Source organism: Procambarus clarkii, chromosome 5 (assembly GCF_040958095.1).
Source record: "Procambarus clarkii isolate CNS0578487 chromosome 5, FALCON_Pclarkii_2.0, whole genome shotgun sequence".
Lineage (NCBI taxonomy): Eukaryota > Metazoa > Arthropoda > Malacostraca > Decapoda > Cambaridae > Procambarus > Procambarus clarkii.
In genome coordinates this window covers 7,812,910-7,920,409 of record NC_091154.1, presented here as the reverse complement: position 1 = coordinate 7,920,409, position 107,500 = coordinate 7,812,910, and the positions used below count along the sequence as shown (strand labels likewise).

Below are 107,500 nucleotides of genomic sequence, written 5' to 3'. Positions count from 1 at the left end.
TGTCATATCTCCTCCAAACCAATTTTCTAAATTATAATAAATATCCACTTGTGCAATTTATTTCAGGCCTGTTTTAGTATTATCTTTGAATTTATCAACCTAAAATTCCAGTGAAATATTACAAAAAGAATAATTATGCCAGGCCAAAACATTTGTGCTGAAAAAATAGTATTAACAGCTCAAAGTGGTGCCTATCATCCAAATACGTGCACACTAAGGTTTGAGCAGCGTATGACAAAAGTTATCAGGAGACAGGACACCTTGAGCAGAGCTCTCATCCTGTAACTACTCGTGTAAACTCATACAATCATGCACCTTTGGTATACCAGTCTTGTGCTCATCATTGTCAAATTTATTTATTTATATTTTATATATAAGGAGGGTTTGAGCTTGGTTTTTACCTTTTGTGACTAGCAAGGCTGAATATTTTGAAATGGTGCTTATATCAATTTTTTTTATAAAATATTTTAAGAAGTAAACAATTATTGAAGCTAATTATGCTAAAGCCTAAAAAAATGTCCAAGATCATCATTGTGTTGTCCACCTATGACATCTGATGTTAAATTTTGTATCCTACTTGACAGAATAATTAAGTATACCTTACTTGGTGGGCCTCGGGGTCTGGTACAATGTACGAGCTGTGTTGCCCGTTATGTAATAGATTAATGTCTTCTCTGTAATTATTGTGGAACTTTCTGACTTGACTTATCTTGTGGGAGACGGTGTATATTTAACCTCTACATTTACCAGATAATGCAGGAGTCACTGGTCGGAGCAGTGTGTCAGCCGATCATTACTTAATGTGGGGGACCTTATGACGAACATCTGTCATAGAGCGCTGACCCCCTGCTCCTTTCACTAACCCTAAATCATATTAACGCTAACGCTTATGGTCAGCATACCTTCTTGTAGTAGAGTTTTAAGATAGATAGTTAAGAACATTAGTCATCACTATACATTGCTTAAATGAAAAATTTTGCTCCAGTACCTGTATTCGTGTATGTATTTATCAATAGACTAGGTAGTGCATCGTGATGTATAGTTGTCGACTGCACATAATAGTACCATGCTTCAATTGGAAGGTATATTTAATGCTGGTAAACTTCAAATCTGTTCTGGGAAATATAGTACTCTGGGTGGCAACATCAATGCATCTCGTGACAACGATTTATGAGCCTTTTGCGATGCACACAATGAGTTTTGTTAGCTATAAAGCCATACTGGGATTAATGCTATAATTTGATGATTACTTTTGTTTTGTTAGTTGTTGAAATAACTTTGGTATGGAGAGAGTTTTATTCAACCTTACGGCTTGAGTGTTCTCTGACAAGACATCTGGCTCCTTTAGATACATTGTTCTCAAACATGTGAATGAGATTCCAACATCAGTTTGTATTGTACTAAATGAATTGATATGGATATATTTATTTGAGCACCTTAAGGTTCATTTATTTTGACAATGTAAAATTTGAGCGTTATATTAAACATTAACTAAATTGCTTATTTTTGTGTTTTGAAATGTACTGTATTTTAGTGCCTGCAGGACTAAGAAAAGTGTTAGAGTAGTTGAAGCAGTTGTTGAAGTAGTTCATTGTGCATAACATCATGTACATCCTTTCCGTGATCTTATCGCTAGATTAAAATTCAAAGGATACATATTTTTCCCTTTTTTTTTTTTATAACAAATGGCCATTTAAACTGTTGCCTTGCTATGCTGTCATGTGCATTTGATTTTGTAAGACTTGTGTTACCATAGTTGTCATCAGCTCTAGTGTTGTATGAAAGCCTTATCTAAGAAATTGCTAGCACAACGTGTATATGTAATAGCTGACTGAATGTTTCTAAGGTATGCGAGATCAACTCTTAATAATCCTTCCAATGTGCTAATACAGTGTTTGCAAATTGGCCAAAAAGCCCTTGAGCTTGAGAAAGGTATCTCGTGGCCAGGCCATTGGTTGTGTGAATTATGTTCTAGTGCCCAAGTATTTCTCGTATTAGCTACAGAAACTGAGTTCTGATGAAGTTATGAAAGTATTTGAACATATTATTTTATGAATTTTAAACAATTAGCTGTAGAAAGTGACTTGTGGAAATGGAGGTGTATCATAGCATTGTAGTGGTTCATGCCAAAAGATATTACTCATGTGAATTTTACCCAAGTGGTCAGTACCATAACTCATAGTTATTTCGATTGTACCGTGACCAATGAAAATCAGAAGGGATTGCAGCAGGAGAATACTTGCTCTCACAAATTGTAAGGGGACTGTAGCCGGACAATGTGCGCTCGCGAAGGACCAGACACAGCGGGAAGGTCACTGGCGTGTGGTGATCTTTAACTGCTTGTAAGTGATGGCTTCGGTCAAGCAGTTGCCTTATAAGTACTGACGAGCTATGCTGTCAGAACCTCAACACTATCTCAATTGTGAAATACTATTAAAAATGCATATTTAATGTATAGTCAAGAGTTCATTACAAAAGTCTTATCTTGGAGTTAGTAATAGTCTCTAGGCTGTAATATTACTAAAATGTAACTAAGTTATAAGCATGCAGTTTTCAATAGTATTCTGCATTTCTGCTTCAGACGGGCGACAGTCTAAGGAAAAGTGCTGGGAGCTTTTGCAGTCTGTGTTAGTTCCCAACCTTCCTCCAGTTAAACACTAGACACACAGTTTCCTATCATTTCCTAATCAACACTTGGTCAATCCCTGGACCATTGACCATTTGTTGTCTAAACATTGTATAATTGATTGGATGTATGCTTTGTATTTAAAACACTTTGACATTTCTGCGACACACTCTTTTTAACATTTCCCAAGTTTTGTTTGTTGTCCAGATTGCCGGGCGCCCTGTCTGGAGCATTTGCAAGTGCGCTGAGGTACAATAACTGCAGCTATCACATGGGATGTTAAGAGCACAAAGGGACAGTGTGATAAAGATAGAAGGATAAGGATATCCTAGAAGGATAAACCCTCTTCCCCCATGTATTCTTGCTCAGACATGGGCCAGGAGGGGGAGGGGGAGGGTAGACCTGCATGTACAGTGCTTTACTCAATTACAAAATGTCCCCATGGTATACCCTTCACTACGAAGGATTTAAGTTTGTTTATTTTGAAGTGTGAGTCCTCCTTTTTTCTGGTTTTTGTATAATTGTGGATTTGAGCTGGGAAAACACATTTTAATTTTTTGTTGCTGTGTACATTAAGGGTCTCGTGATAAATATTTTGCAGCATGGGAACTGACCTATGTACACCCTCTATTTTAGCAGTACAGTTGATGCATTAATTTATTGTTATTGCAACCTTCTCCTGGTCATCATGTGGCGGGCATGATAGTCTGTGGGGGTCAACATTTTCATTAAATCAGTAAATAAAAATATCAAGATCGTTGTGTTTCTTTTGTCATGTTAAAAAAAAATTATATATATATATATATATATATATATATATATATATATATATATATATATATATATATATATATATATATATATATATATATATATATATATATATATATATATATATTATAAATTACGATAATCTCCTGCCTAGCAGCAGTTCCTGCCTGTTCCCTTTACCGCCTATTCACCAACGTATCTGCATGCTTCAACATCAATGACAACAACAATACGTGGTGTTTAGACAGTTCACCTCTCCCGTCCACCCCTCCAGTATCCAAGACACCACAACACCTGCTGTCTCGGCAAGGGAGCAGATGCCACCCACTAACGACCGTTCTTCTGCCGGCCGATAGTTATACCTACAGAATTCGTGCCATCTATGATGTCATGCCCCATATATATAGGGTTCGCCGGCGTCCAGATGTTATATTTACCCTTCGAGTGCTCTCAGCTGTAACATCTACTCTAGCTTCCCTGGGTGATCCCCCTTCCCTCGGTGATCCCCCTTCCCTGTTCTGCTCGTTGATGCCGTGAGGGGGGCATAGTGGGCGGCTGCCGCAGTGTGATGCTCCTTGGGACAGTTCTCTGTCCTTTTTGTAGCCTTGTGCTCCTGCTGCTGTCCTCTCTAATTGTGCTGAACGACTTTTCCTTTTCCTTCTGTTTTGTTTTTCTCCCCCCTCTTCTCCTATATGCTTGTCTTTTCCTGCCTACCTTTTGCTTGTTTTGGTTATTCCTTTGGACTTCTTCTATTTTGACGCCCGGGTGCTTGAGGAGGCATACTCTCGCACCCGTAGAACTGTAGTACCCAACGTTGAGAGCGAGGGGAACCTTTTATTGTCAATCCTCCTTTCGTCACTGAATCCGATCTCGACGGATTGACGGTTCATAAGGTGGCGTTTGTGGGGCGTTGCTCAGGATGCACCCCTAGGGGGCCCTGACATGATCGGCGATAGCTTCTTGTTGGGTGTCCTGCCTCTAATTGTGGCTCCATGGTGGGTGTCGGGGCACATTCGTGAATGAATGTTTTTCTTACGTACTCATGTCGAATTCTGAATTCTCCTTTCCCTTCTCAGGCTCGTGGGGTGGGCGACCAAGCCGCTGAGTCGGTCCGTGTTGGAAGACCGGGCTCTGTAACCTCCGCTGCATTGGACCCCGACCTTGCTCCTCCTTTGGCCTCTCTGACTACTCCCCTCGGCTCCCCTCCCTCCTCTGTGGTTGGGTTGAGCTCTAAGCCCCCAGTGGTGACTACCTCGTACCCTGGCACGGCTCAGTCTCTAGTTGTGACTACTGCTCCTTTCCCCCCCCCCCTCCCCATCCGGCCCGTTGGCGCCGTGAGGGGGGGGCTTAGTGGATGGCTGCTGGAGTGTGATGCTCCGTGGGACAGTCCTCTGTCCTTTTGTGGCCTTGCACTCCTGCTGCTGTCTTCTCTAATTGTGCCAGATTGCTTTTCCTTTTTCCTTTTGTTTTGTTTTTCTCCCCCCTCTTCTCCTATCTGCTTGTCTTTTCCTGCCGACCTTTTGCTTGTTTTGGTTATTCCTTTGGACTTCTTCTATTTTGACGCCCGGGTGCTTGGGGAGGCATACTCTTGCACCGGTAGAACTGTATACCCAACGTCTCGAGCGAGGGGAACCTTTTATTGTCAATCCCCCTTTCGTCGCTGAACCCAATCTCAACGGACTGACGGTTCTTAAGGTGGCGTTTGTGGGGCGTATACTCATGATGCACCCCTAGGGGGCCCCGACATGATCGGCAATAGCTTCCTGTTGGGTGTCCTGCCTCTAATTGTGGCTCCATGGTGGGTATGGTTACCTACCTTGCCTTGAGGTGCTTCCGGGGCTTAGCGTCCCCGCGGCCCGGTCGTCGACCAGGCCTCCTGGTTGCTGGACTGATCAACCAGGCTGTTGGACGCCGCTGCTCGCAGCCTGACGTATGAGTCACAGCCTGGTTGATCAGGTATCCTTTGGAGGTGCTTATCCATTTCTCTCTTGAACACTGTGAGGGGTCGGCCAGTTATGCCCCTTATGTGTAGTGGAAGCGTGTTGAACAGTCTCGGGACTCTGATGTTGAACCTGTTGCACCTCCGCTTTTCAACGGGGGTATTCTGCACATCCTGCCATGTCTTCTGGTCTCATGTGATGTTATTTCTGTGTGCAGGTTTGGGACCAGCCCCTCTAACATTTTCCACGTGTAAATTATTATATATCTCTCCCGCCTGCGCTCAAGGGAGTACAGATTTAGGCTCTTTAGTCGGTCCCAATAGTTTAGGTGTTTTACCGAGTGAATTCTAGCAGTATAGGATCTCTGCACGCTCTCCAGGTCGGCAATTTCTCCAGCTTTGAAAGGGGCTGTCATTGTGCAGCAGTACTCCACTCTAGAGAGCACAAGCGTTTTGAAAAGTGTCATCATCGGTATAGCATCTCTAGTGTGAAAAGTTCTTGTTATCCAACCTGTCATTTTTCTTGCAGTTGTGACGGATACTTTATTGTGTTCTTTAAAGGTAAGGTCTTCCGACATGAGAACACCCAGATCCTTTACATTGCCTTTTCGTTCTATGTTATGATTTGCCTGAGTTTTGTATGTGGTTTCCGTTTTTATATTTTCATTTTTTCCATAGCGCATGAGCTGGAACTTATCTTCGTTAAACACCATATTATTTTCTGTAGCCCATAGAAAGACCTGATCTACATCTGACTGGAGGTTTGCCGTGTCCTCTATGTTGCCTACTCTCATGAAGATCCTAGTGTCATCTGCAAAGGATGATACAGTGCTATAGGTTGTGTTCTTGTCTATGTCCGATATGAGGATGAGAAAAAGTACTGGAGCAAGCACAGTACCCTGGGGGACTGAGCTCTTCACGGTTGATGGGCTGGATTTTATTTTGTTGACTATTACACATTGGCTTCTGTTGGTCAGGAAATTGTAGATCCATCTGCCTATTTTTCCGGTAATTCCTTTTGAACGCATTTTATGTGCAATAACACCATGGTCACATTTATCAAAAGCTTTTGCGAAATCTGTGTAAATTACATCAGCGTTTTGTTTGTCTTCCATAGCATCTAATGCCATATCATAGTGGTCCAGCAACTGCGACAGGCAAGAGCGCCCTGTTCTGAAACCGTGTTGTCCGGGGTTTTGGAGATGCTGTGATTCCATGTATTTTGTGATCTTACTTCTTAGCACTCTCTCAAAATCTTTTATAATGTGTGATGTTAATGCTATTGGTCCGTAATTTTTTGCCTCTGCCTTATTTCCTCCTTTATGAAGTGGTGCTATCTCTGCTGTTTTCAGTATATCAGGAATAACGCCAGTATCTAGGCTTTGTCTCCACAGAATGTGGAGGGCCTGCGATAGTGGTTTTTTACAGTTCTTTATGAATATGGAGTTCCAAGAATCCGGGCCTGGTGCAGAGTGCATAGGCATACTGTTTATGGCTTCTTCAAAATCTAGTGGGGATAGGGTGACGTCTGATATATAATTTGATGTTGGTATCATATCCATGAAAAATTCTTTCTGACCAGGGGGAAAAAGACACAGGCCGAATGGGCTTAAATTTTTTATTAGTAAATTAAATTCTGCAGAACATGTAAATAATATAAGTAGGAATTAACAAATGTAACATGTCCATGTCTGAGGACTAATTAACTTAAAATGTACCCCCGTAGTAGTAAGCAGAGCCTATAGACATGGCAAACACGTTCTGCAGAAACCTAATGGCAGATGAAATATAATTAGAACTAGGTATAACAGTCAGGACACAAAGGGGAAATAAAGTGTATAGACACAACACTTAACGGAGCCCTACCAAGATATAATGGGAAATCCTAGAATTAACAGGCGGGCAGAAAATACCTAGTGACTGGGGAAAACTGATATGACAAATGGGAGAAGTTTTTCCCAGGGCGTCCGGCCGGCCGCCAAGGAATAAGAAGTGTTTCCTGACTCTTACTAGCACCTAGACTGGGCAAAGGATTAGCTGCGGACAGCGGGACACTTGGGGACCGGCGCTGCACCCCCACCGCAGGCCAGCTGGCAGGACTTCCCCCCGAAGGGCGAGGCCCGCTGGTCGCAAGGAGGCCTCAGAGTGGCAGAGCAACAACGTCCCGGACGTAGTCAGCTGGGGGTTCCAGCTGGTTGCTGGACCCGCCATTAACTCCGATGACGAGCCCGTCAAGAGAGCCGAGTAGCCCAGTCAATTCTAAAGGTAAGAGGGGGTGGTCGGCTGAAGGCGAGCCTAGCTCTGCGAGGGCGGCGCGAATTAATCGCCCTGAAGAAGTGTTGCCTGTTCACTGGGGCACGGGCCGGGTAGAACTTGCCGGGGGGCGCTCGCTGGGCTAGGGTATGCGTGCGTCCTGCACTGTGCTTGTAGGATCCGAAGAGTGTTGATTCCTGACCATGTAAGCGATACCTGGTCCAGTCGGAGCGTGCGTCGATTTTTTGTCGCGTAGATCACCTCCCCCTGGCTGAAAGATATAAGGCAGTAAGGGTGGGCAGAAGCGGCATGCAGTGTTATCGTGACAGGCAAGAGCACAGACGAGAGGTAAACCCTAGCTGAATCAATACGGAGACGAAAAACGGGGGGAGGGAGCCCGGCACAGGAATTAAGAGATTCCTTAATTAACAATCCTGGATGAATAAAGAGTTTTCCGAATAATTATACTGTAGCAATGAAGGGGGCTAACAATTCTAAGAATCTTCCAGCAAACGGAAGGGGGAAGTACCTTTGCTATGAGCAAAGGTGGGAGAAAGCCAGTAGGAGAACAGCAAGGAAGCACAAAGCAACTATAAACAGGGATAATACGAAACACTATAAATCTTGAATATAAACAATACATATACCAAGAACGGGTATATACAACAAAGCAATATATACATAAACAATAAAATGGAATAAGAACCAATTCTTAAAGCCAAATCTATAACATGATTGTGTCCTAAGCGGATGTAGAATGTGAGTGGGGAACATATTACCCTTGGTCTCCATCCCATCTCTGCCTCCAGACGGGTGATAGGGCTGGATAGAAGCCAAGGAGTCTGCCTTAAGTGGCCGCTGAGTGTAGTCTTGTGTTGTCAATGAGCGTCTACAAGCCGCAGCTAGTACGCCGTGAACTTCGGCTACATCTTTTAGAACAGGAGCAAAGTGAAATCGACGGCAGGGAACTGGCATCCAGTAACTGTAATAAGGATAATATTAAGAATACAATGTCGTAAATAATCTTCCAACGTAAGAATACAATGTAATATCGTAAATAACCGATGACGGCAAGTGCCGCAGAAAGGAAGAAATTAAGAAAGCAACGCCAAACCATAATAACAATTTATATTTTTAATAAAATAATACTGGAATGACAGTAACGGTACGTAATAATATTAATACTACCATATAGCCCAGCAATTAAGGGAAGATAATAGTATTAACGTAGGCCCTGGGCGGCTGCATCCCGGCGCCGCTGCGTGCGTTGTAACGGTGATAAGAGGAATATCCGGCTCGATCGCGTTCTCTTCCTCGCTGCAGTAGGGTGAGGAGGGGGGGGGGGGGGGGGTTCCGGCTTGTCGTGGCTGCGAAAAAAGGGAACAGAAGAAGCCGACGTTGTGCGCCAAGCGGGCAGAGCACAGGGGAAGGAATAGCAGTTGGAGGTAAGGGCCCCTAACCTAATGATAGATGAGGTTAAATTAAATAGAATACTATTACGTAGTAAGAAACAACAATGGCGAAGGAACAAGAGGGGTAAATTAGCCCAGAAGGCCGGATGGCCAAAGAACGTTAGCGACCGGATGGCCAAAGAACGTTAGCGACCGGATGGCCAACAACATGCTGGCTGACTGCTGGCCAACAACATGCTGGCCGACATCATGCTAACTGACTGGCTTATGCTCGCCATATGGAAGGCCGAATGGCCAGTCTTTGCATGACACCGTGCGCGAGGCCATGCTAAACTTCTCTGTAGCATTCCAAATGTATCTTAATGTACTGTCGAAACGATGAAGAATGAGTGGTCAAATATAATGCACAATATTTAGAATATATAATGAGGGAAACGAGTGTAATAGGACGAAATAACCGGAGGAAAAAAATGGGGGGGGGGACCCAACCCGAATGCACTGCAACTGGCGTACCCTAGCTGAAATTAACTTAATGGCGCAGAGGCAAAGCAATAGATTAATACAAATCCTAATTGAAAGTCCCTTAATATAACAAATTGAACGTGAAACTTAAGCAAAGTGTAAATTGCAGGAAAAATTTGCCGTATTAAATAAGAATCATAATTGCGAGTCCAACAATAACAAATTTTTAGGTATGAGGCGAAAGCAATGCTATAAATTGCGGAAGTAATACAACTCATAACTGAAAGTCTAGCAATCGTAAGATATATTTTAAATTTGTTCACAAATAATATAAATTATAAATCACCAAAACGGCGTACCGCACGACGCCAAGGCGTCAAAGCTTAAGGTAGAGATAACTGAGGCGGCGAGTAGCCACTCGCTCAGCCTAACTGGCCTTGCCTAACAAGTTAAACAAAGTCGAGCGAACAAGCATAAAATTCCACCAGGAAGTAAAACCTGCAGCTGGTGTTGGGAGGGCATCAATTGAATTAAACTGGGATAGGGTAAATGTAAACATTTAGGCCGTAATTGATAAACCACATTACGTAACCAGGAGAAACAACAAATATGCCGCAAGGCTACCCGCAATAACAGTAATAAATTACAGAGGAAACTAAACATAAATGCAGGGCCAGAAACTTAAAGCAGGAGACAAGGGCCCGTAACACCGCGACTAGCACGTCCTAACTGACTTTACTTAATAACTTAAGGCAAAGCAAAAGTTAAACAAACATACTGTAAACACAGTAAAAGACGCATGCAACAAGACAAAGCATCCTGAGCGGGAAGAAAGTGAGTAGGCTAGTGGAAAATGCGAAGCCAGGGAAACTGAAGCAAGAGGCTTCAGGCTAGTTGCCTGTGACACGGCAACTAGCACAACCTAGCTTAATTCAGATTCAGATTCAGATTCAGATTCAGATGTTTATTCAGGTAAGGTATATACATACAAGTGATGTTACATTAATGGATTGATATATAGATAGAGCTAGTACATACAATGCCTAAAGCCACTATTACGCAATGCGTTTCGGGCAAGAAAAACATTAATATCTAGAACTTAATACTAATTGAGCATAAAGAATAAAAGATGTTGAGAACAAATACAAATAAAGATACAAAAAAAGGGGGAACATGACTGAAAAAGCAGCACAAATACAATAGGTTGACAAACAGTGTTTATTAAAAAAAAGAAAAAAAAAAGAAAATAACAGACATGGGTTGACAATAGAGAAGTGAGGTAGATTACAAGAAAATATTTAGAAAGAAATATTTAGAAATATTTAGAAAGAAAATGTTTACAATTGCTTAGTTAATAACTCAAATACAATAAGCACGGGTTTTATAAGTTAAAGAATTATGCACGTGGGTAGTACCTGGACCTTAAATGGCCACTGCCTTTTGACGAAAGGCGGTGGAGTTTCTGATGGGGAAGGAAGAGACAATTGCGCATCGCGTTCCGCAAGGCGCGGTGCGGCCAGCCTGGGTGGCATAAAAAGCGCGCGAAGTCAGGTCTCGCTCTCACTCCCTCTCCCGTCCCGGTCCACGATTCACGAAGCGGCTCCATGCTCAGCACCACGCCTCATCGACACGTGGGCCAGTACCCTTACCACTTCTACGTTCTGTTTACTGTGTACACGAGATTTCTCAAGCAAATGGACTCCATCCCCGCTACTATGGTCCCAGATCTGATGTTCTCTGATCCTTTGGGGCCTTCCATATCCCAGGCCGGTACCGCAGGGGCCCCCTGCCCTACCCAGCAAACCCTAAGGTAAGAGGGTTTCCTGTACAAGTTAGTCAGGACTCCCCCCAGTGCTGGCGTGTGTTTGCGCCGTCCCTCGCGGCCCGTTCGTGCCGCTTAGCTAGTTCCCTAGGGCCTTCCGCCTGCTTGCCTCCCTGGGGTTGCTGGCGTTCCTCCAGGTCGGGACTGGTGCGCTGGTTATCTGCGGCGACTTCATGTGGCCTGGTTTCGGTGGTCCTGTGCCCTGGGGCCCGGTCCTATTGCATGCTCGGTGGACCATTCGTCCCAGGTGTGCCCTCCCCGGTTTGCTGTGCCCCTAGGCTTGCCCTAGGGGCCATGTTTCGCCCGCGCCTGGCCGTGCGTGCGCGGCCAGGCTCCTTCTGTGGTCTGGCATCGCCCTCTGTGGCGACGCCACGCGGCGGTTTCCGGGGTTCTGAGCCCTGGGGCCCAAGCCCGGTAGGCGGCGCCCACGTGGCTTGGAGCTCGGTGAAGCACTCGCCCCAGGGATGCCCTTCGTTTCCTTCCCCGTCCCAGGCGTTTTCCCTGGAACCTGGTTTGTTGCGCCTTCTAGGCTTGGCCCTAGGGGCCAGGGTTCGTGATGCGCTTGGCCGTGCGTGACCGGCCAGGCTCCCTGCGAGCGTCCTGGCGTCACCCTGGTGGCGACGCCTCCTGGCCGGGTTTTTAGTTGTCTTCGTCCCTAGGGCCCGACCCTAGGGGTCCATGCCAAGGACGGCATCACCCACGTGGCATGGCGCTCCGAGGAGCGCTTGCCTTGGGCTGTGATCGCTTCCTTCCTGTCCTTCTCCCTTTTTGCCCTCGGGCAGGAGACGCCCTTGTGGCGGCGGTGCCCCGGTGGGTAGGCCCAACACTTTCTTGTTATTGGCTGCCTTGCGTCAGCCGGTGTCGTCCGGCATGTTCTTCAGACGTTTGTCTGGCTGGTGTAGCCCAGCTCGTTTGCCCCAGACGTTTGTCTGGCTGGTGTAGCCCAGCTCGTTCGCCCAGACGATTGTCTGGCTGGTGTAGCCCAGCTCGTTCGCCCCAGACGTTTGTCTGGCTGGTGTAGCCCAGCTTGTTCGTCCCAGACGTTTGTCTGGCTGGTGTAGCCCAGCTCGTTCGCCCAGACGTTTGTCTGGCTGGTGTAGCCCAGCTCGTTCGCCCAGACGTTTGTCTGGCTGGTGTAGCCCAGCTCGTTCGCCCCAGACGTTTGTCTGGCTGGTTTAGCCTAGCTTGTTCGTCCCAGTCGTTTGTCTGGCTGTTGAAGCCAGTTTGTTCGTCCCAGTTGTTTGCCTGGCTGGTGTAGCCCAGCTTGTTCGTCCCAGTTGTTTGTCTGGCTGGTGAAGCCCAGCTTGTTCGTCCCAGTTGTTTGCCTGGCTGGTGTAACCCAGCTTGTTCGCCCCAGTCGTTTGTCTGGCTGGTGTAACCCAGCTTGTTCGCCCCAGTTGTTTGTCTGGCTGGTGAAGCCAGTTTGTTCGTCCCAGTTGTTTGCCTGGCTGGTGTAACCCAGCTTGTTCGCCCCAGTCGTTTGTCTGGCTGGTGTAACCCAGCTTGTTCGCCCCAGTTGTTTGTCTGGCTGGTGAAGCCAGTTTGTTCGTCCCAGTTGTTTGCCTGGCTGGTGTAACCCAGCTTGTTCGCCCCAGTCGTTTGTCTGGCTGGTGTAACCCAGCTTGTTCGTCCCAGTTGTTTGTCTGGCTGGTGAAGCCCAGCGTGTTCGTCCCAGTTGTTTGTCTGGTCGGTGTAGCTCAGCTTGTTTGTCCCAGTCGTTTGCCTGGCTGGTGTAGCCCAGCTTGTTCGTCTCAGCTGTTTGTCTGGCTGGCGCAGCCCTGCTTACTCGTCACAGACGTTTTGTCTGGCCGGTGGAGCCCGGCTTGTTCGTACACAGATGTTCAGTCTGGCCGGTGTAGCCCGATCTGTTCGTACCCAGTCGTCTGGGATGGCCGGTGTTTCCCGGCTTGTTCGTACCCAGTCGTCTGGGATGGCCGGTGTTTCCCGGCTTGTTCGTACCCAGTCGTCTGGGATGGCCGGTGTATCCCGGCTTGTTCGTACCCAGTCGTTTGTGCTGGCCGGTATATCCCGGTTTGTTCGTCCCCAGATGTTTGCTGGCCCCGGTGTCCCACGTTATGTTCGCCCCAGCCGTTTGGCCTGACCGGGGTAGACCGGCCCGTTTGTACCATGACGTCTCGTCCACTCGGTGTAGCCGCCTGTTGTTCCTGCACGTACACGTTCCCTCCTGTTTCCCTGTCCTGTCCTCCAGCGCAGGCGCATGCCGTCGGGCGGTCTGTCCGCTTGGGTGGGCTAAGTTATGTTATTATCTTTTATTTAAGTTTCTAAATTAATTTATTGCATTGTTCAGCTTAGTTATGCCTTGTATTTACTTACTATTCCTCTAGCAGCGTTAATGCAGTGTCCATTGCTGTGGGATACTCAACTAATTTTGTTTCACTTTTGAGAATATTATTGCTAGGCTAGCCATTCTCCCTTGATTAGTACTGTTTTAATAACCATTCCATCCCTTGAACATTACAGTTTTACGCTATCCAAACCATACCATGCACATTAGTGTTTAACCTACCATCCTATCCCTTGATTAATCCCGCTTTAAGCTACCAAATCTTCCCATGATTACCACTGTTTCTTTTATTTGTTCAGCTTATCTGCAAGTACATTATATTACGGTCTTATTCTATTATTAGAATATAATATTCCCCTCCCGTTCTCACTGTTCTGTTCTACTCCTCCAGGGTAGGCGCATGCCGTAGAGCGGTCTGTCGGTTTGGGTGAGCTACGCCATGTTATCATTTATTTAAGTTCCCTAAATTAATTTATTACTTTGTTCAGCTTTCAGTTATGCCTTGTATTTACTTACTATTCCTGTTGCAGCGTTAAGGCAGTGTCCATTACCGTGGGATATGCAAATAATTTTGTTTTCACTTTTGAGACTATATATATTATTGTTTTACTCTAGACCAACTATTCCATGAATAAGTACTGTTTAATTAACCAATCTATCCCATGAACATTACAGTTTTAATCTATCCAAACTATTCCATGCATATATTACTGTTCAACCTAACCATCCTATACCTTGTATAGTCCTGCTTTAATCTACCGAAATTATCCATGATTATCACTGTTTACTCTTTTATTTGTTCAGCTTAAATACAAGTATATTATATCTTTTATTTGTTCAGCTTAAATACAAGTATATTATAATACGGTCTTAAGCTATTTACTTGTTCAGTTTCAGTTCGTCTTGTATTTACTCCGCTATTTATTCTCTGTTTCTAGCACTGCTTACGCCTCATGCCTTTCTTACTGTTTTGGCCTCGCTATGTTATTTATATTATTTAAGTTTCTAAGATTAATTTGTTACATAGTCCAGCTTCAGTTATGCCCGGTATTTACTTAATAACACTGTTGCAGTGTTAAAGCAGTGTACATTTCTAGTGGGATACTCAAATAATTTTGCTTTTCACTTTTGAGGTTATTATTGTTTGAATTCTTCCAAACTATACCACGAATAATACTGTCTTAATATAAACAAACTATACAATGAATAATACGGTCTTATTATAACCAAACTATACCATGAATAATACTGTTCAATCTATACATGAATATTACTCTCTTAATCTATTTTAACTGCTCAGATTTTATTACATTGGCTTTTATTACGATAGCATTGGCTATGTCCGGTATTCTCAATCACTATGGTCACTTCACTTTACCTTGCTTTTGTCTACTTGTGTATGTGACGGTTGCCGGTGCGGCAGCTGGGTCTCCCTGCCTGTTTTTTTCCCCGTTAGACCTGCCGATGCTTACTTTTTCATTTTCCGCAGTGGCGAGAAGCCGGATCACGCAGCAACTGCAACACGGAAGAGGGCTCAGGCGACGTCGTGCGAGGACAACAGCGCAGTGGTGTGAGGACGCAGCCGGCCTGGGCCAGGACGAAACCCGCCCGCTTCGCCTCCCCCTCCTCGGGGGCCTCCTCGGGCGGCTCTGATGTGGACGGCGACCACACTTCCCAGAGGCCCCTGCCGGCAAAGCGGCGGGTGGCACAGCGTCGCAGCCTCCACCTCTTTCGGCCGACGATTGGACGACGCTGCAGGCGCCCATCGCGCAGGCTCGAGGGCCCTCTCATGTCACAAGCCTTCTGGACATGGGAATCACCGAGGCCGACCCTGCCGCGGCTGCTACAGCCGCCCTGCCCCCCACCTTCACCGACCGTCGCCCACGCCCACGGGCCAGGGCCAGGGGGCATAAGTCGAGGCGACGTGCGAGCTCCTCCAGTCTGTCCTCCTTCCTTCCTAGTTTGGTAGCGTAGTTGCTCTGCCACCCTGAGGTTTCCCTCGCGGCCAGCGGGCACTCGCCCTTCGGGGGGGGGGGGGTCCGGCCTGCTGGCCTGCGGGGTGGGGGTGCAGCGCCCGTCCCCAAGTGTTCCGCTGTCCGCAGCTACTACTTTGACTTTACAGCCATTCTACTAGTAAGCCCTACCTTGTCAGGTAATTCCTTCCTTGGCGGCTCGGCCTCTGGCCTGGGGTTAATTTCTTCTCCAAATACATATCAGGCTTCCCCAGTCACTATGTATTTTCCGCCGCCTGATTATTCTCCAGCTAGGGTTTCCCTTATGTTATGTTGTTCACTTTGGTGTCCTGTTATACTTAGAATTAGATTTGTTACATTCGCCTCACTGCTAATTCTAGACATTAGGACATTAGGTTTCTGCAGAGTTTGTTACTAGGCTATAAGATTACGTTATTTTACTACGGGTGTACAATTTAAGATGCTTCGTGTACTTTGAGTTAGCCACGGCTATGTTATACATTTGTTAAGTCCTATTTAAAAGCCTGTTTTACTTCTGCAGAATTATTTATCATGTCAATAAAAATTACGCCCCCATGACTTGGGGTCTTCCTTTCCCTTAGCAGCTGTAACATCGTCTTCTGAAACTAGCCGAGTCTGTGAGGGCGCCCGCTGCAACAGCTACGGCCGAGCCACCAGCTGGCCCATCCTCTGCAGGAACAACACCGGCTGGGACGACGTCGTTGGAAAAGCCTAACAATGTAATAAATTATATTATATGAATAATCTTAAATAAAATGGTGTAAATAATAAAATTATAAACCAATTATAACTATAATTAATTACAAATAATTATAAATTGCAAAACAAAGTATGCTCAAAATAAAGCTGGACTATAACTCGTTAGAGAAACAGGATTAACACTGAGCCGAGGTAAATACAACCAAATACAATAACGAAAAGGAGTGAAAAAAGACACGTCAGCTGGAACTTCGTGACCAGCGGCCTAGGAGGCCGCTGTGACATCCGGGCTACACCGGGCAGACAACACGTCTGGATAAACCGGCGGCCTGGGAGGCCGCCTATTTATATGACCAAATAAATATAAAACTGAAAACATCGCCGGCTTAACTCGTCACAGGAAGGACGTCGGCTGGGAAGCCGCAGTACCTTCCGACTAAACTGAGGAATAAACTGAAAGTTTTTAATACACGTCGTCACTGAAAGACACCATAGTATAACCTAACTAGCTCATCCTAGCTGACTTAACTTAAACTCAATGACAAAAGCGGCAGTTACACAAACATAATTGCGGCAGAAAAGTTAAATAAAACGTGGAGCAAACACAATGCATAAATTGCAGTAACAAATTGCTGAGGGAATTGACTCATAAATCAAGTGCAGGAATAATCTAAAGCCAGAGGCTTGCTCAATGCTAAATTGAGGAATAACTTTAGTCTTAATACACGTCATGACTGGAAGACTAAGGATATAACAAGTTATTTAAGTAAGCGTATAGTTAATGATGGAGGAACGTAAATCACCAAAACAGGAGCGGGCTCCCGTTCACTAAATTGACATGAAAATACGAATTCTTTTACGAATAGATTTTTTTTTTTTAAGGCAAGAGGTGTAAGCAATGCTATAAATTTCCTAAATTTGCCGCGTAATGAAACTAATCAGCTGAAAGTCTAAAATAAAGGAATGTAATAAAATTGAACAGAATTAAGTAATAAATGACCGCAATAATTAGAATTAAATCCATCACTAGTTGTAAAATCTCTTGTATATATGTACCTTACCTAAATAAACATTTGATTTGATTTGAAGTCGCTCAAGCGGCAGACCGCACGGCCAGGCATTAGGCTGGACGCTGAAAACTTGGGATGGGGAAGGGGCCCGCGTAACCGGGCACTCCAGGCAGACCAACATCTGGTACACGCGACCAAGGAAAAACACGGGAATATTGTGCTACAGCGTTCGAACGAAACGTGGTGGAATTGACGTACCGGGCTACACCGGCCAGATGAAAACGTCTGGGTACGAACGTGCCGGCTATACCAGCCGGACGAAACGTCTGGGAGCAAATGTACCGGGCTACACCGGCCAGACGAAAACGTCTGGGTACGAACGTGCTGGCTATACCAGCCGGACGAAACATCTGGGAACAAATGTACCGGGCTACACCGGCCAGACGAAAACGTCTGGGTACGAACGTGCCGGCTATACCAGCCGGACGAAACGTCTGGGAACAAATGTACCGGGCTACACCGGCCAGACGAAAACGTCTGGGTATGCGCGTGCCGGCTATACCAGCCGGACAAAATGTCTGGGAACAAATGTACCGGGCTACACCGGCCAGACGAAAACGTCTGGGTACGCGCGTGCCGGCTATACCAGCCAGACAAAATGTCTGGGAACAAATGTACCGGGCTACACCGGACATACGACAACGTCTGGGACAAACGTGCGGGCTAAACCGGCCAGGCGAGAACATCTGGGGACGAACGTGCGGGCTAAACCGGCCCGACGAGACGCCTGGAGACGCCTACAACTAACACATCCTAGCTGACTTTACATAATCACATAAAGGCAAAGCAGAGGTTAAACAAACATAAATGTAAAACCAGCAAAGAAACACGCAGCTTGACACCGCATAAAATTCATTAATACTGTAAATTGAGGAAACTTATGGAAAACAAATCCATGAAAACAAAGCTAGGGGGCAGAGGCCTGTGACACAGCAGCTAGCCTAACCTAGCTGACTTTCCCTAATAACTTAAAGGCAATAAGCAAAAGTTAAATAAACCTAAATGTACAACCTGCAAAAGAAACATGGAGCTTGACACTGCATTAAATTCATTAATAAGTTAAGGAAACTTATGGAAAATACTAGTCCATTAAAACTTAAAGCTAGGGGCCAGAGGCCTGTGACTCGGCAGCTAGCCTAACCTAGCTGACTTTACCTAATAACTTATAGGCAATAAGCAAAAGTTAAAACAAACCTGAATGTAAAGCCTGCAAAAGAAACATGCAGCTTGACACCATTAAATTCATTAATAAATTAAGGAAACTTATGAAAAATACAAGTCCATGAAAAATTAAAGCTAGGGGCGAAAGCAAAGGCAAAATTACAGTAAATATTGTAGCGTGAGGAAACACGCCATGACTAACAGTCAGACTGTAAAGAAGGACTTATATAAAGAACGTAAATAATAAATAACGGCATAACAGAAGTCGCCCAACAGCATACCTCACGTCGACTGGGTGAGGGAGCTTAATTAGAAAGAAAGTTAGGATTGGCCTAGTTTCAAGGGAAGTAGCTAAAAGGTACTCATCAATGCTTACCAGTATCATAAGAAAGGCAAAACTTGCATATTATGTGAATAGATTCAATGAAGCAAAAGGTAACATGAAAAACACTTGGAAAACTATCTCTAGTATCCTAGGAACTAAACAACACTCACATAACCAAATAAAACTCTACAAGGATGGGGATATACCGTCAACTGATTTAGAAATGGCAAATGAATTTAATAGTTTCTTTTCATCGGTTGGTGCTAATCTTGCCAGTAAAATCCCACAGACTCAGACACATATTAACACATATCTCTCAGGCAGCTATCCAAACTCTCTTCTCCTTTCACCAATCAGCCCGGCAGATGTTGTGTCCATCATACACTCTCTAAAAACCAAGGCAGGGAACACCAGTGAAATTCCGTCCATTGTGTACAAGAGAGCCTCCCATGCCCTTGCCCCACCCATAGCACTACTGTTCAACAAATCTATAGAGTGTCACACCTTCCCTGATATCCTCAAAAAAGCAAGAGTAACGCCAGTCCATAAAGGAGGCAATCCGGCGGACATAAACAATTATAGACCAATATCAAATCTACCCATTCTATCAAAAATATTTGAAAAAATTATTTACAAACAGCTCTATTCCTACCTCGTAAAATTCGACATACTCAGCCCCTGCCAGTTTGGCTTCCGGTCCCAAAAGAGTACCAATGATGCAATCATTAGTCTCCTTGACATTATCTACTCAGCCCTTGACAAAAATGAGTTTCCAATTGGACTCTTCATTGACCTAAGAAAAGCCTTTGATACTGTTAATCACAACTACCTCTTATTTAAACTCCAGCATTATGGAATCCGAGGCCTTGCCCTTGACTACATCCGATCCTATCTTAGTGACAGACACCAATATGTAACCATCAATGATACAACTTCTTCCACTCTACCAATTACCGTTGGAGTGCCACAGGGCAGCATCTTAGGACCTCTTCTATTTCTTATATATATAAACGATCTGCCTAATGTCTCTAATATTCTCAAACCTATATTGTTTGCTGACGATACTACCCTTATCTACTCAAACCTCAACCCACATACACTAAATAATGTTGTGAATAATGAATTAAAAAAAGTCCACTTATGGATGTCAACGAACAAACTAACATTAAACATCGAAAAGACTTACTACATCTTATTTGGAAGCAAATCATCAAATGCAATTCAGCTACAGATAGACAACATTAACATCAGTAATAAAAATGATGGCAAGTTTCTTGGCCTATTCCTAGACAAGAGACTCAACTTCAGCACCCACATTCAACACATAACTAAGAAAGTCTCTAAGACAGTTGGTATACTCTCCAAAATCAGATATTATGTTCCTAACTCTGCTCTCCTCTCACTATATTATGCACTAATCTACCCCTATCTTAATTATGGTATCTGTGCATGGGGGTCTACCACTGCAAACCACCTTAAGCCCATCATCACACAGCAAAAATCTGCTATCAGAATAATAACTAACTCTGCTTTCAGACAACACTCAGCTCCCTTGTTTAAATCTCTAAACTTGCTAAATATTAACTCCCTCCACACATTCTCTTGTGTCAACTACATTTACAAAACCCTGTTCTTAAATGCAAACCATGCTCTGAAACTCTCCCTGGACAGATGTAATAGGACCCATTATCACCACACCAGAAATAAATATCTCTTTGATATCCCCAGGGTCAAACTTAATCTGTGTAAACACTCTATGCAAATTAAGGGACCTAGTCTATGGAACTCACTCCCTAGTGAATTGAAAAACTGTAAAACTTTTGCCTTATTTAAAAGCAAAACCAAAAAGTACCTAACTTCATCTATTTAGTTTCCTACACTGAGCTTTAAATTTGCTCTGTACCTAGTGGTACCCAATCTCCTAATTTTTATGTAATATCAAACAACCTTATCATTGTGTTCATTGCTGTCTTCTTTTATGTGCTAGCCATATGCTGTATTGTGACTACCAATTTTTGTCAACTACCATTCAAGCTGTCATTGCAATCAATCTTATATTGTTTCTGCTGTATTGTGCCTACCAATTTGTTGTCAACTACCATTTTAAGCTGTCATTGCAATCAATCATAGCTACCTATGTGCTTTAATATACTGTACCTATAATTTTCTCTCATCTTTTTTTTTTTTTTTTCATTCCATGTAATCTGTTATCATTTTTTTGTCTATAAATTTTGCAAGTATTTACCTCCTTAAAATTTTCTTAGATTAAGGACCTGCCCGAAACGCTGCGCGTGCTAGTGGCTTTACAAGACTGTAATTACCATAATTGTATCCTCACATTCCTTATGTACATTCTTGTATATGCATAAATAAAATAAAATAAAATTAATTAAGGTACAGGGCTGAGCAGATGGGGAAGGTGGGGTGGGGGGGGGGGGGGGGGGTGGACAGGCCTCCTCCCGAGTGTGCTTCAAATAACAGCCACCTACTGGAGAAAAACCAGTGCCCCATAACACCGAGGGTCACCTCCCCCTCTAGGACCACTGCACCTGCATTTGGTCACCAAGGCTGAACCAACAGGCGTGCTTCAGGGCGCGCGCGCCAACACAGACAAACACTGGTCCGCCGCGCCAACAACACAAACACTACCTTAAATGTTGAGAGGCAGGACGCCCCTGACGGGTCGCTCCGAGTCGTTGTCGAGAGGAACTGGTGTAGGGTCCATGCTGGGAGAACAGTTGAGCGGGCTAAACTTCTGTGTTTACGACTCGCTGAGCAGCAGTGAGTCGTTTTGTAAGAGCAGCTGCTGGCTTGGGAAAAGGGGCCACGCCGTCTCCATCCCGGTTTATATAACCTCGGGTCAATGCGCGCGCAGCTTGGGGCGGTTAAAGTCAGCTTCCAGACATACGTTCTCTTCCACTCAGAAAACCCACCGTTTTTGGGAAAAACAGTGTTCTTTTGTGGACAGGGGTTACTCTCGCTTTTTTTTTTAGAATATCTGGAAAGGTTTGGAGTTCAAGTGACTTGTTGAAGAGCAATGCAATAAAGTCCATCTTTGGCTAACTGCTAACAAACTCACCCTTAACATTGACAAAACTTTCTATATTTTATTTGGTAATAAATCCTCAAATTAAATTAATTTAAGAATAAACAATATACAAATCAGTAGTAAAGTTGATGGTAAATTCCTTGGTGTCCTCATCGATAACAAGCTGCTCGACTTCCCAGGGACACATTCTAAATATTGCAAAAAAGTGTCTAAAACTGTTGGCATTCTTTCTAAGATCCGATATTATGTTCCTCGCCCTGCCCTGGTGACGCTCTATTACTCTTTCATCTATCCTTATCTCAACTATGGTATTTGTGCTTGGGGGTTCTACTACCCAAAATCATTTACGTCCTCTAATTACTCAACACAAAGCTGCTATTAGGACAATATCCAACTCTGGCCCCAGACATCACTCGGTACCCCTACTCAAATCTCTGAATATGTTAGATATTAAGTCACTGCACATTCTCTCATGTGTATTATATATATTTAAAACTCTGAATTGTAATGTCAATCCTGACCTTAAAAGCGTCCTAGAAGGTTGTAACAGAACTCATGGGCACCACACCAGAAACAAATACCTATTTGATATTCCAAGAGTTAGACTTAATCAAACTAGAAATGCTCTACAAATCAAGGGACCCAGAATGTGGAATGACCTTCCCAATTATGTCAAAAATTGTACCTCTCTCAACCAGTTTAAGATGAAAACTAAGTATTACCTAATTAACTCCATGTAACCTATCTTACTTCTAAATGTCAACCCATGTCTTACTATTTAAAAAAAGAAAAGCTGTTTGTTCACAACTTGTATATTGGCTATTTTCTACCATGTTCCCCCTTATTTTTATCTTTTATTTTTTTTCATACAACACAATTTATACTTTAAGCTCAATTACTATTAACTAAGTTTTAGTTTAAGTATTTTTTCCCCACCTCACCTTGCCCGTAACGCTATGCGTACTAGTGACTTGGTTGAGGTATTGTATGTACTACCTCTATCTTTAAATCTAACAGAATGTTTGTACTGTAACTCTGTAACTATGTATGTAATGTTCTTAAATAAATTATTATTATTATTATTATTATTATTATTATTATTATTATTATTATTATTATTATTATTATTATTATTATTATTATTATTACATAAGAGGATGTGCAGTGACTTAATATCTAACATATACAGAGATTTGAATAAGGGTAACGAGTGCTGTCTGGGGCCAGAGTTGGATATTGTCCTAATAGCAGCTTTTTGTTGAGTAATTAGAGGACGTAAATGATTTAGAGTAGTAGAGCCCCAAGCACAAATACCATAGTTGAGATAAGGATAGATGAGGGAGTAATAGAGAGTCACCAGGGCAGGGCGAGGTACATAATATCTGATCGTAGAAAGAATGCCAACAGTTTGTGAAACTTTGTTTTATATATTTAGAATGTGCCCCTGGAAATTCAGTTTGTGGTCAATGAGAACGCCAAGGAATTTAGCTCTATCTATAAAGCCAACAAACTTTGTAAAATCTCTTTTTTGTATGTACCTTACCTAAATAAAAATTATTATTATTATTATTATTATTATTTGCGTTTATAAAAAAATAATTTAATGTATAAAAATATATTAATATATATATAAATAAATTAATATATAAAAATAAATTAGTAAACAAACAAACAAACAAATAAACAATCAAATAAATAAATAAATAAATAAATAAATAAATTAAGGACCTTCCCGAAACTCTATACATGATAGGGGGCAGGGGATCGTATTCCAGGGACCTGCCCGAAACGCTACGCGTACTAGTGGCTGTACAAGAATGTAACAACTCTTGTATATATCTCAAAAAAAAAAAAAAAAAAAAAAAATCAAATCTGCGCGCGCCGTCCGTCCTCTGTAACTGTGACTAGCGTGGCGCGGCTCCGTGGTGTAAGCGACCACGCTCCAGATATCAGCTGGGCCCGAGAGGTGTGGTGTTGAGTTACCAGAATTTAGTGGTCATTTTTTCCTCCAGATTGACAGGTATGGAGGATGTAAGCCATGAGTATAGGCCAAAGTGTTATTGTATGTATGTATGGTTTATAGGTCGTTGCGAATCGTTACAGCTTGTAAGGAGAGGCATTGAGGGTGATTGCTTGTTGTTTGACGTGTCTGGAATATTGTGTACCTTGAGGTTACCTTGAGGTTACCTTGAGGTGATTCCGGGGCTCAGCGACCCCCGCGGCCCGGTCGTTGACTGGACCTCTTCGTTGCTGGACTAGTCAACCAGGCTGTTTGACGCGGCTGCTCGCAGCCTGAGGTACTTGTGAAAGGGGTTTAGTGTTCTTGGGCGGTGGAGGGGGTGGGTAACTCTGTGGTATTATGTGTGAAGGATATGTCAGGGAAGATGTGGTGGGTCGTGGTGATAGTCGTATAGCAGGCTAGATAAGTCATCCCTCTGGTGGCTATACCTGGTTGTCCTTTGATGCTGGGGTCAGGGGCCGGGGGGAGGGGAGGCGTTTGGCTTGGTTAGGTTACATTGATTTGGGTTTAGGTTAGGTAAGGTTGGTTTGGGTAAGGTTAGGTTATGTGAGGTCAGGTGAGGTAAGGTAAGTTTTGGCAAGGTTAGTTAGGTTTTTAAAATCTACTGGCGAACGGTCTTGTGTAATTACCTAAGAGTAGTTACAGGGTGAGAGCCACGTTCGTGGGGTCCCGTCTTCCCAGCACTCTTTGTCATATAACGCTTTGTAACTACTGACGGTTTTGGTCTCCACCACCTTCTCCCCTAACTTGTTCCAACCGTCTACCGCTCTGTTTGCAAAAGTGAATTTTCTTATATTTCTTTGGCATCATTAGTTAGTTTAAATCTATGATCACTTGTTCTTGAAGTTCCAGGTCTCAGGAATTCTTCCCTGTCAGGTGCTAAAGGTGTCAGGCATCCTGTGATCTCAGGGTAGCCAAACAAAGTTGAAGCCTAAAGCCAGTGTAATGAAGGCCCCTTTAATACTCTTAAGCCAATTGAGCAAAATTCTGCAACGTCTTCCAATGACCTCTGGCAGAGCAGGAACCAGATGCCTGCCACACTCTAAGGGCACACGAGGAGCCCCTCCAAGACCCTGGCCCCAGGCCGGGCTCGGGGAGTAGAACTCCTGAAACTATCTCCAGGTATGCTGGTGGTATAACCGTCAACTCCTGGCATCTCTAGATGAAGCAGGTGCCGGACACCATGTCCCCACCTGAAGAGCTACCTGGAAAATTGGACTTCCCTCCCCCCCCCAAAAAAAAAAGAATTAAAATCTGTTCCCATCCCCTGTGACCCCAGGCAATTAAAGTGCCGAGCTTTGCAAAGTTGGGTGTTGAACCAAGATGGGGAGTAGATGAAGATGGCATCATCTTAGTTAAAGAAGATTTCCATCTTCTGATGCATGGTTTGGTCATCAAGTAGATTCCCAGTTTATTTTAGTATACAGTAAATTTTTTTTTTTTTTTGAGTTGTTATACAAGTATAACATATACTCTTGTATATATATACTCTTGTATATATATACTCTTGTATATATATACAAGAGTTGTTACATTCTTGTACAGCCACTAGTTCGCGTAGCGTTTCGGGCAGGTCCTTGGAATACGATCCCCGCCGCGAAGAATCGTTGTTACAACCAAGTACACATTTTACTGTTGAGTTAAACAGAGGCTACAGTTAAGGATTTGTGCCCAGTAAATCCTCCCCGGCCTGGATACGAACCCATGACAAAGCGCTCGCGGAACGCCAGGCGAGTGTCTTACCACTACATCACGGAGACTGTAAATTCTGTCAAGGACAGGCAGCCTGTGTATATAATAATGTATGTTAGGGTTATATTGAGGTAGTCCTCAAGGTACAACTACTGCCCCCTTCCCCTTAGGGTGCAACCCCACAACAGTTGTATAACTTCCGGGTACTTATCAACCTTATTTATTAACTCATAGATGAACAGAGGCAATAAGTAAAAGAAAACGTGCCCAACCATTTCAGTCCCACCCCCCAGGATTCGAACCTGGGATTCCTGATTGTGAGTCGAGAATGAACCCAACTGGACTACAGAGACCCCTTAAGCTTATAACGTAACCCTCAACTTATAACTTAAATCCAATGTATAAAGAAACAAAATCACAGTTGTTGGTTGTATTTGCTTTTAAATGTTGTATTGAGAGGTGGCAAGAGTTTGTTTATATAGCCATTTTACTCGTTTATCCACATAAATTTGGTTTAAACCTAACCACGTAGCATCAAATTTTCCAGTGTCTAATACGCACCCGTTTTCCAAAGTTATTTTGTGGAATGATGAATTTTAGTATGTTTCATCATATATTTAATGAAAGCGATGTTCAAGTGGTTTTATAGATGATAACATACTGTTTTGCCCATGCAACTGCAATATATTTGCCCAATACAACTATAGACAGCCTCTGTTTACCCAACAGTAAAATGGTTACCTGGTTGTTAAACGATTTGGCGGGGTCCTATTCCGGGAACATAGGATTAAGGACTTGCCTTAAATGCTATGCGTGCTAGTGACTGTTCAAGAATTTGAGAACTCTGTATATATATAAAAAAATATATATATATATATATATAAATATATATATATATATATATATATATATATATATATAAAATATATATATTATTGGGTGGTGGTGGACCCAAAATGTGCATCCTGTCTGCTGGAAAGTATGATGGTACCTGACTTAACCACACACCATACCTGATCTGACTACATACATTGTATCTTACCTAACACACAAAACCATACCTGCTCTGACTACATACATTATATCTTACGTAACACATAAAACCATACCTGCTCTGACTACATACATTATATCTTACGTAACACATAAAATCATACCTGATCTGACTACATACATTATATCTTATGTAACACACAAAACCATACCTGATCTGACTACATACATTATATCTTACGTAACACATAAAACCATACCTGATCTGACTACATACATTATATCTTACGTAACACATAAAACCATACCTGCTCTGACTACATACATTATATCTTACGTAACACATAAAACCATACCTGATCTGACTACATACATTATATCTTACGTAACACATAAAACCATACCTGATCTGACTACATACATTATATCTTACGTAACACATAAAACCATACCTGATCTGACTACATACATTATATCTTACGTAACACATAAAACCATACCAAAACCACAAACCATACTGGTCCTAACCAATTAAATCTTACCCAAGATAACCTTGCAATATTGGGAGGATGGAGGGTAGAGTGCAGCGAGGGCCCACCCCTCCTCTGGGTGGGGGTGATATGACAAAATCTTTGTTCCAATATTGATGAGTAACATTTATTTTCATATCCACCATCACTGAACCAGCCAAGAAAATATAAATTTCTTTTATGCTAGTCTCTCTCCTTCAGTAGCACTTCAGTACCAACTTCCAGAACTCACTCCAGGTATAATTTAGGCATAACACAAGGCACACAGTAAAACTGTGGGAGTAAAACAACTCCAGGAACCAACTACAAGTAGCTTCCCCTGATGGCTAGGTTGAACCGTCAACAGTTGAAATGTGGTAGTTGGCAAGTTTCACAGAAATATCATCCACATAAGGTCATTAGTTTCAGATTACAGTATGCAGTTGCTACTACATATATATCTTCCAAAGGCTTTTTTTTTTTTATAATTGCTGAAAGAACCGACTGAAGCCTACTCGTGCAGAGGGAGCCTCATTAAGGCTAGCTAACATACTAAAAAATGCAGGACGTCCAGCATTTTTTAGTGTGTTAGCTAGCTAGCCTTTGGTGACTTCGGTCAACTTTTCAAGCACTTGAAGAGTCCACTTTAAACCCTAAACTTTTTACCTATCTAAATGTACTACATCAAGGTGTGCCTGATTAAAATATAGTGAACAAATGAAATAAGGAAACATAAAGGGAAAATGCAGATCAGAGCAGTATGAGGGTTAAGACTAAGAATTTCTTATACTGTACTGCATCAGACATTAAATGCAGGTGCTATATTTTTTTTATAGTAACTTAGTACTTTCTCCTCATAATTGCCTTATCTTACCTTATTCATCTTGACAGGGATGCTGGAAAAAATTGAAACCCGGCAACTGGTTCAGGGTATCCCCATTGCTATCTCAGTCTTGGTTAAGTCTCCAGTGAGTTGGTCTGAGGACAACAACATAGCCGTCGTGACGCAGCTTGGCGCTTACGTGTTTGTGAGTCTTATTTTTTGTTTGCCTTTTGCTGTATTGTAGACTGTCTCTAGGATACTATACTGTACTTAGGGATGATGTTGAGGGCTTGGCCACTCTTGAATCCAGGCTCTTTCATCCCGTCCTCTTGCCTAATACATCTAATTTTTTAATAGATTAAACCGTACAATTAAAAATACAATGTGCTTAAAAATTCAAAGTGATTTTCAAATGGACAGCACTGTAATTTGGACATTTTCTGTGTACTGACCTTGATAGGTTTGGCGGGTTGCTTAAGGTCGTACGTTTCTGGTTAGGTCAAACCTATGCATTTGTATGAAGTGGTAAATGAAGATGATAGTCAGAAAGACTTAAGTCATCCACAGGAACTGAATGATTGGGCAAGTTGTTGCTGATAACACCCTGCACTAACATAGTTTTATTTATCTCTGAATGGTGTTGAGGGCTCATCTACTTTAGAAGCCATTCTAGTCTTTTTCAGGAGGGAGCTATCAGGGTAAAGTACCAAGTAATTGCAAGTATATAGCACTTAGATAGCACTAAGACTATATAGCACTGTCCAACCACTTGGACGGTTGGACGTTCAATCCAGTTGGCATTAAATCAGGGATTGAACGCCGACCTGCACAAAGCGAGACGTTGCTCTACCGTCCAATCCAAGAGGTTGGTGTCTTTTTCAGGAATTATCCTATCCTGCAGACTGTTGCTGAAGGTATCTTACAAATCAACTTGACCTTAACCAACATACAGGTTGGTAAAGATATGGGCATTTCCAATCTACTTTTTACAGAATATATCTGGTAAGGTGTAAACGATATTAATATTTTAGCATTGTAGTGAACATATGCACGCAATACTGTCTACACTCGCTAATCCAGACTATATGGGAAGGCCCCCCAGCCGGATTATCACATTTTCCGGATTAACGTACTTTTTCACCTCAAAAGTTCAAAGGTGACCATTTATAACTATTTTTTATACCACAAACATAATTTGAATTGCCTTGCCACATATAATTATAAAATACTCAACTAGAAACCACAACTTACCTTGTTGTTGTTCGTCTTCTTGATTGATGCCACACATCTTGAAGTTAAGAATTCTTGACAATTTACGTAACCTATACTAACACAACACTAAAATTAATACTTAACATTACTTTACAGTTCATTAAGCAAAGTTAGTTTTGACTGCCAGCTGCTGACACCTCACTGGTTGAAGGCATTTGGCTGGCCTGTGATGCCTCACTGGTTGAAGGCGCTTGGCTGGCCTGTGATGCCTCACTGGTTGAAGGCACTTGGCTGGCCTGTGATGCCTCACTGGTTGAAGGCGCTTGGCTGGCCTGTGACGCCTCACTGGTTGAAGGCGCTTAGGTTGCCTGTGACGCCTCACTGGTTGAAGGCGCTTGGCTGGCCTGTGATGCCTCACTGGTTGAAGGCGCTCGGCTTGCCTGTGATGCCTCACTGGATGAAGGCGCTTGGCTGGCCTGTGATGCCTCACTGGTTGAAGGTGCTTGGCTGGCCTGTGATGCCTCACTGGTTGAAGGCGCTTAGGTTGCCTGTGACGCCTCACTGGTTGAAGGCGCTTGGCTGGCCTGTGATGCCTCACTGGTTGAAGGTGCTTGGCTTGCCTGTGATGCCTCACTGGTTGAAGGCTCTTGGTTTGCCTGTGATGCCTCACTGGTTGAAGGCGCTTAGGTTGCCTGTGACGCCTCACTGGTTGAAGGCGCTTGGCTGGCCTGTGATGCCTCACTGGTTGAAGGCGCTTAGGTTGCCTGTGATGCCTCACTGGTTGAAGGCGCTTGGCTGGCCTGTGATGCCTCACTGGTTGAAGGCGCTTGGTTTGCCTGTGATGCCTCACTGGTTGAAGGTGCTTGGCTTGCCTGTGATGCCTCACTGGTTGAAGGCTCTTGGTTTGCCTGTGATGCCTCACTGGTTGAAGGCGCTTAGGTTGCCTGTGACGCCTCACTGGTTGAAGGCGCTTGGCTGGCCTGTGATGCCTCACTGGTTGAAGGCTCTTGGCTTGCCTGTGATGCCTCACTGGTTGAAGGCTCTTGGCTTGCCTGTGATGCCTCACTGGTTGAAGGCTCTTGGCTTGCCTGTGATGCCTCACTGGTTGAAGGCTCTTGGCTTGCCTGTGATGCCTCACTGGTTGAAGGCTCTTGGCTTGCCTGTGATGCCTCACTGGTTGAAGGCTCTTGGCTTGCCTGTGATGCCTCACTGGTTGAAGGCTCTTGGCTTGCCTGTGATGCCTCACTGGTTGAAGGCACTTGGCTTGCCTGTGATGCCTCACTGGTTGAAGGCACTTGGCTTGCCTGTGATGCCTCACTGGTTGAAGGCGCTTTGCTTGCTTTTCTTACCATATAAGAATCAAGTTTAGCTTGCCTTCTGTGTCGACCGACCACTTTCACAAAGTTGTATAACAAGTAACTTGTCTTTATTTGTTAGGATAATCTTCTTCCTCTTAACACCTCTAGAACCATTGGTGCTGCTACCAGACATAGTCTTGGCCAAAAATGTTCAAAGTTACTATGAAAACAAAAAAGTTATTTAAAAAATATTTTACTAATGGCGCATCACTATGGTATAATGCGAGGGACAGGAGCACATGGGCTGTTTGGCTTGATCAGGCCTGGACGAGTCCACTTGGGGGCAGGCACGTTACGTAGGGCATTTTGGGCTTACCACTTCAATGTTCTACCTTTCCAAAGCAGAACACTTGTTTCCAGGATGTTCCCTTGGTGTTTGGTTTTTGACACATCTAGGTGTGATGTCCCCACCCCCCACCCTCCAAAAAAAAATAACCTTGGCGAGGGTAATCGTAATGATCCCTTGCCCTTTGCACCTCTCTGAGGGAAGCCAGGTTCCGTCTGGTCTCTGGTAGGCAATATGGACTCCGAGGGCCGATGTGACTCGTGTATGGAGTTACTTCAGTGAGCTAGCTACAGGGAGCCACTGAGGCTCGACCAGAAAGAGGTGTTTCATTATATTCAACTTTGTTTATTTTCTCCACAAATAAACTTGCTAGTGGAGATTTTTTTTTCCAAAACTGCATCAATATACTTTGCTTCATCCTTGTAGCTCAGTAGTCAGCACAGTTGACCCACAACCAAGCGTTCGTCAGGGTTTATTCCTGGCCAGAATAAAATGATTGGACTTGTATCCTTACACCTGATGCCTCTGTTCTCTTAGCAGTAGATAGGTACCTGGATGTTCTAGGAGACTGTTGTGGGGTGCATCGCCGTGAAGTTCAGTAGTTGGCCTGGGGGTGCAGAGGGGTGGACCTTCATTACTCTAAGTACTACAGGCTTCCTATCCTTGAAAACCGAAATTTGAACACAGGTGTTCTGCTATCATTATATTCAGAGTGCACAAGACTTCTTTCTGCTCAAAATATTTCCTCTTGGACTTGATATTAGTAGAATCTTCATTGACCCATTTCCCGTATTTTTTAAAAGATTTTGCGACAGTTGTTAAATGAAATGTCAACGAATGTTACAGAAGTACAACTTTGAATGTGTGCGTGTACTGCACTTTGTAAGCAAAGCTGAGTCGGTGTCCCCTTGTTTACTAGGGAGCCGGTCGGCCGAGCGGACTGCACACTGGACTTGTGATCCTGTGGTCTCGGGTTCGATCCCGGGCGCTGGCGAGAAACAATGGGCAGAGTTTCTTTCACCCTATGCTCCTGTTACCTAGCAGTAAAATAGGTACCTGGGTGTTAGTCAGCTGTCACAGGCTGCTTCCTGGGGGTGAAGGCCTGGTTGAGGACTGGGCCGCAGGGACACTAAAGCCCCGAAATCATCTCAAGATAACCTCAAGAATCATCTCAAGATAACTAATTCAAAATTGATATACTGTATAAAGTACATATATAGAAATCCGACTAAAGCACACAGCCTGCCCATGGGCCCATAATAAACCAAACCAGTAGGAAAAGAACACCATCCCCAAGGTCTTGCCCATCTTTGCTCCACACGATCACACCTACCCAGTTCTACGGACCGCTTCAAGCGACAGACTTTCATGTCAAATTATATCAAGGCCAGCCTTGGGGAGGGTAGAAGAACTCTTGGAACTGACTCTCAGGTAAACTAGGTAAACCAGGCATCATACAAATGCAGAATGGCTGGATGACAATTTCATTCACCCCCTCTGACAAGCACTAGGAGGAGCTCTCTAGGCTCAGTCTCCAACATGCCCCCGAAGGTGTTCTTGCGAGCTGCCGCCGCCGCTGCTGACTCTTGGCTTGCGGTGTATTTCTAATGTCTTCAGTTTATTCGGAAAATAAACTTTAGTGTGGTTACTGTGTGTTTTACATTTCCTTCCGTGTGGCTGTGCTCACGTATTACCACAGGGTCTATACATTAGGAGTGTGTAGAGACATATTGAGTGCATCATTGTGGGAGCTTAGTGAAGATGGATGTAAACATTGAGGAAAATGGGTATAAATAAAAGACTTACAACCAAAAATGTTTGGTAGCGGTATGTACTTTAACACAATCAATGGCAGCGTTCACTGAGTAAAACACAGGCTGAAAGTAGTGGATAAATTGCAGCATGAAACTGAGCTGCAGGAAGGACAAGGCCAATAGTTAGAAATTAGTTAGGCTGGAAAATCCAATAAAAGGTATTTTTGTCAATGTCCCTGTCACGAATGGATGGAACTCATTTAAAGCTATATGCCAGTTGTACAAACAGAGATGGGTGTGTGTGTGTGTGTGTGTACTCACCTAGTTGTACTCACCTAGTTGTGCTTGCGGGGGTTGAGCTCTGGCTCTTTGGTCCCGCCTCTCAACTGTCAATCAACAGTTGTACAGGTTCCTGAGCCTATTGGGCTCTATCATATCTACACTTGAAACTGTGTATGGAGTCAGCCTCCACCACATCACTTCCTAATGCATTCCATTTGTCAACCACTCTGACACTAAAAAAATTCTATCTAATATCTCTGTGGCTCATTTGGGCACTCAGTTTCCACCTGTGTCCCCTAGTGCGTGTGCCCCTTGTGTTAAACAGCCTGTCTTTATCAACCCTGTCAATTCCCTTGAGGATCTTGAATGTGGTGATCATGTCCCCCCTAACTCTTCTGTCTTCCAACGAAGTGAGGTTTAATTCCCGTAGTCTCTCCTCGTAGCTCATACCTCTCAGCTTGGGTACTAGTCTGGTGGCAAACCTTTGAACCTTTTCCATTTTAGTCTTATGCTTGACTAGATATGGACTCCATGCTGGTGCCGCATACTCCAGGATTGGTCTGACATATGTGGTATATAATGTTCTGAAAGATTCCTTACACAAGTTTCTAAAGGCCGTTCTTATGTTAGCCAACCTGGTGTGTGTGTGTGTGTGTGTGTGTGTGTGTGTGTGTGTGTGTGTGTGTGTGTGTGTGTGTGTGTGTGTGTGTGTGTGTAATTACCTAAGTGTAATTACCTAAGTGTAGTTACAGGATGAGAGCTACGCTCGTGGTGTCCCGTCTTCCCAGCACTCTTTGTCATATAACGCTTTGAAACTACTGACGGTCTTGGCCTCCACCACCTTCTCACTTAACTTGTTCCAACCGTCTACCACTCTATTTGCGAAGGTGAATTTTCTTATATTTCTTCGGCATCTGTGTTTAGCTAGTTTAAATCTATGACCTCTTGTTCTTGAAGTTCCAGGTCTCAGGAAGTCTTCCCTGTCGATTTTATCAATTCCTGTTACTATTTTGTACGTAGTGATCATATCACCTCTTTTTCTTCTGTCTTCTAGTTTTGGCATATTTAATGCTTCTAACCTCTCCTCGTAGCTCTTGCCCTTCAGTTCTGGGAGCCACTTAGTAGCATGTCTTTGCACCTTTTCCAGTTTGTTGATGTGCTTCTTAAGATACGGGCACCACACAACAGCTGCATATTCTAGCTTTGGCCTAACAAAAGTCATGAACAATTTCTTTAGTATATCGCCATCCATGTATTTAAAAGCAATTCTGAAGTTAGAAAGCATAGCATAGGCTCCTTGCACAATATTCTTTATGTGGTCCTCAGGTGATAGTTTTCTATCTAGAACCACCCCTAGATCTCTTTCTTTATCAGAATTCTTTAAAGATTTCTCACATAATATATAGGTTGTGTGGGGTCTATGTTCTCCTATTCCACATTCCATAACATGACATTTATTAACATTAAATTCCATTTGCCAAGTGGTGCTCCATCTACTTATTTTGTCCAGGTCTTCTTGAAGGGCATGACAATCATCTAAATTTCTTATCCTTCCTATTATCTTAGCATCATCAGCAAACATGTTCATATAATTCTGTATACCAACTGGTAGATCATTTATGTAGACAATAAACATCACTGGTGCAAGAACTGAACCCTGTGGTACTCCACTTGTGACATTTCTCCAGTCTGATACATTGCCTCTGATTACTGCCCTCATTTTTCTATCAGTCAGAAAATTTTTCATCCATGTTAGAAGCTTACCTGTCACCCTTCCAAAATTTTCCAGTTTCCAGAACAACCTCTTATGTGGAACTCTGTCGAAAGCCTTTTTTAGGTCCAGATAGATGCAGTCAACCCAACCATCTCTTTCCTGTAATATCTCTGTGGCTCGATCATAGAAACTGAGTAAATTCGATACACAGGATCTTCCAGATCGTAAACCATACAGTCTGTCTGATATATCATTTCTCTCCAGATGTTCTACCCATTTAGTTTTGATTAGTTTTTCCAATACTTTCACTATTACACTTGTCAATGATACAGGTCTATAATTGAGGGGGTCTTCCCTGCTGCCACTTTTGTAGATTGGAACTATGTTAGCCTGTTTCCACACGTTTGCTATGATTCCTGTACACAGGGATGCCTGAAAGATCAGGTGAAGTGGAATGCTGAGCTCAGATGCACATTCTCTCAGAACCCATGGTGAAATGCCATCTGGGCCAGCTGCTTTGTTCTTACTGAGCTCCTTTAGCATATTTTCCACTTCCATCTCTAGACACCTCTATTCGCTCTATGTTGCTCTCTGGAATTCTTATTGTGTCTGGTTCTCTGAAGATTTCATTTTGTACAAACACACTTTGCAACTTTTCGTTTAATGTTTCACACATTTCCTTTTCATTTTCCGTGAATCTGTTTCCCATTTTCAACCTCTGGATATTATCTTTTACCTGCAATTTGTTGTTTATGAATTTGTAGAATAGGCCCGGTTCTGTTTTACATTTATCCGCTATCCCTTTTTCAAAATTTCTTTCTGCCTCTCTCCTTACTGCCGTATAGTTGTTTCTCGCATCTTTGTATCGCTGGTATGTTTGGGGGTTTGGCCTCTTTCTATACTGATTCCATTTTTGTGTCTTTTGGTCTCTGGCCCTCTCACAATTTCTGTCGAACCAATCCTGTTTTCTGGCCCTGCCTATCTGTTTTGGTATGAATGTTTGTATGCCTTCCTCGTATATTTTTAAAAATTTGACATACATTTCATTTACTTCCCTGCCGTGTGTGTGTGTGTGTGTGTGTGTGTAATTACCTAAGTGTAGTTACAGGATGAGAGCTACGCTCGTGGTGTCCCGTCTTCCCAGCACTCTTTGTCATATAACGCTTTGAAACTACTGACGGTCTTGGCCTCCACCACCTTCTCACTTAACTTGTTCCAACCGTCTACCACTCTATTTGCGAAGGTGAATTTTCTTATATTTCTTCGGCATCTGTGTTTAGCTAGTTTAAATCTATGACCTCTTGTTCTTGAAGTGCCAGGTCTCAGGAATCCTTCCCTGTCGATTTTATCAATTCCTGTTACTATTTTGTACGTAGTGATCATATCACCTCTTTTTCTTCTGTCTTCTAGTTTTGGCATGTTTAATGCTTCCAACCTCTCCTCGTAGCTCTTGCCCTTCAGTTCTGGGAGCCACTTCGTAGCATGTCTTTGCACCTTTTCCAGTTTGTTGATGTGCTTCTTAAGATATGGGCACCACACAACAACTGCATATTCTAGCTTTGGCCTAACAAAAGTCATGAACAATTTCTTTAGTATATCGCCATCCATGTATTTAAATGCAATTCTGAAGTTAGAAAGCATCGCATAGGCTCCTTGCACAATATTCTTTATGTGGTCCTCAGGTGATAGTTTTCTATCTAGAACCACCCCTAGATCTCTTTCTTTATCAGAATTCTTTAAAGATTTCTCACATAATATATAGGTTGTATGGGGTCTATGTTCTCCTATTCCACATTCCATAACATGACATTTATTAACATTAAATTCCATTTGCCAGGTGGTGCTCCATATACTTATTTTGTCCAGGTCTTCTTGAAGGGCATGACAATCATCTAAATTTCTTATCCTTCCTATTATCTTAGCATCATCAGCAAACATGTTCATATAATTCTGTATACCAACTGGTAGATCATTTATGTACACAATAAACATCACTGGTGCAAGAACTGAACCCTGTGGTACTTCACTTGTGACATTTCTCCATTCCGATACATTGCCTCTGATTACTGCCCTCATTTTTCTATCAGTCAGAAAATTTTTCATCCATGATAGAAGCTTACCTGTCACCCCTCCAATATTTTCCAGTTTCCAGAACAACCTCTTATGTGGAACTCTGTCGAAAGCCTTTTTTAGGTCCAGATATATGCAGTCAACCCAGCCATCTCTTTCCTGTAATATCTCTGTGGCCCGATCATAGAAACTGAGTAAATTCGATACACAGGATCTTCCTGATCGAAAACCATACTGTCTGTCTGATATTATATCATTTCTCTCCAGGTGTTCTACCCATTTAGTTTTGATTAGCTTTTCCAATACTTTCACTATTACACTTGTCAATGATACAGGTCTATAATTGAGGGGGTCTTCCCTGCTGCCACTTTTGTAGATTGGAACTATGTTAGCCTGTTTCCACACGTCTGCTACGATTCCTGTACACAGGGATGCCTGAAAGATCAGGTGAAGTGGAATGCTGAGCTCAGATGCACATTCTCTCAGAACCCATGGTGAAACGCCATCTGGGCCAGCTGCTTTGTTCCTCCCGAGCTCCTTTAGCATATTTTCCACTTCAACTCTAGACACCTCTATCCGCTCTATGTTGTTCTCTGGAATTCTTATTGTGTCTGGTTCTCTGAAGATTTCATTTTGTACAAACACACTTGTGTGTGTGTGTGTGTGTGTGTGTGTGTGTGTGTGTGCGGGGGGGGGGGGGGGGATGTCTTATGTATATCCAGAGGGAAAGTTATTTATAAGTTTCGAACCTGTACGCAGTGTTCTCCCAAGCACAACGCCTTAGGTCACTACACCATGACGTGGTTGTTTTCACCATGTTGTGATGTGGTGGTCTAAGGTGTGCATTTGAGAGTACCAACAGTGTGCAGGTTTGAATTCTTTTCATAGCTCCTTCCAATTTTGTCATTGATACATCACAATACTGAGATTTCTTTGTGCAAGTTATTTATATATTTTTTGAGAATTCATAATATGGTTTCTAATGTTAGATATGCATTGCATAAAGGGATTAACATTTCTGTCGTTGTTGGGTGTGATCGGGAAACTGTCGATTTATTGCGGCCCTTTTTTTCTGTGGTTTGGACAAGACTTAAGTTTATCTCGGCTTAGACGATTATTCTACGAGGTGAAGGAAAAACTAACATTGTAAATATCATACATATTTTGTAATTTTTGTTATCAAGTTTGTGCAGATTGCATTTCCTGTAATGTTTTGAGAGGCCATAATAAGTCTCTGCTTCATTATTCTAAATTATGATAGAAAAAAAATTGCCAATATCAAACGTATTTTATACAGTTTGCCTACGAGTCTGTGCAGATTACGTTTTCTATAATGTTTTTGACAGGCTCTGAGTCCTGATTAATTCAAGGATTAATGACTATAAAGTTTGCTTCCATGATATCACCAAGGTTAAGATTGCCAAGCTTTAAGCAGTGGCCTTATGTGATGTTTCTTTCACAGGCAAGCTGAGGAGGGGAGAGACGCATCAGTTTCACCAGCAGAAATAGCTGCCTTGGCCATTACTGCTCTTAATAAAAACTGGAGTGTTGGATGAAAATAATAATATAGACATTAAAAAGACTTATCTCAGTGTGCCTCTGAATAATTACTGTAACTTGTTGGTAAAGTTATACCAAGTGGCTTATATTTGAATGTTAAATGTGAAAAGTGAATCTCGGCAAAATGAGAGGATATAAAGTGTTGGCGTGTCATCTTACACTCTTGTGTGTGGCTGTGTTGCCCTCGTGGGCACTCAACATCACGGACCTCGTGTTCGGTGGCAACACCAAATACTTGCCTGCTGCCTTTGGAGACTTTAACTCTGATAAGTTAACAGACTTGTTTGTGGTCTCAGAAGATGGGAAAAACATGAAAGTGTTAATATCTTACAGTGAACAGCCACTTATGCGGGAACCAAAGCCAAATGCTGGGCCTGCGTGCACCTACGAATCCCTCAGCATCAAAAGCTTGGTACCTGGCGATTTTGATGGAAATGGAGAGATGGATGTACTCCTTGTGTCGAGCAACAAGAATGTGGCACCCCATTACCAGGTTTTTGTCCTTTGGGGTAACCTCCTTAATATGACACTAGAATGTGGCTCAGAAAAGGCCCCATTGCTGACTCTACGGGGACAACCTTTGGTCATGGACGTTAATGGTGATATGATTCCAGACTTGTTTGGGGAAGATGAGACAGGTCAGCGAACTTTTTGGATATTTGGTCCAGATAGAAAATCACCAAAGGCTGAACCTATGGCTGAGTATAATGACAGTCATTCAGAACTTAAACAACCAAGTTCACATGCATTTATTGATCTTAACAGTGACCTAGTAGCTGACCTTTGGGTCACGACTAAGAAAAACTTTGAGATCTGGAGTATTTCCAATGGTGTTTACATTTACAATGAGACTATTACACCATGGAAAAATATGACGCATATTGGCCAGACCTCGTTTATGGATGTGGACTTGGATGGGGACATTGAAGCAATAGTACCAGTTTGTATGGATGCGAAATGTGGAAAAAGTTCTGTGTTTATTTATGATTTTCAGTCGTCAAACAAAGCAGGCTGGGTCGAACTGGATGTTAGTTTTGTTGACCCAAAAGGGAACACATGGGGATACCCTCCACAAGCAACCAAATCTTACAGGTATTCAGACACAATCACTTTGCGTGTTGGTGATTATAACCTCGATGGTTACCCCGATTTCCTAGTTACTCTCCTCGACCAAAATGAGAAGGCTCAAGTGATCCTGATGGAAAATGTCGCATGTGGGGATGACAAATGCAAGCACCCTCGCAAGTTTGTGCCCAAGTGGGATTTGTTCAAAGACTTTGGTGAGACAGTATTGGGTACCTTCTGTGACTTCCAAGAGGACGGCACACTTGACGTCCTCTTGGTGTGTAAGGCGGCCGATGGAACGTACCATCTCAATGTCTACAAGGATCCTGTTGAATATGATGCTGTCTTTGTGAAGGTGAGTTGAAGAGAAATTTTGCCTGCTTGTCATTGAATGAATGTTTTTATAATACTATTCAGGTGGGGCCTCCTTTTTTTTTCTTGCCATTTCAAATATTACAAATTTGCACCTGCTTATTTTTTTTTAAGGAGGAAAATTTAAACTAGGAGGGTGGGTTTGTATGTATGTAAATTAGTGTGCAAGGTTTGAGCAACCAAGTAGCTGTTGGTGCGTGATGCCCAAATACTATGTTCTCTAGTGTCATGATAACTATAATTTCATGTTTCGATTGCATACATTTTATGTTTTTTGTTTTGTTTTAACCATGGCATCACCTAAGTATTCACTTCAATAGGTACTGTATTTGGGGTTTGAAAGGGACACAAATATTTAGTAATATGATGATGTTCATGTACTGCAGGATTGAAAGCCTTCGTTAAAGGGTATTGATATTTATTTCAACATTTTATAGAAGTCCGTCTGTCCTATGATGAGGCAGTTTCAAAAACTACAGTTTATAGTTACAATATTCTGTTAAATGTTATTTACTTTTGTAAATATAATGTAAAATATTAATTAGGTTAGGTGGCATAGAAAACCGTGCATGTTTATAGCTATGGAGGTTTTTATAAAGGTTTTCTTCCATGCCAGGTACTGATTCCCACTGGGCGTTGTTATGGAAATGATTGTCCGCTAAAAAACATTCCCTATGGTACTAACCAACCTGGCCCATCCATCACATACTCCATAACTACAGCAACAGGGAGCACTCAGCGCTCGAGAGCCACGCAGCTCCTCCAGTCGGCGCACTATGCACTTCAGCTTCCGTATACGGTCTTTGGTTTGGGGCGCAACTGGAATTTTGTGGAGGTGATGGAGGTTGGGATCCCAAGAGGAAACACATCCGGAACGTTCAAAAGCAGCTTTACACAGATCATCCCGAACTCTCAGCTGATTGTGATTCCATATCCCATGGAGTATCCTGACCGCTGGGTGAGCAAGCTCTTCATAACCCCCAGCAAAGCCATGCTCATGACGGCAGGAGCTCTAGTCGGCACTTGCCTCTTTGTGGCTGCCATCATTGGCATTCTTCATCGACGAGAGAAGCAGCAGGACAAGCGAGAAAAGCAACAGGATGCTCACAAATTCCATTTTGATGCTATGTAGTTATGTCCATCTTGTTACCATAGGTAAAGGGGTCGTGCTTTGTGTATTGTGTGCGATACTGTGTGGGAACATTATTACTGTATCAACTAAGTATCGTCATACAGTATTGATATTCTGCGTTTTAATAAGGGTGTGCAGGTAATTGGTGTGATAATAACACGAGGTCACTAAACATAGTGAAGGTGAGACTCGGCACAGTGTTACAGGGAAATGTAAGACAGACTTACAGAGTGTGTTGACATGGGTGTGGACCAGAGCTAGATCTCTAACACCCCCCCCCCTCCATGTTAAATATTTTCATTAGAATATAAAAGTATGGTATGTATATTGCTATATGAGCTTTTCTTGAACAGTGCTGCACTTGCGTTCTCTGTTTGAATCACACTTCTAAATGCTTCTTCCAAGTAATTGACAATAGAACCTAAACACCTAACCCAACCTACACCTAACTATTTATAAAATTATAATGTATAATAATTTTAATAATTCATTTGTGAGAAAGTACAGATTTTGAATACATAGTACATTAAAATTGAAGAATGTGTGTAAGGGTTGACTGCTTCTAGGATGAGCCTAGCCTTGAAGACAGGTTGACTAGGGAACCCCAGTATTTGCTGAATTCATACTCTTCGGTGACTTTTCTGTTGGAGTCCCTACGGCTCCCTGGAACTATCGGGCTAATATGTGATACATTAGACCGGGGCATTAGTCTATGGAGTTCAGCCTACCATGGACCACTAGCCAGAACCTGGCCCCCTCAGAGAGGAGCAGGGAGCAATGGCCCTGGAAAACTCCCCTGTGGTTGGGGGTTTCCTTGTCTACCATCGACCAGGGTTAAGCACCCAGAAAGGTAGGCATAACAAAACAAACCCCACACGGTAAGAAAATTACTGTACAAGAAAAAAACGAAAAAAGAGGCAGAACTCCCTCCAAGCTTAAGGAAACAAGCAAACGTCACACTCCTCCACCGCATCGCTCGTTGGGGACTGCTTGTATGGGCTGTTGCAGACATGCATTTGGGCTACAGAAATAAGGGGGATGGATGGTAAGGGGGTGCATTAAAGATAGTCCCATTCACCTGGGCTCTAGTAGACTCAATCCGCGGACCCCACACGTGTGAGGCTGAAGCTCTAGCGATTGAGCTATTGAGTAGTCTTAAATAAGGAAAGTTTCCAGAAGCAACTACTGCTGTCAAACTGGAATTTTTTACTTTCCCCTGACTACTACTGAAGCTCAGAGGAATTAGTGATTAGTGTGGATGACAATTTATTAAAGATAATGTCTGACATGCTGCATGTGAGAGGAGAACAATAGAGAAGGAATGAAAAATGGCCATTGGCAAATGTTGGAAAATAGCTGGAACATGATGCAGCATTTGGCATTTTAAGGTGTTATTACCTAAGTGTAGTTACAGGATGAGAGCCATGCTCATGGTGTCCCGTGTAGTGTGTAAAGTATAGGAAGAGGTCTTACAGCTCCCAGCTCTCTAGTTGAAATTAGTGTTTTGTTGGCCACATAATATTTCTACACACACATGCCGGCAGGGTTGGCACTGTCTTTTTAATTAGTGAAGGAAATCTAGTCGAGTATAATCTATACTTGATAATATGATATCCCTTGATAATATCCTCGGTGATTTTGACTTCGAAATTGCTTGGCTTTCTGCTCTTTTATTGTGAGAGTGAATGATATCCAGAAACTTTTTTTTTTTTTTAATATCCTGTGACACAGTCAGTGTTCAATGCCCTGCAGCCTTAGTACTTTTTTGTATAATTACTGTGTCACACCCGAATGAAGATTGATGTTTGGGTCAAATTCCATCGAAGATTTTCCGTTTCTAGTCTGTGATATTCAGCATTGTTTTAAATGGAATTGACCAAACTTTCTTATACTGTATTGGACATATTCAAGAGATTGGTATATTTAGCAGAAAATGCTTATTTACGTAGATTAGTCTTCAAATATTGTTATTTATAGGAATTTAACCGCCATCTTTAGTGGCCTTGACGGGGACAGGAAGCTGGCGACTTGTCCGTGACTCTCCTGATGGTCATGTAAGGTATCGTTGTAAATCAGAGGAGTCTTTATCCTAATGAATGGTCAGTTTGCTTTGTTGTTGTAGTATAACTGCAACATTGGTTTTGTTTTTGGTTGAAAAAAACAACTTGGCCATCTTGTCCCTTAGCTATCAGTGACAACTGGGGAGGGGGAGAGCTACAGGTGTTGGGGCCCCCAAAGGATACCTGATCAACCAGGCTGTGGCTCATACGTCACGCTGCGAGCAGTCGTATGTCCAACAGCCTGGTTGACCAGTCCAGCAACCAGGAGGCGGGGACGCTAAGCCCCGGAAGCACCTCAAGGTAAGGTCAAGGGGCCCCGCCTCCTGCGCGTAGAAGTTCACTACACTGTACTTGGCTACGGTGTAGTACGCTACTGGTTCGTCGCAGGGATGCTTTCCCCACTAACCTCATGTTAAACCAAGAAATATATGTATGGTATTTTTCTTGGCTGTTTCAGTATAAAATAGAATACATTTCAGGGGTGGAGAAATATACACATATTACACAACAAAATAAATGATACTGTAATATAAAAAATTAAATATTACACTTTAATAATGCAACATGGTACACTGGAATTCAAATTAATTTAATGCAATGTAAAATTCAAATATTTTAGAAACTTGGAGAGCATATTTGCACCAGATGTATGATAGCTCGGAGGTGTTGATCCGAGGTAGATCTCTCGCCCCCTGGGGCAGTATAGCCCAGAATTAGCTTCCCATGTATCGTGCGTGTGTATAATGATCGGAAGGGCTTCCAGTTTTGCTATTTTTCCTTATGTTGATGCTGTTATCCTAATTAGCAAATGGTGGTAGTCTAAAAGGTTATATTGGGTCTTGGATCCTCCCTAAACTCTCACGGGTTCAGGGAGCCTTATCCGATCATCATATTGTTCATTGGGACATAAAATAATTCGTGTTGTTGGGGACTCGGAAGTCTTTACAGTATATTACTTAGGATTATCGAGGTTGAGGTCCTCTCGTAGGCCAACTAGTGTCTTGACCTTTCCCAGGATGCAACCCACAGCAGTTGTCTAACTCCCAGGTACCTATTTAGCCAGCCAGAGGCTTAGGGCTCACTTAGGAATGTCCTTGGGAAAAAAAAAATTAAACTCTGGAACCTTATCATCCATAAACAAAGATTCTGTGATTTTTACCATGCACTCAGTTTAGCTCATGTTACTAAGAGTGTTTCATTATTTAGGTGATAATTTATTAGTTTACAAAAAATGGAAAATATTCTACAAAGTGAATAGAGGCATCAGGTGAAAGGAATTATGCCTAATCGTTTCTGTCCTTTTTGAGGATTGAACCATCGGCTCTTCATTTCCCCTTTCCAACTGCCTTTTGTCCAATACATTGACTCCTGACCTTAATTCCTCTTGTCATATCTACTCTTAATGTTGAGATGGAATGAACCAAACTGGTATTCGTTGGCTCATTCTGTGTTGTGAACGTATGAGTGTGTATACAGTATTTTGCTCTCTTTGATGCACAGTATGCAAGTCAGAGATGGGACGGACCGAGTTCCAACAGGACTAAATTCCTGGAACATTATGAGGACTGAGGCTAGGAAAGATGATCCTTTTTCCAGGCAGGTCTGGAATGGAGACTCCATTTTATTGATTTAATTCGTCCCACGTTCCTCAGTCCCCTTTTTTTTTTCCTTAGATTTGAATTCGGCTGGACGGTAGAGCGATGGTCTCGGTTCATGCCAGTCGGCGTTCAACCCCCGACTGTCGAAGTGGTTGGGCACCATTCCTTCCCCCCCCCCCCTCCACCCCATTCCAAATCCTTATCCTGACCCCTTCCCAGTGCTGTATAGTCATAATGGTTTGACACTTTCCCCTGATAGTTCCCCCCTCTCTTAGTTTTGAAGAACTAGAGGAGGGCGGCTGCAGGTTTTGGTGTGTTATATATAAATACATAATGTGTATTTCTAATTTAATATAGGAATAAATTATGCCAAAGAGATTAGGGTTCAGTGATAGTCATTTTGTAATGCTTGTCTTTGAAAGGACACTGAAGCATTGAATTTATTATTGTAGTTTTTTTAATTTCATTATATTAATTTTGTATTATTTGGAATGTTTTAACTTTAATAAAAAATAGATATTAAAGATATCTTGTCTTTAATTGCATATTTCATATCAGTAAAATATTTCTTGAATATGAAGACTGAGAACCATGAGAGTCATACAGTAGTTCCTCTTTGTGACTGTTGGGCAATTTTGAGACACCGACCAGCACTGTCAGTTCCTTTTAAGGAAAGAAAGCCCGCCTATGGTGACAGTACAATATCACTATTTTGTGCCATGTCAAATTTGTTAGACGCAGGATTTTTGTGCGGGGAGCCCCTACGGCTCCCCTGGAGCTTACTAGGCTGAAATGCTAATGTCAAACTTTGGCATCAGTCATGTGTATGGAGTTCTGTGGGCCTACCGGGGACCACAAGCCAGAACCTGAACCCCCCCTCAGAGAGGCAAAGGGAGCAATGGCCTATAGAAATCCCCGTGTGATTGGAAACCTCCTATGTCTGCCATTGACTGGGTCAGGCACCTAGAAAGGTAAGCATCCCAAAACAAACCCCTATGCTGGTGAAATTATTGCTACCACAAACTGAACAAGTGGATAGAACTCCCCTAAAAGAAACGCGCAAACGAGCATGACGTCACACGTCGCTGCACCGCAGTCTGCGCAGCTCCCCGGGAGGGAGAAGGGGGGGAGCCCCAGACTCACTGCGCCAGCTATCCACTATCAGTTCTAAGGCTAATGCTAGAGGCTGAGGTCGTGTGCTCTGGCTCCGGTGGTTGTTTCAGCACTGTACCTAGTGTGTGGTGACTGTCTTCTAGGTGGTGCGTGAGCCAGGAGTGATTCTCCAGTACTTGGAGAAGGTCCTCGGGGATTTCCCCTTCCGGGATAGCGACGGAGGCATTCGAGCCGGTTCCTCCAGCCGTGTGGTATGAATCTGCCAGTGGTCTCCCTTCTTTAGTACTTTTCCGGCTGCCCCGACTTTTTCTTGTGAGGCTGGGGCTTTGGGGGGACGGCTTGGACACCGGGGCCTGCCGTATGGGTTGCCGGGGCTGGAGAAGGGCTGACTTGGGGGGTCTCGGGCCACGTTGGACCCCGCCGGGGTTTTCTACTCTCTGTGCAGGTCTTGTGGTTCCGGGAGTGGGGTTTTTCTTTCCCCCTCTCCGTACGAGTTGTTGGGCATCGGTCCATCCCATGTTCGGTTCCTTGTTCTTTGGGTCCGTCGTTCCGTCCTGGCGGTGGGTTCTCTTCTCCGTTTATTCACCCTTCTACCTTGGAATGGGACTTTTCCTTCATGTTCCCCTCTTCTATGGGTTCTGCATGTCTTTTGGTTTCGGGAGCTTTTCTGTGCCTTCGTGCTTAGTGTTTGCTTCTGTGTGTTCTCGAAGGTTCAAGAAGGTTTTCGCTTCTTCCCGTATTATTGGAACATCTGTTGTCTTCCGGTCTGGCTTCCTTCCAGTCCTTTCTCGGGCTTGTTGGTCCTCTTCCGTGCTTCTTTTCTGTTTTTGGTCCTGTCTCATTCTTTTTGTAGTACACTTCTTTCCGTGCTCTGTCTCGGCATTGTTCGTTTTCTTTTCAGACTCCTGGTTGGTGCCTTTGGACCTCGTGTCCTGCGCATGCACAGTGGGAGTTTGTTTTGGTCTGGGTGGTGTGCATAAGTGCTGGTGTTTTGTGTCCTTTTCTCTCGGGTGCTTCGCCTCTCGTTCCTCTCCATTCTCCAGGCCGTGCCCCGTAGCTACTGGGGGTGTTCTGGATTGCAGCTATGGGGAGGACACAGGGTTTTCCCTGTGTTATGGGTGTGCGGCGCCTCTTTCGCCTCTACCCTACTCTTCTCCTGCGTGTGCGGCTCTGGCTTTCTTTCCCTAGCGGTGCTCCCGGAATCTTCTCGGCTGCATTGTGTCGTGACACGTTTGTGCCTATGTTCTGCAGGTGAGTTTATGCGGTCTGGCATCTCCTTCGGCCAGGCGCTGGTTCGTGATTTTTGGATACGAGTAGACCATCAGCACACAGGTGATTGCAGTTGGCCTATTGGCCCATTCGTGGCAGCTCCTATTTGTGCCCATCCAGTCCCACTCATATGCATGTCCAACCCATGCTTGAGTCAAACAAGGGACCCCACCTCCATCATGTTACGAGGTACATTGGTAGGGGTGGATGTTATGAGGTAAATGTTACTGTGTCAGGATCTTGTGTAGTGACGTTTTGCTGCAGTTTTCATACTGTGGATGCGTGTTGGGGATTGGTTGTGGCATTTTTGTTTGGCCCTTGCGTGCTTCTTCTTGGGGCCTTCCGTGTTCGTCTGTGTTGTTTGATACAAGGGGGATCACTGCCCTGTTTTTTGTGGTTTTATCTGGGTCACTTATTCCTTGCCCATCTTGCAGTGCCTGGCCTTGCCCTTCCATTCATGTTGGATTCTCTGTACTCGCCTAGTTGTCCTTACCTAGTTGTGCTTGCTGGGGTTGAGCTTTGGCTCTTTCGTCCTGCATCTCACCTGTCACTCACCAGACGTCTTCATGACCTCTGTATTTACCTAGTTGTCCTTACTTAGTTGTGTTTGCAGGGCTTGGGCTCTGGCTTTTTGGTCCCACCTCTCACCTGTCATTCAACTACTGTACTGGTTCCTGAGCCTACTGGGCTCTATCCTATCTACACCTGATTCTGTGTGTGGAGTTGGCCTCTACCACATCATTTCCTCGTGCGTTCCATTTGTCTCCTACTCTGACACTGAAGTACTTCTTTCTGACGTCTCTATGGCTTTGGGCACTCCTTTCCAACTGTGTCCTCTGGTGCGTGTGCCCCTTGGGTTCCATAGTCTGTTTTTATCTATCCTATCAATTCCTCTGAGAATCTTGAATGTGGTGGTCATGTCCCCTCTAGCTCTTCTGTCTCCCAGTAACGTGAAGTTTACTTCCCGTAGTCTCTCCTCGTAACTCGTACCCCTCGGTTTGGGTACTAGCCTGGTGGCATACCGTTGCACCTGTTTCAGTTTCGTCTTGTGTTGGGACTTGACCAGCGTCTGTGTTGTTGGCGTAACTTTTCGTTCCCGTTTGCTACTTGTCTTCTTCGTTCAACATCTTCCTTCTACACTCTTGTCCTTGGCCGCTGGTGCTGGGGCTGTTCTGGTCCTTTTTCTTGTGTTTTATCTTACACATTGTTGTGTGTTTTGTTTGTGCCTTTTGACTCTCCTATTGCCAGGTTTGGGTTCCTGGTTTCCTGGCTTACCCTGCCTGTTGTCATTTTCAAGGTCCCGCGGTGTCCCTTCTCTAGGGTCTCGCATCGGAGCCGTAGTCTCTGATCTCCTGGCAGGCTCGCTGGCGTTGGGGAGTTTTTTTATATGGCAGATGTTCCATCTCCTTTGCCGGTTTGGGTTCCGACTCTGCGGGCTCGGTGGTCGCACCCGAGATCTTCCTGTGGCTCCGCCTCTTCATAGGCTCACATGGTCCATGGTGGGGCTGGTTCAGTTCTGCCTCGAGTCTCTCACCTTCTGTTGGTGTTCGGGTGGTTTCGTTGAGGGTGTCCCACCTGCGTGCTTCTTCTTGGCGGCAGTGTGGGTTTTTTTGGGGGTCCTTCCTTTTCCTTTTGTCCCTTCTTCGGTAACTGCGTTTTGTTGGCGTGGTCTTGTCCTTCTCTTGTGGCGGTTCGGGGCCGTCATCTTGCCATATACTGTCGCCTCGTATTGTGCGTTGCTTGCGGAGCCGCTTCAGTTTGCTTTCGGCATTAATGTTACATTTGCGCCGTTTCGCAAGCTGTCTCGTGCGTTGTTTCACCTCCGGCCTGCTCATGCACCGCCTGAGCCGTCCTGGTCTTTGGAACAAGTGCTCTCTTTTCTTTCTTCTCGGTTTGTAGTAGCCCCTTCGGTTCAGGATTGTTTCTTGAAGGTTCTTTTCCTGTTGGCATTAGCCTCTGGGGGTCGGGTTGGTGAGCTTCATGCTCTCCTCCGGCGCAGGGGTTTCTGCTCCTTCGGTCGTGGTGATAGGTTTGTTTGTTTGCAGTAAGTCTCCTTCTTCTCTGGCACAGAATGCGACTGCTGCTTTCTGAAGGGGTCCTTGGGTTGTTGCTGCTTGCTTGGTTAGGTCGGAGGTACATCATGTTTTGTGTCCGATTGTGGCCCTCTGCTGTTCTTTGCGCGCCACGGCTTCTGTGTCTGGGGATGCGCTTTGGGTTGATCCGGTTTCCCTCCTTCCCTGTTCGCGGGTCTCTCAGGTCATCCGCAGAATTCTTAAGGCTATCCAGCCTGCGGTCTATCACCGCACCCATGATGTTCACAAGTTTGCGGCTCTTGCCGCCGTCTTTAACAACATGTCCTGGGCTGACATTCAGGCGCGGGGATTTTGGTGGTCGAACAGGGTTCTGGCTGCTCGTTATCTCATAAATGTTCCTGGGCCTTGTCGGGCCTGTGTTGGTTTGGGTCGGCGGTTGCAGCCAGTTGTCTCGATTTAGAGTTGAAGAGTGAGCGGCGATCGCATCCCAGGTAAGTCCTTCTACTTTACTCTGTGGGTAGTTAGCTCCGGGGAGCCGTAGGGTCTCCCCCTACAAAACCAGCATTGAATGTAATGAAACTCCATTTTCTGGGTGAGACCCGGAGGCTCTCCAGCATCCCTCTCTTCTTCCCTCCGGTCGGCGTTTTTTTACTTTTTTTGACATCCAGCCTCAGAACTGATGGTGGATAGCTGGCGCGGTGGGTCTGAGGCTCCCCCTCTCGGGGAGGAGGGAGCTGCGCAGACAGCGGCGCGGCGATGTGTGACATCATGCTCGTTTGCTTGTTTCTTTTAGGGGAATTCTATCCACTTGTTCGACTTGTGGTAGCAATAATCTCACCAGCATAGGGGTTTGTTTTGGGATGCTTACCTTTCTGGGTGCCTGACCCGGTCGATGGCAGACATAGAATGCTTCCAACCACACAGGGGTTTCTATAGGCCATTGGGGCTTCTTGTCTCTCTGAGGGGAGGGAAGAGGCCAGAGACTGGCTCGTGGTCCCCGGTAGGCCCACAGAACTCCATACACATGACTGATGCCAAAGTCTGACATTAGCATATCAGCCTAGTAAGCTCCTGGGAGCCTCCGGGTCTCGGCCAGAAAATGGCGTTTCATTACATTCAACGCTGGTTTTTTGTAATTAGAACTAATTTTTATATGGTACTCTAAAAGAGAATCGTGATTAAAGCATGAATCAGTTTCAAGGCAAAAACAGCAGGGCCTTGTTGGAGAAGTTATACAAGAGTAGGAAAACTCTTGCATCTGACAACAGGCAAACTACAAGGAAAAGAATGGTGGACATTATCATGCGTATCTTATACTAGAGTTTCTAAGTTAAGTGTCTGGCAGAAGCATCATTTCAAGTTCACTACTTTATCTCTAACAATTTATTACCTAATTTAAAATCTAACAAATGATGTAAGTGTACCTGGAGCATACCTGAAGAGGGTTATGGGAGTTCTTCTACTCCCTATGCTTGACTTGTGATAAACCAGACTTGTGATAACTTGGTCTGGTTTACATTCTTTCGTCTTGGTTCATTGTTGTAGTTGTGTATTCGTGTGTGTTATAAATAATGTCTAAATCTTTTTCTGATAATAGAGTGCAAAGCACAGTATTTCTAGTGTAATATGCATTGATCTTTAGGTTACTTACATTTAGTTTGGTTACTTACAGTTTGCTTGTAAGTTTGAAATCTTTAATGCCATCACAAGAAAGATCATTGAAAATTAATCATATGAAAGAACCTTCGTTCGGATGCTTCAGAGCAAACATGCCGTGGCTAAAGCATTTTAATATGTAATCCTGAACCTTATTATTTATTGACTTATTAACTTAGTCTAAGGGCACTAATGGTGCAGAATCTTGATGATGATGAGTCGCAATAATGTGGCTGAAGATACGATGACCAAATCACACACATCAGAAAGCGAAAAGAATTATCAAGCCTCTTTCACATGGTTTGATGATCCAGGTCGGACCGAAACGTCATTGTTTTTCTCACTTTCTGATGTGTGGTTTGATCATCGTGCATAATTGTGTTCTGTATGTGGACATATAAGTTGAATTAAAATTTTTTTGGGTTTGTAGTATTTTGAATAATTTGAGAAATGTGTGTGTAATTACCTAAGTGTAATTACCTAAGTGTAGTTACAGGATGAGAGCTACGCTCGTGGTGTCCCGTCTTCCCAGCACTCTTTGTCATATAACGCTTTGAAACTACTGACGGTCTTGGCCTCCACCACCTTCTCACTTAACTTGTTCCAACCGTCTACCACTCTATTTGCGAAGGTGAATTTTCTTATATTTCTTCGGCATCTGTGTTTAGCTAGTTTAAATCTATGGCCTCTTGTTCTTGAAGTTCCAGGTCTCAGGAAGTCTTCCCTGTCGATTTTATCAATTCCTGTTACTATTTTGTACGTAGTGATCATATCACCTCTTATTCTTCTGTCTTCTAGTTTTGGCATATTTAATGCTTCTAACCTCTCCTCGTAGCTCTTGCCCTTCAGTTCTGGGAGCCACTTAGTAGCATGTCTTTGCACCTTTTCCAGTTTGTTGATGTGCTTCTTAAGATATGGGCACCACACAACAGCTGCATATTCTAGCTTTGGCCTAACAAAAGTCATGAACAATTTCTTTAGTATATCGCCATCCATGTATTTAAATGCAATTCTGAAGTTAGAAAGCATTGCATAGGCTCCTTGCACAATATTCTTAATGTGGTCCTCAGGTGATAGTTTTCTATCTAGAACCACTCCTAGATCTCTTTCTTTATCAGAATTCTTTAAAGATTTCTCACATAATATATAGGTTGTGTGGGGTCTATGTTCTCCTATTCCACATTCCATAACATGACATTTATTAACATTAAATTCCATTTGCCAAGTGGTGCTCCATATACTTATTTTGTCCAGGTCTTCTTGAAGGGCATGACAATCATCTAAATTTCTTATCCTTCCTATTATCTTAGCATCATCAGCAAACATGTTCATATAATTCTGTATACCAACTGGTAGATCATTTATGTACACAATAAACATCACTGGTGCAAGAACTGAACCCTGTGGTACTCCACTTGTGACATTTCTCCATTCCGATACATTGCCTCTGATTACTGCCCTCATTTTTCTATCAGTCAGAAAATTTTTCATCCATGATAGAAGCTTACCTGTCACCCCTCCAATATTTTCCAGTTTCCAGAACAACCTCTTATGTGGAACTCTGTCGAAAGCCTTTTTTAGGTCCAGATAGATGCAGTCAACCCAGCCATCTCTTTCCTGTAATATCTCTGTGGCCCGATCATAGAAACTGAGTAAATTCGATACACAGGATCTTCCTGATCGAAAACCATACTGTCTTTTGTGTGTGTGTGTGTGTGTGTGTGTGTGTGTGTGTGTGTGTGTGTGTGTGTGTGTGTGTGTGTGTGTGTGTGTGTGTGTGTGTGTGTGTGTGTACGTACCTCTGTATATACAATGTATATACATACCTCTGTATATACATTGGATTCATGTTTACATGTACATAGGTACATACCTGTGTGTATACCCATGTATATAAGCATTATGTACTGTATATACGTAATATATCATTTTTATAGACAGTATAAGTACTGTATATACAGTACAATGCAAGATAAGTTACAATAATATGGATGAAACAAATGACCCAACCCGCACACAAATTGCGAGTGATGATGCTTTGATCTGTCTTAGACCCTTACCTTACCTTGCGATGATTTCAGGGCTCAATGTTCCCGCAACCCGGTCCTTAATCCTTATCATGACATACGTTGTCACTTTCATTTCATGTGCTTGGTTTGGGTTATAATATTGCCATTAAGAGGTCAAGCAAGTTTGTGGTAACTAAGGAGATGACAATATCTTGAGGTTATCTTGAGATGATTTCGGGGCTTTAGTGTCCCCGCGGCCCAGTCCTCGACCAGGCCTCCACCCCCAGGAAGCAGCCCGTGACAGCTGACTAACACCCAGGTACCTATTTTACTGCTAGGTAACAGGGGCATAGGGTGAAAGAAACTCTACCCATTGTTTCTCGCCGGCGCCTGGGATCGAACCCAGGACCACAGGATCACAAGTCCAGCGTGCTGTCCGCTCGGCCGACCGGCTCCCTGTGCGACAAAGTGCTAGCCAATATATAGAAACACCAAGATGGGAGTAGACATTTTTTATACATTTACCATACAGGCTCGATGAAACCCAACAGCTATGCGGAGCAAGTTATACACTCTGAACCCTATATATCTGTGAGAGTTGATAAGGACCTTACAGGAGAAGCATTGTTTATAAATGAAAGGTGCCTTTTATCTCTGTGTTTTTCTCCGTAGCTTCAGAGTGCGCATGTTGTGAAAATTGGGAGCACATTGCTTTGGTTTGAGGGTCTTGAGGTTTGAAGACATTCAAATATTAATTTCAATGCTGCACAATTTATGAAGATCAGATTAATTGTGATTATTAGGGATTACGCAGTACTGTACCTGTTACGTTATATAATATTTCGTTTTTTATTTCTGCACCATGTGTCATTTCCATTGGTAAGATAATCATCTAGTCTGTGTATAGTACCATATATATATAACACTGTACCATTGTGTGTGTGTACCGTTTTATATATATATAAATTTTGTTTATATATTGTTAATCATCATATTGTGGATGAAAGCTTTTCATTCACTTTGACAATCGAAGCCTCAAACTGCTGACATCACAAACCATAGCGCGCAGCTCTACCTACTGAGCCCCAACACCCCTCAACCTTTAACCCCTGCACTGCGCACCTGTTTTTGGCAAAAATTTCATGGTGCAGTTGTTAACGACATATTTTTGTTGTTTTTATAAATGTTCAGCAAATGTTAATGTCAAACATTTAATGTTTCCAAACTCAACCATTTTCATTTCAAATTACAAAGGGTGATGAAAACAAAAAAAAATTAAAATATGGACTAATTAAAAAAATTACACAACCCTCAGAGCACCTTAAGGTGCATTGCGCAGTGCAGTGGTTAAGCTGCTACAGTCTTAATAGCCGGCAACACCACTGTGCGCAAGAATTTTAAAAATTAATTTTTTTGAGGCTCGGTAGGTATTTGAGGCTCAGTAGGTTAAAATGCGAGCAATGGTTTATGTGGTAGCAGTTCAAGGCTCCAATTGCCAAGTTGAAATAAAATATAAATAATTAAATAATTATAATATATATAAATAGAGAGGCATGTAGCATGTTTCTATATACTGTATATATATTATAATACTGTATTGAATTGGCCCTTTTGTAATAGATTTTATTGCTAATTACAGTACTGTATATGAGCAGATTATATTTATTCTAACAGTTGGCTTTATTCTTGTTGTTTGATTTATCCTTTATCTTTATTTACTAATTGTTCACCTTATGCGTTTCTGTTCTCGCATTGGCATCCTTGGTGATATTTAGCGCCCTCTGATTACTCCGCACATTTGGTGGTGCTACATAGCCTTCCCGGTTTGGTACCTTCCTTTGATAATTACTTACTTTATTTACTTATGTTTCTGTACATTCGGCATTCGCCAAATGGCATTCGAGGCATTCGATAAATATGACCATGGAGTGATTGCACACAAAATGAGATCAATGGGTATAACTGGTAAAGTAAGATGCTGAATACTCAATTTCTTGTCGAACAGAACACAGAGTAACAGTCAGTCAAGTAAAATCGAGTCCGAGCGCAGTTATAAGCTCTATACCTCAAGGTACAGTCCTTGCACCACTGCTGTTCCGTATTCTCATATCAGATATAGACAAAAATACAAGTCACAGCTTCGTGTCATCCTTTGCAGATGATACAAAAATCAGCATGAAAATTACCTCTGCTGAAGACATTGAAAAAGTACAGACATTAACAAAGTTTTCGATTGGGCAGCAGAAAATAACATGATGTTTAATGGTGATAAATTCCAGGTACTCAGATATGGCAAAAATGAGGATCTGAAACATAATACAGGGTACAAAACACAATCGAATCTGCCCATAGTAGGAAAACAGCATGTCAAGGATTTGGGAATACTGATGTCCGATGACCTAACTTTTAACCCTCAAACCGCTAGGGGCCCAAATGGAATTCACACCCACAGGCGCAACAACAACAAAAAAATCCAAAAAATTCTTTCGTCTTATAAAAGTGTTCATTTTTGTTCCCTGATCACCAAAAAAATAACAAAAATCATAGGTGGCATATTTTAGCCGCAGTAGGGTAGGGAAGTGTGACAAAAAAGGGGCGTTGGCAGAGCCTTCGCCAGATGAGGTCTACTCTGCCTGAGCTGTCAGACAGCAGTTGCCACAAATATATTATTACCTAATTATTTCAATGTCTCTGATTTTTTCTTAGTTTTTTTTGCAGTAATATTATTCCATACAGTGAATTGTGGTATATTTATATAATAAAATGTGTGAACCATCGTTGTACTCAAAATTATGGTGTGCATATTAGTGATTCAATTATTATGTTCATAAAACAATAAACAAATAGTTTTGCTGTTGTTACACTATATACACAGGTTATATATAAGTATCTGCATGTTTTGTTCACCATAACGAACTACTAAGTTGGTCTTGTGAGTAAAAAAACAACGAGGAGTGACCGCCAAACACCAGCGAGTTACTCACTGCCACTCCCTCCCTCAACACCACTGACTTACCCTCATTCTCCTCCAACAATACTGTTTATGCATTTATTCACTATACACAGAAGTTATATATACATATTTACATATTTTGTTCACCATAACTGTACATCTAAGCTTGTATGGTGAGTAAAGGCACAAAGACGTAGCTACAGTACTCAAAAAGTCAGCTGATCGGCGGCTGCCCTCAAGGCCAGATGCACTAATATTTCCCCTCCAACAGTATTGTTTGTGGTGTTATTACGCTATATACACACATTATATATAAGTATCTACCTGTTTTATTCATCATACCTGTACAAATAAGCTGGTATGGTGCCCAAAGACCATAGTGGCCATCAGTAAACAACATGCCAAGTCATGCAGATGTCGCTCCTCCCTCACCAAAATGGTGGCTCCCAACCTACTCCTCTCGCTGTTATCTCACACTATACACACACGTTATATATAAATATCTACATTTGTGTTCACCATAGCGAACCACTAAGCTGGTATGGTGAGTGCAGTCAATAAATGGTGGCCCCACACAGTTAGAAGACAACGCCACAACCCTCCCTCCACAGCCTTCCTCTCCCTCCATGGAGCAGAGCGCTAAATATCACCACAATCCTGCTATTATCAGAATCCTGGTCAGTTTTATCACAGTCAGGGGGCTTCAGTAATACTATCACTGCTAAATAATAGCAGTATCATATTATGGCATTTGTAGGCGATGCTGTGGTCACAAGCTGAACAGCGGTACTGTGAGCTCGTGCTGCGTGCGCCAACCTTGGTGGCTTGCTCAATACTGACGCTCTAACACCCAAGAATGTTGACCTGGATTTTTTTTCTAGGTGGCATCTGGCAACTATCAGTCGTGGCTGTACTATAGCTGCCCCTATCCCAGGTGGGGCGTTTAAATTATAGAGCTAGACACGAAATCATATATATATGATGTGCGCGGTTTCGGTTTTGTCACTGATATCATATATATGTGATTTGCGCAGTTCAAGGGTTAAGGAGCATAATCAAGCAAGTATTGCGTCAGCCAGGAAAATGATAGGATGGATTACGAGAACCTTCAAGTCCAGAGATCCCATCACAATGGTTGTACTTTTCAAATCACTTGTGTTGTCCCATCTTGAGTTCTGCTCAGTACTCACTTCCCCTTTCAGAGCAGGAGAGATTGCTGAAATAGAGGGAATACAGAGAACATATACGGCACGCATAGACGAGATAAAACACCTAAATTATTGGGATCGTCTCGAAGCTCTCCAAATGTACTCACTAGAAAGGAGATGAGATACCAAATAATATACACATGGAAAATACTGGAGGGACAGGTCCCATATCTGCACAGTAAAATAACAACGTACTGGAGTGAACGATATGGAAGAAAATGCAGAATAGAACTAGTGAAGAGCAGAGGTGCCATAGGCACAATCAGAGAACACTGTATAAACATCCGAGGTCTGCGGTTGTTCAACGTCCTACGAGTGAGCATCAGAAATATTGCCGGAACAACCGTGGACATCTTCAAAAGAAAACTAGATTGTTTTCTTCAAGGAGTGCTGGACCAACTGGGCTGTGATGGGTATGTGGGCCTGCGGGCCGCTCCAAGCAACAGTCTGGTGGACCAAACTCTCACAAGTCAAACCTGGTCTTGGGCCGGGCTTGGGGAGTAAAAGAATTCTCAGAACCCCATCAAGCCGTATCAAGCAGCAGGTACAGTTTTCTGAAAAACTGAGTGTGTTCTGAAATGTAGTGGAGGCCAGTCGGGGCTGTGGTAATATTTACTATAACTCTGTAAGGTATATCTACACCATCATAACCCGCCAAACACACGACAAAACTACAATGTCGCTACAACATTTGAACAAGTTTTAACACCACCTAACAAGTTATAACAACAAATACAGTGCTTCTTCACTCTAACGAACCCTGCTCTAGCGAATTCCTGGAAGAACCGAACAAATTGAATTCGATACTAAATGTTCAGTGGAACATACAAATGTTCGATTAACCCTTAATGGTGCATGGCTATATACCATTTGACACCCACAGGCGCATACAAAAAAAAAAAAAAAAAAAAAAAATTTTCTTCCTAACCTGTTAATTTGTGTTCACTGATCATGGGAAAAATAATAATAAAATCGTAAGTGGCATATATTGCCTGCTTTAGGGCGGGGAAGTCTGGCAAAAAAACAGCGCTGACTCAGCGTGCGTCCCAGGCGATCTGTTGATCGCCAGCTGTCAGGCCGGAGTTAAAACAAAGAGATAATTACCTAATTATTTCAATGTCTCCGATTGATTTTTCGTAGTTTTTTTGCTGTAATATTATTTCAATAGTGTGTAGTGTGATATATTTATATAATAAAATGAGTGAATCATCGCTGTAGTAAAAAATATGGTGTGCATATTGTTGATTCAATTATGTTCATCAAACAGTGAACAAATACTTTGTCAGTTATTACACTATATACACAGATTATATATAAGTATCTGCGTGTTTTGTTCACCATAACGAACCACTAAGTTGCTATTATGAGTCAAATAGTAACAAGGTGTGACCGTCGTGTACCAGCCAGCCACTCACGCCCTCCCTCAAGTCACCTGACTCGCCCACATTCTCCTCCCACAATACTGTTTTTGCTTTTATTCACTACATACAGACGCTATATATAAGTATCTACATTCGTGTTCACCATAACGAACCACTAAGTTGGTATGCTGAGTGGCAGTGGCAGCCCGCCACTGGCTGGCCATATATATTGTGACGATTGCTCATGCTGCGTGCGCCAACCTTGGTTGCTCCAATAGTACTGTGCCTCTCACACCTGAGAATATTGCCCACGATTTTTTTTTTAAATGGCGTCTGTTTACAAGAGCCCTGAGGAAGCTAATGTGAACCCCATGTAGCTGCGGGCCATTTGAATCGTGCCTGGCACCCTATGGCATATATGTACGCCATGCGCACCGTGGGACATGTTACTCATGGCGTATATATACGCCATGTGCAGTTTAAGGGTTAACAATGTCAGAAAAAATAATTTTTTCAGAACAATTTTTTTCTTGAGCGCCCTGGGGATGTTTGCTATTTAACAGTTAGCGGTTTAAGGGTTAACAAGGCTGTGCCTGGTCAGTTGGACGTTGTCACAAAGGATTCAATGATCTGCTTGTAATTGATCTAAAGTTAAATGAAGTTTTATTGGGATTTTTTTTTTTTTGTAAATTATCTTGACAGCATTCACATTAATGTATATTATACCATGCACAGTACCGTATTCTCCATATGCAGTATTGTATTCATTATACACAGTACCGTATTTGCCATATGCAGTACTGTATTCACCATACACAGTACTGTATTTTGACCAGACCACACACTAGAAGGTGAAGGGATGACGACGTTTCGGTCCATCCTGGACCATTCTCAAGTCAATTGTCTCAAGTACTTCAGCCACGTTATTGTGACTCATCGCCTACAGTACAGTATTCATTATTTGCAGTACTGTATTTGTCATATTCGGTACTGTATTTATCATATGCAGTTTTGTATTCATAATATGCAGTACTGTGGTCACAATATGCTGTGCTGTATTCACAATATGCAGTACTGTATTCACAATATGCAGTACAAGTACCGTACTCACATACAGTAGTTGAGTTTCAAGGTTGAGCATCTGTTTGTAAGACGCACCTTTCAACCACCATTGGTTCAATGCCGTGATGCTGCACGCTTTTCTTATCACATTTACATTTAAAGTTGTGTATCAAATTGACTTCGACAACGTCCTTATCTGGTCCGTTCCACTATTCCTTCCCCCCCGTACCATCCCAAATCCTTATCCCGACCTCTTCCCATCCCAAATCCTTATCCCGATCCCTTCCCAGTGCTATATAGTCGTAATGGCTTGGTGCTTCTCCTGATAGTTCCCTTCCCCTTCACCTCATTTATGACTCTTAGACTGACAAAGTTCTTTCTGGCTAACCTGAAACTCGTCTGTGTTCCCAGTTATGTCCTCTCATTCTACTTTGAACATTGCAGCTATATCTGTTTTGTCAATCCCCCCCTTTAGTATCTTGTACAGTATGTCATTATTATGTCTGCCTTGTTCCTTCTTTCCTCCAGTGTAGTGAGGTTCAGTTCCCTCGATGTTCTTTCATAGCTCGGTCCCCCTTAGCTCAGGAACAATCCTTGTTGTATTTGCCATATAATAATAATAATAATAATAATAATAATAAAATCTGTAGGAGCATTGACGAGCGTTTGAACTTACAAGGCGGATGTTCTCACGCACATGAACATCCATCGCATAGGTTTGAACCCTCATCACTGCTCCTATGGAATTTCGCATTGATGCAGTCGTGTTAGTGTGACTACTCACTGGGTATTGAAAGAGGAGCATCAGAGGTAGAACAAGTCCTAGATGACAGAGCCAGAGTGCATGGGGAGATGGTGTGAAAATCCTGCTCCAGCTTCAGTAGAAACTTCAGGAAACTCTTGTGAGTTCAGTAGAACTCCAGGTCACAATCCTTTTACCATGGCAGGGTCTAGTAGGTAGAAGCATGTATCTGAGAACACCCACTGCATAGGTTCGAACCCTCATCACGGCTAGTATGGCTTTTCTCATAGATTGATGCAGTCATGTTAGTGTGATTACTCTCTGTGTAATACTAATAATAATTGCAGTACCATATTTGCTATGTGAATTACTGTATTTGTAGTATACAGTACTGTATTTGTTGTGTGCTCTACTGTATTTGCTATATGCAGTACTGTATTAAACATATATAGTATTGTGTTCACCAGATGTAGTACTGTATTCACTATACACAGTACAGTATTCACCATACACAGTACAGTATTCACCATACACAGTACTGTATTCACCATACACAGTACTGTATTCACCATGCATAGTACAGTATTTACCATGCACAGTACAGTATTCACCATAAACTGTACTGCATTCACCATACACAGTACAGTATTCACCCACTAGTAATACCATTGGTGAGCTGTTATGGCACCGGTGACATCACTGTTATGGCACCGGTGACATCACTGTTATGGCACCGGTGACATCACTGTTATGGCACCGGTGACATCACTTATGGCACCGGTGACATCACTGTTATGGCACCGGTGACATCACTGTTATGGCACCGGTGACATCACTGTTATGGCACCAGTGACATCACTGTTATGGCACCGGTGACATCACTGTTATGGCACCGGTGACATCACTGTTATGGCACCGGTGACATCACTGTTATGGCACCTGTGACATCACTGTTATGGCACCGGTGACATCACTTATGGCACCTGTGACATCACTTATGGCACCGGTGACATCACTGTTATGGCACCGGTGACATCACTGTTATGGCACCGGTGACATCACTGTTATGGCACCGGTGACATCACTGTTATGGCACCTGTGACATCACTGTTATGGCACCTGTGACATCACTGTTATGGCACCTGTGACATCACTGTTATGGCACCAGTGACATCACTGTTATGGCACCGGTGACATCACTGTTATGGCACCGGTGACATCACTGTTATGGCACTGGTGACATCACTGTTATGGCACCGGTGACATCACTGTTTTGGCACCGGTGACATCACTGTTATGACACCGGTGACATCACTGTTATGGCACCTGTGACATCACTGTTATGGCACCTGTGACATCACTGTTATGGCACCGGTGACAATCACTGTTATGGCACCAGTGACATCACTGTTATGGCTCAGGTGACATCACTGTTATGGCACCGGTGACATCACTGTTATGGTGCCGAAGGTAATTCACAGAGTTGCAGCTGTTGCCATTTGGCTTTAAAGAGTTGGATGGTTCACGAATGTTGCAGCTCATGGAGTGGCACTCTCCTACACCTGGCCCTCACAGTACCTGTCATATAGTGGCACCCAGGTATAAACAGCCATGTTGACCAGACCACACACTAGAAGGTGAAAGGACGACGACGTTTCAGTCCGTCCTGGACCATTCTCAAGTCGATTCAATCGACTTGAGAATGTTCCAGGATGGACCGAAACGTCGTCGTCCCTACACCTTCTAGTGTGTGGTCTGGTCAACATAATTTAGCCAACATAATTTATTGTGACTCATCGCTTGCATAACAGCCATCTTCCTTATGTACTGTAAATGTAATACAGAAATGCATATTTATACGTCATTTGCATATTAGCTGCTAACTTATAATTAGTTTTTTAATATACAGAAGACTGTTGACTCAAAGTTTAAAATAGTTAATGTACAGTATATGGACATTTTATGTATATATTTTTTAATATTTATGATAAATATACTTTATTTGTAGGCAGACAGGATACATTTCTTTGGTCTCCTAGTATCTAAATGTACATAGTGTTTACATTGTAACGGTTCTATTGTTACGTAAAGTATGGTGACAAATTAACACAGACACTATATATATATTTGGTCGAATATACAGAAGTACACAGGTGATACTTTGGTGTGAGTTGAGCGCACTGAGCGTTGGTACAGTATCTCGCAAGTGTCTGCTCTAGACCACACTTGAAAGTAGACTGTTAATGTTTGCTATTCTTGCTGCTTATATTGCTCGGGCAACACCTCACCGTGTTGCCCGGGCAACGCCTCACCTCATTCATCTCCAAAGGTTGACAGGAATATTAACACTATATTTGGAGCGAGTATATTATTGGGATAATCTACTCGCTACAGAACTCCCCCTCCCAGGGGATGAAAGGAAAAATACTTGATCAAGGAACTTAGCTGGTCGGTGAATTGTACGCCCTGCTCGCGTTACATAACCATCAAAGTTAACTTCCTCCTCTTCGCTGATGTCATCTAACTGGGGTCGTAGGGTGGGAGGTCGCACAGGATCGTAGGATCAGGTTGTGGTGCGGCTGGTAACTGGGGTTGTAGGGTGGGAGGTCGTACAGGATCGTCCGTTGTCGTAGGATCAGGTTGCGGTGCGGCTGGTAACTGTGGTCGAAAAGTGAACTGCGTAGTCGGCGGATGTGTCTCTGGATTTAGCAGTGTCGCAGACGTTGAGACGAAGCCTGGAGCAGAGCAGAGAGCTGAGTGAGGCCGGAGTCGTGGAGCTCTATGTGGGAGAGCGTGGCGGCTCGATTGAGAATTGTGAGTGTCTGAACTCGGGGAGCGAGAGCGTGGCGGCTCGATGCGGTCGTAGTCTGCTGTCTGCTCTGTGTCGAAGCTGTAGCGTCTTGGGTTGATTAGGACTGTATACGCCGGGTACTACATTGTTGACTGTGGAAATTGTAGTCTGGTACCAAAAGATGTAGGCAGTGTGTGGACAAGCTCGGTGTAGCACGAGAGAAGAATGTGCATAATTGTTGCGTCCTTGGGTCGCTGGTGGAGCATTTAGATCCGGGGCGGATGGGCTCGGGCACCAGGACATTAGGAGGTAATGTAGGCACGTAGTTAGGATTACGAGGTAATCACATCTAGAGCTGAATTGTCCTGAAGGCGACGAAGTGTCGGAACGCAAGCTGTAAGTCCTGTACTGCGTAAATAGGGCTTGAGTCGGCCGAGTATCAAAATGCAGTGAACGTGTAGATGAATCTGATGACAGAGCAGCTGTCGTGGGCGTAGGACAAGCAGTGCCCTGGCAGCGACGGAGAGCCGGCAGGAAAAGCTGTAGATCCAACATGATGTAATCATTGATGAGGCTGTCAGATGAGTGAGTAACGATCATGGAGCAGCAAGCCGTAGTAGATGAAAATGCAGAGATGGACGCGATTAAATCATAGCTGTGGCAAGGGTGTTGACAGTGTTCCATCACAGCAAACAGTAGCAGTAGAGGTCCAGTGAGAGTCCATGTTGTAGTCCATCGTGGCTGGGTATCGTCGAAACTCTCTGGGGTCACCAATGTAACGGTTCTATTGTTACGTAAAGTATGGTGACAAATTAACACAGACACTATATATATATTTGGTCGAATATACAGAAGTACACAGGTGATACTTTGGTGTGAGTTGAGCGCACTGAGCGTCGGTACAGTATCTCGCAAGTGTCTGCTCTAGACCACACTTGAAAGTAGACTGTTAATGTTTGCTATTCTTGCTGCTTATATTGCTCGGGCAACACCTCACCGTGTTGCCCGGGCAACGCCTCACCTCATTTATCTCCAAAGGTTGACAGGAATATTAACACTATATTTGGAGCGAGTATATTATTGGGATAATCTACTCGCTACAACATGCACAAAAACATGTTTTCCCTTGATAAATCACGGGAAAATCACCTTTCAGTAAATGTATGATGGAATATAGTAATACCAAAAAAAATCACAAAATATGATTAAACTTGTTATATATGCTTGAAAATTTGGTAACTTTAATGTTTCTTTCTCCTTGCCCCTCCTATTCAAACGATATTTAATTGTTATTGCATTATACAGTCAGAACAATAATTTAATGCTTTATAAAGATTCACTGAAATTTTTTGCTCTGAGATGTATTTCCCGATACTGTACTTTGAATTGTGTAATGTGTCTCCAGGAGCTGATTCTGTCACCTGAGGAATGCAGTCCCGTTGTGATGTTCAGCCGAACCTTCATCCCTCTACCCAGCGGCCCCTGTCCCTACACCAACATAGGTAATATTTCACCAGGTACCTTCATCACTCTACCCAGCGGCCCCCTGTCCCTACACCAACATAGGTAATATTTCACCAGGTACCTTCATCACTCTACCCAGCGGCCCCCTGTCTCTACACCGACATAGGTAATATTTCACCAGGTACCTTCATCACTCTACCCAGCGGCTCCCTGTCTCTACACCGACATAGGTAATATTTCACCAGGTACCTTCATCACTCTACCCAGAAGCTCCCCTGTCTCTACACCGACATAAGTAATATCTCACCAGGAACCTTCATCCCTCTACGCAGCGACCCCCTGTCCCTACACCGACATAGGTAATATTTCACTAGGAATCTTCATCCCTCTAACCAGAGGCTCCCCTGTCCCTACACAAACATAGGTAATATTTCACCAGCAACCTTCATCTCTCTACCCAGAGGCTCCCCTGTTCCTACACCGACATAGGTGATCCTTCACCAGGAAGCTTTATCCCTGCACCCAGTGGCCTCTACCCCTACACAATTAACACGCTTCCTCAGGAATTTTCTGTCATCATATGTAAGCAACATAATGATCTGCTCAGAAATGTGCTTATCAATAAATCCAAACTATAACTTTGCCAAATATTTTAATTAATAAACACATTGCTCTTTTGTATTTTATATTTTGTTGTTATTGTATTAAAATGTCTTAGTTTAGATTGTTTAACTTTTGGAAATACCATTGGCAATAAAAAAAATAGGTGAAACGCCTTTATCCAATAGTCATTCCATTTGCAAAATTAAAATAATGCAAGGATTCCAAGTGATTAGACATCTGTGCAAATATGAAACTGTAAGACAAGACAAATGAGTGATATTGCTACAGTATCTTAGTCTGGCTGAGAAATAAAAGTCAACCGAGATATATAAGCATGATCTGCGAGTCTTAAGTATATTCAATTGCAAAGATGTGCTATAAATTGACCACAAAAAACATGATAATGGTTAAGCCTCAGGTCTCAATGGCTGTGAATAAATGCATTTGAAAGTGTCTTGTACATCGTAACTAGTGCTAGTTAGACTGTTTCATGTACTGTTGTTATATGTACTTGATAAATCATGTATCATGATAAATCATGAATGATGTACTTGATAAACACCTTCAAAGGATACCTGATCGACCAGGCTGTGATTCATATGTCTGGTTGCGAGCACCGTGTTGAAGGTTGCTTGCAACCAGACCACACCAACCAGAAGGCCTGGTCAGAGACTGGGTCGTGGGGATGTTGATCCTTGGAATCATCGACATTCATACATGTTAGGCTTATATTAAGGTCCCCCCCCCCTCAAGGTCAATTTACTGACTCCCCCCCCCAGGATGCAACCCCAGAACAAGCTGACTAACTCTTGTGTACCTACTTACTGCTAGGTGAACATAGGCATTGGGTGAAAGGAAATGTGCCCAACCATTTCTGTCCCGCTCGGGATTTGAACCCGGATTTCTCAATTGTGCATCGAGAACGAACCCGACTGAACTACTGAGACCAGGAGTATTACGTATACTATTACCATACTTGAACACTTCCGACACAGATGAGTTATTAACTCTTTGGAAACTTGGGTAGACAACATATTGACAATACTCCAGAGATCACCCACCGCCTCCTTGTGTTTTGATATTGTCAGGATTTCTTTATCAGGTATCGATGTCAAGAGGTTAGTTGAACACGTGGAGAGAACGACTGGCCATGCTGTAATGCTCGATTCCGTATTATCAACACCGCAACGTATTGTTGCGGAGCATGATCCACGCAATGTTCGCAACATTTCCCCAGCCATGCCAGGGGGAGACATAAACCACATGGGGTACCGAAGAGGTGCATGGTCCCCGTATGGAGTAGGGGAACAAGGAAGGTAAGCTCCCTGCATTATGAATCATATATTGTTTTATATTGCAGCACATTATAGTTACCTGTATATCTGAAACAAGTAAAGATTAGTAACGTTTACATCTCTGCTTGGGTGACACTAACTGTACACATTTACATCTCTCCTTGGGGGACACTAACTGAACATATTTACATCTCTGCTTGGGGGACACTAACTGAACACATTTACATCTCTCCTTGGGGGACACTAACTGAACATATTTACATCTCTGCTTGGGGGACACTAACTGAACACATTTACATCTCTGCTTGGGTGACACTAACTGTACACATTTACATCTCTCCTTGGGGGACACTAACTGAACATATTTACATCTCTGCTTGGGGGACACTAACTGAACACATTTACATCTCTCCTTGGGGGACACTAACTGAACATATTTACATCTCTGCTTGGGGGACACTAACTGAACATATTTACATCTCTGCTTGGGGGACACTAACTGTACACATTTACATTTCTGCTTGGGTGACACTAACTGAACACATTTACATCTCTGCTTGGGGGACACTAACTGTACACATCTACATCTTCCCCCCTGCTATGTCCCTTGCGTGCCCTTGCGTGCTTCTTCCTGGGGCCTTCCTTGTTCTTCTGTGTTATTTGTTACACAGTGGGTTACGGCCCCGTTTTTTGTGGTCTTGGTCACTCATTCCTTGCCCTTCTTGCAGTGCCTGGCTTAGCCCTTCCATATACATTGGATTCTCTGTTCTCACCTAGTTGTGTTTGCGGGGGTTGAGCTTTGGCGCTTTAATCCCGCCTCTCAACTGTCAATCACCTGATGTCTCTATGGTCTCTGTGTTGTTGGTCATGTCCCTTTCGTTCCCATTTGCTGCCTGCCTTCCTCATTCCTCATCTTCCTTCTACATTCTTGTCCCTAGCTGCTGGTGCTGGGGCTGTTTTTCTGGTGTTTTTCTTGCATTTTTCCGTTTTTTCTCATTTTATCCTACACATTGTTGTGTGTTTTGTATGTGCATTTTGGCTCTCCTACTGCTAGGTTGGGCTTTGTCCATGTTCGATTCCCTGGTTTTCCACTGCCCCTATGTTTGGTTCTTTCCCGGCTTGCCAGGTTTGGGTTCCTGGTTTCCTAGCTTACCCTGCCAGTTGGCATTTTCAAGGTCTCGCGGTGTCCCTTCTCTCGAGTCTCACATTGGAACCATTGAGTCTCCGATCTCCTGGCGAGCTCGCTGGCGTTGGGAAGTTTTCTGTATGGCAGACATTCCATTTCCTTTGCCAGCTTGGGTTTCCGGCTCTGCTTGCTCGGTGATAACGATCTCGGGTGCAAGATCTTCCCGCGGCTTTGCCTTTTTCTAGGTTTGATCGGTCCATGGCGGGGCTGGTTCTGTTCCGCCTCGAGTCTCTCACCATCTGTTGGCTGTTGGTATTCAGGTGGCTTCATTTATGGTGTCCCACCTGTGTGCTACTTGGTGGCGGTGTGGATTTTTTGGTGGTTCTTCCATTTTCTTTTTGTCCCTTCTGAGGTTTGCCACGTTTTGTTAGCGTGGTCTTGTCTTTCTCTTGTGGAGGTTCGGGGCAGTCATCTTGCCACATACTATCGCCTTGTCTCGTGCAGCACTGGCGGAACCATTCCAGGTTGCTTCGGTTTTGGAATTGCCTCTGCACCGCTTCGCGAGCCGTTTCTGGTGTAGTTCACCTCTGGCCTGCTCTTGCACCCTTGAGCCATCATGGTTCTTGGATTGCAGGCTCTCTTCTCTTCTCGATTTGTTGTGGCCCCTTGGGTTCTAGATGGTTTTTCGAGGCTCTTTTCTTGTGGACGTTGGCTTTGGGGGGGGGGGGTCGGGGTGATTCATGCCCTCCTCTGGCGCCTGGGTTTCAGCTCTTTTGGTTCTCATGATAGGTATGTTCGCTTGCAGCCGTCTCCTTCTTTTCTGGTGAAGACTGGCACGGCTGCTTTCCAGAGGGATTATAGAGTTATTAATGCTTCGTTGGTCTGGCTGAGGGTTCATTGTGTGTTGTGTTCGGCTGCAACACTTCTCCGTGCTTGGCGTGCCATGGCTGCCGTGACCTAGGTCATGTTTTGGGTTGTTCCGGGTTCCCTCCTTCTCTGTTTCAGGGACTGGTTCTCTCGGGTCGTCCTCGGGGTGGTTTGGTTTTGCCAGCCTGCGGTCTGTTCCCATGACCACGTCATTTGTAGGTTGGCTCTGGGTTCCTTCGTTGATGTTCCTGGGCCTTGTCGGGCCTGTGTGGCCATGGGTTGGCAGTTGCAGTTTTGTCTCCACTTTGCGTTGAGGTGTGTGCAACTTCCACCTCCTGGGTTAGGTCCCTCTTGTGTTCATCTTTGGGTAGGTAGCTCCGGGGAGCCTATGGGGCTCCTCCCCCAGAAAACCAGTGTTGAACGTAATGAAACGCCATTTTCTGGGTGAGTCCCGGAGGCTCTCCGGCAATCTTCCCTCCTTCCAGTCGGCGATTTTCGCGTGTTTTGATGTCCAGCCTCAGAACTGAGAGATGGATAGCCGGCGTGGAGGCCTGGGGCTTCCCCTTTCCCCTCCCAGGGAAGGGGGAGCTGCGCAGAAAGCGGCCCGGCGACAGGTGATGTCATACTTGTTTGCTCGTTTCTGTTTGGGGAGTTCTATCCACTTGTTCAGTTTTTTGTAGCAATTATCGCCAGAATAGAAGTTTTTTTGGGATGCCTACCTTTCTGGGTGCCTAACTCAGTCAATGGCATACATAGAATGCTTCCAACCACATGGGGGTTTCTATAGGCCATTCCTACTCGTGGCTCTCTGAGGGGACCAGTTTCTGGCTCGTGGTCCCCGGTAGGCCCCCAGAACTCCATACACATGACTGATGCCAAAGTCTGAGAGTAGCATATCAGCCTGGATAGCTCCAGAGAGCCTCCGGAACTCACCCAAAAAATGGCGTTTCATTACATTCAATGTTGGTTTTTTATGTCCAGCCTCAGAACTGAGAGGTGGATGGCTGGTGCGGGGGCCTGGGGCTCCCCCTTCCCCCTCCCAGGAAAGGGGGAACTGCGCAGATGGAGGTGTGGCGACGTGTGACGTCATACTCATTGTCTCGTTTTGTTTGGGGAGTTCTATCCACTTGTTTGGCTTTTTGTAGCAATTTTCACCAGAATCGGGTTTTGTTTTGGGACGCTTACCTTTCTGGGTGCCTAACCCAGTCGATGGCAGAAATAGAATGCTTCCAACCACATTGCTCATCGTGCCTTTGTGAGGGGAGGGGGGTTCAGGTTCTGGCTCGTGGTCACTGGAAGGCCCACAGAACTCCATACACATGACTGATGTCAAAGTCTGACATTAGCATATCAGCCTGGATAGCTCCAGGGAGCCTCCGGGACTCGCCCAGAAAATGACATTTCATTACATTCAACGCTGGTTTTTTACTGTATTATTATTATTATTATTATTATTATTATTATTATTATTATTATTATTATATGTCATTAAGAGACTAGTAAAAACTGTGTAGCTCTTTGGTACGAGCTTCATCGTGTGTGTTGAGTTGAGGCATTACTCCTCTAAACAAAGTTAAACATTTCTGCAGGTGTTTACTGGCTCTAGCGACCCACGACCAGAGAGTAAACATTGTTGGCCGAGTGGGTCGAAAGTGGGAGAAGCTGTGGGACCTCTCGGTTCACTGGCATCGACACATCTCCTCTAATTCTTGGGCGGCCGTTGCCGGTCATCCCCATGCCACTCAACTGGAGACATACACCGCTCGTATGCACATGCTATCTGTTTATGGTTAGTGTTTGTGTCCCCAACATGTGTATAACAAAATGGGATTGTAAATAAGGTGATAAATATATCTAGACAAAATGGAATATAAAAAATGGACATAAACTGGATAAGTTTAGATTTAGGAAAGACTGGGGGATAAATACTGGTTTGGAAATGTTATTTATGCCATTTTTCTGTACAAGATTGTTTCAGACATTGATTAGACATATGAATGAGTGTGGGGTGGATATAAATAGGAGCTGCCTCATGAGGGCCAATAAGAGCTGGCTCATGAGGGCCAATAAGAGCTGGCTCATGAGGGTCAATAGGAGCTGGCTCATAAGGGTCAATAGGATCTGGCTCATGAGGGCCAATAAGAGCTGCCTCATGAGGGTCAATAGGAGCTGCCTCATGAGGGCCAATAGGAGCTGCTGCATATGGTCCAATAGGACCTGTCTTGAGTGGATCAATAGGAGCTGCCTTGTACAGGCCAATAGGAGCTGCCTTGTACAGGCCAATAGGAGCTGCCTTGTACAGGCCAATAGGAGCTGCCTTGTACAGGCCAATAGGAGCTGCCTTGTATAGGCCAATAGGAACTGCCTCATATGGGCCAATAGGAACTGCTTCATATGGGCCAATAGGTTTTTTGCCATTTTCAATAAGACTTGTGTTCATTTGTTCTTATTTTTCCTTCAGTACTTGGTCTATTATATAGATCTGCAGGTAGTGAGATATTCCAAGGCATGAGTTTTGGCTTTAGTATTTTGCATTGAGTCAAAAATGTTAGCTTTCTTTAATAATTTGTCTTGTGAGAAACTACGTGTAGATGAGTTACTTATTGACTGCACGCATTGACTGTAGTTCCTCATATATTCATGCAGAAATTGAGAGGATAAATTAAAATGTATTTGGAATTTGTGAATACTGTGCTCACACAGACACTCAAAACACATGCGTATACAGTACACCCATGCATGCACACATGTCAGATTCGTTAACCTCATCCTTGAGACATTCATGTATCAACATGTTAAGCAGGCCCTTGTGTGTATTTATATCTCAATAAGCTTACTTCCATTTCAATTTCAAATTACAGTAGTTAATCGTGTTTATTTATATATTAACAGAATTTCAGTGGACCCCTGTATATGAAGATTCTCAAGGTAGTTTTAGCATACTGATTACACTGACAGCGGGCAGCCATGCTGTCTTTTGGAGAATACCCACAAACTTCACTGGTGCCGAGGAAGTCAGAATTTTGACTATACAGAAGATGGACATAACCCTTGCGTCAGCAATTCACTGGCATAGCATTACCAACAAAGTTGGTAGGTGGAACAGATCTCTGTTTATTTAACCATGGCAACGACTTGAGATGTAGCTCATGGCCTCTACCTCTTGAATATCTGGTGCATTTTCTGATGGGAGCCTCGTTGGCTCCCTGTAGCCAGGGAGCCTCCAGGGTTCACCCAGAAAATGGCATTTCATTATATTCAGTGTTAGGTTTTTTCTTTCTGATATTCTTGCAGTTTCTTGAGCATGTGCAATGAAATCATGTGTACCAGGGGAGTCCATGGATGTGGGTTCGATCTCATTCTATGGCCTCAATTATTTTCTCATCAAGATGAGTATAGATTTAGTTGATGATAACATTTTGTCTGTAAGATTTTTATCAAATCTAACAAAGATAATCAGAACTAGTACATATAAAACAGAAGAGAAGGCAAGGTGGGGTGAAGGATTTGATGCATCTTAATTTATATTTTATAGTGTCAAGATCAATTGTGACAATTTTAATTCCTCATATTTCTTAACCAGGATTAATCAAGTATTTATGTGCACTCGTACAAAACCTGTACATGTTTCCTTGATCACGATGGCTTGGTTTGTATTATTAAACAGTTTTTCAAGGTTTGGAACTTCCCGCTCCTAGGTTATTATTGTTATAAGATAACCTCTTAGTGCTTTGGGGCTCATTGACTTTTTAGTAAATGTCAACTAAGTTGCCATGATTGAGGAAAGATGCACAGGTTTGATGAAAGATGTACAGGTCACGTTATTGTGACTCGTCGTCTGCATGTACAGTAAATGTTTTGTATGTTAACTCTTCCGTGTTTGATCAATCCCGGCCTGGCCTCAATGCATGTTATTTTCTATATTTATTTCTGCAGCTGTGAATGAGCATATTTATCATCGCCTTGGTTCCTTCGTCTTCGTCCGCCATCTTATTTATTATGATCATATTTCCTCTATTCCACCCTCTCTTCTTGTGTTGTTAAATTGAATTCCTTAAACTGCCTTCACAGCTCGGCATCCTTATCTGGCACCAATCATACAGAAATTTGTAATTGTTTTTCCTGTGAAATTAATTAGCAGGTAACATAAGATAAGATAATGTTTATTCAGGTGAAACTACATGCATTCAAAATGATTTACAAGCATTATGTTGGATTTCTAGATAGAGCTAGTACACACTATGCTTAAAGCCACTAATAATCACACAGCGTTTCGGGCATAATAGTTATAGGGTCGATGGATTGTTTTGAGTGTAGGTTAGACATACAGTATATATGAATATGTTTGGGTGGATAGAAATAGGAGCTTCCTCATATGAACTAATAGGCCATTTGCAGTTTCCTTTTTATTTACTATATGAAAAAGCTTCTTCAGTTCTCAGTCCTACATTGTGGCTTGTTGAGCTTGACACTGTTGCTCCTGGTCTGTGTTACATCTGACCTTTTGAAGAAATTGTCTGGATCAACATCCTGAAAATTGTTCAGCATTTTAATTAAGTGTCGATGAGATCAGTCCTGTCACACCTGATTGAATGAGGCCTCCAGACCTAAACACTTTGGGAGAAAGTTTTGAAACACCAGCCTACTTCTATCCCAAGATATGCTGGTCTAGGTAGATAGATGGGTGCTGGTCTAGATGGATACAAGTTATCTTCTTGAGGTTATCTTGAGAGGATTTCAGGTCTTAGTGTCCCCATGGCCCGGTCCTCGACCTGGCCTCCTTTTTTGTTACATATCCCCAGGAAGCAAACCGTAGCAGCTGTCTAATTCCCAGGTACCTATATACTGCTAGATGAGCAGGAGCATCAGGGTGAAAGAAACTCTGCCCATTTCTTTCTGCCTCTGTCGGGGATCGAACCCAGACCCTTAAGACTACGAATTCCGAGCGCTCACATCATACACAAGATAGTTTGCCGACAGATTTTAAAACCTACCTAAACTTACCCAACATAACCTAACCAAACCAAATCCAAACTAACCAAACCTAACCCAGACTAACCTAATCTAACCTAATTGAGCCTAACACAGCCTAACCTAATACTCCTAACCGCTAATGATGTCAACAGCTTAGATAATCAGAAAACGAGCCTTGTCAAACTGTCTTGTGTATGATTTGACCATAACCCATCTATGTATACCTCTTTCAGTCATCCACACATGATCCTAACATATTGCTTCACGATGTCTTTATGCACAAACATTTCGCCTCTAATCCATCTTCCTGCCAATTGTCTTGAGTATATTAACGATTATACTGTTGATGCCAATTACTTTTTTCTTTCCCTCTAGCTGGACAAAAAAACTTTTGCGCATGTTTCCTCTCATGTGATTCCTATGTTCACCTAGTAGTAAATAGGTACCTGGGAGTTAGAAATCTGTTGAATGGAGGGGGGGGGACCTCAATAATAGGTACCTGGGAGTTGTACAACTGTTTTGTGGGGAGGAAGGGGGGACCTCAATGAGCCTAAATGCAGGCTTCCTGTCCCCAGTAACAATAATTATTATTAAGTCTTCTTCATTGGAGACTATATTTAGTTTATTCCCAATTTACCTGAGAGCCACTATCTTCCTAGTGGCCTCGACGAGGACAGAAAGTTGGAGGCTTATCAAAAGTCCCCCATTCATTGTGATGATTTTGTCAAGCTGGATTTTAAAATTCAGCAGTGTTTTGGCATTTACTGCTTCAGCGGGTCAGCGGTTCCACAGGTTTATAGCCCTATGGATGAAAAACCATGTCTTATTTTCAGTCCTACGTTGTGGCTTCTTGAGCTTGAAACCATTGCTCTTGGTTTGCGTTACATCTGCTATTTTGAAGAAGTTGTCTAGATCAACATCCTCCAAATTGTTCAGTATTAAGTAAACTTAGTATTAAGTAAACTCTTTAATGTATCATGGTCCATGGGTCAAGGCATGCCTCGGGAGATACCCGGGACACTGGTTTGATCTTCGTCCTGCGCTGATGAGTTTCTCATAGCTTTATCACGTTATGGCAATTTCCTCATGTGTTTCCAGGGTATCTGATTGTTGGCAGTAGCAGTGGACTGGTAAAAGTCTGCTATTGCCAGCTGGATGGTGATGATGCTGTTATGACGGACTTGGGGTTTGCATACGACGTCAAAGACAGGTAAGGCCTCCTCCCCTCCTTTCTCACCCATTTTCCACAACAAAATTTATGCTAAATTTAACACTTTTACCTAAATTAATCCAGCCAATTAAATAATTATAATTGATTGGATTAATTCATGCCAAGTTGTTGATTGTCAATCAATTACTGAAAGAATACAGTATTCTTGAATCTTCATTTATAACATGTAGTGAATTAGATAATATAAATGTAAGTCTGGGATTATATAATTTAGATTGATAAAATTGGTGATAGGTATAAAATTATGTAAAGAAGAATTGTATGTACAGTGGCACCTCGATTAACGAGCGGCTCTATTTACGAGCATTTCGAGTAACGAGTGAGCCACTCACAGCAAATTTGTCCTCTATTGATGAGCTTCACCTCTATTAATGAGCAAAACCACATGGTGCTTCCTAGCGTCTCGCGGGTTCTTGCAAATTCTTGGACACCTCTGACGCCAGTCTTGTTTTTGTATCGTGCACGACAAGTATCCCTCAGCATTTATTTGTGCTTTTTTGTTTTGTGGTTTTGTGACTACAATTTGTAACGCACAATGTCGCCAAAGAAGCTGCTTCCTAAAGATAGTGTTGTCAAGATGAAGAAAGACACAATTACTGTGGATTTGAAGAAGGAAATTATAGCAAAGCATGAGCGTGGTGTCTGTGTGACTGGTCTCACAAGGGAGTATTGCAGGGCCTCATCAACAATTTGCACCATTAGTAAGGGGATGAGGAAGTAAGGGAGGATGCTGCCTCTTCCAGTGAGATCAGGGAAGTGTTGGGAATGTCTGAAAAGGTGACCGCATTCTTGGAAAAGCATCACCCTGATAAAGCAGTGACAACCCGATGTGTGAACATGTTTAATGACAATATGCTGTCTCGTTTTAGGAACATCCTAAAACAAAGACAAAAGCACTTGTCAATAGACACGTTCTTTGCAAAAGTAGAGAAAAGAAGAGCCAGTGATAGTGAACCACAACCCGGTCCCAGTGGGGTGAAATTCCCAAGAAGAGAGAGCCCGCCTGACTCAGAGGTGGATTCTCCTTCCACACCTTAACCCCTCTCCTCCTTCCCACCTCCCCATCGTCTCCCTCAAGCCAGCAACGACTCTTCATAAGGTAAAGTAAAAATGAAAACGGTACAACAAAACATTTATAATTACATGTGCAGTATTATATTTACATTATAAAATGTTATACAAGTATGGATGTTTTTGGGAGTGGAACGGATTAAATTTATTTCCTTTATTTTAAACAGGGAAATTTGTTTCTTAAGACGAGTTTTCCACATAACGAGCTCGGTGCCAGAACGGATTAAACTCGTTAATCGAGGTGCCACTGTATAGTAGTAGTAGTAGTAGTAGTAGTAGTAGTAGTAGTAGTAGTAGGCATCCATCAGTCTCAGGAGACTTTGGAGTTGCACTCTGGTTGTCGGTCTTCGTTCAAAATTCTTTGAATGTCGGTAGTACATTCTAAGATAATAGCGTATCCTCCATATCACTTCCATTATTTAATATTTTGTTTATAGGTCTTAATCTACTCGGGGTGTAATGGGGTATATAATCCTAAACCCATGTCTTCTCTGTATTCTGTGATGTGTTGCAACATTCTGAATTTTCATTTCAGTTTTTTTCTATGTGGACACTACTTAGCTGTATATCCAAGTTTTGATGTTGGGGCATGTGATGTTGAACTACTTTATCTGCACCCGAGTGCTGAAGGGTTATACGTAAAACTTGGAATGGCTTCAGTAGAGGCCTCGAGACTTCCTGTCGATTTAGTAGAAACCCATATTGTATAACTTTCAAGTCAAGGTAGTACAGTGGTAGAGTTTGTGGCTGGCAGTGCCTTGGTTTGAGTCACCTCAAGAGCTACAGTTAATTTTCTCAAGGGAGATATTAATAAGACATTAAATACAGTATGTCAAAACATAATAGAACACGAAGCAATGGGTATCAATTGGATAAATTTAGATTTAGGAAAGACCTGGGTAAATACTGGTTCGGTAACAGGGTTGTGGATTTGTGGAACCAATTACCGGGTAGCATAATAAACGTTGGATCCCTTGATTGTTTTAAGTGTAGGTTAGTCATATATATTAATGAGATTGGGTGGATATAAATAGGAACTGAGATGTATGGCCTAATAGGCCTTCTACAGTTTCCTTGAGTTTTATGTTCTTATCTGTCTATCCAAATGTCTTCTACCTTTCATCTTTCTCCATCCCCACCCTCTCCCTTAATCTTTTCCCCTGTATTGGATATGCTAAGATATACTGTATAACATATCCAATATGTATATATTGGACTTGTTAAGAGTTAGGAATGCCCTGGGTAAATACTGGTTTCAAAAGAGAGCTGTTGACTTATAGATAAAAAATAACCAAATAACATTATACATGTGAGATGGTTGGATTATTTCAAGAGTAGGTTAGACATATATATGAATAAGTTGGGAGGATATAAAGACTGTTCCGCCCTGGGTTCGAACTCGGAATTCTTGACTGTGCATCGAGAATGAACCTGACTGTACTATTGTACTGGGACCCGGGATCGGGATTTGAAGTGATACGAGTACAGTATATCGTAATAGGGAGAGAAAGAAGAAAGTGAGATTTACAGTTAGAAAGTATGTTAGTGTGACCAGTTTGTTGTGGGCAGTATTGGGACGTGTGCGCAAGGGCACAAACTCCAGGAGAGAGGACTCTTACCTCTATATTAACGTAACTTGTCCTGTAATACAAAATTATGTGAACCATATCACGGTGTTGTTACAATGATCTTTGGTTGATTTGTATTTGCATGTAATGTAATTTTTTCTTTTGTAATAGAATGCGGGTAAATCACATCCACCTATCGCACGTAACGGCGGATCAGTATCTGTTGCTAGCGGCCAAACATAATGTCTTGTTGGCCTCAACGGTGAAATTGTCAACAGATAATCTTACTGTAGCATGTGCAGCTTTCAGCCATGTTGGAAAATTGGCCATTTCAGGTACAGTATGTTATGGTTGGCGGATATTCTTGCCGTCTAGCAGATTTTTTTTTTTTTTTTGTGGGTGGGGGGGGGGGGGGGATTACATGTGTGTTTTGGATGACTGACAATCTTGTTGCCAAGGGGATTATGAGATTTGTACATAGCTATGGATAATTTATATTCTTGCCTGCAGGAGGATTATGGGACTTTTCAGTTGGTGTGCAAATGTATAGAGTATAACTTATATTGCTTGCATTTGATCCAGCAATCCAGTGGAAATGACAGGATTGTGGAGTCGTTTAGTAATATCTGTTCCACTATCATCACTATATTCATTAGCTTTATTATTATTGTCATGATGATCATGATCATTACTGCTTTTGTTGCCATTGTCAACATAATCTGTCGCAATACAGAGTCACGTATGAAAAAAAGATTACCGATGCAGACAAATGTGTTAGACGCATCGGACCAAACCTTTCTGATGGCAAAATATGAGTAATGAACACTCATCTGCCACCTAAGTAAAACTGAAGGTAGTAAGACTTAGTCGGGCCAGCGAGAGGTTAAAGGCCCCACACAGAAATATTCCTTAAAAAAAAAATAAAAAAATTACCCCTTTGGAGTGTGTAACATCTTAAAATACTTTTTTTTCATGTGTTTTGCCAAGGGATTGCTGGATACATTTATTTGTTAATGAATATGTTAATAGTATCATAGAGAAAAGTGATAGAAAAATCAGCAGCATTAGAATTAATAATTTGATAATTTATCTACATAAAACCAGCGTTGAATGTAATGAAACGCCATTTTCTGAGTGAGCCCCGGAGGCTCCATGGAGCTTATCGGGCTAATGTATGTTATATTAGACCGGGACATTAGCTAAGGAGTTCAGACCTACCAGGGACCAGCGCCAGAACCTGGGCCCTTCAGAGTGGTTTCAGGGAGCAATGGCCCTGTAAAAACCCGCTTGTGGTTGGGGTTTTCCTTATCTGCCATCGACCGGGGTTAGGCATAACCGGTGCCTATAGCATCATCCGAAGAACTGATGGGTGGATAGCCGGCGTGGGAGGTCTGGGGCTCCCCCTTCCCCCTCCCGGGGAGGGGGGGGAGCTGCGCAGACAGCGGCGTGGTGACGTATGACGTCATACTAGTTTCCTTGTTTTCTGTTGAAGAGTTCTATCCACTAGTTCGGCTTTAGGTAGCAATTTTCACCAGAATAGGGGTTTGTTTTGGAATGCTTACCTTTCTGGATGCTTGACCCGGTCGATGGCAGACATAGAATGCTTCCAACCACACGGGGGTTTCTATAGGCCATTGTTCCCCTTGCCTCTCTGAGGGGGCCAGGTTCTGGCCGTGGTCCCTGGTAAGCCCTAGAACTCCATACACATGACTGATGCCAAAGTCTGACATTAGCATATCAGCCAGTAAAACTCCGGGGAGCCTCTGGGTCTCACCCAGAAAATGGCGTTTCATTACATTCAACGCTGGTTTTTTGACTTACAGGTTTGGTCGTTTTGAAAAACAAGAATGTCTACGTGTCAGTAAAGGACGGCACCTTGCAGCACCTGGTGGTTAGCATATCTCCAGAAGGAGAAGTCTCTCTGAAGGAGCACGGAGCTATTTTTCGGTCTGAGGGAGTTGCGTACACCGGGCTAATGACTTCCCCCAACCAAACTTTATGGGGAATTTTTGAATCGTTCGTATTAACTGACATCTTTTTTCTTGATTTGCATTTAGAGATATATATTATATTTTAAACTGTGGTCCTATATACTGTCTGTATATAGGCTGGATATCTTATAATGTGTACAGTATTAATATTGTCTTACACATATACAGTATATAAGCCAAAATCACTGTCGTTTTTAAAATGTTAATCTCCCAGTATTATAAAAATTATGTTTGATCTTGGTCTCTAATAATGTTCTGTGTTTTTTTTTTTAAAGTAATGTTCTCTTTAAGCCATTTTCAAGTAATAATTATATTTATAACTACTGTATAATAATTTTATTTACAAAATATTCAAATGAGCATGTTAGAATGGTTAATTAATAGGTACAGAAATTGTATATTATGTAAAGCCACTAATATGTACAGCATTTCAGGCATAGATCTCTTTATCCTCCTGGGCTGGCTCTCTTGCCATAGCTCCCCAGAGCTGCTGAAGCAGCAGCAGTAGTAGCCCAGACCACTCATGGTCCAGTAAATGGACTATGATTGCCATCAGTTGGGTTCGATTCTTGGCTCACCATTTGGAACCCGCCCCCTCCCCCCCACGTGGGACAGAAATGATCGGGCACATTTTTTTATCACCTGAGGCAGTAAATAGGCACCCAGGAGTTAGTCAACTGTTGTGTGGTTGCATTCTGGGGAGGGTCAGTAGTTTGACCTTGGGGAAGACCTTGATATGAGCCTAACATATGTATGAATGCAGGCTGCCTGTCCACAACAAGATGAATTAATTATTAGTTCAGGGATGCAGTTTGATGCCATCATACAGCCTCAAAATTTTCTCAGCAGTGGTACGTAATATTATTGACACAACCAGGACCACGTACAATTGTACTTAAATTCATGCATAATGACTGAGCAATGTACATGTACTGTGCCCCAGGACTTCAAGCATGGCAATTTGGTTTTGTTTTTTGGGAAATGACAGAGAAATGCACTGCAGAAAGTTTTAATGTCATCACTGTGAGTTTCTTCTGAGAGTTAATAATAATAATAATTTTGATACCTGTTGATGATTCCGAGGATCTATGTCTTGGCAGTCCGGTCTCTGACTAGGCCCCCTGGTTGCTGGCCTGATCAACAGTGGAATATTCGTAGGTTTACAATGTAATTTATATATAACCGCTAATACGCAAAGCATTCTTCTGCTCCCCCGAGCCTGGCCTCGGGCTAGGCTTGTCTTGGGATTACTTGATCTAAGAGGCTATTGCATGGAATAGCTGTCAGGCTTACATATCCATTTCAATCAGGTTAGTATGACAGAATAGCCATAATCAAAATTGTCTGGCCAGATATTAAATATGGTTGTTCAGACCTCTGTGGGTGCCACTGTAGGAGTTTGTAAATACAGTATTTATGTTTCTAAGTGATGAGGTTTTGTTTATTTCCAGAGTGAGTGTGGCATATGACCACCTAGTGGTGAGGGAACCAACGCAGATTAGCATATATCAAGTGGGGTGTTCAGCCAAGCTTGCTCGATACGTTTTGGAAAGCGAGCGGCCACTTCATTCTAACGCAGATGTGCTGGAGAGTTTAAGGTTTGTATTGAATGTGTTTATTACTGTCTTGAACTTGTTTATCACTGTACTGAACTTGTTCATAACTGTTTAAGGGTGTTACATGTGTGTGTGTGTTGTGTATTCCTGATGTCTAATTGCTTCTCGTACCTCGTCTTGCAAATGGTGGTCGTGGTTTGATAGCATTCTCACCATCCTATGGTATCCACTGCTGCTGCTATTACGGTTCAAGAATTCTGTTGGTGTTTTCATGGAAACCGTCTCGGTTACTTCTTAATCTCCATCCAGGATGTTGGAGGCCTTCCCACTTCTCTCATTTCTTAATGAATCCTGAACATTCTTCTTCCAGGATGGTGTAGACCAGCATTTCTCAATCTTTGTACCCTTGGATTAATTCTGGGTCATACCTTAGATAAGCACGCACAGAATTCATTGCCAACGAACGGAAGATGGTGTTTGTCTGCGTTCTTGATCATTTCAACTATCTAGGGTTGAAATTATACAAATTAAACACAAAAAGACAGAAAATATACATTTGCATATGTATTTTAGCCTATTTTATTACTATTTCTTGCAGAACCCCAGTTGAGAAAATCTTCCCACAGCTCTTACTTCTCAGTTTCTCCTCCACATTCTACTTCCAGGATGGTGTAGATATTCCTACCACTCTCACTTCTCAGGTTCTCGTTTCTTCTCCACATTCTCATTCCAAGATGATGCAGGCCTTCCCACCACTCGCACTTCTCAATTTCTCCTCCACATTCTCCTTCTAGGATGGTGGATGCCTTCCCACCACTCGCACTTCTCAATTTCTCCTCCACATTCTCCTTCTAGGATGGTGGATGCCTTCCCACCACTCCAAGTATCCACTTTTCAGTGCTAAGTCTGCTTGTATCTGTAAATTGTTTACATAATTATAATCAACGTGGATTTGTTACTTTGATTTAGTGCTTGTTTCTTGATGATTTGCAGAGATGGCTTCTCATATCACTTGCAAGGACTTGTTTATAATGTTGGAATATCAAATTGTCACCCCAAATTTGTATAAATTTATTTAAAATCTAAAGAATGTGATCATACCATGCATAGACATGGAATATTTTTGGAGTTCAAAATCCAATAAGAAAACATTATCAGAAAAAAATGGAGGGGATCTTTGACAAGCTGGTGGCTTCCTGTCCTTGTCTTGGCCACTAGATAGATGGTGGCCCTCAGGTAGTCATGTAAATACTGAGGTCATGAGATGGAACTCACATCACTGGTCTCCCCAGGCTCACAACCCATCCTCTCGACAAAATCATTGTTATAGTAACCAACGGACAAAATGCAATGTGCTACGAAAAGGTAGTGGCTCACAGACGTCCACGCTTTCTATGTATCTGTTGATTAGGGTAGGCCATGGCAGGCCAAAGTAGCTCAAGGCAGGGCAAGGGCAGGCCAAGGTTAGGGCAAGGGTAGGCCATGACAGAGCAATGGGTTGGCCAAGGTAGGGCAAGAGTAGGGTAGGGCAGAGCAAAGGGAAGGGCAAGGGTAGGCCATGGCAGAGCAAACAGTAGACCAAGGTAGGGCAAGAGTAGGGCAGGGCAGAGCAAAGGGTAGGGTAGGGCAGGGCAAAGGGTAGGGCAAGGTAGGGCAAGGCAGGGCAAGGGTAGTCCAGGGCAGGCCAAAGTAGGGCAAGGCAGGGCAAGGGTAGTCCAGGGCCAGCCAAGGTAGAGCAAGGCAGGGCAAGGCAAGAGTAGGGCAGGGCAGGGCAAGAGTAGGGCATGGCAGGGCAAGAGTAGGGCATGGCAGGGCAAGAGTAGAGCATGGCAGGGCAAGAGTAGGGCATGGCAGGGCAAGAGTAGGGCATGACAGGGCAAGAGTAGGGCATGGCAGGGCAAGAGTAGAGCATGGCAGGGCAAGAGTAGGGCATGGCAGGGCAAGAGTAGGGCATGGCAGGGCAAGAGTAGAGCATGGCAGGGCAAGAGTAGGGCATGGCAGGGCAAGAGTAGGGCATGGCAGGGCAAGAGTAGGGCATGGCAGGGCAAGAGTAGGGCATGGCAGGGCAAGAGTAGAGCATGGCAGGGCAAGAGTAGGGCATGACAGGGCAAGAGTAGGGCATGGCAGGGCAAGAGTAGAGCATGGCAGGGCAAGAGTAGGGCATGGCAGGGCAAGAGTAGGGCATGGCAGGACAAGAGTAGGGCATGGCAGGACAAGAGTAGGGCATGGCAGGGCAAGAGTAGGGCATGGCAGGGCAAGAGTAGGGCATGGCAGGGCAAGAGTAGGGCATGGCAGGGCAAGAGTAGGGCATGGCAGGGCAGGAATATTAATCATGATACAACTGCTACTCTCTTACACTGCTGATGGAAGTTTCAACTACTGTACTAATAATCACACCTCTGATTATTGTCTATGGATAATTACTCAGATTAACTGCATTAGTTATGATAGTGTCAAGCAGAGTTCTGGAAGTGGCTCAATGCAGAAAAGCTGATGAAAATGTATATATTCCGTCTTGCATTGTATAAAAGTATGGCCACGTCTGTAGTAGAAAATAAATTAGGTGCAAAAATTGCATGCAGACAATGTCTTGGCAGCCGTAGAGGTAGAGCTTTAAGTAAAAAGTTGATCTCCTGGTAGACCAATTCCTTATAAAGCTCTGTAAGGATCTCTTGAGATGCCTAACACTCAATTTGAAATTTGAGCTCTTTAAGATCTTAGAGGCACGATGGAAAGTATGAAAAATAGGGGACCTTTAACAAGGCATTGGCTTCCTGTCCTTGTCGAAGTCACTAGAGTTGGTGGCCCCTTAGGTAAATTCAGGCAAATAAAGCTGGCAAAACATTACATTAGTAATGGACCCCTAACCCATCCTGTGGTTGGTAGTAGAGTGGACCCCCCATACCCATACTATGGATGGTAGTGGACTGGACTCCATACCCATCCTGTGGGCGGTACTAAACCCCATACTCATCCTGTGGGCGATTAGTAAGCAAGGCCGTACTACCTGTACTAAAATGTACTACCTGAAGGGAAGACTACCCTTCAGGGCTTAGTTATGGAAGTGAAGAGAATCCTCAGTCAGTGCCACATTGTACATTGGAGTAGTACTTTTTCGACCTGAAGAAGTCTTCCAGTACTGAACTAAAGCCAGAAGAAAAAAGTGTCACTTCCCTTCTGGTAACTGTGTTTCCAGCTGGCCGAGAAGAGGAAAGGACCTGATTCTGCATCCAGAAAATGTCGGAGGAACGAAACGAATGACATAAGAAAGTTGAAGTGTGCTGGGACAACAGAAGATCTTGTTGGCCCAGGCCAGAAGAATGGTATAATTGGGAGAACCTATTGCTATCTCTTATGGAATATTGTTCACTCCCTCGCATTCCCTATCAAGGCAAACTTGCTTGCAGAGCTGGTAAAATTTACCAGTGTTTCTAGGTCCTATTCTACCTATATAGAATCAGCAAAGGGCTTAAAATCCTGAGACCAATTCAAAGCACTCAAGCAGCACTCCTTCGAAGGGAGACGAGGGAAGTAGAGAGCGATGTCTCATAACATACATATGGAAACTACCAGTACTAACGGCTCATGTCCCAAGCCCGCACAATTTCAACATACTGGAGTGAGAGAGGGTGGCAAATTTCAAATATGTCCAGTCAAAAGTTGTTGTGCCACATGTACAATTAGAAACTAGAGTAAACACCTGAGACCTATGACTTGTCAGTTTCCTGCTAACAACTATTAGAAATGGCTATCATCATACTTCATAGGATGAAGCAGGTATCAATGTTGGCAGAAGATTAGTGGAAGGTTTCAAGAGGAAGCTTGATAAGCTTCTGCTGAACTTGCCAGATTAGCTTGATTATGGGGTTACAAAGGGCTACAAAGACTTTGTAGCCTTTGGGCTACGAAGACAAAGAGCCTTATAAACCAGGCAATTACCAGGGAAGATTGGCTATGGACCAGGCTACAGGAGTAGAACAACTCTCAAAATTGTCAACAGGTAATCCTCTCCCAGATGTGAGAAGAAGAACTGAACCCCTGGGTGGAGGTATCAAACTCAAACTTGAAAGGTGAGTACAGCACTGACCAAACCCGAAGGAAGATTCCTTCACCAAAGAACCATGAAGAACACTAAATCCCATGAAGGATCAAAAGAGAATCAGGCAGCCACCACCATCAAGTCCTGTGGTCAGTTACCCTCATCCTCGCTGGTATAATAAATGGCCAATTATATTACTGTATTTAAATTCGTCCTAGAGCTACATCTCAACCAACTTAGAGAAGTACCAGACACTTGGGAAGGGAAAACAGTTTACCCAAGCAAAGAATAGGTAAGCTGAAAGGTTCGAGATGGTATCTTCAACACTGAGCACAATGTATCAATCATACAATGTATGTATGTGATGTAACTATATAACCTGAGCTTGTAAAAGCACCTTCAGTGATTAAGTGCTTAATTGCACACTAGTTTCTTTATCAGCTACCTCACCCTGTCAGGGTAAATGAGACAAATGTATGTGAATGCATGTATGTGTGTATATATGTATGTGTATGTGTGTGTGTGTATGTATATGTATGGGTATAAAGCAAATATGGAAGCTGATCAGAATTACATTTCACCTTTGTGAATGTACATTAATGACACTATGTAAAAGACACATCTAATACTTTATGTAGGGCGTACGTAAATCTGTGTATCTTTGTATTTACGTATGTAGGTTAGCTTAGCATTTTAAAAGCACCGAATCACCTTCTGTGGTTGAGTGTTCAATAAACCCTTGAACTGTATGTTTAACACTTCTCTATCCCTGTCCATGGAGGACAGAAGAAAATGTATATATGCTGGTTAGCATTGTAAATGTGTGGCCACGTCTGTGGTAGAAAATAATAAAAAAAAAAAAAAAAAAATAAATAAAAAAAAAAAAAAAAAAAAAAAAAACTGAGCACAATCTCAGTGTGGGGAGGACTTCAGACATTCACCCTTTAGTTTCAGCTAAATTGATAGCTGCACAGACTCTAAACAAGGGAGGTTTAGGAGCTACCAATAGAAGAAGCTGGAAATCCAGCCACCATAGGGCACCCAGCACGTAAAAATTGTCAAACAGTACAAATGGGTAAGCAGCCTATTTACAATCCACATGGCTGGGTTCACAGAACATATTCTTAATTTCCTTGTCATAAAAGAGAGCAGGCTGCACAGAGTTCATGCCAGTTTAACCACTGGACTGCGCCAACCGAGAAAACTAGGTCGGTGTGGAAACTGCGCCAACTGAGAAAACTCTTTTTAGATTTTTTTGTACCCATTCAAAATGTGTGTGAGGTTGATTGTGTATGAAATGGACTCTTAGGACCTCCAGTGAGAGGCAGCCATCTTAGAAAAAATTACCAGAATGCCATAGAGCTGCTGGCTGGGTTAGTACTGAGTGAGCAATCATGGGTGGCACACGTGCCTCTGGCTCCCAAACACCAGTCCGACGCGGTGTTGAAAGATCGCGCTCTGTCGGTGAAATTCAAACCTTATTGTTTGAAGAACATAAGGGTCATGATATTTGTGAAGCTAGGCGCAATAAGGACCTAACACAAAGGTCGGATGCAAGTGATACAGCACCTATGAGGATGATACAGTGAGCATATCCAGTTGTAGCTCTGAGCGCCACCCTTGCCCACCTATGCCATCTACAATTTATATAGATGATACGTAGCTGAATTATTTTCTGCGTTCAGTGATGATACAGTGATTTGATACATGTAGCATAGATGAACAGTGTTAGTGGCTTCCATGGTGGTGTTTTCCATAAATATTTTCAACATTAGCTGAATCTTTTCCAGACTGCCTGAATCTCTTCCAGATTGACGGACATTCTTTGTGGGTAGCTGAATCTCTTCCTGTGTGGGACCTTACAAACTGATCTTTTCAAGACTACCTTACAAATTGATCTTTTCCTATAATCGTTTCAATACTACCTTATGCTTTACAAGCTTGGCTACATACCACCTACAAGTACTAAAGCCAAGGGTGTACGTGAGTGCGTTATTTGTAAGCACACAGAACGAAGAAACAGTTAGCGAAAATGTGTCTGTACCTGGTGCAATGAGAGCGAAGTCAAGCTGTGTACCATGGGCTACTTCGTTGATTATTACTGTACTCATTTCCGACGTACTTCCGAAGAGTGTGTAATATAGCGTGTTACTGTGTAAATAGTGTGTGAAACTGTACATACTGTAATTTTAGTGAATTTTTAACAAGTAATATTGCTATAATAAACATTTATTTTCGACACATTACTGACACATGAATCACAGTTCCATGGAACATTATGAATGTTCTACCGTATACATATTGTAAAGGACACAAACGTGCATCATATCCAATAAAAAACAAATGAAACCGCATTGGAAATACATAGAACAAATAATTGAAAATAAATTTATGGCAACACGCGTTGCTGGAATGGCCCGCACGACCGTGTCTGGGAGCTTCACGCACGGGCGACCAGCCCCTGATGACGTCACAGCTCACCTTGTTCATGTCCTCACGACCAAAGTAAGTGGAATTTGGTATTTATTTTTACATAGACATGTTCAGGGGAAGGGAATTTATCATTTTACAAATAAATAATAATTTTTTTGGAACACTTGATTTCATGCGCACAGGGGAAATTTCACAATAAACTCGGCGAATCACAGTGGTTAAGTGATGAAGTTGTTCAAAGTGACAGACATCTATCTATATTCTTTTGTTCCTGCTTTGTGTATGTGGAAGGCAGCTTTAGTGTGTGTGTGATGGGAGAAGCAGAGGTTTCGGCAAGTGGTTCTCCTCCTCCCTCTCTGGCCCAGGCTTTGAGTTGGGGGCTTAGAGACTAATCCTGGACCTTCTGTGTCTGTGTGTGTGGAAGGATCTAGGTGGTCTGGTGTTTCTGAGGATGGGCCTGGTTCTCCGGGAGGGGTAGATGCTGTATTCTCCTTCTCAGTTTGAACTTACTTCCTCTGCTACACCCCAATATTCCATTGGAGGATTACCAAAACCCTGTATTTTGTTCAAATTTGCCCCCCCCCCCCCCTCTTTTTTTCCAAGGTTTTCCAGTACTGTTTAGCTTTAGTACAAGCCAGGCAGGACTTCTTGTTGTTCCTAGTGCAAGGTTGGGACTGAGTTTCTGATGTGTATCTTGGTTATTGTGAGTTTGGATTTGCAGCTGATTCAAGATCGTGGTATGAGATTTGAGCCTCCTTCTGGCTAGCATACAATGATTTGAGCCTCCTCCTGGCTAGCATATAATGATTTGAACCCTCCTCCTGGCTAGCATACAATGATTTGAGCCTCCTTGCTAGCATACAATTATTTGAGCCTCCTTCTGGCTAGCATACAAGGATTTGAGCCTCCTCCCTGGCTAGCATACAATGATTTAAGCCACCTCCTGGCTAGCATACAATAGTTTGAGCTGCCTCCTGGCTATTTCTGCAGGGGTGCCATAGGCACAATCAGAGAACACTGTATAAACATCAGAGGTCCACGGTTATTCAACATCTTCCCAGCAAGCATAAGAAATATTGTCGGAACAATTGTGGACATCTTCAAGAGAAAACTAGACAGTTTTCTTCAAAGAGTGCCAGACCAACCGGGCTGTGGTGGGTATGTGGGCCTGCGGGCCACTCCAAGCAACAGCCTGGTGGACCAAACTTTCACAAGTCAAGCCTGGCCTTGGGCCAGGCTTGGATAGTAGAAAAACTCCCAGAACCCCATCAAGCAGGTCAGCTAGCAAACAATGATTTGAGATGCCTCCTGGCTAGCATTCAATGATTGGAGCCGCCTCCTGGGTGGTATACAATCCCTCGTTTTGCTGGGAAAGGATTAGATATTTTGCTGTTCTCAATTTGCACTGTATAGCAAAAAGCGCTCTTGTCATTTCTGGTGCGTTAATCTACATGGCAAATTAGACATTCAAATTTTGTACAGTAATTAAAGTAGAATGGAACATAAAATTTGTTACTATGTTGTAATTGTATTTTCATTTTTGCTAGAATTACATCATGCAAGGAGGGAGTGTCACCGGTGATACCAATGCAATCCAGTGAGATCCCTGATCAACCTCTCCAGCTGCTCAAGGCAAACTACTGGCTGGCCAAGATGTCCAGGAGTGTTGGGATCACAGACGAGGCAACGCTTGCAACATTGGTAAACTGGATTCTGTGGAAGTTTCCTCACACTGACTGCAACCATTTTCTATATATATTAACCCTTACACTGCTAAGCTATGTACAGGTCTTACATCACGTTGCACCTGGAAAATAAAATGTATCGAAAGCCACGAGGATCAATAATATATTAGACTAGGAGCCACAGAGAGGGTAACCGTGGCACAGAAGCGTATCCAGCTGTTCTCGTCATTAAATGTTTCTTTGATGTCTAGGGAAGATTTCTAGGTTGGGTACGCGATTCTGGTATAGTGGAGATTTTCTCCAATATGGCCGCCAAGATGGCCGTCAGGTTCAAATCAATTAGTGTCGAGACATTGTCTATATCTTGGATAGATATAGACAATTTAAGGATAAGGAATGTATGGTCAAAGGTAGAGTCAAGTATGGTCAAAGGCAGAGTCAAGTATGGTCAAAGGCAGAGTCAAGTATGGTCAAAGGCAGAGTCAAGTATGGTCAAAGACAGAGTCAAGTATGGTCAAAGACAGAGTCAAGTATGGTCAAAGACAGAGTCAAGTATGGTCAAAGACAGAGTCAAGTATGGTCAAAGACAGAGTCAAGTATGGTCAAAGACAGAGTCAAGTATGGTCAAAGACAGAGTCAAGTATGGTCAAAGACAGAGTCAAGTATGGTCAAAGGCAGAGTCAAGTATGGTCAAAGGCAGAGTCAAGTATGGTCAAAGGCAGAGTCAAGTATGGTCAAAGGCAGAGTCAAGTATGGTCAAAGGCAGAGTCAAATATGGTCAAAGGCAGAGTCAAATATGGTCAAAGGCAGTCAAATATGGTCAAAGGCAGAGTCAAGTATAGTTATGTATAGAGACTATTATGTTCCTTATGAAACATATAGTCTCCATACATCACCAGAGCATCACCAGAGATATACTCACAAACAACACCAAAATCATCAACAGATACAGCGACAACAGAAGACTGGACATGGGTGAGGCATTATACATCGAAGAAACCAAGTCATTTATCAATAGCCAACTAACACTAAATTACAGTCTGCCAACTTTCAGAACATGACGGAACACACAACATACTGCCCCAGCCATCATGCAAACAGGCGATTGACAAGATACAATGGGCCTGTAAGTGAGGTGCTTCACCTTCACTTCATCCCCTTCACCATGTCACCTTCACCTCATCCCCTTCACCTCATTCTTGGGTATAAATCATGCAACTAGAAAATTTGTAATCATTCGAACTCGGCTTTTGACCATGTTAACACTTGATAATGAAATGCATCTCTTGGCATCAAACCAAATAAAACTGTAAAAATGAACTTTGAAGACTTCATTTTTCGACTTCTAGCTGTTTTTCTAATTCTCGCTAGCAAGTCTAGCTGCTGGTAAAGACTTACGACTTCATCAGCAGCTAGACTTGCTTCCAGTCTAGCTGCTCATAAAGGTATATGTGAAAAGGGCTTCAACTTGATTCCATATTAATTGCGGTTACTCTGCACACCCATGATCAATGTGTCGTGACTGGACACCAAAGCCCTAGAAGAGTTAAGAGGGAACAGTGAAACCAAGGAATGCCTCTAACTGAACATCTTCAGACACAATGGCAACAAGATCAGCTATGTAAACTCAACCCAGAGCTACATCCCAGATCAAATCTCAAAAATAAGCTGGTAAATCCATTGACAAAATTGCTTTTACATTTTGTGAAAACGTAAAAGCAGTTCCTTCCACGTGTAGGATAGGGACAAGGGTTGACGGTTCCATGCTGTAACCAGTGCCTCTGAGCAAAATCTCATAGGCAGCAGGAACCTCGGCTCTTTCAGTTCCTTTTCTGCTTCAAGTCAAATACATTGGGGTCTAGAACTAGTGGAGGAGGTTTAGAAGTTCAGTGTTGCAAAGACCCAATTAGACCTGGGCCACCGACAGGAGCTAGCTGCCCCCTTGCAAGACTCGGGAGGAGACTCGCATGTACAGTATTGAGGAATGACATCTCAATATCACTCTCCAAAAAACAGAGGAGGAAGCCAAAAGTCCTTGTCAGCGAACAGGCACAAAAACACGGAAAATGCAATAAGGCCTCTGTTGTAAACAGCGCGCAAGAAGTGGGTATCAGAAGGATCAACAAATGCAATAAGGCCTCTGTTAAGCAGCAAGGCAAAAGGAGAGCATCAGAAGGATCAACAGGTCACCATGCAACATCAATCTATACATGCACATACATGGGTGAGCCATAACCTGCATTATTGGGATGGAGTTATATGTTTGTGAGACATTGAACCATAGTTATTAAGCATTAGAACCCCTGGAAGACTGGAATAAATTACCACTGGCTAGGTTTAGTAAATAGAAATGCAGTACACACTAAACACAAGTTGGATTAGTTTTTAATAAATGTGTATATAGATAGGGAGAGAGAGAGAGAGAATCATAATATATAGATTACCTTGTTATATTCCATTAGGTCTCCTGTTATCTGCAAATCTTTCATAATTGTAAGTAATTTTTTGCATAATCCTATAGTCCTATGTAATCATGTACAGTTCTGAGTAATCCAATGTAATGTTATACATCTCCAAACACATTTTTAACCATTGTTGTCATCATGTGTCGATATAACCACACCTACCATATTTTCAGCAGTTAAAGGGAGTCAGAGTTTTTCACTGCTTGTCTTCTTGCAACATTTTCATATCTTACTTCATAATTGCCCAACCACTTGGGCTGGATGGCAGAGTGATGGTTTTGCCCCATGCAGGTCGGCGTTCAATCCCCTACCGTCCATCAAGTAGTTGGGCCACCACTCCTTACCCCCCCCGTCTCATCCCAAATCCTTATCCTGACCCCTTCCCAATACTATATAGTCGTAATGGCTTGGCGCTTTCCCCCCCCCCCTGATAATTCCCTCCCTTCCCCTTCAATCAGCACATGCTCCTCACTCATCTGATCATCACAAACTTCTCACCTCTCTGATCATTACACACTCCTCACCCCTTTGATCTCACACATTCCTCTATTCGTCATCTACTGTTCGAATGAAGAGCTTTTCTCTCTCATAAGTCTTGAGCGTCATTCGTATGTGCACCTGGGACTTTGATACCGCATACAGTATAATACACAATTTGGATGAAAATAATAATAATAATAATACAAAAGGCATCTGTAGTTGACATTGACTGTCTCCAATTCTTTCACAGGATGAGGTGGAGCCCATGCTACAAACATCAATCTTAGAGCACTGGATCATGCAGATGCTCAACCGGTTCATCACAGACGATGTCTCGCAGCAGCAGAGGAGCATCTTGCTTTCGTTTTCTCTTATGTGTGAGTGGATTATGAAGAATGGAAGAGATGACAATAAAGAAATAGCTGAGGTTAGTATCAACTAGTTTTTCTTGTATTTATGGGAGGCAAAGGGTGAAGTTCCATAAAAATAAATTTCAAAGTTGATCAATTATAAGAATTATTATTTAAAATTGTTATTGGCTACAGTATTTAGCTGATACAAAACTTTGTAGTGTTACAGAATTAATCCTTGAAATGCACATATCATCTTTAAATCAACCCATGGTTTGCATATCATTTTAAGATGTCTTAGGCACTTTGCAACATTTAAACCTTTCGTAGTTTACTCAGGTTCCCCATTGGTATTTGGGAACCAGTAAACATCCGCCATCTGGAAAAGTGGCTTACTATTTTTAAGATGTTTCTCCTATGCTCAGGGCATTTTGTTTTACCTATATAGAAGGATTAAAAACTGATTTAGAATATTTGTTTTTCTTTGAACATAGAGATAATGCCCAATAAACCTTTCCCTTGCACATCCCACAGGTTAATTAAAGCTTTCATAGAACAGACCCATAGGGTGCTTCGTGATCCATTGGTCAGGGTTCACTCTGTGCACTGCTAGGTTGCCATACTCTTACTGAACTTTTCTCCACTTTGATCATCAAACTTTGCAACTAGTCTGGCCATATATTTAGAAAAAGGGGGAGAGTGGCAATTACAGTGCCACTCAACAACTTTCATATATAATAGTTCCCTTTGTGATAGTTTCAAAGCATATTCTCTTGAAGTAAATATGTCTTTAGGAGCAGGCTTCAGATGAGCTAAGGTAGGGTATCAACTCTTGCTTGCAGTTTCACCAGGCATGTTAATTATCAGTCTTTATGAACCCCTAGTCATGGTTTGAAATACAAAAAATGCTCTTAATCCCTTGCATGTGTCAAGTTAAACTTGGTTTTCACAAAATATGAACATTTATCAAATGATCTAAAATTAAAGGTCCTGTACATTTGATTTGTGAAAATGCAAATCTACAAGCAGTAGCCTAATGAATTTACAAGAGTCTGTCTTGCATAGAATATTGTGTGAAGACTGTGACTCTGTCATCATGCATTGCTCATTTATTGATAAGGGATGTTTACTTGATCTCTATTGCCACATGTTTAGAATGGTTTATCCTCTCCAATAAATAATGTATATACAGGGGGTACCTCGGTTTAAGAGTTTAATCCGTTCCTGGAGACGGCTCGTAACCCAAAAACTCGTAAACCGAAGCTAATTTTCCCATAAGAAATAATGGGAAATGAATTAATTCGTTCCTGACTACCCAAAAACCTCACTTAAACCTAAATGTTATACCTAATTCATCCAAATCTACATATCAAAAGTATGTTCAAGTTATTACTTACCCTTGTTGATGACTGCTGTTGGCATATGGAAGATGGTGAGGAGAGGCGTTACTGTTTGGAAGGGGGAGTCCCCTTCCATTATAACATCAGGCAGTAAAATAATTTCTGGAGTGACACGTTTTGCCTGCATACCACTAGGTCCTGGTTGTGGCTCACTGCTTGATTTTCTCACAACGAAACGATCCATTGAAGATTGTTTTTCCCTTCTTTGCAACACTTGTCTGTAGTAAGACATCACATTGTCATTTAAAAGGTCAATGCAACGTCCTGCTACAGCTTTATCTGGGCGAGTTTTTTCAACAAAACTTTGCAGTTCTTCCCATACTTCACACATTTTCTTAATGAGGAAGGGACATCCTCTACTGCCTCTACTCACAACTATTTTCTTAGGTTGAACCTTACCACTGGCTTTCTTGGGACCCATGGCAAGATATATAATAATAATAACAACTTTATGCTCAAATGGCCAAAAATCCAACAAAAAACTGTAAATCCTTGTGAAGAATTCAGGTGGGATAATCACTGGGCACGAGGCTCTGGTAAACTGAGGCACGATTACCTTGCCACCACATGCTAAGTCAGCCTGTACGTGTATCAACACCATATCCCGATGCAACGCTTGTGTCCCGATCCAAATTTTCCGAGCAAATCCTGCTCGTAACCCGAAAAACTCGTAACCAGGGACGTTTGTAATCCGAGGTACCACTGTATATTGGTTGACTTTCTGCCGAGTAACAAAATATTGTGTATATAATGCATTATTAAAGACTTAAATTGTGACCATACAATTTTGGCTGCTTTATTGTTGCCTCCTGATGATATTAAAGCTAGGATAACCAAAAAATGCCTAGATGGTGGTGCCTTCCAAACTTCATGTAAGTCATGTGATACTTCTGGTTAAGATTCTCATACTCCCCTCCCCCTTTCCCCATGGCACTGTAGTTGATAATGCGTGTGCTTGAGGGGTTTGGGACCCCTCAGGGACACCCCCTCTGGGACACCCCTTGGGACCATGAGTTTGAACTATATGACCTCTTGTTCTTGAATCTGCCGTTCTCATGAATTCTTCCCTGTCAATTTTGTGTGTGCACGACAGGTGTTCGCAAAAAAGCTGGGGCATGTGGACCAGGAAGTGTGTTTGGTGTGCCAGGAACCCATTCAGCTGGACTTTCTCACACATGGCAAGTGCCGCAATGGTAAGTGCCTGTTACGTTCGTGTGATATTTGTCTCGTGTAGCCTTTTTATTAGTTACATCTCTTCCGAAAGATCATTGTGGGTGGTTCGTGGAAAAAAAAATGACATAGTGGATCATTTGGGTGGATCATGTGTAAAGATAACCAGAAAGATTGCTGGAGTAGATTGTGGATAAGGATGACCTGAATGAATAATTTGATCACTGAGAAGATTATGGATAAAGATGACCTGGTGAATAATTGAGTTGGATCAAGAATAAAGAGGATCTGAAGGGTCACTGAAGTGGATCAAGGATGAAGATGGCTCCAAGGATCTTGCACCCAAAATAGAAGCTTATGAGAATAATCAACTTTTAAGAGAATTCCTTAACCATGTTATGGATATGTATTGTGTTGTCAGGGGTAGCAAACTTGTACTTCTTTGGCTTATAGAAGTTTCTGTAGGCCATTGGAATGAAACCTGTCTCTTTACTATATACAGGTAGGTGAACAGAGGCACTAGGTGAAAAGGAATCATGCCCAACTTTTTCTTGTCTTGGCCGTGGATCAAACCCAGGATTCTTGATCGTGTAATCGGCTGCATTTATGGGTTATGGGACACTTCTGATTCCAAAAAGCGGAATGACCACCACCACCAGTAAGGAGACTGACAGCTGGGTAGACAGAGCTCGGGATTCGTAGTCCTGAGGTTTCGGGGTTTGATCCCCAGTGTAGGTGGGAACAAATGGAGAGAGTTTCTTTTACTCTGATGCTCCTGTTGACCTAGCAGTAAATAGGTACCTGGGAGTTAGACAGCTGTTATGGGCTGCTTCCTGGGGACATGTAACAAAAAGGAGGCCTGGTTGAGGACCAGGCCACAGGGACACTAAGCCCCAAAATCATCTCAAGATAACCTCAAGAAGATAACCAACACTACATCGAGGATGTCACTCCGAGTTTCAAGAGTCTGTTTGTAAACATGAGCGGTGAAGGGAGCTCAGTAAGTCTCATACTGATTGGGAGGTCTTCTACCTTGGTGCTCCTTAACCCTTACACTGCTCTAATCGTGTTAGCTGACCTGGTAGCTAGATTAGTCTGAGCTCCCTCTGGCCTGTTTGGGTAGGATACCATTTGGATGACTGTAGTTTCTGGGAGGGATGTTTGTAAATTGTTGCACCTCTGGGTCTTGTATTGTACACTGTTACACATCTCTATGTGTATAATGTTGCATATCTCTGGTATTCCCCACTACACATCTCACTTCTACATCTTTCTCAGTATAATGTGGCTTTACAAGAATATAAAACTTCAAGTCTCTGTACTCTAATAAACCCAATGTACCTTCTTGTTTATAAATAAATAAATAAAGAAAGAAATAACACATTTACACTCCACATAGACAATTCAATTATGAATCCAAATATATTCACATTTCATCAAATATTTTTGCATTTTTCCCAGGCCACACACTCCCTCGTTGTTGCCGGAGTCTCCTGCTGACGAAGCCAACAATATTCTGCCCTCGGTGCAGGGTATTCACCCATAAGGATGCTGCATGTAAGACTATCATGGCCCGTTTTAACTATCAGCACTAAACATATGTTGTGTGAATTATTGTATTTATGTTATTCCCTGGATCACATATTTTGATTCTCAAATTTAAGCCAGCACAGTGTCTTAGTACATATTTACTTTTCGTCACTCCTACTTGTACTCACCTAATTGTGCTTGCGGGAGTTGAGCTCTGGCTCTTTGGTCCCGTCTCTCAACTGTCAATCAACAGGTGTACAGGTTCCTGAGCCTACTGGGCTCTATCATATCTACACTTGAAGCTGTGTATGGAGTCAGCCTCCACCACATCACTTCCTAATGAATTCCATTTGTCTACTACTCTGACACTGAAAAATTTATTTCTAACGTCTCTATGACTCATTAGAGCAGTTAATTTCCACCTGTGTCCTCTAAGATGTGTGTGTATATGTGTATGAGTGTAAAGTACAACCGCGATTCGACGCACTATATGGGACCAACCCCAGTTCGTTGCGGGGGTGGATTCGTTGCAACAGGTGATGCCTTCAGGAGGCGTTTGCGTCGGTGTTTTTTTTCTTGTACAGTACTCAATAAAAATGCATTATCATATATATTGTACCTATACTGTATATTACTACTCTACTAAAAGATACTGTGCTATAGTTTTATTTACCTTGTTGTTGTAGTATGTCCATCTTTAATTCTCATAGAGTTGTGAATACAGTACAGTAAATACTTGCAATACTATATTATGCAGTTAGCACTGTATTGATTATGTAGTTCTGCTGTATGTCGAGTACAGTACTACAATACAGTTCATAAAAGCTATTGTACTCTAAAATTACTGCACCTTTAATTTTAACACTTTAACACTATATACTTAATTTAACACTTGTTCTAAGTGTACACTCCACACACGATGTTCTAGATGTTTGCATCAGCTTTGCTGGTGCTTGCTGCTGCTGTGTTGGTTTCAGCTGCTTAATGATATTCCGGCAATTTTCCTATTCTTAATATTATGTCTATTCTTAAATCTTTCCAACCATTCTTCACTAGCTTGAAAATCTGGAATGTTTATCTTTGAACCTCAATCACATCATCTTGGATGGATTGGTGGCTGACTGGCGGGTAGGCAGGGTGGGTGGGTGGGTTTGGGCAGGCGGATGGGCGGCTATTTGGGCGGGTGGTGTGTGTGGGCGGCTATTTGGGCGGGTGGTGTGTGTGGGCGGCTATTTGGGTGGGTGGTGTGTGTGGGCGGCTATTTGGGCGGGCAGCGTGGGTGAATTTGGGCAGGCAGATGGGTGGCTGGTGATCAGCCTCCCTCTCTTTATTATCAAGGCTTTTTCAGTTTAGGTTTGCTGGTACTGTATTGAAATTTAGTTGGGAGTGTGTACCACTCAAAACCATTCATTGCCTTGAGAAGGTCTTCAGGAAAACCTTTTATTAGACACATAAATATAACATATTTTGCTGTATATATTCTGAGATTAAGATGGTGAGTGCATGTAAGTTCAAACTTTATAATTAAGAATTCTTATACTTTTTTATACAGATTTTGAGGGTACTATGAGTTCCACATGTACGTACTGTGATGGGTTCGTGGTGGACGAGCTGCGGGAGAGGCGGCAGCAGCTCCAGGCTGTGAAGAACGAAGATGAAGGTGTATCTGGTTGTTCACCGTCTGTGAAACAAACTAAGAGGAAACATTAATATACCTGATCATTTCAGCTGTCTCTCTAGTTCTTGCTGTGTACATTATCCACTCAATTGAATGACGTTTATAGGGGCTATACCCTACTTGCTAAACTCTGTGAGTTATTAAATCAGAGATCCTTAAATCAGTTAGGCACTGTACTGTATGTCTTGCTACATGTCTATTATTCTCCAGTACTTATTATCTGCCTTTGTATAATTGTTTTCTACCTAAATATTACCTATTAATATACTTGTTTGTGTACATTAATATTCCTCTCCTTCTGTTCTATCCTCACCATCCCATCGATTACAGTAATGTTCGTCTCCTGTTGTATCCTTCTCTCCATCCCACAGATTAAAATAATATTTCTCTCCTTTTCTATCCTTGTACCATTCAACTGATTACACTTTTAAAGCTGAAGAGATGCATGTTAACAAGTCCCTTAATGGTGTACTGCATTTTAGGTCACCTTAATTTTGAACATGAAAGCTCACCTTTTGTCACCAATTGCGCTCATATGCACTGTGAAACATAGTGTGTGTGACCGGGTGGTTCAGTCCCCATCACTAGTACAAATTGATGTTTCAGTAAAGAGATTTAGAATTAGAATTAGGGTTTTTATTATTCCCAGTGCAATATGTTTTGATTTTGCTGACTTGTGTTGACAAGAGGTTACCGAGTTTATAGACAGAAGAATCGATGTGTGTGTAGACGAAACTGTTTCCCTGAACTTGAAAATGTGGTAAATCACAAAAGTGCATGGACTATTTTCACGTTAATTATCCCAACATGCGGGGTCTTGCACAGGGGTCTGAAGGCTGAGTTGACAGCGCTCGAGGTTCATAGTTCTAAGGGTCCAGGTTCGATCCCCGGTGGAGGCAAAAACAAATAGGCCAATTTTCTTTCACCCAGGTGCCCCTGTTCACCTAGAAGTAAATAAGTACCTGGGAGTTAGACGGCTGCTATGGGCTGCTTCCTGGGGATGTGTGTATGGAAAAAAATTTAGTTGATTGACAGTTGAGAGGCAGGTTCAAAGAGCCAGAGCTCAACCCCCACAAGCACAACTAGGTGAGTACATGTATGAATCACATTTTTTTTATTTCATCTGTACAACACATATACCTCTTCCAAGTATTCTCTGTTTAATCTCAATGTGCATAAGGAAACAAGCCGTACCAAAATCGTTAGTACCAAATAGAATCGTTAGTTTGAAAGATTGCCCTCCCCCCTTCAATGCATTTCAAAATATCATCTTAGATAAGCATATTGAAATCTCAAAAAGTTGCAGAGACCATCAAGATAAAGAGATAAAAAAAAGCTATAACACTGAATGGACCAGATGAATGGAAAAAACGAAACCAAGCCTCTCGAATAATATGTAATATAAATTTTCTGGTATAAATCCCCTTAAGACCTAAAACTGATGTACTAACAAGCAAACTTGATGTGATCCCCAATGTACTATTCGTGAGGTCCTCGGGTAGGTTAGGTTATCCTCGGGTAGGTAGGTTAGGTTTCCTTATAGTCTTCGTGGTTGTGGTTAAGACGCTCACCTGGCTTTTCGCGAGGGCTTTGTCCTGGGTTTGTATCCTGGCCGGGAAGTATTTACTGGGGGCAAATCCTTAACTGTAGCCTCTGTTTAACTCGACAGTAAAATGGGTATCTGGTTGTTAAACAATTTTTCGTGGGGGTCGTATTCCAGGGAATATAGGAATAAGGACCTGCCCGAAATACTACAGGTACTAGTGGCTGTACTAAAATGTAACAACTCTTGTATATATAAATAAATAAAAAAAAGTCCAGGTACAGGGGTACCTCGGTTTAAGAGTTTAATCAGTTCCTAGAAACGGCTTGTTACCCAAAAACTTGTAAACCGAAGCTAATTTCCCCATGAGAAATAATGGGAAATGAATTGATCCATTCCTGACTACCCAAAAACCTCACTTCAAACTAAATTTTATACCTAATTCATCGAAATCTACACTACAAAAGTATGTTCAAGTTATTACTTACCCTTGCTGATGACTGCTGTTGGTATATGGAAGATGGTGAGGAGGAGAGGTGTTATTGTTTGGAAGGGGAGTCCCCTTCCATTATAACATCAGGCAGTGAGGACCTCACTGGTGTGCACACTCTGGCACGTTTTGCCTGCATACCACTAGGACCTGCTTGTCTTACTAAGAGTCTGTCTAAAGACACTTGTTTTTCCCTACATTTTAACACTTGTCTGGTTAATTTGTCTGGTTAATTCCGATAACGAACGAGACTCTGGCCTATTAACTAGTCGACGGATCTCCAGCAATTGGTGTCCAGTTCGCAACTTCTTCTTAGAGGGATTAGCGGCAATTCTAGCCGCACGAGATTGAGCAATAAGACATCACATTGTCATTTAAAAGGTTAATGCTACAACCTGCTACAGCTTTATCTGAGTGAGTTTTTTTCAACAAAACTTTGCAGTTCTTCCCATACTTTACACATTTTCTTAATGAAGAAGGGACATCCTCTACTGCCTCTAATCACAACTATTTTCTTAGGTTGAACCTTACCACTGGCTTTCTTGGGACCCATGGCGAGATATATAATAACAAATTTTATGCTCAAATAGCAAAAAATCCAAAAAGAAATGGTAAATCCTTGTGAAGAATTCAGGCGGGATAGTGACTGGGCACGAGGCTCTGGTAAACTGAGTGGCGATCGCCGTGCCACCACATGCTAGGTCGGCCTGTACGTGTATCAGCACCCTCGTATCCTGAGGCAACGCTCGTATCCCAATACAAATTTTCCGAGCAAATCCTGCTCGTAAGCCGAGGTACCACTGTAATTTAATAAATTATGTGACGGGGCTGAACAAGTATGATTTATAACGTATGATCAATGTTATACAAAAATTAAGAAATGTGCGAAGGGATTTACAAACTAAACTAGATCATTTAATAGGAATTTAATTAAGCATGCTAATAACCATTTGATAAAATACCTTAAATTTAGGTACGCAAATATATGAGGGAATTACTCCCTGGGTAACGCTAACAGAGATGAAATCATCAAGCCGATGGTAAACAATATATTTTATTTCTTGTATACAAACTGAAATAAACTATATAAATATTTTCTTAACTTAAATAATATCATCTTAAATTTTAATATGTCCTATTTTATTTCATATAACAAAGAACTATTTTATTAAACATAAATTTCTTTATTTATGAACAAATATTTGTTATGAAATATAGATTAACTAGAAATTTTATAATTTGTCATTTTCTATTCTTCAAAGGGGTAACATTTTTGTATTATTGTATATAGTTTTTTCCCTCCATTTTTTTTAGTAGATAATATTTAATTATTTTGTTAACAATTATGCATGCTGACCAAGATAATGACTAGACCTAGAATCAGTTCACTTAAAGATATAATCACTTGAGCACAAACTCGGGACAGGAGAGCCTCCACTAGCAACAGGTGGACCCAATGTGCAATAAACACCGTCAATACATTCGATATAACAAACACAGTCACTGAGAAGGGTGTCGACGAAATACATGCAGTCTTTGTTATGCAAGTCCCTTGGGAATTTCTGCCAGCAGACTTTAAGATTATTGCTCTTGAAGGAAAAAAGTACCAGAACCTCACCTGCAACGTAATATTGAACAGATGCATATAGAGGCAAACTTGGCATCTGACAGCTTCACATACTTCACAGATGGATCAGTAGACCAGCAGGGACAAGAGACCGAAGCTGCAGTTAAAGCAGAAATAACTGTAAATAGTTGGAGACACTCAAATGGGTGTTCGACTTTACAAACAGAGATGCTAGCCATTCAAAAAGTTTTGGAACATACTCTTGCTGAACACTGACAACATGTTATCATACATACAGATTCGAGAACTGTCATTGAAACCTTGCCACAAGAACACATACGTGATAACATCCATCTGATCACAGATGTCATATCATTAATGCAAACACTCAAACGTCACGGCCGTCGGGTACAACTGGGTGTCAAGTCATGTGAGAATAATAGGAAATTACATTGCAGACGAAGCTGCAAAACTTGCTACTAAAAGAAGAAATGTAGACATTTACATACCACAGAGTCTACCTTACCTTGAGGTTACCTTGAGGTGCTTCCGGGGCTTAGCGTCCCCGCGGCCCGGTCGTTTACCAGGCCTCCTGGTTGCTGGACTGATCAACCAGGCTGTTGGACATGGCTGCTCGCAGCCTGATGTATGAGTCACAGCCTGGTTGATCAGGTATCCTTTGGAGGTGCTTATCCAGTTCTCTCTTGAACACTGTGAGGGGTCTGCCAGTTATGCCCCCTATGTGTAGTGGAAGCGTGTTGAACAGTCTCGGGCCTCTGATGTTGATAGAGTTCTCTATCAGAGTACCCGTTGCACCTCTGCTTTTCAACGGGGGTGTTCTGCACATCCTGCCATGTCTTCTGGCCACATGTGATGTTATTTCTGTGTGTAGGTTTGGGACCAGCCCCTCAATTATTTTCCACATATAGATTATTATGTCTCTCTCCCGCCTGTGCTCAAGGCCGGGAATACAGATTTAGGCTCTTTAGTCGGTCCCAATAGTTTAGATGTTTTACTGAGTGGATTCTAGCAGTAAAGGATCTCTGCATGCTCTCCAGGTCAGCAATTTCTCCAGCATTGACAGGGGCTGTCATTGTGCAGCAGTACTCCACTCTAGAGAGCACAGGCGTTTTGAAAAGTATCATCATCGGTACAGCATCTCTAGTGTGAAAAGTTCTTGTTATCCAACCTGTCATTTTTCTTGCAGTTGTGACGGCTACTTTATTCTGTTCTTTAAAGGTAAGGTCTTCCGACATGAGTACACCCAGATCCTTTACATTGCCTTTTCGTTCTATGTTATGATTTGCCTGAGTTTTGTACGTGGTTTCCGCTTTTATATTTTCATTTTTTCCGTAGTGCATGAGCTGGAACTTATCTTCGTTAAACACCATATTATTTTCTGTAGCCCATAGATAGACCTGATCTACATCTGATTGGAGGTTTGCCGTGTCCTCTATGTTGCCTACTCTCATGAAGATCCTAGTGTCATCTGCAAAGGATGATACAGTGCTATAGGTTGTGTTCTTGTCTATGTCCGATATGAGGATGAGAAAAAGTACTGAAGTAAGCACAGTACCCGGGGGACTGAGCTCTTCACGGTTGATGGGCTGGATTTTATTTTGTTGACTATTACACATTGGGTTCTGTTAGTCAGGAAATTATAGATCCATCACAGATTAAGAAAGATTCATAGATTAAGAAAGTAATTAGAAACAGAACAATGCAAAAGATGTACAGTGACCACAACACAGCAGTTGCAATATCAGGTTCTGCGGTTTGGTACAAGAATTCAGCCAACTACGATCCACTTTGTTTGATGAAAGGAAGCAGTAGAACAACAGAAGTACACTTACATCGCATCAGGCTTGAATACCCATGTGCATGGGAAATATGTTTACAGGTTCCGGAAGATGAGAGGAAATGTCAGCACTGTGGAGAAATGCCCGACAGACCACTGGAACATTATCTAACACAGTACACAGTTACAAACCCATTAAGATTTCAACTTAGATTCAACAGAGCAGAAGAAGTTGTTAAACACATGGGACAAATCTTACTGAAGCGACCATACGAGTCATAAATACTCATACTCCGCCCAAGTAAAACAGAAACAAGCAACACTTAGCGGGCCAGCCAGAGGCTTAGGGACCACACAGGAATATCCCTGCAAAAAAACAGTTAACAATTAGCAGCTTTCCTGTTGATGCTTCATGCAAGATAATATGTGTACCATATAATGGGATGATACCATTGCCATCAACTTACTTGTAGTGTAGAATAATGCTAGCCAACCTGAACTGTGTATATATCTGAATTTATCCCAAGGCCACTAACACTAGTGGTCTTGGCGAGGACAGGAAGCCGGTGGCTTGTCAAAGGTCCATATATATATATATATATATATATATATATATATATATATATATATATATATATATATATATATATATATATATATATATATATATATATATATATATATGTCGTACCTAGTAGCCAGAACTCACTTATCAGCCTACTATGCAAGGCCCAATTTGACTAATAAGCCAAGTTTTCATGAATTAATTGTTTTTCGACTACCTAGCCTACCTAACCTAACCTAACTTTTTCGGCTACCTAACCTAACCTATAAAGATAGGTTAGGTTAGATTAGGTAGGGTTGGTTAGGTTTGGTCATATATCTACGTTAATTTAAACTCCAAAAAAAAGAAATTGACCTCATACATAATGAAATGTTTAGATTTATCACTTCATAAGAAAAAAATAGAGAAAATAAATTAATCCAGGAAAACTTGGCTTATTAGGCAAATCGGGCCTTGCATAGTAGGCTGACAAGTGCGTTCTGGCTATTAGGTACGACATATATATATATATATATATATATATATATATATATATATATATATATAGATATATATATATATATATATATATATATATATATATATATATATATATATATATATATATATATATATATATATATATATATAATTAATTTTCCTGAGTGTATGAAGTAATTACAGGGCTCAAAGTACCTCATACCATTTGGTCTGAAGTCACGTATAACAGGGCAATCACAGATATGATTGCCCGAAACGCTTTGCGTAATAGTGGCTTTAGGCATTGTATGTACCAGCTCTATCTATAAATCTATCAATTTTTGTAAAACCTCTTGTATGTATGTACCTTACCTGAATAAACATTTATTTATTTGTTATTATATAGTGTTGGAGAGGAGTATGTCCCAGACTTGCTCTTGTTCACATAGTTTACAAGGGATAGAGTACGTAGCTTAGGCTATTTCTAGAGGGGGGGGGGGGGTAGAAATAGCCTAAGCTACTCTATCCCTTTGAGATGTATTTATTGCTTATCTCAATAAACATACTTGAACTTGAACAATTGGAATGTTCACCATAGGGAGATTCATCACCTGCAGCCACCTGCCATAGATATAGACATCCCAGCTTAATTCTGGCAATTACAATGTTACTCTGTCTGGTGGATGTTTTATGCTGCCCGTACATATATAATTCTCGGTTCTAAACATGTCACAGCTCTTTATACTCGTGCTTTTTGGCCTTTGTGTGTCAGTGACTGCTCTTCTGCCCTTCCTAATTTCCTGAAATATTGTAGCTTTTACAGCAGAGATTGGAATGTCCAGATCCAACTCAATTTCAGGCTTATCACAAGCAGTTTTAGCTGCCTTGACTGTGTCATCATGCTGGACAACACCTATGTGAGATACAAATACAAAATACAAATATTTATTCAGGTAAAATACATACGTACAAGGTGAGATACAAAAGTTGATGGATTTATAGATAGAGCTAGTACATACCAAGCCTAAAGCCACTATTACACAAAGCGTTTCGGGCAGGAAAAACACTAAGACTAAAACTTAATACTAATTGAGATTAAATTATAAATTGTGTTAAGAAAAAAATAAGAAAAATGAAAAGGGGGGAAACATGGCAGAAAAAAACAAAAATACAATTTGGTCAACAAACAGCATTGTTTAAAATAGCAGACATGGGTTGACATTTTGGGGGTGAGGTAGGTTACATGGAGTTAATTAGGTGGTACTTAGTTTTTATCTTAAACTGGTGTTCCCCAGGATGGTATTCATTCAAATGAGACTCTGAAACTCCTGCACTTTGCATTAACAATGTTGTTTATAATGGATTTTACAACATTCCTTGTGTGTTTATTTTCCATGTCGGGTTTTTAATTGCCTGAAGAGCTGACTTTGAATCACAGAAAATTACTCCTCCACTGTTCTTCAATGCGTTAGTGGCAAGTTATAGTGCAGCTAATCTGCATGTGCAGCCCATACGAGGCAGCTCCTATCTATAACCCCCAAATCCCACTCATATACATGTCCAACCCACGCTTGAAACAATCGAGGGACCCCACCTCCACCATGTTACTCGGCAATTGGTTCCACAAATTAACAACCCTGTTACTGAACCAGTATTTACCCAAGTCTTTCCTAAATCTAAACTTGTTATTAATCTGCATGTTTACGATGAAACATTTTTAAATGTATATTAATCTACTCTACCTCAAGTCCCTCAAGGAGGTGCACAAATCTACAAATCACAGTACAAGAATCACATTTTACATTACAGATAGAAATCGAAGAGGCTACATTTATCTCCAAAATTCTATCCCCCCAATAATCTGAAGGTTTAATTCCATCCTCATTATCTCAATCGTAGCATTTCTTGGCCATCCTAAGATTATTCTCATGGATTCATGTTGCACCTTCTCCAACTTGTTTAGTCTATCTTTACCAAAACAAGATATGAGAGGTGCTGCATACTCAATAAGGGACACTAGTGCTGCATACTCAATAAGGGACACTAGTGCAGCATACTCAATAAGGGACACTAGTGCAGCATACTCAATAAGGGACACTAGTGCAGCATACTCAATAAGGGACACTAGTGCAGCATACTCAATAAGGGACACTAAAGTGATGTTTACAATGATTTAAAGTGATGAGTGCTCATTGATGTTATAGAACATAAGAACATAGGAACAAAGGCAACTGCAGAAGGCCTATTGGCCCATACGAGGCAGCTCCTATCTATAACCACCCAATCCCACTCATATACATAAGAACATAAGAACAAAGGTAACTGCAGAAGGCCTATTGGCCCATACGAGGCAGCTCCTATTTATAACCACCCAATCCCACTCATATACATGTCCAACCCGCGCTTGAAACAATCGAGGGACCCCACCTCCACCATGTTACTCGGCAATTGGTTCCACAAATTAACAACCCTGTTACTGAACCAGTATTTACCCAAGTCTTTCCTAAATCTAAACTTATCCAATTTATACCCATTGTTTCGTGTTCTGTCTTGTGTTGATACTTTTAATACCCTATTAATATCCCCTTTGTTATGTCCATTCATCCACTTGTAAACCTCTATCATGTCACCCCTAACTCTTCGCCTTTCCAGTGAATGCAACTTAAGCTTTGTTAATATTTCTTCATATGAAAGATTTCTAATTTGGGGAATTAACTTAGTCATCCTACGCTGGACACGTTCAAGTGAATTTATATCCATTATATAATATGGCGACCAAAACTGAACTGCATAATCTAAATGGGGCCTAACTAGAGCAAGATATAGCTTGAGAACCACACCAGGTGTCTTGTTACTAACGCTGCGATTAATAAATCCGAGTGTCCGATTCGCCTTATTACGAACATTCATGCATTGATCCTTTTGTTTTAAATTCTTACTAATCATAACTCCCAGATCCCTTTCGCAATCCGACTTCGCAATCTCAACACCATCTAGCTCGTATCTTGTAACCCTATCATCATTACCTAGCCTCAGAACTTTACATTTATCAGCATTAAACTGCATCTGCCAATCCTTTGACCATTTCAAAACCCTATCTAGATCAACTTGAAGTGATAGTGAGTCCTCCTCCGAATTAATTTCACTACCGATTTTCGTATCATCGGCAAATTTGAAAATGTTGCTACTCAAACCTGAATCTAAATCATTTATATATATTATAAACAACAGAGGTCCCAGGACAGAGCCTTGAGGCACTCCACTTACAACATTTTCCCACTCTGACTTGACTCCATTTATACTAACTCTGTTTCCTTTGGTATAGCCATGCAACTTAATATAGCATCCCCAATACCATGAGCCCCCAATACCCAATACCATAGGTGGCCAAGTATCCGGTCACTCACTGCTGTTATAGGTATTCACCTAGTTGTGCTTGCGAGGGTTGAGCTCTGGCTCTTTGGTCCCGCCTCTCAACTGTCAATTCCCTGGTGGACAGATTCTGGAGGTCACGTGA

General features: G+C 42.5%; 2 protein-coding genes and 2 long non-coding RNA genes across 6 annotated transcripts in view; 1 reads left to right on the top strand and 3 right to left on the bottom strand.

Moving 5' to 3' along the window:
* Window positions 1–6,940: 6,940 nt before the first annotated feature.
* On the bottom strand, window positions 6,941–8,697 carry LOC138373104 (uncharacterized). Its single transcript, XR_011231057.1, has 2 exons — window positions 8,369–8,697; window positions 6,941–7,860 (listed from the first exon to the last, which is right to left on the bottom strand). It is a non-coding gene; the product is annotated as an uncharacterized lncRNA (long non-coding RNA).
* Window positions 8,698–14,406: 5,709 nt separating this feature from the next.
* On the bottom strand, window positions 14,407–21,661 carry LOC138373097 (uncharacterized). Its single transcript, XR_011231050.1, has 2 exons — window positions 21,489–21,661; window positions 14,407–16,295 (listed from the first exon to the last, which is right to left on the bottom strand). It is a non-coding gene; the product is annotated as an uncharacterized lncRNA (long non-coding RNA).
* A 2,110-nt stretch (window positions 21,662–23,771) lies between these two features.
* On the top strand, window positions 23,772–98,188 carry LOC123764296 (T-cell immunomodulatory protein). Of its 3 annotated transcripts, XM_045751885.2 has the most exons (15): window positions 23,772–23,908; window positions 27,994–28,130; window positions 63,991–64,087; window positions 65,755–65,968; window positions 69,530–69,729; window positions 70,833–71,033; window positions 74,013–74,124; window positions 76,956–77,119; window positions 78,608–78,800; window positions 80,227–80,373; window positions 88,351–88,504; window positions 91,684–91,860; window positions 94,277–94,376; window positions 95,815–95,910; window positions 97,436–98,188. In XM_045751885.2, the coding sequence occupies exons 2-15, from the start codon at window positions 27,996–27,998 to the stop codon at window positions 97,591–97,593; spliced, it is 2,148 nt and encodes a 715-aa protein (XP_045607841.1). In that variant the 5' UTR covers window positions 23,772–23,908; window positions 27,994–27,995; the 3' UTR covers window positions 97,594–98,188. The 3 variants fall into 3 exon arrangements, with proteins under 3 accessions (XP_045607841.1, XP_045607866.1, XP_069195218.1); XM_069339117.1 differs by lacking the exons at window positions 63,991–64,087; window positions 65,755–65,968; window positions 69,530–69,729; ... (8 more) ...; window positions 95,815–95,910; window positions 97,436–98,188 and adding exons at window positions 38,064–39,581; window positions 40,215–42,041 and having other exon boundaries at window positions 23,818–23,908; XM_045751910.2 differs by lacking the exons at window positions 27,994–28,130; window positions 63,991–64,087; window positions 65,755–65,968; ... (9 more) ...; window positions 95,815–95,910; window positions 97,436–98,188 and adding exons at window positions 38,064–39,581; window positions 40,215–41,617 and having other exon boundaries at window positions 23,813–23,908.
* A 1,600-nt stretch (window positions 98,189–99,788) lies between these two features.
* LOC138372177 (uncharacterized) overlaps window positions 99,789–107,500 on the bottom strand; it is a 20,024-nt gene continuing 12,312 nt past the window's right edge. Inside the window, exons 4-7 of the mRNA XM_069337493.1 lie at window positions 105,929–106,134; window positions 104,550–104,604; window positions 101,213–101,318; window positions 99,789–99,927 (exon numbers count right to left, since the gene is read on the bottom strand). Coding sequence (XP_069193594.1) covers window positions 99,789–99,927; window positions 101,213–101,318; window positions 104,550–104,604; window positions 105,929–106,134 — 506 coding nt within the window. The remainder of the gene's footprint in view (window positions 99,928–101,212; window positions 101,319–104,549; window positions 104,605–105,928; window positions 106,135–107,500) is intronic.

Bases quoted from the DNA above. Each gene is read 5' to 3' on its own strand.
- LOC123764296 (XM_045751885.2), top strand. From the start codon at position 27,996: ATGCTGGAAAAAATTGAAACCCGGCAACTGGTTCAGGGTATCCCCATT. The intron at 77,120-78,607 runs GTACAGTATGTT...TTTGACTTACAG, and splicing joins TGGAAAATTGGCCATTTCAG to GTTTGGTCGTTTTGAAAAAC. The intron at 88,505-91,683 runs GTAAACTGGATT...ATTCTTTCACAG, and splicing joins AGGCAACGCTTGCAACATTG to GATGAGGTGGAGCCCATGCT.